The sequence below is a fragment of the Siphateles boraxobius genome, unplaced genomic scaffold, assembly GCF_051911475.1.
Source record: "Siphateles boraxobius isolate OS27281-9 unplaced genomic scaffold, OSU_SipBor_1 13, whole genome shotgun sequence".
NCBI classification, from domain to species: Eukaryota; Metazoa; Chordata; class Actinopteri; order Cypriniformes; family Leuciscidae; genus Siphateles; species Siphateles boraxobius.
In genome coordinates this window covers 24,202,786-24,320,697 of record NW_027508733.1, presented here as the reverse complement: position 1 = coordinate 24,320,697, position 117,912 = coordinate 24,202,786, and the positions used below count along the sequence as shown (strand labels likewise).

Below are 117,912 nucleotides of genomic sequence, written 5' to 3'. Positions count from 1 at the left end.
TAATTTAACACAAAAAAAAAAAACACGCCGGGCAAAATTCATACCTCAGTTTTAATGCGGCACTATTTTCCTTCCGTTTCTATCAATCCGCGCTGCTGTCAATGTCAACAGTGCGCACGTGACGATCAGCTCTTCCATAGTGTTTACACAATCGATCGACAACAAGGTAAAAAATATTAAATTAACAATGGTGCGAACTTGTAAATTCCCAGGCTGTGACAACAAGGATGTGCCGGGATCAAAGTTCAAATTTCATCGTTTTCCTGTATCAAATATGAATATGAGACAGCTTTGGCTGGTTGCCATCGGCTACTCAGCGGGAGCTAAATTATCTCGAATAAAGGATTTTCGTGTGTGTAGTGCTCACTTCAGCGAAGACGATTACATCTCCAACCAAGGAGGAAAAGGAAAAAACATGATTTTAAAGAGTTTTGCTGTACCAGTACCACGGGTAAGCTCTATTTACTAACTTTATGATCCCATGTCTAAACTGTACGGTAAACAAGATGATGTTTAGACTCCATTATAAAACACGTGAAAAGATGTGTAAAAAAAAAATATATATATTGTTACAATTCGCTGTGAAAAATATTTGATTGAACACACCATTTGTCATTCATCCTGCCTCTTGCTACAGCTGTGGTGGGCCCAGCATCAGATTGGACAACTTCTCTGTCCTCTCGCTCTCTCTCTTCCCGTTCTTTGTCCATCTGCTCAAGTTCGGCATCGGTATACTCCGGTTCATAAAGATATCCCTTTGTCGTTGAGTTAAAATTACTGTCTTCATCTGATCCGTCTGACACTGTGCTAAAATTAGTTTCATCATCTGAAGTTTCGTAGTCGGACATGTTGTCGGCGAGTCGCGCTATCAACAGCTAATCGTCACGTGCGCACTGTTGACATTGACAGCAGTGCGGATTGATAGAAACGGAAGGAAAATAGTGCCGCATTAAAACTGAGGTATGAATTTTGCCCGGCGTGTTTTTTTTTTGTGTTAAATTAATCAAGCTTTGAAACGCAAATCTTTTTTTCACGTAAAAACGCACAGTTTTGTGGCCCCGGAAAGTAGCCGGGATTACTTCATTCAAAAACTTCCAGCGGTCAGAACTCGGACCAGGGGGGTGACAACAGAGTGGGTCAGTGTGTATACACTATAGTGCTGGTAAGGATTGCATACAACTTCATGTCTTAAATGGGCGAACTAACCCTTTAAATCAATATTTCTTGTCAATTTATTTTTTGGTAAGTAGCCATGTAATAGGCAGGATAATATATATATATATATTAGGGGTGACCCCGAACAGTCGAAGATTCGATGCATCGATAGGAGGAGCCTGATTCGACTACCAATCTCACAGTCGAATCTTCGCATAAGGGTGCTGAATGTCTGATTTCACATAGAACTACTGGTTTTCTGTCAATACGTTAATATAGGAGCCTATTATGATAATGCTGTAAATACAAATGTGCAAAGGAAGAAGCTTTAAATAAATATGTTTAACGTGCATGAATACATCCAAACACCCCGTGACAGATTTAAGTTTCACTTTCGATACGTGACCGATGAGGAGCGTTTTGGCGACAGGGATTTAAATCTTTAAAGATGTCTGGGATAAGAAAATCTAAAGAGTGGATGCACACCATCAAAAAGGATATTTTCCCAGACTGAATTTAGCATCAGGAAAACCATGATCGCACTTCTGCAGGCCAACGTTAACAAGTTGGTTTTCTTTATAATAACGGTTTTCAATGGGAGGAAAATTAGCGTTTAATTAAACGCGTTGCGTTCATATAGGCTACTGGGCTCATCTGCTTTTCTGTAGGCTATACAGTATGCTTTATTAATAAGGTGTGTATAGAATTTGATCTTTTAATATAACTGTCTTAGGACATTAAGCCGTTAAACGTTTTTCATGTTAAGCGTTTTAGAATGAATTTTATCCGCGCACACAATTTGAAAAGACTCAAATGGACACAGAGACACAGACAGAGTGAAAGACTAAATTTTTTTCTCTCTCGATCAGGTAGGGTACAAGTGATTTCAAAACATTTCAGCCGGTTCTAATTAGATTTTTGGATGCTGTGAACATGTTTAGATAAACTGTCACTCGAGTTCAGCGTTTATTGTTGTTTATGCAGTTAAAAAGACAAAGTTGACCATTCTGGCTATACTTTCGATATTTTAATAATATCTTTATTTTTTATTTTATTTATTGACCACTCAGGGTAATCAAATTTAACTATCTGTGGCTTGTGTTTTGAATATATGTTCCCCTGCAATTTAGGCACTTTGCACACAATTGTTCTGCATCTTGTGACTTGATTCAGACTTGTTTCGTTTTTTTTTTTAGAAAGGTATATTTTGTTCTAATTTAATCCTGTAAATTAATTGTTGATTATTTTTCGGTGCATATATATTGCGCCCTGTAGGCAATTTAGCCGATTTAATTTAATTTGCATGTGAAATGCAAATCCTGTCTGCAGTGTGGCCTTTCTGCAGTTATTTATGTTATTTCTTAGTTGTATTGACCCGAAATGTTTTTCTACACTTTTTCTATATCTTTGTGTGATGTTCTGTACATCCAGGCTTTAAAATGTTAAAGCCCGGCCCCTCCCTAACCCCACACACACGATTCGACTATTAGTCGACTATAGGGAAGACTTGACGATTCTGATTCGACTATGAAAATCCTTAGTCGGGGACACCCCTAATATATATATATATGTCATGAAACGGAAGGACACAAACAGGTAAAGTAGCAGTGGTCTTTATTGAAAGCACTCAGGGACAGTTGCGGCAGTAGTGGATGATGGTGGAGAGTAGAAACTGTGAACGTGGATGGTTTGGTAATTGAAGTGTCTCTTATCTGATGTAGAATGAAGATGACGGGAAGGCCGAAGAGAGCAGACAGGTTGGAGACTGGAAGACTGGGATCGCTGAACGGGATAGCAGCAAGCAGGTTGGATTCGTCAGGTAAGTAGCAGGTTCAGGTGGAGAGAGTCAGGAAGTCGATGGAGTGTCGACGAGACCAGACAACTGAGTGAGTGAAGATGACAGGTGCTGGTGATTAGTATTCTGGTGAGGCTGAACGAGTGGGCGGAGTGTAGAGGTCTAGCGCTGATGCTGGTGTTTCCGTGACAGTACCCTCCCCTCCACGGCCAGCTCCTGATGGCGGAAGAGACCGACGACGGGGACGACCACGACCTCTTGGCGCTGGGCGATTGGGATGAGCAGAGTGGAACTCCTGTAGAAGAGTGGGATCTAGGATGTCATCTCGGTGAACCCAACACCTTTCTTCCGGGCTGAATCCCTCCCAATCCCAGAGGTATTCCAGGTGTCCGCCCCGTCGTCGGGAGTCGAGAATGTCGTGGACCTGGTAGATATTCTCGTCCGTAGGATCCACGGGAGGAGGAGGAGGTACGTCTGCAGCACCAGACCCTGGGGAAGGAGTGAGAGGGTTAGTGTAGGGTTTGAGTAGAGAGACATGAAAGGAAGGTGAGATGCGGTAGTGAGCGGGTCATGACAACCGGTAGGTGACCTCGTTGATCTGCCTCTGTATGGCGAACGGACCGATGTACCTGGGACTCAGCTTGTGACAGGGCTGTCTGAGACGGATGTCCCTGGTGGAGAGCCAGACCATTTGCCCAGGTTGGTATAGTGGGGTAGGGGATCTTCTTGCGTCGGCCTGACTCTTGTGTCTCCGGACAGCCCTTTGCAGATGGACGTGTGCTGAGTCCCAGACCCTCTCGCTCTCCTGGAACCAGTGATGGACTGCTGGAACGTCAGAAGGTTCACCTGACCAGGGAAACAGGGGCGGCTGGAAGCCGAGTATGCACTGGAAGGGCGTGAGGCCTCTGGTGGCTTGACGAAGGGAGATCTGTGGATACTCGGCCCAGGGAAGGTAACGGTTCCAGCAATCCTGATGGTTGTGGCAGTATGACCGCAGGTATCTCCCGATCTCCTGTATCTTTCGCTCAGTCTGGCCATTGTACTGTGGGTGGTATCCGGAGGTTAAACTGACTGTAACTCCCAAGAGGTTGAAGAAAGCTTTCCAGACCCGGGATATTAATTGTGGTCCTCGATCGGAGACGATGTCTTCAGGTATGCCGAAATGACGGAAGATGTGGGTGAACAAGGTTTCAGCGGTGTCGAAGGCAGTGGGTAAACCAGGCAGAGGGATGAGCTTACAGGCTTTTGAGAAACGATTTACAACAACCAGGATGCATGTATGAGAGTCAGAGGATGGTAAATCTGTAATGAAGTCTATACCGAGATGAGACCAGGGTCTGGTGGGAACTGGGAGCGGCACTAGTTTTCCCTCCAGAAGGCGACGAGGAACTTTGACCATGGCACAGACTGAGCAGCCCTTCACGTATCGGGAGACATCCTGGGTCATATCTGGCCACCAGTAGCGTTGTTGTATGAGCAAGAGGGTTTGTTGGCTGCCTGGGTGTCCAGAGCCCGGAGATGTATGGGCTGAGTCCATGAGGGAAAGACGCAAACGGGTTGGAACATAGGTCCGTCCCTCAGGAACCCCCGGCGGAGCAGGTTCTGACCGGGTGGCGTCGGCGATGAGATCATCTATACTCCACTGGATGGGACTGACAATCACGGCTGGAGGGAGTATGGATTCCGGGTTGGATGTGATGGTGTCAGGTTGGTATAGATGGGAAAGTGAGTCAGCTTTGATGTTCTTGTTTCCAGGGCGGTAAGTGACCTTGAAGTTGAATCGGGTGAAGAATAGAGACCAGCGGGCTTGACGGGTGTTGAGTCTTTTAGCATCTCTGAGGTATTCTAGGTTACGGTGATGACATCGAATGGGTATTTAGCTCCCTCCAGCCAGTGTCTCCACTCTTCCAGGGCGAGTTTGATTGCCAACAGTTCCCGGTTGCCGATGTCGTAGTTCTGCTCCGCCGGGGACAGCTTTCTGAAGAAGAAGGCACATGGATGGAGTCGGAGTGGTGTCCCCTGCCGCTGCGAGAGGACCACTCCTACCCCGGTGGTTGAAGCGTCCACCTCGACGAGAAACGGAAGATCTGGGTTGGGATGAACAAGGGTAGGAGCGGAAATAAAGGAGGCTTTGAGGTTCTCGAAGGCATTGGTGGCTTCGGTGGTCCAGGACAGAGACTTGGCCCCTTTCTTTAAGAGTGAGGTGATGGGTGCGCTGATTTGACTGAAACCTTTGATGAAACGACGGTAGAAGTTTGCAAAGCCCAGGAAGCGTTGAAGCTCTTTGACATTGGTGGGTTGTGGCCAGTTGGAGACCGCTTCCACCTTCCTCTGGTCCATGGTGATTCCGTGCGGTGTGATGACATAACCCAGAAAGTGAATTGTTTCCTGATGAAACTCACATTTTTCCAACTTGAGGTAAAGGTGGTGTTCGCGTAGGCGTTGAAGGACGGATTTAACATGGTGGTGATGTTCAGACAGGTTGGATGAGTATATGAGGATATCGTCGATGTAGATGATGACAAACTGATGAAGGAAATCTCTGAATATCTCATTCATAAATCCTTGGAAGACAGCGGGAGCGTTGGACAGTCTGAAGGGCATGACCCTATATTCATAGTGGCCAGCAGGTGTGATGAACGCTGTCTTCCACTCATCTCCTTTTCTGATCCGAACCAGATTGTAAGCACTGCGTAGGTCGAGTTTAGTGAAGATGCGTGCATCGCGGAGTTGTTCCAAGGCGGCTGGGACCAGAGGAAGGGGATACCGGAATTTGATAGTGGAGTTGTTGAGTGTCCGGTAATCGATACAGGGGCGCAAGCCTCCGTCCTTCTTGCCAACGAAAAAGAAGCTGGATGTGGCAGGGGACGTAGAAGGGCGGATGTAACCTTGACGAAGGTCCTCCTCGATGTACTCCTCCATGGCCTTCTGCTCCGGGATGGACAAAGGGTAGATTTTGCCACGCGGCAACACAGCCCCAGGCAGCAGGTCGATCGCACAGTCCCATGGCCGGTGAGGTGGGAGTTTGATCGCCAGTTTTTTTGTCGAAAACATCCTGGAACGCCCGATAAGGAACTGGTATCTCAGGAAGTTGGTCGGTAGGAGGGCTTTCGATGGAAGTGGAAGCAATGGATACCTCAGAAACCGGAGTGGGTGATGAGTGAGGAATCTTCTTGATGGAATACAGGCAATGGCTGAAGCAGACATCTCCCCATTGAAGTATCTCACCTGAGGACCAGTCGATGTTGGGAGAATGGAGTTCCAGCCACGGGCATCCCAGGATGATGTCTGCGGTGGAACCCTCCAGCACCAGGGACATACAGAGGCAGATGGAGAAGGACTGGTGGCGAGTGGTGGAATGGCGCATTGGATGTCCCGCAAAACATCGGAAACTGTGACCGGGGGTGAAGGATCCTCTTCGCCGTGAGCTGTCGGTTAGTGCATGGTGGTCTGGTCTTCTGTCATGAAACGGAAGGACACAAACAGGTAAAGTAGCAGTGGTCTTTATTGAAAGCACTCAGGGACAGTTGCGGCAGTAGTGGATGATGGTGGAGAGTAAAACAGTGAACGTGGATGGTTTGGTAATTGAAGTGTCTCTTATCTGATGTAGAATGAAGATGACGGGAAGGCCGAAGAGAGCAGACAGGTTCGAGACTGGAAGACTGGGATCGCTGAACGGGATAGCAGCAAGCAGGTAGGATTCGTCAGGTAAGTAGCAGGTTCAGGTGGAGAGAGTCAGGAAGTCGATGGAGTGTCGACGAGACCAGACAACTGAGTGAGTGAACTGGTGTGGTTTTTAAGGTGTGAGTGAAGTGAGTGCTGATTGCTGACAGGTGATGATGACAGGTGCTGGTGATTAGTATTCTGGTGAGGCTGAAAGAGTGGGCGGAGTGTAGAGGTCTGGCGCTGATGCTGGTGTATCCGTGACAATATATATATATATATATATATATATATATATATATATATGTTATGACCCACAAGGGGGAAATGATCAGGCGTGAGGTGGTAGTGCAGCTTCAATCAATAGGCACATTTTTTTATTCAAATAATTCAACATAGTTAAAGAAAAATGTAACAGACCTTAAATGCAAATACCCACAAAAAATAATAAATGAAAAAAAATAATAATTATATATAAAAAAAAAAAAACCCACAGATAGCCACGGGTTACCTATATTGTGAAGACAGTGACATTCAAAGTGCTCTCACCACAGCAAAGCTCACAGCAATCACACTGCAAACCTAAAGATAAAACAGAGGAAACACAAATAAAGTGACCAAACCACCACACGATCCCAACCACCTCACCACCGCCATCCACACAGTGAGGGTAACCCAGCAGGCATCGTTGGGTTAAAAAGAAGTCTACAAAAAGAAAGAAAAAACAAATTAATTAAGAGTGGGTAATGCCAGTAGGGCAAACAAGTCAGCACCATGAAACCATTACTAGTCTTTTATGGCCTATGTTTTTCCTATGTGGTCCAATATCCAACAAAATAATAAATGAACCAAAGAAAATTAAATCTAAAGTAAACGGTAACCGTTCATCCCTGTAGGGGAAAACACAATCAATTACAACAAAGAATTATTAACAATACATATAAAAAACACATAAAAATAAAAGAATATAAATTCTGCACATATAGAAAACCATTATTAAAAGTTCCCTTTAATAAAACAATACCTCCAATATCCGTTATTTTGACTGACACTGAGGCACAATCAGTCAGGCGAGAATCCGGGCCAATACACTAAAACCCAAAGAAAAGAAAATCATTAAAACATAATCCTAGAAACAATTTCTTAAAATTATAAAACTACTACCTCCTTAAAGGGGACATATCATGCTAAATCCATTTTTTTTGCCCGTAAATGCATTTTGTTGTATATTTGGAGTGTTTATAAGTACAGAAAAGTTTAAATTATTCTCTTCAGGTGCTTTGTTGATATCTTTATATTCTTTTTTGGATATATTTTGCAACCTGTTCCGATTTTTCCATTCTCTATGACGTATTTTTGAACAATTACGTCACAGTATTTGCAGCGGAACTGCCAAATAAGGACATCGACTGTGCCCAAGCATTGCAGTTCCGCTTTATATAGACCACAAATGTATGATTTATATGTAAAAAGGAACGATTTAAAAGCATGATATGTTCCCTTTAAAGTAACACCAGGTAACTTTTGCTCTCGGGGTCCCCCTACAGTTGGGAAACAGTATTGTCCTCTACTACTGTCGTAAACTCTGTCATCGTGCATTTGTTGACAACCATGATAGCCCTGAACACTGTAGGAGGAGGTCACATGCAGGTGTTCTGCTTGCGTCGCGTGTGAAATGTCTTCATCCCAGGTACAGTGGCATATATTTCAGCATGTCATATGAATATAATTTCATGGGTTTTATTTTTTTCTAACGACAAATTATCGCGATGATCACGTTTACAAGCTAGTGTCATTATAGTAGCCTAGTCTAACGTTATTGGTTACCGTTTTACTGAATCTATATGATACTTCAATGCAATGTTTGAGTGGTAGATAATAACCATATATCGTCAATATCAAGCTACCGTAAATAAATCTGCAAATTTTACAAATTTGCATTGTAGCTTGAGGCAAGACAAATAATCATTACCTGATTCATGAAGATAAACGGAGGATAAGATAGCTTCCGTAAAATAGTCAGGCAGACAAAAAAACACCCCAGACTACGGGGTGTCATTGGTTGTTGCGTTAAATGTTACCCAGATACAATAGTGCTATTTTCTGATTGGCTAACAACACCAGACGAACAACACGAGAGGAGACGCTGCGGCATATTAAATATATTACAAATAGTTTTTCAGCGTGAGAAATACAATGTGTGGCGGGAGAGCGTGACAACAGACCGAAATGAGTGACTGTCACGCTCAATGCGTGACACTTGACAGCCCTGCGATTTTAAGGAAGTGTAACGGCCGCTAGTTGCCCCAACCATGTCCCATTACATATATATATATATAAATATATATATATATATATATATATATATATATTAGTATTATAGGATTAAAGCACTAAAGTCCAGGTTACACTGGATTGCCAAGTTAGACCAATGAGCTGGCAGGAGTAGAAACACAACTGGTTAATCATACAATTTGAGATCAGTATTTGGCCAGCAAAAGCTTTACTTTAAAACGGACATGGTGCTTTTGCAAAACCACTGATCATGAGAACTGTTGTAATGGCCTTGACCATAGCCCTTGTGGGTAAGTAACCTGCAACTTTTGAATGACATAATTTGCATGCATTTCATAGCATACAGTATCATAATTTGACAAAATTGCTACCGTAGGATGTATTTAAAAGAATATTACTCTTTCTTTCTGATATTTCAGCAAGCCAACATGTGAATCTTCGTAGTTTAATCTCATTTTACTAGTGATAAAAATATATTTTTTTCTACAGTAGCCTACCGTATGTGTCTTCTGCAAAATGCTTTTTTGTACTTTTAGTCCCTGATTTGGCTGGCACCCAGACCTATGCGTACAAATATGAGGCTTTGCTCTTCAGTGGTCTTCACCTGGAAGGTCTGGCCAGAGCTGGCATTAAGATCAACAGCAAGGTTTTAATCAGTGCTGCAGCTAAGAATGTATGAATGTACAGAACGTTTATCCCAATCATGGAGCTTCGTTCTCTTACTGTCCACAAATAATTGAAAAGAAGCTCAATGTTTTCCCATTCGTTTCAGCTCACGAAACCTCAGCTTCTTTCTGATAAGGATGGAGTTCAAGGTATTTGCGAAACCCAGTACCTGATTAATAAAGATGAATAAAACAACAAAACCATCATCACTAAGTCCAGGGATCTGACCCGTTGCCAAGAGAGAATCATAAAGGATGTTGGCTTGACTTACATTGAAAAGTGCACTGGATGTCAGCAGGTCAGGTCAAAAACTTATTTTCCTATCAATGCTTTGGTTTCTTTAAATATCAATATAATCTATATATTCTTGGACAGAGGGGAAATAGTCTCTCTGGGGCGGCAACCTACAGCTACTACATGAAGCCAACTCCAACAGTTTTTGTGTTTACTGAAGCAACAGTCCAAGAGATTCATCAGTTTACACCTCATTACGAGATTGGTGATGCTACCCAGATGGAAAGTAGGCAAGACATTTGTTCATGCAATCTCATTCCGATTTAATTATATTTGTGTAAACATTTTTGTGTTTCCTTTTCAATACTTCCGGCAAACCTTTACCTTTCTGGGGATTATGGCATCTCCCATAATTCCAATCAGTGCTGAATATTTAGCCCGTGGATCTTTACATTATGAATTTAGCAGTGAGACTCTCTGGAGTCCGAGTCAGCTCATGAGAATCAGTAATCTACAGGCTCAAGTGAGAAAATATTTCATATTATTAATGTTATTTTTCATTTAATATCTATAACCTCATTGTGGCGAATAGGACGGCCGAGGGACGTGAGAGAACGGCGCGAGGCCAGTGGTGCGATTGCTAATGAGCAACACCTGTGAAGCACACTGGTCTCGCATCTCTCACGGAGGAGCGGAAGCATAAAGGAGAAGCGACGACGTTGATGATCGAGATAGGAACAGGCCTGTGTTTTAGTTTTTGAATTTGTGTTTTATTTTAGCCAGCAGTCGTCCGCGAGGGGCTGCTGGCAGTTCTTTATGTTTATTTTCGGTAGCCAGCAGTCGTCCGCGAGGGGTTGCTGGCGGTATTTTGGTTTGTTTGTTTTATTTTAAATAAAGTTTATTTGATTGTTCACCAGTTCCCGCCTCCTTCTTCCCTGAAAATTGCTACACTGGTGCCGAAACCCGGGAAGAACGTGAAAGTGAAAGTGACACATGATGGCCAAGTATGGTAACCCATACTTGGAATTTGACCTCTGCATTTAACCCATCCAAGTAAGTGCACACACATTAGGAGCAGAGTAGTGAGTAGTGAACACACACACACTGCAAACGTGGATACACACACCCGGAGCAGCGGGCAGCCTTGAGTGGGAAGAGGGAGGAACGCGCTGTCAGAGAGTCCTCGCCGCTGTGGGGAATCCGCGGTGCCATCGAGCATGGTGCGCGAGTCACCGCCGCTCGCCGTGGGCCGGAGCCTGCTGCCATCCGCCGGGCAGGGGAGGAGCAGGGAGCGGGGGAGGAGCGGCCATGGACGCTCGAGGCGGTGCGCTGGAGTGAGTTGCCGGTGGGACGGTCGAGCTCGCTGCCGGCCGCCTGGGTATTGGAGGGGTAGATGCCATCCGGGAGGGAGAGGAGAAGTCGCCGCCGCTCGCCGTGGGTCGGAGCCTGCTGCCGTCCACCAGCGAAGGGGAGGAGCAGGGAGCGGGGGACTCCTGCCATCTGCCCAAGGCACCCGAGGAGCCGTCGCCGTCCACCGGGGGGCGGAGGAGCGTCGAGCCGTCCACCGAGGGCTACCCAGCGTCACCGCCACCAGGCACCGCGGAGGAGATCGCCCAGCTGGTGGGGGACCAGATGGCAGCGCGTAGTGGGAACCGGACCAATTTTTTTTTTCCTCTCTCCCCTCTCTCGATCTGTCGCTCCTCATGCTTCCGTTTCCGTTTCCCTCGGCTTGTCGGTCCATACCCCCCAGGGATCGCCACCGCCGGGGGGGGGGAGTAGGCACAGGCTTGTGGGTACCCCCCGGCCTTTGAGGGGCGATGGGGGTATGTGGCGAACAGGACGGCAGAGGGACGTGAGAGAACGGCGCGAGGCCGTGGTGCGATTGCTAATGAGCAACACCTGTGAAGCACACCGGTCTCGCATCTCTCACGGAGGAGCGGAAGCATAAAGGAGGAGCGACGACGTTGATGATCGAGAGAGGAACAGGCCTGTGTTTTAGTTTTTGAATTTGTGTTTTATTTTAGCAAGCAGTCGTCCGCGAGGGGCTGCTGGCAGTTCTTTATGTTTATTTTCGATAGCCAGCAGTCGTCCGCGAGGGGCTGCTGACGGTATTTTGGTTTGTTTGTTTTATTTTAAATAAAGTTTATTTGATTGTTCACCGGTTCCCGCCTCCTTCTTCCCTGAAAAAAACCCAAACACAGACGATATGCGGACACACAGGATTTATTGAGGCACAAAACAGTAAACAAAAACCCACGAGGGGGCAAAACAGGACAGAAGGGCAGTACACCTAGACTAAGACAGGAAATAAACTAGGATTAGAAACTGATAATGACAAGATGAAGAAAAACAGCTACACAAACTCACAATTCTTAATACGGGATTCAGACAAAGTACTCACAGGACTCTCACAAAGAGTAACACACATTGGTTGACAATGTACCGACACTGGACAGCAAACACAAGGGTAATTACATAGGGAGAAACTAATGAGGGGAACAGGTGACACAGACTAGGTAATGACAAGACGAGGATAACAAGGGGGCGGGGTATCTAACGAGACAACACAAGCACATGGCCCAAACAACAGGGCAAGCCTTGTACACAGAACATGGTTCTGCTATGATCCTGCCACAAGACTAGAAAAATCAAGAACAAGTATAATAGTAAAAATAATAGTAGCATTTTTAATCTCTCCTTTTTATTTCACTGGTATCCGTTAAGATACATTAAGATGCTCTGAATCATCTGGCAATCAAAAAAACTGGAAGAAGTCCATGAAGATATTCCTCTGAAATATACTCAGCTCATTCAGCTTATGCGTTTTGCGAGTGTGGATGCTGTTGAGGGAATCTGGTCTCAGTTCAAAACCAGACCAAATTTCAGGTACATCCAAGTCAATTTAACAGTTTGATTAAATTTTTATTTATTTTATTTATTGCCTCTCATCTTTACTCCTCTAAGGAAATGGATCTTATTTGCTGTTCCTATAGTTGGCACCCTATACAGGTCCTTCTCAAAAAATTAGCATATTGTGATAAAGTTAATTATTTTCCATAATGTAATGATAAAAATTAAACGTTCATATATTTTAGATTCATTGCACACCAACTGAGCTAATTTTTTGAGATAGGAATTTTGGGTGTTCATGAGCTGTATACCAAAATCATCAGTATTAAAAAAATAAAAGACCTGAAATATTTCAGTTGGTGTGCAATGAATCTAAAATATATGAAAGCTTAATTTTTATCATTACATTATGGAAAATAATGAACTTTATTAAGATATACTCTGTGCGTACACTCATATTTGAAGATTGACTCAAAGCTTAAACTTCTTATTTAGCATGAGAAATAATGTATGAACTTGTTCCTTAAATGTTGTAACCAACAAAGGGTCTGGCTTTGAGTAACAAAGTTCAAGAAACATCAGTTCTACGTGATATTGCTATGCTTGGCTATGGGACAATGATTGCCAGGTACTGCAGTGATGCTCTTAAACCCCAGTGAAGCTTTTGAAGGTAAAGACGATTCTAAATCAGGGATGGTTAACTTCGGTTCTGGTGGTTCACTGTCCTGCAGAGTTTAGCTGCAACCCTAATCAAACACACCTTAACAAGCTTATTAATGTCTTCAAGATGACTCGAAAACTACAGGCTGGTGAGTTTTCATCAGTGTTGGAGATAAACTCTGCAGGACAGCTGCAGGTCTAGGTCTGAAGTTACCTATCCCAGTTTTAAATGATTTGATTGACCGTATGTGTGGATATATGGACAACTTGCTGTTTTTCTTCTAGCCCATCCATGAGAGTGTTTCTGAGGCAACTGCAAAGGTTGACATTGCAGAGATCACCTTGATTCTGAAAGTACTGGGCAATGCCGGTCACCCTGCTAGCATTAAATACTTCACAATGTTTTTAGCAGTATTTGGGACCCAAATACCTCAATTTCCCATGAGAGTTCAAGTATGTGCAATGTTGGCTCTGAAGGCCATTGCCAAAAAGGAACCAAAACTGGTTAGTCAGAGATATTTGAGTCATGCTTCGTCATACTAATCAAATGGGTTACTATAGTGCAGGGGTCATCAACTATATTTGTCCAAGGGACAGAATTTTTCCCTGCAGACACTGTAAGGGCCAGATGCTCGTAATATAAAATAAAATTAGGATTGTATCCTAAGTAATATGTTATTATTGGATTATTGATATTTGATTACTAATTCTCATTCCAAATTTCTTAAGCAGATACCTCTGTCTACTGAAACTGCTGTTCGCCGTGTCCATGTTTTGGCAGAGGATGTCCAGCAACTTGTAATGATTGTAATTGATGAGATCAAAGAAGCCAGATACCTATCACTGACTATTGATGAGTCCACCGACAATACTGACATTTCCCGAATGTGCGTTTTCGTCAGATATTTTGACAGCAAAGATTTCAAAGAAGAGCTGCTGGCCTTGATTCCACTGGAGGGCCTGACCACTGGCGCTATTATCTTGGGTAAGCTGGAGGAACTATTTCAAAAGCATGGACTGTCATTTGAAAAAGTCAACTTGGTTGTCACAGATGGTGCTCCTGCCAGGATTGGCAGAAACAGGGGACTAGTGAGCAGAAGTAAGGCTGTCGCTCCCAGCATTAACGCACTTCACTGTCTCATTCACCAAAGCGTGCTGTGTGCAAAATTAAGTGGTGATCTTAAAGAGGTTATGGACAAAACAATGATTTGTCAACATTTACTGTCTATGTGTAACATGCAGATAAAGAAGTTTTGAAGACAATAAACATGATTACAATGATATTTGATTTACCTGTGTTCTTCAAACCATGTCAGGTATTTTCAGAATAATAGATTATATTTATAATGTAATGCAAAAACATTTTTAATTTTTTGCGGTTTTAATCTCATAAATTGTCATGTATTGATGGTGTGCTAAGCTAACATGCTAGCTAGCCCTAAGTGCACCTTCCACCTAGCTGTTATTTTTATGAATTTTTCTAAATAGGAATGCTTACTGAAATGTTTCTTTTTTCAAGAAGGTCATTTGATAGAGTTTCAAATGTGAAGTGAGAACTTTGATAAAAGAAATTGGGAATTGAAACAGCGTTAATAGCCAATCGTTAGTAATTATAGGGCATAAAAAAAAAAAGTTTGGATCCGGTTGGTTGTCAGTTGAGGTCATGTGTCGGTAGGGACTTTTTTTTTTTTTTCAGTGGCAGCAAGGGATAGGAAGGAAATTATTATTATTATTATTTTTATTTTTATTTACAGTAGCGATGGATAAGCTACTCTATTTTTTCATAACATAGGCTACCTGTACATGTACTTTACCACCTTGTGTGTCCCACCATGTTACACACACACGCTGATTTTAAATGTGTGCGCGGGGGAAAACGGGGTTGCCTCATTGTAAAGTGTTACCGATTAGTTATACACCGATTCAGACATCTCGTGATTTCAGTGTTGGAAAGATCAGTTGTTTTAACCATTCATTAAAACGAATCGGTTTAAATGAGTCATTAGTTCGCGAATTGGACGTGTCATTATCAGACGTGTGCGCGTTGTGTGATTATCCGAGAGAGAGCAAGCGCAAAATGCGACACTGGCATCTCGAAGCAGCACTTCCGGTGGCATCTCCAGCGGCCATCAGCATAGATATCATATAGAGACTAGATGCCCTATTGGCCGCTGTGGCGAAAGAAATGCGACTGCCATCTTAAACCGATCATACTCATATTTGCGTTGCATAGCAGCAGTAGATGCCAAAGCACTGTGCAGAATATTCCTGCTCAAATTGGCGGACCATAACTCGGGGATTACTTTTCACAAGTAAGATTTAACATTTACCATACTGTAGGGTATGGACCAATCAGACACATACTAATTATTCATTATATACAAAGGTTTATGAAACTCCTCACACAGCCCAAATGAACAAACACAAGGGCAGAAACAGTGTCATGTTACAGGGCATGACAAGGAGATTTTACGACCTCCGAGGAATGTGGCCACATACTCAAGAGAGAGACTATGAAACAGAAACCTCTTTAAAACAGACTTTGCTGCATTAATCATAGACTAACTGATCTATAAATGAACATGCATAAAACTGTGAAAGAAACAGTGTAAATGGTTTACTTTCTCGTGTACTATTAGGTATATATTATGGTATGTATCCTGGTATACAACCAACTAACGATCAATGTAACCTCACCTGTATCATGCCTCCTACCTAAGTAATGCTCATTTAATGACTCACACTTTGATGTACATCACCTTCTTCTAGAGTGCAGTGTGGATGTGTTATAGCTATCTGAACATTAATGAAGGTATAATCATGCTAGGGACAAAGATCCGTAAATCAACTAATAGCCACTTTCCCTCTCAGACATGTCACCTTTCTGATTGGTCGAGTTCAACCCTTAGGGGAGGATCTTTTCCAGGCCTTATTAGAGACAGTCCACATGTGACCTCCCTCTCTTAGTTCTTTCATCCAGCCGCAACACTGTTCTGGTGATTCTGGGGAACCCCCTCCCCCTCGACGGGGGCCCCAGGGCCCAGCAGGCCTCAATCCAACCAGATATGGGCACAGGCAGGAGAGAGATGACTCTCTCACAAAGAACCAAGGACAATCTCAAGAGTTTTGGAACAAAGACTCCAACCAACAACGACTCCAATCACCCATCCTTCCGACTTCCTCACTTCTCCTGGGTGCTCGGCGTGGCCTCAACAGAGTACCAGGCCTTCACCAAACCAGCGATGCGTTCCTGGAGAAAGAGAACGCTCAACCAACTTCCACTTGACACTGCCGGAACCATCAACGACTTCAATTTTCAACAACTTCAAGAATTGTTCCCATTACAAATGCAAGTATTCAATTCAATGAAATGTGAAAATGAAATTCTGATGGTTCTTCTCATAGACCCTCTTCCGGTTTCCAATTTCATCCTATCACTAACCTATTTATGTATTCATGTGTGTATGTTGTTTAGTTTATTTATATTCATATAAATATCTATATTTAGTTAATAAAACTTGTACATAATATGTATTTGGTTCTGTTTTGTTTGCAATACAAGTCCCTTTACGACCACGGTTTTTGCTACTGGCTCAAAGTACTGTACAGGCGAAGAAATAATTATTCTTCTGTGTCCAGGGAAGATACCCTTTTCTTAGAATAAATTAATAATCAAAAGAGTTCGTTGGAAGAACTGATTAATTGATTGTAATATTAATTCAGCCACATCAAGTTAATCCAATTAACTGACCAAAATATTTATAATTAATAATAACAAGATATTATTGATTATTAATATTTCCAGAAAGCTGAGTTCCTTACAATACTATTGGTTGTATTTTGTGAACAAAATATTCAATGTGTCCTGTATCGTAGCTACGTGTATGACCTTTGCAGCAAAAAAACGCGCATGAAAATCAGTTCGGTATTCGGTGAGATATGATTAATTAAATGCGCTGGCAGCTCATTGCACCTGCCAAACAGATTACACTAAGTGGAGCGGGTGACCGGTTAAAGATGGCGGCCCCATGGCTCGTCCGCGCCAATAGGCAGTAGCGGTCGATAGGGCGTCTATCTATATGATGTCTACGGCCATCAGTGAGCGGCATCTCCAGCGGTCATCAGTGAGCGGCATCTCCAGCGGCCATCAGTGAGTGGCATCTCCAGCGGCCATCAGTGAGGTGCCGCTGGATTGTTTTCATTTTCATCAGATCATTTTCCTGTTTCTCACCTTCCACCGTGCACCTGAGACCCGCAGTGACAGCTGCTGTCAAACTAGCTAAAATGGAGGGACGCAAGTAGCTTTGCAACAGAGCGGTCATATGAAGTCGAGAACTTTTCTCCCCCACCTACACCTTAAAGGGTAACTAAACACTAAAACAACTTTTTTTAGTTAATTATCTGTAAGAATGGAGCTTCATAAATGCTGTTCATTGATTCGAGTAAATTTTTTGACATTTGGGTATAAAGTGTTTTAATTTTCAAATATATGGTGTAAAAACGTCTGAGTGCTGCCCTCTTCAGGTTAAACGGAAAGCTCCTGCAGTAGGGGTACTCTCTGACGTAGAATACTCTCTGACGTCACTCTGTCACGCCCTTGGTGCCTGAACTGCAGCTCGTCTCATAAATGAACCGGAACTCAGCATAGTACACTTGCCTTACAGTCCTGAGAAATATATATGGGTCATTCCTGGGATTCGGTAATATTTCAACTTGGACTTTTTTATTTTTTGAACTAAATATGATTACATTTCTAAATACCCCACATTATTAGGTACATATCAAACCTTCAAAAAATCGGGAAAAATGGGAAAATTTTCCCATCTCAGGCATTAAAGACTTTTTATTATTTTCAGTTTTTTTCAGATTTGTACACCTTTTATTCTCAACCCCGTAACGGACAAAATTGAATTAGTTTAAACAGGATTTTACACAAAACTTGTTATAAAACAAACATCCAACTACTGCTGTCCCTCATACCAATTCAATGACTTCAAATGTAACATTTATGATAATTTTCACATTTGTATGTGATGGAAGTTACAAATATCCAAATTGTTTGTCCGTGGTCTCTTTATTTTAGTAAGAAAAAAAATAATTTAGATGTTTCACTAAAACCACAATTTTACTTTGTTAGCCCTTAACATGTTGGGAGGTAATCAGCAAGAAATGCTTTAATTTTTAATTGTCTTCCTTATTTTATTTTCCAAAAATATTAATGTGACAGGGTTGAGAATACTGTGATGGGGTTGAATACTGTAACAGGGTTGAAAGGACACATTGGCCTACTTTTAATTTGTATTTGTTTAATACGAAAATCCCTCGTTAAGACTCAAACAAAACACTATTTTATTTTAGGCAACCATGTAATAAAGACATAGTCATATTTAATTTTTTCGTTTTTACTTTATTGTATGAACTGCAGTGAGAATTTAAACAAAGAAAACTACTGCAGACAGTACGGTCGTTAGTAACTATTCAATATTTTTGGTAAGAAAAAACTAAAATAGATTACCAAACAGAACCTTTTATCAAATGGGCACAATAGGTAAATTCACTATAGTGTCTAAAACATTCCTCAGTGCTGGAACATAAAACAAAACTGCAGCAGATAAAAGTTAAGAATGCTCACGACCAGGAAAATCCTCACACAGATTTGCCAAGGGGACTGGTTTATGTCAATAGATCTGAAAGACGTGTATTTCCAAATACAAATAGCGTCGGGTCACAGGCGATTTTTGAGATTCGCCTTCGAGGGCCAGGCATATCAATACACCGTCCTACCGTTCGGTCTGTCCCTAGCACCCGATAGATTTACAATGTGCATGGACACGGCTCTCACACCCCTGAAACTTCGGGGCATGCGAGTTTTGAACAAGGGGGTAATCCATCAGCCGGAAGTTGAAGCCTCGCGGGAGCCGCCATTGTAGCAGAACTTCACCTGCTGTTAGCATTCCATTGACTCCCATTCATTTTGGCATCACTTTGACAGCGAATAACTTTACATCTGAGACGTCCAAAGACTTCATTTGTCCATTATTTCTTTCTAAATAAACACGACAATATATAAAAGGCTCCATTACTTTTTATCTTACGTTATGGCCCCGTAGAAGCCGTTTTTGTTGAAAACAGGCTAACGATTGCGTCATAACCACGCGACTTTATGTCGCACAATAGAGACATTACCGTATAGACAGGAGGAGAAGCTCGCAGGCAATCTTGTACTGTCTATGAGGCAATCGGGGGGACATAGGGGCATAAAGTCAAGGGAGAAGCCCATAGATAGAGAGTCCATAACGGAACAAAAAATATTCAACAACGTTTTTGAGGAATTAGGTGATTCAGATTTGTTTTGCCACGGCTAGTACAAGATTTACAACTGTCAGACTGTCGTCACGCTCAGTTTGAGCCTGCGCAGTCGCTCAGCCATCAGACAGGAAGTGCAATAATAGGGCTTCAGTCTTCTCCGTTGAAATCAATGGGGTCGCTGTGTCCCTTTCTTTTACTGTCTATGGTTTTGAACTACTTGGACAATTGGCTGATTCTAGCTCGATCACAATGAGAGCGCATAGAACACAGGACCATATTACTCGAACACCTCGAGAATCTAGGTCTCAAAGTCAATTGGGCGAAAAGTTTGCTGTCTCCCAGTCAGAGAATATATTTTCTGGGCACAGAACTGGACTCGCTGTCTATGACAGCGCGACTGTCGCCAGAGCGCAGACTGAACGTTCAGCGCATCACGAAATCCTTCGGCTGCGGCACTATAGTCCTGCTCAGACGGTTTCAGAAAATGCTGGGTCTCATGGCCTCAGCATCATCAGTACTCCAGTTGGGTCTGCTTCGCATGCGCCCTCTGCAGTTATGGCTAAAAGCGCAAGTACCACCTCAGGCATGGGCCTCTGTTCTACTTCTACCTCAAGGTCGATCAGAAATGCGTTACAGCTCTGAAACCTTGGAGAGCGAGCGACTTGTACCAGTCAGGTGTAAACCTGGGGCCTTCCTCGAGTGTGAAAGTGGTGTCCACGGATGCCTCCACCTCGGGATGGGGAGTGCTGCTCGAGGGCAAACCGTTCTGTGGCCAGTGGTCAGAACAAGAGAAGCTCCTACACATAAACTGTCTAGAAATTCTGTTAGTCGACAACGTGCTGAGGCGTTTTTGTCCCCAAATAAAAGGTCACCACGTCTTGGTCCGCTCGGACAACATGTCAGTGGTGGCCTACATAAATTACCAGGGTGGCGTCAGGTCCCGAAACCTCTACAAGCTGACGGAACGCCTCCTGGTCTGGGCTCAGCACAATCTGCTGTAGGGTCTGGACCAATCAGACACACACTAATTATTCATATTCACTATATTTAATGAATATAAAGGTCTATGAAACTCTCCCCCAAAACTAACCTCACAAATGAAGTTACTTTGTCAGCCGGGTGTCCGGTTACAGAACACTTTAAGACTGATAACAGACTTTACGACCTCAAAGGAATGTGGCCACATGCGCCACATGCTTAAGAGAGAGAGACCATCTTTAATTAAATAAACTTTGCGGTGTTACTCTGATCTATGAAGGAACATGCCTCACAGAAACTGTGATGATTTACTGTCTCGTGTACTATTAGGTATAACAACATGGTATGTTTGATTGGGGTGTATGTGGTTGAACGACCACCCAACGGTCAATATAACCTCACCTGTATCATGCTTCCTAGCAAATTAATCCTCATTTAATGACACACACTTTGATCTACATCACCTTCTCTTAGAATGCAATGTGAATTTGTTATGTCTATTTGAGCTTGAATGAACAGTCTAAGCATGCTGGGGACAAAGACCATAAATCAACTAAGAGCCGCTTCCCCTCTCGGACATGTCACCTTACTCATAGGTCCATTCAAACCTTAGGGGTTGGTTCTTTTCTCAGGGTATATCAGAGGCAGGCAACAGTGACCGACCTCTCTTAGTTTTTCATCCAGCCGCAACACTGTTCTGGTGAGACTGGGGAGCCCCCTCCCCCTCCACGGGGGCCCCAGGGCCCAGCAGGCCTCGATTCCAACCAGATCCGGCCTCATGGAAAAGAGAGAAGACTCTCTCACAAAGAACCAAGGACAATCTCAGGAGTTTTGGAACAAAGACTCCAACCAACAAAGACTCCAACCAACAACGACTCCAATCACCCATCCTTCCGACTTCCTCACTTCTCCAGGGTGCTCGGCGTGGCCTCAACAGAGTCCCAGGCCTTCACCAAACCAGTCATGCGTTCCTGGAGAAAGAGAACGCTCAACCAACTTCCACTTGACACTGCCGGAACCATCAACGACTCCAATTTTCAACAACTTCAAGAATTGTTCCCATTACAAATGCAAGTATTCAATTCAATGAAATGTGAAAATGAAATTCTGATGGTTCTTCTCATAGACCCTCTTCCGGTTTCCAATTTCATCCTATCACTAACCTATTTATGTATTCATGTGTGTATGTTGTTTAGTTTATTTATATTCATATAAATATCTATATTTAGTTAATAAAACTTGTACATAATATGTATTTGGTTCTGTTTTGTTTGCAATACAAGTCACTTTACGATCACGGTTTATGCTACTGGCTCAAAGTACTGTACAGGCGAAGAAATAATTATTCTTCGGTGGCCATGGAAGATACCCTTTATTAGAATAAATTAATAATCAAAATAGTTCGTTGGAAGAACTGATTAATTGATTGTAATATTATTTCAGCCACATCAAGTTAATCCAATTAACTGACCCAAATATTTATAATTAATAATAACAAGATATTATTGATTATTAATATTTCCAAAAAGCTGAGTTCCTTACATAATGGTGGAGAATTTTAAGGCATCGTATTAAACATTGTATGCAAGCAGACAGTAATCAATCATATGTTGTCCCATAAGTTTTATTAACATCTCAAACATGCACGTACAAGTTTCTGAGTAAATCAGCAAAACTATAGCTTGAATATGCCTTCCTACGAATGGCAGAAAGTTCAGAAATGCTATAATGCATATTTAAATCGTACGATAAGAAACTCCTGATATTAGCGAAGAAAGCCTAATTTCAGATATAAATCGAGCATAAGCCTTCTCTGACGAAGAAATCTCAGATTAGCCGCGCGCATAAATGGTACCAGAACTAATTAACCTGATATGGACGAAGAAATCTCCATTTTCAGCATTTTTGAATGTGATCTGAGCGATGTTCCTCAATCACCGATTAAGGCCTTATTATGCGTTACGTCATTGTATTCATATTAAACCGCTGAAGCGCTCATATGAAACAATCGCGTCGAATTAGTGGTATAAATTCTAGCTTAGCTAACTAGTAATTTGCCATTGTCTGTGAAAGAACGGTGCTGTTTTGATTTGTTAAAAAGAGTCACTCACACGCAACGTCGTGTCTAAGCGAGAGACTCAGTGCAAACTGTCAGCACAGCTCGATCGCTGCTCCGAACGATCTGTGTTGTTGGTTGGCATTGCGTCCGGAACGCGAGCAGGCGTTCCTATCTAGTTTTTCTGACAACAGCACCAATCTCACAGACCCTCGTGTAAACAAGCGACGGTTGTAGCCAATAGCTCCCTCAATCCTAACTTACACGCATGACTTACAAGTAAAACCCTCTACCTCGAGTGATAGTTTTAGCACCGCCTAAAAACTTAGACACGTTAGAGCGTAAAGTGTAACCTTAAACCAAAGACTATAGATTTTGCGTGATTTGAACTGAGTGATTTGAACACGAGTAATGAGAGTCAAAGCTCTTCGAGGCTTTGAATCAAAGGAGTCAACTGAGTCACAAATGACTCTTTGTTTGAAGCGCCCTCGCTGGCGACCCCTGCTGGTCAAAACAGTGGAAGTGTAGCGGAAATTCAAATCAACGGAACACCTTTTACAAACCAATCGCAAAGGTTTTATCAAAAGGTGTAATCAGGTAATGGCAATCCGCGAGCTACCTAATATCGTTTAATATGAGGTGTCTTTCAAGGTATAATATCTTAGTAAACCGTAGGGCTCGTTTTATGAAAGCTTGACTTGAAAGTCAATCAGACCCTTTATCAAATGCGTCATTAAATGTGTACGAATCTATAAAGTGATACGAGATCACATAGAGACCAGATACACAATGGTTCACGAACCGTTGAAATTTAAAACAATTTCGAAACCGCTATGACGCGTAACGAAGCCCATTTTAATAAAATCACGTGACCTTAGCAGTGATACACTCCGAATGATTTGAGACGAATGATTCACCCTGGTGTCAGAGCTTCACGAAGCACGTCTCATAAGAGGGTTAAACCACCCTCTTCTCTCTCTCTTTCTCGACCCCTTCCTCTTGGTTTCACTTTCAGATTGAAACCCAGATACTTTGGGTTTTTATTTGTGTTTCTTTTATTTTTACTTAAATCTACCCCTATTTTATTTTGTGTATTTACACCTGTTGAGCCTGAATAGTCCTATTCAGTTAAATTGAATTTAATTAAATTGGGAATTTAATTAAATCAATTTGCTTAGTCAAGTTCCCCTCTAGTTACCAGAGCTATGAGAACACACAATGTTTACATACATTTTTTTATTTTATTTTATTTTATTTCAATTTAGTTATTTACGTTTGTTTCAGCCTGAATTCTTATATTCAGCTAAAGAAAAAAAGAAGGGCTTAACTAAATTTGAAATTTAATTAAATTACTTGATACGCTTCCCTTTCCTTTTAGTTTTCTTAGAGCTATAAGGACGTTCTAACTTTACCTTTACCTTATTTTAGATCACTAGTCACTATCCTCATCTTCTCTCTCTCTATCGGATTACAATATCTAGCGACTGTTGTTTCCATAGCGAGTTACACAGGTCATTAATATCCTACTTCCTGTCTGTGTTTTACCCATCCTCACTCCTTAGCACCAAGCTAAGTACATGAAGTACGGCTAAACACAAACGCACAGTAGGCCCCAGACAGAACTGGAAACACTTCCCATTGTTTCTTCTTCTTCTTTTGGACCTTGAGATGTCTGATGTGTCCCTGGTAGCTTAGTCTAACAGCAGCATAACCCATAAGTGACTCCTGTTTACCTATGTCTCCTAGCTAAACCTAAATAGGTAAAACACTCCTTTCTTCCTCTTCTTTTCTGGTTTCATCCCATTGTTTTATTTTGGTTTTGCTCTATCTGTTACTCTCGTAGCACAACATGTGAGAAGAACCATCAGCATTTTTGAGTAATAGGTTATGACATGTAAGAGCCCAGTCATCAGTCGATGCTGCTTAAAGCACGTCAACTAAGATACTCAAAACTTTTTTTTTTTTTTTTGTGTGTGCTCACCAACACTAAATTTTAGCTGCTCCACATAGCCATTCTCCCACACAGATAGCTCACCACCTCTGTAGAAACTTGCATTTGCCTTTGCCATTTCTCTCTCGTGTTCCCACAAGTGTTCCAGTAGGCCTCAGACACCCAGCCCTGCCACCAGGACCACCTGAAGACCCGGCAGAGCAGTGTCATGGACATCCTTCAGCCTGAAGCAGGCAACGACCTGCCACGGCAGAGGAAGGAACAGTTAGGCAACAATGAAAGCAGACGTCTGACACCCAGCCTGAGCCACCAAGAGCTGACCAGCATTATCTTCTCCTTGGCCATGCTCCCGCAGGCCTCAAACAGGAGGTAAATGAACTAACGCTGCCAGCCACAGGGCTCCACAGAGAACGAACCCTGCTCAACGGGAGAAGGCACAGGACAGATGCAAGGACCCTGACAGAGCAGAGCAACTGAAAGAGATCGTCAGTTTTCAGGCGGACGACAGCTCTGAGCACCTGCAAACCGACGGGTAAAGAACTGTTTCACTCAAAGAACTTAAAGAAATGGTTGAACTCAGAGAGAGCTAAAGCCATCAATGTGCAGCGGAAGTCCGAACACTGACTTAGCGATGCTGTAACATTATTGACGCACTCCATGTGGTCCAAAGAGAGCTGCAACAGTCCAAACCACTGCAAATGGACCACACAAGAAAGATGGACCCTGCTGACCTTCACATTAGCAGCGTAAGCTTCCCCAGCCTTGCACAAAGGGGGGGAGGAGCCAAAGCCCTCGGCTTAACACTTCACCAGACAGTGCCCTGAGAGCCCCTGCAGCTGCAGGAGGAAAAGGTAAATCAGACAAACCCTGAAATGGCACATGAAGTGACACTCAACAATCTCAAGTGAAAGGTCAGAAACATCCCTGCCAATCTACGAGACATTGATTTTCACCTGCAGTCTCCAACCGGTATGGCACACCGAGACAGACTCCATCTGATCTGGACACATCCAGCCCAGCTGGGCCCTGCCCAAACACCAAGCAGGACAGACCTAGAAGGCCCTGTGCTACCACCACCAACTCCGAACGAGTTGTCTGTGGAACTTACAACGAACCTGTGACGGAGGAGGACACCAGCTTCAAGAAACTTTTCCTCCAAAACCAGTTAGTCACCATATTTTCACCTGCCCCCACGCAATGCCCATTCAACGATGTGTGACCTGATGCGGAAGGCCTCTAACACAGAAGGCCTCCCCAGAAAGGGTTCCTAAGACCCCATTGATCCTGAACTGCAAAACCAGAAGCCACACAGCATGAACACAATTCAAGACTCTGCTAAAAAGTCCCTGGTCAGCATAGGACATAAAACTTTTAAAGTAGATGAAAATGGGTGCTCAAAGAGCAGCAAGACTCTGCATTAGTAAAAATAGAATTTTACTGATATAAAGAAAATCTTGAATGGACGTGTAAGCCTCACCTGCCAACAGACTATGCACAACTCTTTTGAAACAAACATTTGCTACATGCTGGTTGAATTGGCACTGCTACATTAGTTTCCATGACAATGAAGGGTTACAGGAAACACTAGCTCCAAATAGGGCATACCTTGACGCCATAGTGTAGGAAAACCACCTGAGTTTTAAACTACTGTTAACCTACAGGCGTGCATTTGACCATTGCGGTCCAACTGGAACACAACATGCGATACGCATTTTGATCACTGGTTGCTGGCTTGTCTAAATGCAGATAAAACGATAGCGGGAATTGACATCTCTACTGTAAGTGAAAGAGTCTTAGATTTCCAACTGGTATCAGTAAGTTCAGCATTAAAGCGTAAGTCTGTTTGACAAAGGAATCTCATCTCAGCAGCTTGTAAACTGTACCGATATCTATCCTGCTTTGGTTAAAGAAATCCAAATTGCAGTATTGCTAAACCTGTTTCTGAAAAAGAAAGCTCAGGACAGTGTTATACAAATGTAGACCTGGGTGAGGCTCCCCTTTCTACAATGTAAAGGCCTTACAAATTATTGTTAGATTGATGTAATTCACCTAAATTTTTAGCTGCATCCACAAGCAGAGAGCTACCTAGCGATCAAAACTGTTCACTCGCTGAAAAGTCAGCATTTATGCATGAGAGGGACGTAACTATATAGGCTTAGACAAGCTTTGACTTACAGCAAATCTATTTCCTTTCTTTGTAAACGAATAGAATAAGTTGTGTAAAGTAAAGAGAAGAGTTCCATGAGTAAAATTAGCAAATGCCAAAACACATTAGCATTTTACTGAATGTAACATCAAGTTCTTGAAAGACTTAAAGTATAGGCGCCCCCTTTTAACCCGTTTAAACATGCATAACTCAGTAAAATGTGTAGACATTCTTCAGGTACTGTTGAATTGTTCTGACATGCACTGGTTCCCATGACAACGACTTGTCACAGGAAGTGCTAACTCGTGACGTCATTTTGTAATCAAACCAGCCTAGGTGGCTAAGCTAACTTAACCTAGCGTCCATCCAGCTTAGGCTAAGCTAAGCTAACCTAGCATCCATCCAGCTTAGGCTAAGCTACATAATAACTTCTACAGTTAGCGGTTAGCATCATTTACTTGAAGCCTTAATTACAGCTTTTATGTATACAGCGCAAAGTATTCTAAAATACTTTCTTTAACCCCATTTAGGGTTTCTAATTTTTCTCTTTCCTTACTTTCAATTCTTCTCAGCTGAATTTCACCTTCACTAGTTTAGGCATAGTCCTTGCTGAGCGCTGTAGGCTAAATTTGCAGATGCCCTGGCAATTAAACCCAAGTTTAATTACATGTAAGCTGTGTAGCTAGAGAAGAATTATTATAGTTATGAGAATTTTCATCAGCATATTGACTAAACCTTTGGAGGGACACACACGGTGTGGTCTTAAACACGCAACAGCTGTGACCCACTAGGGAGTGTTGGTCCAGGCAAATCTAAAGGTTAGTCACTAGTGCTATTGATTATTCTCAATTTCAGATCATTACCGCTGTTTTGATTACTTTATTTTTTTATTTTATTCTTTTATTTCCACTTTGATAATAATAGCAGTCAGCTATTCCCTTGTCTATTCGGTCATCTATATGATTTAATTCCATTTCCTCTCTTCGAATGTGGTTCTATTTCCCATTGGGCCCAGAAAGGAAACAGAGACACCTTTATTTGTGATTGTGTTTATTTTCAACAAGTGCACTCATTTTTGTGACCCTGCGACACAAGTAATTTCAACAATTACTAGGGCATAACTATAGTCCTGAGGATTGATAATAAGCATAATTTGAATAGGAAAGCTGTCCCTTTCCCTCCTATCCTTCACTTCGTCAAGCCGCAGTGAACCACCATTTAAGTCCAGAGAAATAATTTAGTCATAAGAACCATCTTAAGTCATTTATTTCATCTCGGCTATGCCCTTTCCAGGAAATACTCTAGGAACCACACAAGTCTTAGCCTCCTAACATCCACAGCTAAGATGATAAAGATACAAGAGAGACATAATTAGCTAGATACACATGAAACACCTAACTTTATCCTACATATCTAGCGAACCCATTAAACAGTGGTTCTGAAGTTTTAGGGTCATGAATTAGTCTCTCACCACAAGTGTGCCAAAATGTCACAGAGCCTCTGCTTAACCTGACCCCAACCTTCCAGCTTACCAAAGACTATGACAAACCAATGGACACTATGAGAAACCACCTCTAACCCCTCCAACCACCCACGAACGCCATCTGCACCCACCGACAACCGGTGCCCCAGACAACTGAAATCAACAAGCACACGCTGCGTGCACAGGACAACACTCTGTGTTATGCACCTGATGACATCGCTGCGCCAAAGCTTGTGGTGCCACAGTGCAAAAGGGGGGTTCATGCCAGTGTATGCCCATGACGCAGCATGTGCTGCACACCGCAGCACCAGAACACCGAAGCAATTGGCATACCGGCGTCCTCGAAGCGGAAAGACTGTCCTAGCCAACAAAGGACGACAGTCGCTGAGATCTTTCCTCCCTTTCTCTCTCCCTCTCCCCTTTGTCTGTTCCAGGATGCTGCTGTGGTTAGTCTTCCTGTGCCTCCAGCCAACCAGAGGACAGCCGCAGTCGGTCATCTCACCAGGTCCGGTATCAGGCAGCGTCCCGAAGGAACAACCGGGACTCCTTATCACCAACTGCAGGACCCACACCCAGAGAGTGTATGTTCGACTCCACTCCCTCGCCCACGCTGAGGCCAATGTCGAACACATGCTCAACCAACTTGAAAAAAAAAATGTCACACAAGCAGAGCCAGATGGACACAACCGCCACTGCCGTCGGAACTCTGTTAACATTGGCATGTCCAGTGTCAACGCACTGAACCTAGCCACCGTGAGACAACGTGTGGCTGAAATTCAAACTGAAATCCCACAGCTAAAAGGGCAACTCACAACACAGAGTGCCTCCCTGCCGTCCATCGGCAAGACATCGAAGGGAACTGTGGTAATTCTCAACACCCACAGCGTTCGGCTGAACCAGACAGTGAACTCCATGAAACAGCTGTTTACTGTCTTCCAGAATGGCTTTACTCAAACTCAGCTGGTCTGCAGTCTCTGATCCAAGACACACGCTGCCCTGCTGAGGCCAAACCTGAATCAAAGCTGGAAACCTCATCCTTCTTCAAGAACCACAATTTCACCCTAACTCCAGAATGACAGGTGATACCCAGTCAAGGCACCTTCTGCCCCAACACCTGCTGCAGAGACCTGTACTGGGCTACTGTCCACATCAACCGCCGTGGAACGACCACCACTCCAGAAGACGCGAGCAACCAGAGGCCACCATGGCCTTCCAGCCTTCTATGACAAAGGTGTGTCTGATCTGTCGGCACTTTCAACTTCGATCATGGTTGTCCTTGAGGGGGACAACAACGGTCGAAAGGGGGGGATGTAGGGTCTGGACCAATCAGACACACACTAATTATTCATATTCACTATATTTAATGAATATAAAGGTCTATGAAACTCTCCCCCAAAACTAACCTCACAAATGAAGTTACTTTGTCAGCCGGGTGTCCGGTTACAGAACACTTTAAGACTGATAACAGACTTTACGACCTCAAAGGAATGTGGCCACATGCGCCACATGCTTAAGAGAGAGAGACCATCTTTAATTAAATAAACTTTGCGGTGTTACTCTGATCTATGAAGGAACATGCCTCACAGAAACTGTGATGATTTACTGTCTCGTGTACTATTAGGTATAACAACATGGTATGTTTGATTGGGGTGTATGTGGTTGAACGACCACCCAACGGTCAATATAACCTCACCTTTATCATGCTTCCTAGCAAATTAATCCTCATTTAATGACACACACTTTGATCTACATCACCTTCTCTTACAATGCAATGTGAATTTGTTATGTCTATTTGAGCTTGAATGAACAGTCTAAGCATGCTGGGGACAAAGACCATAAATCAACTAAGAGCCGCTTCCCCTCTCGGACATGTCACCTTACTCATAGGTCCATTCAAACCTTAGGGGTTGGTTCTTTTCTCAGGGTATATCAGAGGCAGGCAACAGTGACCGACCTCTCTTAGTTTTTCATCCAGCCGCAACACTGTTCTGGTGAGACTGGGGAGCCCCCTCCCCCTCCACGGGGGCCCCAGGGCCCAGCAGGCCTCGATTCCAACCAGATCCGGCCTCATGGAAAAGAGAGAAGACTCTCTCACAAAGAACCAAGGACAATCTCAGGAGTTTTGGAACAAAGACTCCAACCAACAAAGACTCCAACCAACAACGACTCCAATCACCCATCCTTCCGACTTCCTCACTTCTCCTGGGTGCTCGGCGTGGCCTCAACAGAGTCCCAGGCCTTCACCAAACCAGTCATGCGTTCCTGGAGAAAGAGAACGCTCAACCAACTTCCACTTGACACTGCCGGAACCATCAACGACTCCAATTTTCAACAACTTCAAGAATTGTTCCCATTACAAATGCAAGTATTCAATTCAATGAAATGTGAAAATGAAATTCTGATGGTTCTTCTCATAGACCCTCTTCCGGTTTCCAATTTCATCCTATCACTAACCTATTTATGTATTCATGTGTGTATGTTGTTTAGTTTATTTATATTCATATAAATATCTATATTTAGTTAATAAAACTTGTACATAATATGTATTTGGTTCTGTTTTGTTTGCAATACAAGTCACTTTACGATCACGGTTTATGCTACTGGCTCAAAGTACTGTACAGGCGAAGAAATAATTATTCTTCGGTGGCCATGGAAGATACCCTTTATTAGAATAAATTAATAATCAAAATAGTTCGTTGGAAGAACTGATTAATTGATTGTAATATTATTTCAGCCACATCAAGTTAATCCAATTAACTGACCCAAATATTTATAATTAATAATAACAAGATATTATTGATTATTAATATTTCCAAAAAGCTGAGTTCCTTACACTGCACTCACTGAGAGCAGCACATGTGACTGGTCATCTGAATTTGGGACCAGACAGACTGTACAGAAACAATATTCCAGCAGGAGAATGGTCTCTGCACCCGCAGACAGTCCTACTGCTGTCGGACATATTCGGCAGAGTGCAGGTAGACCTGTTTGCGTCTCAAGAAAACGCTCACTGTACGGAGTTTTTCTCCAAGAGCAGGGATGCGCTGGCCCATGTGAGGCCCTGCTGACCACTCTATGCTTTTCCCCCCGTCTCGCTCCTGCCTCAGGTATTGGAACAAATCAGGGAAAAAGGTTGCTTGGTGCTACTTGTGACTCCGCTCTGGAAAAACCTGGCCTGGTTTCCAGTTCTGATGCAGCTGACCAGCACTGCCCCATGGCCAATACCGATGAGGAAAGACCTCCTCTCTCAGGCCAAGGGCTCGATTTGGCATCCTCGCCCGGAACTGTGGTCCCTGCACGCATGGGCCATCAACGGGTACCCGCAAACCTCCCACAGGGGGTGTTAAACACGATCACGCAGGCTAGAGCGCCATCTACTAGACGGCTCTATTCCTCGAAATGGTCTGTGTTTTCTGGCTGGTGCAAAGCCCGAGTCTGTTCCCCCCTAGACTGCGGGATTACGGAAGTGCTGTCCTTGCTTCAAGAGCTACAGGATAAGGGTAGAATCCTCCCAGACCCCCTCAGTCCCCATGTAGGACCTTTCCACGGTTTTGGAAGCCATGAAAGGTGCCCTGTTCGAGCCAATCCAGTCGTCAGACATGAAACATCTGTCATTCAAGACAGTGTTTCTTATGGCTCTTGCTTCAGTGAAGCACATTGGGGATTTACAAGCGCTCTCAGTGAGCGGGACGTGTATGGAAATTGGGCCAAATGACTCGAAAGTCATACTCAAACAAAGACACGGATACGTGCCTAAATCCCTCAACACACCGTTCAGGGCTCAGGTTATTTCCTTGTCTGCACTGCCGGTTTACAACGAGGAAAAGGACGCAAGCTTCCTTTGCCCAGTCAGGACGTTAAGAGCTTATGTGTCTCGCTTGTCTGTTTTCAGACAGACTGAGGAGTTTAGCAGTTTCGTTTAGTTCAGTGGACTTGCTAAGGGACTAGCCACATCAAAACAGACCCTATCCAGATGGATAGTTGATGCCATAGCGCTGGCATAAACATCTAAAGGCGTAGAGTGTCCTTTAGGTGTTAGAGCGCACTCCACAAGAGGCATGGCCTCGTCGTGGGCTTGGTCTAGCGGGATTACCTTACAGGAACAGGATATCTGCATGGCGGCAGGCTGGGCCTCCCCGTCTACATTTATAAGGTTTTATAACTTAGAGGTTCCCGCCTTACAGGCTAAACTACTTTCGGTCTAAAATTAGTATTGTCTGCCCGGTTGCTCGGCTCAGAATACTACAACCGCTTGAGCACCGCTCGCTGATCGATAAAGTTACTCTATGGGCAGAATAAGACCCATACCGTTACACAGTTCAGGCCGAATTTTTCACCCTGACTGTATGGATCACTGTTGATGTGATTAGTTCCCTTAGGATGCTAACTTATTAGGAATGATGCTTCTAGCCTCTCTTCTCAGACTCTCTGTGAGTCCCTGGTGATTATGCACTATATGAGCCCTGGGCACCTGCCCTTGGGACTTTGGTATTGGATCCAAGCACGCACGGCGTTTTACACTGTGTTCCCCTAGCGTAAGATATTGCCCAGTACGAGAGAACCTCTCGTAAGAGAACGTACTGGGTTACTAACGTAACCTCGGTCCTCTCTAGAAGAGGGAACGAGTACTGCGTATCTTGGCCATGCCTGCAACACGCTCTGGTTCGCTTCGCGATGAAAAAACAGATTATGTCAGCCCATCAAGCCGTATTTATAGGTCCAGATTATGCCTGCTCAGGCGGGAAGTTACGTAGTGGGCGCGAAGCGCCCCCATTGGATAGGGCGTCACGCAGGGCCTCTCTCGATAGGCTGCTGCAGTTGCCGCAGGACAGCCAATAGGCACTCGAGCCGTCTTGCCTATGTCTGCATGCTGCCGCAACGCGTTTTACATTAATTCAAAATTAAGGATAATTTTTGGCTTCAATATCTCGTGGAAAAGAGGTTTTCCCCGGTTTTCCCAGTTTTCCCCGCCTCTGGCGCTGTGCTCTCTAACATAGGTCACTAATTGTTTTTTTCTTTCCTGCCTCAACATTCCTTCTTCATCTCTGTTTCTCTCTCTCAAGGTACTGTGCCCTTTTTTCTGGGTCAGCATCTCTGCGTGCACAAAACTGCCTTTGCCTCTCTGCAGTTGATGTGGGTGCCATTTCTGACTAGGATGCCTGTTGAAGTTTAAGTGGAAACATTGCATCAAATATTTTATCTTTAACAAAAATATGAGTTAAAATATGAGTTGGTAATAATATATATATATATACTGAAATTAAACTTTTAAATTGAAATCATTGATTAAATTAAGTGAATAACTCAACCCTGTCACAAAGTTTACAACCCCGAAACAATGACATATGTGACGGGTTTGAGTGTGATGGGGTTGAGTTTTTTTGCTCAAAATGGCCACTAGCTCTTAATGTGGTGTAGAAGAGTGGGCCACATGGCAGCCAATGAAATAAGTATATTTTAGATTTTTATGGATTAAAATAAAATTTTGAAAAGTCATCATTTTCCATCTTAATTGTATGTGATGGGGTTGAGTTGTTAAGCCTGACAGTACCCTCCCTGACTATAATACACCTCAAATAATGAATAAAAAGTGTGATATCACTCACCTTCTTCTGCACCATGCTGCTGAAGAGAGCTGAATGATGCAACTTCCTGTGAATGATGTCACTTATGGGTGGAGTCTAAATTATTATGGGCGGAGAATGGTTGGCGTAACGGGGTTGAGTTCAGACTGTGGGACGTAACTTTAGAGGTTGTTTTTTATCATATTTTTTTCTTTTTTTTCTTTTTCTTTTCAAAAGCAAAGAAAACAAATAAATACTTGCATTATTGCCGAAAATTATAGACACTGCACATATTATTAATTATTTTCAAAGTACAAATTCAGCGAAGAACCTCAGGTACATGACAAAATGCTTGCTGTAAGACAGAAATAAGATTTTTTTTAATGATAAAAATTATTTAAATGCAATAATTATTTGTATTCATTATAAATGACATACCAAAGTATTGTGAAAAGCTTTTAACATTTCATTTTGGTGAACCACCATGCACTTTCAAAAATCTAGGGGACTGAAATATTACCGAATCCCAGGAATGACCCATATATTATCTACAGAACGCTTGAAATGTCTTAAACGGAACAATTCAAAACGAAAGAAAACTATGTAATCCGTATGTGCATTTTCTTCGGCGCGTTCACTACTGTGAAGATCGCAAGTCAGCATTGACACAGAAAACACTTGTTTATTAATAAATAGCCTAATTAAAATGTATCATTGCTATATTTTACATATTCATAATCATTACTTTTGCCAGTTCTTTGTGACAGCTTTTACGTGTTTTATTGGCAGCGCCACCCTTACATGTTACATGAACACGTCTGCATCAGCACCGAAAACATGGAGATGTTTATATAATGGGATAATTGTAGGCTATAATAAAATTGGCCACTGAATAAGCACATGTTTTCCATGAGCTCCGTAAGGACATCTTTCATAAAGGTTTACGACTTAGGTTAAATAGTAAAAAAATGATCCGGAAAAAATAGAAAACACCTAGCATCTTCGCTAAATAGCACACAAAATACCACTGGTATGCTACTTCCACCGCCTGACCGGAAGTTGCATGCACCCACTATATTTTTTACAGTAGCGCCCCCCGGAAACAGGTGGATATCTCTCGACTCTCACATACCCCTTTTCCACCAAGGCAGAGCTGGTGCTGGTTCGGAGCCAGAGCCTAGTTTCAATTCGGTTCTTTGGTTTTCCACACGCAAAGCACCAGCTCCGAACCAGGAAAAGTGGTTCTTAAGTAGCACCAAATCATTGCTGGTCTAGAACAGAGCCAAGTAAGAACCACTTGCGTCAGGGGCTGGGGGCGGGGTTACCGTGACCAACAAGACGAATAGAGATCGCTAAGACATGTGACCAACTGGGCGGCAACGTCATCAGAACGCAAAGAATTATGGGTATGTTTGGCCCGTTTACAAGGGCTGGCATAGCAGGCTAGTGTTCTGGCATGAAAAAAAATATCAAGAAAACATTGTAGGACCATACCAGAAAACTCGTCCGTTCAAAAGTATGCTAATGTTTTAAGCACCACACTCCTCCCTCTCTCATCTATCTGCATGCAGTCACAATTCATGTCAAGATTACAATGCTGGAGTGTGTGTGTGTGTGTGTGTGCGTCCGCGAGAGAGAGAGGCGCGGGCGTGATCGAACTGTGTGTGTGTGTGTGTTTGTGAATGAGAGAGAGAGACGCGATCGAACAGTGGAAACATAAAAACATACTCCGTCATTTGGTTCATAAAGGTTATCATTCAAACTGCAAAGTTTTTACTTATATTCGTGTAATTTACACTCGCAATAAAACACAACATTGTGCTTTTGTCACAGTCTAAACTCTTGTCAAACTGTAACCTACAACTGTCACCCAACCAAACACACAGTTTTTAAAGCAACATATTTATCCAACCCCATTTCAAAACAGTCTGTGGGTTACATCTTTTGGACTTTAATCATATCGCATTGGTTTTCATTTCTTGTCTTCAGAGCAGTTACATATTCTACATTGATTAAAAAAGAAAATCAAATGTGCTTTTAATGGTAGTATTATTTTATACGAAAATCTATTATTTACCATTCAGATGAGAATAAAGTCAGGGTTAATTAAAATTAAGGAAAACAAATATATTGATCCGTTCTTAAAGGATAATTCAGGTATTTAGCACTTTGAGTCTATTTTCTAGTTAGTTTTGGATGAACTAAGTTAGAGTGGTGTGTAGAATTGGGTACGATAATCCTGTCTCGACTTTTTGAATCTTTCAGAATCGCCTCTGACCGCTTCAGAGTGAGTGTCTACGAGCATACACAAACATGTCCCTTAAAACAACCCTTAATGTTCGTTTTCAAAACTGTGCAAGAAGGACTATTGCAGTTTGTAACACAGCAGGTAGACGGCATCTTGAACACTGCGTTCTTCCCTCCATGCAATCAAGTCCGGCGCCTACTTATGTTTGTGCCGCGGATTCCCAAAATGCTTTGCGTTCACCACTGGTAATACGTCACGATGACGTCACATTAGCAATCTCTATTGAAACTTGTGACCGCCATTTTTAAATAGCAGCTAGTCGAGCTAATAGCAGCTCGATTATAAATATCCGTCTATGTAAGTTACGGCGAGCTGCACAAACGCGTTGGACTCCGATGTATTTTGTAAACCCATGAGCATCCATAGTATTGCAACGTCCGTTATTGTTGATGGCTTGTTCGAGATGCATCGGAGCGGCGCGGACCGATCGGAGCTGCGGGAGTGTTTGGAGAACATACGACTCCTTGTGCTTTTAGATCGCTATCGCAGTGCTTTGATGTCATGCGGAGATCGATCTGCGAGAAGCCGATGCATCTCGAACAAGCCTGGCGTACTGTTTGGCGCTACCGCACTAGCGTTGCTTTTTTTTAATTTTTTTATTTTTTTTATTTTTTTTATTCAATGCCACAAGAACAGAGGTATCACATATTCACAATATTACATTAACTGCCAAAAAAAGAAGAAAAAAATAAATAATAATAATAATAAATAATAAAAAATAATATTATTATTTTTTTACATAAAATCCAGTGTTTTCAAAGCATTGCATGTTTTCATTGCTTTTTTGTTTTTAGTTTGTTCCAAAAGATGTACATATAATTTAAAGTCATTTATAAAATGTGGAAAATTTGGTTTACCTTGAGCCCACTTCTTTTTATGTATATGGTATTTTCCTAATAAAATAAATAACTGTATAATATGCTGTTCTTTACATTCCAAATTGTCTTTCTGAGTATAAAAAAACACATCAAAAACACAAATTTCCATCATACACTTCAGTTTTCTATTAATAAAGGTTTCTAAATCTTTCCAAAATAATCTTGAATAAATACAGTGAAAAAACAGATGCAAAATTGTTTCTTTCTCTAGTGCACAAAATTCACAAGTATACGAAATATTAAGATTAAATCTTTCCAAAACATGTTTAGCAGGATAAATTCTGTGAAGTATTTTGTAAGACACTTCCTTAATTTTGTTATTGACACAAAACTTATTTGGTAATTTCCATGCTTTAACCCAAGAGATATCACCAAATAAAGAAGACCAAAAGAATCTTGCTGCAGGAAAAGACACAGAACCAAGAGCCTTCCTTATAATCATATTGCTACATTTTTGTTGTAAAACATCAACATTATCAATGAAAATTTTACCACAAATATTGTCCATGTTGATTTCCACTGAAGCACTAGCGTTGCTGGGCAACATGAGACGTATACAGTGACGTAAGATCTGGCTCTGTTGTGGCTCTCTAGCCGGTGGAAAGGCAAATCGGTTCTTATTAAGCTCGTCAGTCGAACCCACTCTGAACCAGCTTTGGCTCTGGCTCTGAACCAGCACCCGGTTCTTGTTTGTGGAAAAGGGGTAACATACAGTGTCCGTCGAACCGCCCACTCAGGCTAGTGCTTCTGACTGACATGTAAACTGGCCAACCATCCATGAGAAGTTCAGCGTCTGTACGATCATCCAGCCAATGAAATAAGATATTTTGGAGCCAGGCAGTTTGTTAATGTGGGTAAATCAAAATTCTTCAACAAAAGGAAGTAAAGCACCCCCAGCCAGCACTAAAACAAGATACAACAGCTTCAGCTGGTATCTGTAACTTTTACTCATAGTATTATATTTCTTATTCGGTTTTAAATTGTGTCTGATTTACATTTTGATCGTCTAACAGTTCATGGTTGCGCAGTACAGTCTATAGGACACACACACACAATTAGAGCGTTATATGTTTGGTTAGCATGGCCTGCCTGTGTCAGGGCAACAATTAAATAAAAAAGATAATAAAAGTAAAGAAAATATTTCGCTAACGAAAATGGTTTCAATCAAAGCATCACGGTGTTTACTGAATGAATTTGCTTGTAAACGATTCACTGACCCCGCTATTCAAAAAACATTTCTTACTTTTTTTCTAAATGAATCATCTGTTTTGAACGAATCGATTGAATAAACCGACTCACTAATTAAGGCAGTGGCTTGCCGCCATCTAGTGGCAAAGTAGGGGGCTGCGTTCCAAACCGCATACTCAATGAGTAGGTACTTAATTTCAATGAGTACTTACTTAACGAGCGCTAAAAGAGTAGGTACTTTATAGCCAAATCTCGTTGAGTATGAATGCGATCCGGACATCATCCGCCATGTTGACGTTATCGCGTGACCTACGACGCGTTATCACAAGCGCAACAACTTAAAAGATGAACGACACGTTTAATTCATCTATCTGTAAATATCTTGATATTGATGAAACTTGCTCATTTTGTGGTATTGTTGAAGAAACAGCTGCCAATTTATTTTGTGAATACATTTAGGGTTGATTTAAGTTGTTATATTTTAAATGTGACCCACAGTTCCTTATAACGATTGTTTTTAAGAAACCCTCAAAATCTCTTGAATATGTTGTTAATTTCTTTATTTTATACCCAAAAAGTTTCTCCTTTAAGTTTTCCTCTTTTCATGATGAATTTACCTCTCGTTCCATCCCTCAGACTTATAACAACAAAACAATTTTTTAATGTAGAGCCTATTATGAAGAACTATTTAAAGATATTTAGCCTTGTTATTGTTCTTTTTTCCTGTGTATATATCATATTATGATGTACACAAACCAATAATCCTTATGTTTTCTGTTTTGTCATTATGATTGTTCATTGTTAGAAACAACTATGGTATCTTTCTATGATCTTTATGTAATAAGTTTAAATTATATGAGCGACAGGTGCACTAACACTTCATAACATCAGTAACTCGACAGCACAACCTAGAACAGTTTTCCTCGGCGTTTGTAATGTCTGCATAAGGAGACGGGCCGCTGCTCGAAGATCTCCTGTGGAGAAAACTGTTGATTTTATACTCGAAAAATGTAAGTATCGCTCCTTAAAAATTAATATATTACCTCAGAATGAATTGCATTGTTAGCCCACCCCAAAACTTAAACAAAATAATATTAAATGATAACCAATACTTAATTATATTACTTTTTTATATACTAGAAATGATATAATTTAATAAAACAAGCAAAATGTAATTTGTTTTGTCATATGAGTTATGCATGAATACACGCGAACATCTCAATTGTCAGTCAAGCAATGAATTAATGAATACATTAAATAATTATATTTTATATACTGACAAATATAAGAAACATGAATAAATGAGTAAAAGAACAAATAAAAGTAACCATCACACAATAAACAAATGCATATACAATTCAACAACACATGAAACAAATCTTTATTCAAACTACAAGCATGTATTTACAGGCGCTGAACCCCACATACTGCCATCTCAACACAGCGGTTCCCATTCTGCGGCTTTACTCTGATGAATTCACCAGAGGTGACCGTGCCTTCGTGCCGGTTCTGCGCTGCGCTTCACAATCTGAGGCGATAAGGGCAGATGGAGAGATGGAGCGTCTCATCCATGGCACCGTTTCCAGGATTCAGCTCTGGGCTCCTCATCCTCAGTGCTCACACCAGTCTGAATAAAAACACGATTAGTTACTTTATAGATTTGTTTATTTACCTTATTTACAGCACATGTGTCTAATGTCAACACTGTTGACAACAGTGAATTAACGTTATCCTATAATAATGCCACACATACATCACTCAGATGTCTTTTTCATGTTGTGATGTGCTCATCTGCAATATGTCAGTACTTACAATATTTTCCTTTCAGATGTAAATAGACATTTTAAATAAGCGTGTTTAAGATGTTATGTAAATCCACTTTAGAGACGTTACGTGTGCTTAGAGCTCCCCTGTTAGCTAGCTATACAAAACATGTTTTTACAGCAAAATCACAACTATACTATACTGTCTAACTACTTTACACCATCAACAGTTAAAACATCTACTCTATAGTAGTTTAACACATAAGGAACCGTGTTTACTCACATTTGAAAACCCCCGGCGTCGCAATCTCCGTGATGTTTGATAATGACGTCGCTCTCGCGTGGCCTCCTGGGATAGAAGAGTACGCATCGGACAGCACTCAAAAATCGGGCCGGAAGCAGTAAGCCATCCGGGAACTTCTCGCCTACTCTTTTATGAATACTGATGTTTCGAACGTACTGCTTCCTTCACGTACTGTTTTCGCCTACTATATAGTAGGTAAGTAGGCATATTCGAACGCACTTAAGTCCGAATCTCGCGATAATTAGTACGTCACCCAGGTAATTCTCGCCTACTCTTTTGGATTCATACATACTTTTTTGCTCGCCTACTCTTTTTCCCATACTATATAGTAGGGAAGTATGCGGTTTGGAACGCAGCCCAGGGGAGACCGGGGACAGTTGCAACAGGGGATGATTGCAACATGTCATTTTTCTCCAACCAGAAACAAGCTAGAGTAATGACACTCACACTGCACATGCTCAATTGGATGCCCCCCCCCCCCCCCCCTTGCAGAGAAAAATCAAGGAGATTCCTGAGCTTCATCAGGATTTATTGAAGAAAAACTGTTTTTAAAGTATGAAAATTAATTTTCTTGAGCTTTGTTTTTGTTAAACTGTTGTCACTGTTTTTGTGATTCAGCTCAAACTTGTATGGTTTATTAAATGAGTGATATGTTAACTTTAAGCTAGTATGGTTAGCATGTAATAAGGTCAATTGTTTAGCTAGCACGGGAGGTTTTACCATGGCTTACAGGAACGGGGACAGTTGCAACAACTGTTGCAACTGTCCCCGTACAATGCATAAATATAAAAACAGACCACATAGCAGTACTATTTTTAACATTTTTTTCATAAGTTTTTACTTAAATATAATATAGTTCATCAAGTTGAAGGACAGGAGGTTTATGTGTGTGTGCATGTGCGCGCATGTGTGCAGATGTCTGTGACCATGCATAACATTGTTAAAATGAAAAATGATAATATAAAATAGAGGCCTAGTTTAAAAAATGTTTTACATGACAATAGGCTAAATAAAAGCCAATTGCCTCACAAATTGTTCCATTCTTCCTATGTCACTAAAAGCCGACTGTATTTTATATCAATTTGAATATTTGACATCTGCACATAAGGCCTAGTCATCTAGACAAATAATTGTCATCTAATCAAAGCTGATGAATAAAGAACACTAATATTATTATAACTTACATTTCTGGTAATAATCATTTTGCTAACACTGACATAAATTGTAATATATTGCATTTGTAACATGTTGCAACCATCCCCAAACAATGTTGCAACTGTCCCCGGGGCCGGGGTCAGTTGCAACATCTGACTCCTTCAAATGCAAATTGTGAAAAATGTAAATTCTGTAATTATCTTTAAATGGTTTAGACTATTAACATACAGATGTAAGTTTATTGTATAAACAATTGGTTTGTCTAATCCAAATCGTCTCTGAGTAACAGAGCCAAATGCAAAAAGTGTTGCAACTGTCCCCGGTCTCCCCTACCATTCTAATTTTTCAATATTTCATATTTCTGTATTCCAAATTTGATATTTGATACATTAGCCTCAAACGATTATTTACGCAAATTGTAAGTGCTGTGTAATCGCTATCAATTGCTATTGAATTGCACTTGACCTGATGTTGAACTTGACCTGTTCTGTTCCCTTTGTTTGTAAATAGCATCTTGGAATGTTTGGTATTCTTACTTTGGAATGCATTATTGCATTTTTGTTGATGAGGGTGGATTGATGTTTCAGTTTAACTCTGTGTGACATTGTGACATTTAATTTTAATAAGCCAGAAAGATTAACTTAAAAAAAAAAAAAAAAAAAAAATTAAAGAAAAACAAAAAAACAAAAACAAATATTAAACATTTTATTTAAAGTTGATTCCTTGTATCCTGACACATACATGGATTTCTCTGGGCTAAGCCCCGGATATCCACTCACCCTAGAACCGCCCCAATAATAATAAAAACAATAGTATATTGATTAGTTGAATCTAGCTCATATAGCCTATGTTTGTAAAGACGATTTAATTTGAAGAATAACAAATGTTAAATAAAATTACAATTAGGCTATATTTTGGTGTGTTTCTAATTCATTAGCTACAGTTCTCTATGTAAAAACCTTTAAAATGAGTAATTATAATTTTTCACATATAGCCGGATGTTCAGTTAGCCTAAGTTTTTATGAAAAAATTGGATTTAATAATTTCCTCTGCGCAGAAACATAACTAATTAATCAGAAAGTGGTATCATCACACTTACTTTGGCAGCAGCCACAGCTGGACAAAGTAGCGTTATTGGCTGTTGGAGATACCGCTACGAGATGCCGCTGGAGCGACAGCTGGCTGTTGGAGATGCCGCCGCAATTTCAGCTTTGTAGGCCTACAGCTAATTTGATTTAATATCAGAATTGTGCAGCACATCAGAAACTCATTGAACGCATTTCTGTATTAACGGAATAACGGTTTATATTCATATTTAATAAACAGCATTTTCTGAAACATTAAAGTGATATTGACACTTCTTGCTGGAAACCTATAACGTTAAATAGCATGCATCAAGGCTACTCAGAACAATTGCAGCTTTCTCTGATGTAATGGAGAATCAGAAACTCAAAGCTTTATTTACAAAGGATATGCTTACACAGGATATGCAACTCTGTGGTAGGTACATAATATTATTTAGTTAAAATGCAGTTAATAAAATATATATATATTGATTGCTGGAGATGCCGCTGCACCGGAAAGTCCTGGCCGCTGGAGATGCCACCGGAAGTGTCGCTTCGAGATGCCGATGCCGCATTTTGCGCTAGCCCTTAGCCTACTGGATTATCCCCGTAGAACCGGGCCTGGTCCGTAGACAGATGTGTAGGAAACGCCAAACCGAAGACCACTCACGTTTGCTGAGATTGGATAAAGCAGAGGCGGGGAAACAATGTCATCAGAATAATTCCGGCAGGAGACGAGACAAGACAGGCATAGGTGTCATTTACACTGGGGACGCTGGGGACATGTGCCCGCATCACTTTTTGAAAGCATTTGGTTAATGTTCTGAAAAATCAAGCGAACCAAGAAATGTTAAAGGTTTATTTGCACAAATTAAAACATGCAATGCAGTTTAGATACAGAAAGAAACAATGTAGGCTACACTGTCCAAAAAAAGTAACTTAAACAAAATAAACTATTACTGATTCTAAAATGACCCAAAAACATGCATGTGCCGATCAGTAACTTGAACAAACTCTTGACACAATTTCTTCTTGTCCAAGTTATCCATTCTGTCTCATGACAAACATACAAGGCATTCTATCTGGGTTGCAAATCCCACATTGTTTTAATTTTATCTGGTGTTATTTGATGCAGATATGTTGCGTTATTATGCTTATGGTGTGTTTTCTTTTACATAATTATGTAATGAATTTCATTGTAATCATTGACTTAACACGCTGCTGTTTTCTACATTAGACATTAAGCCTTTTCATGTGCTAGTCCTTCGGACAAGTAAATCTGTCATTCACTTGTCCGAGTAAATAAGTTGCTTGTCCGGATTATTTATTTTTTTGTGAGTGTTTTTTATGTTGAGAATTTATTCTGAAGCAATATTCTCATCAGTGTTCAATCAGCTTTGATATTTAAATCGGCATATTATAATATCTGCACCTTTAAAGGTCATTTCCTCCCTCAATCTTATTAAATGTATGCTTCATCTTTCATTTTAAATTCCTTAATTTGATCAATAAATTCAATTTTATAGAATAATAAAACACTATAGGGCTGTTACCCTAGGTAGGGCTGAACAACTTAAATCATTTACACTGAAAAAATTACAATTGCATAAAATAATGTTATGAAATTGATTTAAATATATAAAATAAGAAACGTTTGAAAGAATACTACTTTTAAACACAACGCTAAACCGCCAGTAGATGGTGGCAGGCGACAGTCAATGAGTGAGTCATTGATTCATTCAAACGGCTGATTCATTCAAGAATGAGACAGATATTTATGAATGGGTCATTGAATCTTTGACTCAACCGATTCGATCAAAATGCTGAATCATTCAGTAATGAAAACAGGTTGAGTGTTCCTGTGAGATGCGCCGTGGTTCTGCTGTGATTTTTGTTTGGAACTATTTCGCTGCTGAAACAGAACAAAAACAGGCAATATTGCATCTAAAATGTAATGACTTAATTTTAACTGTTTATTGAACTGTTGTAGGAAATCAGTGTCACATTTTCAATCGTGATGGTATTCAGAAAAATAATTAAGGGTTGCTTAACATATGTTAAAAATATAAAAACTCCACATTTAGATTTTTTATAGGCAGTAGCCTATGTTGTTACTGAGTGTGTGTGTGGTGCGCTCATTTGTGTAGATTTCTCCTCGAGAGGCTGCGGGTCAACAGCACAACCTTACCGTCATTAATAGTCTACATTATCCACAATCGATCGCAACTTACAATAAATGTAATAAAATCAGAATCATTATCTCGGATTATTCTCTCGAGGCTGGCCTCTGGAATATTTTGAGCAGCAGACACAGCGCCCTGTAACGGCGCACCGGCAGGGGACAACTGGTCTGACTGCTCTAAACCCCTCCTCAGAGGGGGCTAGCGTCCCTCGGGAAAGCGCTCGCTGGGCCCGTCTGCGCCCCGACACGAAGGCGGGGTTGGCAGAAGGGACCCCTGAGGGCACCGTGAGAGAACGGGCACCGTCTGAAGCGGTGAACACCTCCCTCTCACGGTGGGGACCACCCTCAGCATCCTGACACCAGTGGCGTCAGGACTTCTTAGACGAAGCCTTCCTAGCCATAATGACTGTCCTCAGATCAGTCTTACCACTAGAAGGCTTCGCCTGAGACTGTCGCGTCTGTTCCCACTGTTTAGAAGGGGGGCCACGAGACGCGACACTCTGCCTTTGTTGTGCCCTATGTGAGGAGCTAGTCGACGGCTTGGTCTGCCCTCGCCCAGCAGACCCTGGGACATGAACATGAAAGCTGCAGCTTGTTTCTTTTCTTCCTGAAATTTATCTATGACCGTGTTTACCGCGTCACCGAATAAACCAGATGGAGAAAGTGGAGCATCCAAAAGAAAAGCTTTCTCTTTATCCTTCATATCGGACAGATTAAGCTACAAGTGTCTCTCTGCGGCCACCAGGGCTGCCATAGAGCGGCCCATTAGTTTAGCCGATTCCCTGGTGGCACGCAGAGATAAATCTGCAGCCTGACGCAGTTCTCGAACCACGTCAGTGCTGAGCTCCTCACTCTCACTCATATCTTTTAAAAGATCGGATTGGTATGCCTGCAATATTGACATCGTGTGCAGACACGCCGAAGCCTGACCAGCCGCCGAATAAGCCTTACCCACCAGAGCCGAAGTATTTCTGAGAGGCTTGGTGGGTAAAGCTGGTGCCTTAAGAGACGAGGAAGACTCAGCAGAAAGTTGGCTAGCTAGAGTCTCCTCCGCCTTGGGCATCGCCCCATAACCATATAACTTAGCCCCCGATATATTAGAATATGAGGAAGTCTGGGGGCTAAACACACGATAAGAGGCGTGTCTCTTCCACGACCTCGACACCTCGGTGTGGAGATTGGGAAGAAACGGAAGGCACCGCCGTGGAGGCTGAACGCGGGAACCTCCATAAGCTCCTCGTGTTCAGGGGAATGAGGTGACGAGTCCTCAACATCCCCTGTCTCAATACTGACAACATCCAGCTCCTCCGAACTGGATAGCTGCAGTATTGGTACCTCAGCCTGGGGGGAAGAAACCGCAATGCGTGCTTCCACACCCGGAACTGAGGCACTGGAACTGGCAGGTAAAGGCTGAGATAAGGCAGAGCCCGTCTCAAACCCCGCTGACAGATCCATTTGCGATCCCCACGACAGGCGCCGCCGCTCTGCCTCGACAGAAGCGGGACCCGAGCCGTGGGGAGTGCGAACCGAACCACTCTCCTCGAAGAGTGAACGTCGGGAGCGGAGCGTTCTTAATGGAAAACGCTCGCAATGCTCACAATCAGCCCCCTCGAGAGCTGACTGGGCATGCTGCACTCCCAAACAAACAACACACAGATCGTGTGTATCCCCACCCGTGAGAAAACGAGAACAGGGGGGAACACACTTTCTGTATTGAGACAACAGAAGCTGTCGCCATTGTGTTCAGGGGTGTGCTTTATAGTTTCCTGGTCGTTGACGTCACTCGTGACGTTCCGTCTCGCCATTGGGCTGATTCCATACGTGCTTCATGACGCACAACGCAAGAGGCGTTCCCGCAGCATTTCACGCAGCTCGACGTTCCTGAAAGGGAACAATAATTTACTGAAGTCAATGTTTAAGTGTTTTACTTTTAAAACTTCTTTATTTTTTATTCTGGATCACTAGGAACTCTCCAGTAGACAAAGCAGTGAAAGTTTCAATGCTGTTCAAGAGGTGGTATGACATAGTTCCCATCTGCATATATTTGATAAACCCTTTAATTCTATTTTTAAAGGGGTGGAAAAACACGAGTTCACTTTTCTAACTTTAGCTAGTGTGAAATGTTGCTGTTTGGGCATAAAAAACATCTGCAAAGTTACAATGCTCAAAGTTCAAAGCAAAGGGAGATATTTGCTTTTAAAGAAAAGGACCAGAACAAACGGCTGGTAGGGACTACACGACATTCCTCCCGGGTAAGTGACATCAGCAATCCTAAAATGTACATAAACCCCGCCCCGGGAACACACTGTCCATGTTGAGAAGAGGAAAAGTTGTTGTATAAGAGTACATTTGTGAGTCAGCTCAAACTTTAGCATCCTTCTTTTCACATGCAATAAAAAGTCACTCTGTGTGCATCTCACAACAGTTCCTATACGAGCAATTTATAGATTATCATGACAGAATATCCTAATTGATGAGTTAACTCCACATCAGCAACATAAATTCATCAACTAACCATTCAGAGACTTCCTGTTGCATTCTACATGTTGTTACTTCTTCACGAGTCTCTCCATCTTTGTCTGACTCCGTTTTAACATTAAAGGCAGGACAGTTTCTGTCATTTTAGTGTCTGCATGAGGTAATCGCAGCTGCCAACACAAGAGCTCTTGAAACCCCGCCCTCTGAGGCAGCTCATTTGCATCTAAAGGACCAAGCACAAAACGTCTACGGTTACGTATGTAACCCTCGTTCCCTGAGTAGGGAACGGAGACGTTACGTCGGATGACGACGAATGGGGTTTCGCTTAGAAAGCCTATCAACTTCGAGTATTACAAAACGAGCCAATGGCAAGGAAATGCCATGGGTCTGCGGAATTTGCATGGCGTAACTCCGCCCCACCTCGTGGGTATAAAAGGAGGAAGCCGGCAGCAAGCAGATATGTTTCTTCGCTGAGGAGCCAAGACTGAGCTCAGGCGATCCCCGCGGTACAGCGGAAAGTGGCAGGCAGACGTAACGTCTCCGTTCCCTACTCAGGGAACGAGGGTTACATACGTAACCGTAGACGTTCCCTTTCGTTGTCACTCCGAGTTACGTCGGATGACGACGAATGGGGTTACCAGTCTAATCATGCCACCTTCTCAGCTGTCTTCCAGTGCCCTGCGTAAATCGAGATCCCTGTCAGCTTGGACAAAGGACTCCATATAACACAGGAATACCAAGGTACACTGGGAAGCATATCCCAAGCTTAGGGGAAGTATGCAATTAATGCCAGCCCGGAGGGGGGGGGGGACTTAGAGAATACACATATGACCCGAAGGAAGCATATGGAAAACACTGGGGTGTCCAGCCGCAGGTGGAATATTTCAACCCCAGGGGTGGCAAGGTGGCTTGCCAAGGGAAAGACACACGCTCAGAGAGGCTTACAGTGTAAATACACATGTGGGGGTCGCTCAGAGGAGGGACCATGCACACGGGAGGCACCTAGCCGACGCACAGGCAATAGACACTGGCGCCGACGTCAGGAGTGCTGGAGGAGCTCAGGGCTTTCGGAGAAGCTCACCTGAGGAAAATATCGCACGTATCCAGTCCGTGGAGTGGAATGGCGAGCAAGCGAAGACACCTGAGCGGGTCCGGTACTAGCTGGTTGAAGCGAGTGCACGAGAGGACACAGGCTCCACTAGGAGATTATAGAATCTGACGAATGTGTTAGGTGTCGCCCAGCCTGCAGCTCTGCAGATGTCTGTTAGCGAGGCGCCATGCGCTAGAGCCCAAGAGGACGCCACACTCCGGGTGGAGTGGGCAGTCACACCAAGGGGGCACGGTCGACCTTGCTGCTGGTAAGCCAAAGCAATGGTGTCCACTATCCAATTTAGACAACCTTTGCTTGGAGAGAGCCTTTCCCTTCAGCTTCCCACCATAACAGACAAAGAGCTGGTCTGAGGTCCTGAAACACTGCGTTCTGTCTACATAGGCGCAGAGCGCGTACTGGACAGAGCAGTGCCAAGGCTGGGTCTGCCTCCTCCAAGGGCAGCGCTTGCAGGTTCACCACCTGGTCCCGAAAGGGAGTGGTAGGAACCTTGGGCACATATCCAGGCCGGGGTCTCAGGATCACGTGAGAGGAAGCCGGCCCAAATTCCAGGCACGCTTCGTCAACGGAGAATGCGTGCAGGTCCCCAACCCTCTTGATGGAGGCCAGTGCAACCAGGAGCGCTGTCTTCATAGACAGGAACTTAAGCTCGACTGATTGCAGGGGCTCAAAGGGAGCACTCTTCAGGGCAGTTAGAACCACTGAGAGGTCCCAAGAGGGAACGAGAGGAGGACGAGGAGGATTTAGTCTCCTCGCTCCTCTCAGGAACCTGATGACCAGGTCGTGCTTCCCCACCGACTTACCTTCGATGAGGTCATGATGTGCGGCAATGGCGGCAACATAGACCTTCAGGGTGGAGGGAGACAGCCTTCGCTCCAGCCCCTGTTGAAGGAAGGAAAGCAAAACACTGATCGAGCATCTCCGGGGGTCTTCTCGGTGAGAAGAGCACCAGTTGACGAAGAGGTTCCACTTCAACGCATAGACGTGTCTCATGGACGACGCTCTAGCGGAAGTGATGGTAGCCACCACCGCTGGTGGTAGGGTACTCAAACCTGCCTCGTCCCATCCAGGAGCCACACGTGGAGGTTCCAAAGATCGGGACGAGGGTGCCATAGGGTGCCCTGTCCCTGAGAAAGAAGGTTCTTCCTCAGAGGGATCGGCCAGGGAGGTGCTGTCGCGAGGAGTACTAGTTCGGGGAACCAGGTCCGGTTGGGCCAGTAAGGGGCAACCAGAATGACCTGCTCCTCGTCCTCCCTGACCTTGCGCAAAGTGTGCGCAAGAAGGCTCACTGGGGGAAACGCATACTTGCGGCCCTGCGGCCAGCTGTGCGCCAGAGCATCCGTGCCGAGCGTGCCCTCGGTCAGGGAATAGAACTGGGCGCAATGGGTCGAGTCGTGAGAGGCAAACAGATCTATCTGCGCGTCCCCGAACTGGTCCCAAATCAGCTGAACCGACTGGGGATGGAGTCGCCATTCTCCAGGGAGGGGCTGAAGCCGTGAGAGCTCGTCGGCTGCACAGTTCAGCGCTCCGGGAATGAAGATGGCTCGAAGCGACCTTAGATGCTTCTGACTCCATAGGAGGAGGTGGCGAGCGAGTTGTGACATACGGCGGGAACGTAGACCACCTTGATGGTTGATGTACGCTACAGTGGCGGTATTGTCTGAACGGACTAGTACGTGTTGACCCCTGAGCAACGCCCGGAAGCGGTGCAGGGCAAGGCGTACTGCCAACAACTCGAGGCAATTGACATGCCACAGCCGCTGGGGTCCTGTCCAGGAGCCCGCAGCAGCATGTCCATTGCACATGGCGCCCCAGCTCGTGGTGGAGGCATCTGTTGAGACACCAACATGCCGGGAAGCTCGTGCCAGGGGGACACCGGCCCTGAGAAAACCGAGGTTCGCCCACGGGGTGAAGAACTGACGGCAGGTCGGAGTAACTGGTACTCGGAACGTGCCGTGTTGCCATGCCCACCTCGGGACTCGGTCGCGAAGCCAAAGCTGAAGCGGTCTCATATGAAGCAATCCGAGCGGCGTGACCGCGGCTGCAGATGCCATATGCCCCAGGAGCCTCTGAAAAAGTTTCAGTGGAACCGCACTCTTGCCCTCGAATTGTCTTAGGCAAGTCAGCAGTGACTGCGCGCGCTCGCTCGTAAGCTGCGCGGACATGGCGACCGAGTCGATGTCCATACCGAGAAAAGAGATCCTCTGCACGGGGCAAAGTTTGCTCTTCTCCCAGTTGACCCGAAGGCCCAGACGGGCTAGGTGCCGAAGCACTAGGTCCCTGTGTTCGCAAACCTGATCTCGAGAGTGAGCTAGGATCAGCCAGTCGTCGATATAACTCAGGATGCGAACCCCTTGTTCTCGAAGGGGAACAAGGGCCGCCTCGACGACCTTTGTGAAGATGCGAGGAGACAGGGCTAGCCCGAAAGGGAGAACCGTGTACTGGTATGCCTGCCCCTCGAAAGCAAACCGGAGGAACGGTCTGTGTCGAGGAAGAATGGAGACATGAAAGTAGGCGTCCTTCAGGTCGATCGCTGCAAACCAATCCTGGGGCCATATGCATTCGAAAACGCGTTTGGCGGTGAGCATCTTGAACGGCATCCGGTGAAGGGAGCGGTTCAGCACGCGCAAGTCCAGGATTGGCCATAACCCACCGGTTTTCTTGGGGACAATGAAGTAGGGGCTGTAGAAGCCGGACCTCATCTCGGCTGGAGGGACAGTCTCGATTGCACCCTTCGCCAGCAGGGTGGCAATCTCTGCTCTCATGATAGGGGCATTGCCACCGACCAAAGTGGAGCGGACTCCCCTGAAGCGGGGAGGAGCCCGTGCGAACTGAATCGCATAGCCGAGCCTGACGGTACGCGCGATCCAGTGGGACAGACGGGGAAGCTCTAGCCAGGCTCCCAGGAACTGAACCAACGGGATCATGCGAGCCACAGGCGTCCCCCCGGAGGGGCAGCGAAGCGGAGTAACTGGCCCAGATGTGGACGGCATAGCGGCCCGGAGAGGGGGCACAGTTAGCAACCGCGCCCTGGCAGAGGGGGCCAGGGGAGGACCAGGCTGGTCGTCCCGCGGGGGCCTGCTCTGCCAGGGGTCTGACGACAGAGGGGGACAGGGGCGAAGCGGTCCGTGGACGGCACGCCGTGTCAACCGCCTCTGGGACAGAGGGGGGCGAGGAGAGCACGGCTTGTGGGCGGCGCTCTGTGTCGCCCGAGAACTCTGTGAGCTCAGGGAAGAGGGGATTGTTTCTGACTTTAACCACATTAGGGTGCTGCCCACCCGTGGGTGAGCAGCGGGGAGTGGAGAACAAAAGATTCTCCCCCGGCCCTCCACCGGGGGAAGGAGTGGTCCTGCTACCACCTCCTGCGAAACAACCATCATCCCTGAGCAGCCCGTCTCAGGAGCGCCGCTTGGCCCGGCGTTTAGCGGGGGGCGGGGCAGGAGAGGGCTGTGGCGCCTTCTTACGGCTTCCTCCGCGACCGGCCCTGGGTGGAGGCTGCTGCGTGGTCCGGGCGGGAGGGGCGGGAGCCGCAGGAGGGCGCCCTCGGCGGGAAACAGGTCGAGGCGTCTGCCCGGCCGGCAAGGTGGAGGCAGCAGCGGGCCGGCGGGGCAGAATGTGTCTGATGGCCTCGGTCTGTTTCTGGGCAGTTGAAAACTGTTGGGCAAAGTCTTCAACTGCACCGCCGAAGAGGCCGGCCTGGGACAAGGGGGCGTTAAGCAGACGGGTCCGCTCAGCGTCCCGCATGTCAGCCAGGTTCAGCCACAGATGTCGCTCCTGGACCACAGCTGTGGACATCACCAAACCCAGGGAGCGCGCGGTAACCTTCGTCGCCCGGAGAGCAAGGTCGGTCGCGGCGCGCAGCTCATCAAAGAGCCCTGGGTTTGTCCTACCCTCGTGCATGTCTCTGAGCATCTGGGCCTGGTAGACCTGCAGAGTGGCCATAGCATGCAGTGAAGCAGCCGCCTGTCCCGCCGCTCTGTAAGACTTCGCCACCAGGGTCGACGAAAATCTACAGGCTTTGGATGGGTGCTTAGGCTCGCCCCGAGAAGAAGCACTCTGAGGACATAGTTGCATGGCAACAGAGCGTTCAACCGGGGGAAGCCCAGTGTACCCACGGGCAGCTGCCTCATCGAGGGGAGGAAAGGCGGATGAGACCAGCGAGCGGTCCCGAGAAGACAGGGGGGTCTTCCAGGACTTCGAGATCTCATCATGCACATCCGGGAAGAAAGGTATTGGGGTTTGCCGAGGACGAGGGTCGGCGGCCTTACCCAAAAACCAATCGTCCAGCCGCGAGCGCTCAGGACAGGGTGGAGGCCTCCACTCAAGTCCGATGCTCGCGGCTGCCCGGGAAAGCATGGCCGTCATCTCCGGATCAGACTCGAGCACAGCCGTATGCACACCGGAAGGTGGCAGCTGTGACGAGCCCTCACTTCCAGAAGAGTCAAACCCGCCTAGTGATGCTGCAACAGACATGGCATCTTCCTCTGTAGCTTCAACTGAAGCACGCGGGCCACCAGAGGGTAGACCCGCGGGAATCAGCGGGCACCGTCATTGAAGAGGGGGGCTGGGGTCGCGGACAAATAGTCGGCGCCTTGTTCCAGACCGTAACCCTCAGGTCACCCTGGCCACCAGCCGCAGGACGGGGGGTGGATGAGGGGACTCTCACTCTTGCGAGTTCACGGAGTCTCGACCGTAATGACGCGATGGTCATGTTCCCACAGAGAGAACATGAGTCATCCACGAGCGCTGCTCTAGCATGATCAATGCCCAAACATACTATGCAACGCTCGTGCCCATCAGAGTCCGATACCAATCTGCCGCAACCAGAAGTACACGGGCGAGACATCTTTAAAAAGACGTGCCACGTGTAAGCTCTTTTAGTGAGAGAAAACTCAAGTGTTGAAGCACCCGGGGAGAAACGCACCGACTGGCAGACCACTGCAACAGATCAGCAGGAAGCACGCTCTCGCCGTAGATCGCCGTCACACCAACACTCGAGGTACTCGTTTGTAAAGCTGACAATTCAGAGATGGCTTGTGGAGAGAAGAATACACTTGGCTCCGAAGCGAAAACATATCTGCTTGCTGCCGGCTTCCTCCTTTTATACCCACGAGGTGGGGCGGAGTTACGCCATGCAATTCCGCAGACCCATGGCATTTCCTTGCCATTGGCTCGTTTTGTAATACTCGAAGTTGATAGGCTTTCTAAGCGAAACCCCATTCGTCGTCATCCGACGTAACTCGGAGTGACAACGAAAGGGAACGGTGTGTTTTTGCTAACCCTCAAAAAGTGACAACTTTAACATGCTATATAAAAATATCTGTGGGGTATTTTGTGCTAAAACTTGTGCTAAAAACACACACACACACACACACACACACACACACACACACACACACACACACACACACACACACACACACACACACACACACACACACACACACACACACACACACACTCTGGGGACATCAGAGATTTATTTTACATCTTGTGAAAAGGGCATTTTACCACTCCTTTAAAACTTTGTTTTACATCAATTAATTGGTAAATGTATTTAAATGGCAGCAGGCTAGATTCATTGGGGACTCCAGTGGTCGCAATCATTGCACGAGTTGTGAGAGTTAATCGCAAGTTGTTGGGGTACCAGTTTATTGCTTACCTGGACAGGCCCACCTCAAGAGTGCAGATCATTGTGGTCTCCAGTTAAGGACAACTGGAAGATGTGTGCAGATGGCATTCTGCCGAGCAAACACAAAGCTGCTGTAAGAAATTTGATGAAATGGGTTTAGGTTTCAGTTACCACTTTCTGTTATGTCAAGGGTATACAATCTTGCTCCTGGGTGGCCAGTGTTGTGTAGGGTTTAGCTTCAACCTGCCTAAACACAATTGTGTTTAGTAATCCTGTTTAAGTGGGATGCTCAAGTATTGCCTGGGGTGCAGAGTGCCAACAATATCCAATTTCCATCAACGCAGGGATTTGCCACCATGGTTCAAGTCCTATGGCATATCTCAAAGTGAAGTGTGAGAACGTGCCCAGAATTATTACCACCTATGCCAATAAGTTTGGTTACTCTTCATTTAGCAAATGTTCCACTTTATAAATGTAAAAAAATAAACACATTTTTATTTTTATTTCCTATTCAAGTTTGGCTGAATAGCCTACATTCCTAGTGCAGCTCAAATGACTGGATTGGCCATTAGCTATGAAAAAAACACAGAGAGACAGATTTAACTGTTCATACTTTTCCCAACTGAAAGGACCCTGGACATCATTATTAAGACCCCAAAGGTAAACAACAATCTAATGATTGGTTTACTATGCCTTTTTTAAAAGCAATTTAAGAAATTTATGAATTTGCAGATGACCATGTCAATGTCAAACTTGGTTCTTCCAATCGCTTTGCCTTTTGAGGCTGTCCAGGCCCAATTGAACAGAAAGGTCAAGGTATCGCTCTCTATGCACCAGGGCATGGTCTTCAAGAGGTCTATTATTCCACTGACCAGTGGAAGGTAAGACATAACTTGACAGACCAGAAAATGGGGTCATTCTATGAAATTATTGAATTTTATCATTTTAAAGGGGTGGTTGATTGCGATTTCACTTTTTTCATTTTAAATAGTGTGTAATGTTGCTGTTGGTGCATGAACAGTATCTGCTAAGTGGCTGAGCTGAAAGTTCAACGTAAGCAGAGATATCGTCTTTTAAAAATCAGGAAGTTTAATGCCTACAAAAACGACTCGAATGGGACTACAACGAGATACTCCTGGGTTTTATACGTAACTAACCCATACATTTACATCAACCCTACCTCCGGAATATGCAATAGGGGCATGGCAATATTTCTGCTGCTTTGTCGAAGAGGAAGAGATATAGTAGAGAGCAGTAGCCATGCCGTCGAAAGTGTGTTATTTTCATCTAGCTGTCAGGTCTTCTGTGTTCGGGCTTCCTACGGACGCTGTAGTTCGTCAACAATGGCTACAATTTATGTTTGATTATGTTCCTGAAAATTACAATCGTAATTTAGCTCTCTGTGCTGCGCATTTTACGGAAGACAGCTTCCAGAATCTCCACTAAATTCAATGCCGGATTCAACAAGAAACTGTTACTAAAGAATGAAGCAGTTCCAAGTTTAAAACCAGAGGCAGCAGTTGTTGGGCCACAACCTACAAGTAAGACTTAATCATTTTAAATGTATTTGCATGTATAATTTTAGACGTAATGCTTTAGTTTTTATCAAGGACGTAAACAAATGCCAGCGCTGGCTTTAATAGCCACTTAGTTATGCTATTTCGTGTGTCTATGACAAACGCGTACAAACATTTTGGACCTGAATTTGTAATTATGTACTAATTTTGTAAATGTATTTTCCATGTATACTTTATTACGTTATTTTTCGATTTGATCAAGAACGTAAACCAATGGCAATGCTGTTTGTAGCTAGTTAGTTCTTTGCTATTTTGTGTGTATAAGACAAACATGTATAAAGTTCAAAAATTATATGTAATCGCAACAGCAAACTTCAGGTGCTGTTATCAGATGTTTTCACGTTCTGTTGGCATTTTAACACAGTTGCCACATGTACACCTAAAGAAAACAATACACCGAGTAAACTAAGTTTTGTGAACAGATAAACGGTTGTTCATTATATCGACAAAACAATTAATTTAAATACTGTAATAATCAGTCATTTATTCAGTTATATTAAACATTTAATCAAGAGAAAACCGTATCTCAAAAGCTAACAAGCAGCAGTAGCGTTTTCAAGTAACAGCATATCGAAATTCTTATATAATAATAGTAGAATAGAATAATAATAATGATTCAAAAATGTACCATTCAGAAACGTTTTGTAAGAGCCGTGTTTGGGGAGGTTCTGCTTGACTCTCTTCATTGCCGCTTTCTGGGTCTGATTCTGGCTCAAGCTGATACGCAGTATTGACACCATTATTTACATTTAACCGGAGCACATCCAGCTTTCGCCTGTAAAGGTAATGGGCGTGAACTTTCCAAAGCAGTTTAGCTAATTGCAACACAGCGGCCCAACTAACCAATCTTAGCCCATTGCTTGTTTCTGAGGGAGTGGTTTCATAGAATCAGGAAGTCAACCGGTCGTTCAAATCATAGCTATCATATGATGTCTATGGTTCAAATGACAGAGGAGAAAGCGGCTTACAACAAAGGTGAAATTTATGAAAAATAAGGCTTAAAAAAACAAAAAAACACGAAGACATGTTATATTGCACCTCATAAACACAGTCATGCAAAGAAAGAAAAAAAGCAGTAAACCACCCCTTTAAAAATTCAATCAGACGTTTAAGAACTTGTCTTGTTTTTTCTGTTCCTATTGTTTCTGTGTTAACTGCTTAGTTCCTGTGTTAGGTTTTGTCGTCCTTTGTAGTCCTTTTTTTGACTAGTTCCCCTGTTCATTAATTTTGATTGTTCCCAGGTGAGTCTTGTTATTTTGTTAACCTATGTGTATTTATATCCCTGTTTTTCCCATGTTCTTTGTCAGGTCTTGTCCATTGTTGGCTGTTTCATTGATGTGCTCAATTTTGTTCCCTACATTTTTTTTGTTTGGGTTTTGTAAATGTGTGCATTTTGATTCTTTTGCTGCAGAAATTCAATACAAAATGGTGAACATGGTGAATACAAAAAATGAATGAACCTTCTCAGAGTAGCTTTATAGAATGTATGGTTTATGATAAAAAAGAAGAAAGAGAAAGAATTGCTGCTGTAAAGGCTTTATTTACAACAGGATATTTCTGCAAAATAACTAAAATATGCAATATAGCTGGCATTTGCAGTATTACTGTATGTTGAAATACAAAAATATACAAACAGAAAAAGCCATCTTCTAATCTGCCCGGTCTCCTGCATTTGGCCACATGTTCTCATCCACATCACACCTGATATTTTCTCTGGCAAGGCATCTTGGGAAGAATCTTTTGGCATGACTTATCCACCCCTGGCAGTGTTCAGCTGTGATGTCGTGGCATGCAGCATCCACTGCATCCAGGAAGGACATTTGGTCCTGTGGACGATGGTCAAAAACCTTCCATCTCCAGGATAAGAAAAACTCCTTAATGGAGTTGAGGAAAGGGGAGTAAAAGAGGAAAGAGACATCATCCTCTGATGGGCGTCAAACCAGACTGTGACTGCGCGAGAATTGTGGAAAGGCCACATTGTCCCATATTTGCATAACTTCAATCAGTTGTTTCTCTGTAGCAATGGGATAAAATACAGGAGATATATTTGTGTTTTAGTTCACAATATGAAAAGCCATTCAGTCTGACTTTAGCCTATAAGTTAGGTTTAAAACATGATGTTATCTGTTCTGACATGCAGTGTGAAAGCATTTGTAAATTTGGCAGAAAAAATCCATTGTTTTGGTATTGGTTGAGCTTATGTAAAAGAAGTTTAAGCAATTTAAATTTGTGTTAACTGTATGCATTTTGTGTCAAAGCAACAAGAAATGTATCAATTGTATAGCCTACAGACGGATGAAAATTGTTAAAAGTATTAAAAAATTTTTTATAGCGATCATAAAAAACTGTAATACACAATGTCAACTGAAAAATAAATATGATGCTAATTATTTATTGTACCAGACAGATGGTTATTACCATCCATTGTAAGATAAATAGAGGTTTCCCCGATTTTGCAGATTTACGTTCCGGACTGGATGAAGGGACAGACATGTGGCCTCTGTGGAAAGGCTGATGGAGAGATCAGACAGGAGTATCGCACACCCAGTGGATACCTGACCAAGAGCTCAGTCAGCTTTTCCCAATCATGGGTGCTTCCTGCTGAGAGCTGCCTTGATGTCAGCCATAAGTGTTTTACTGCTCATCCTGTGACAACAATTTACTCAAATGAAATGCTTTTATTGTATACCATCTTCCCCAGAGTTTCACATGACGCTTGAAACTGTGGAACTGAAGAAGCAGCAAGAAGCAAATAGGCAAGAATCCAAATGCTACTCTGTTGAGCCTGTGTTGCTGCCTGGCTGGCTGTCTGCCAATTAGGACTTGTCATATCACTGTTGGATACCACTGCCTGCCTTCTAGTAAGACATCCAATGAATTTTCATACATTCTCACTGATTTTTTTTCAGTAGCTAGTTTCATGTGATGCTTTTGTTTCAGACCCTGAAATCCAACCTTTCTGCAAATTTGAGCAGTATTGAGAAGACTGAATATCTGAGAGAAACTGCAGAAGCCCACATGGCCCGGTACTGTACAGATGAGTGTGTTTAACTGCTGAAGCAAAATTGCAAAGTAAAAAAAAAAACACAATTAAACAAATAAAATATATACACAAACTAAACATGGGTTAAAGCTCTAAAAACATGTAACTCAATTGCTAGTTTATCAGGTAAATATGTTACTCCCCCCCCCCCCCCTTAATATTAATAAACATGGTCTTAAGTACCAATTGTGATATTTCTTTTGATGTAACAATATCAGACATACATCTATGCATTGTCATCCACATAATTGCATGCGTTGACATTATTTGATACATTATGAACTAACAATGAAGAATATTTTACATTGACCAAGATTAATAAATTAATAAATGTTGTGAAGAATATTGTTCATTGTTAAATCCAATACCTAATGCATTAACTAATTTTAACATAATTAGCTCAATTGTAAAGTGTTGTAAATATTGCTCTGCAATGCATAAAAAAACTGCCAAAAACACCACACGTTTTTGACATTACATTTTATTTTATTTTCGCTGAAGCATAGCTATAAACTTATCTATGAAACTGTAGATACTGTATCATCTTGGTTGTATCATGTATACTAAACACTGCACCATCCACACAACTGTTCTTTTAATACCTTTGTCCAGGTACAAAGAACATATAATAATTATATAATGTCCACAGAAGTTCACTTTTGATGTTTTGTGAATTCTTATTAAATATTGCCATATGCATAAATATTAGATGATAACCATATGTGATTTGGATGTTTATCAATATTAGAACCAATGACCATGAATTCTTGATTTGTTTGCTCTGTTCCAAGTCAAACTTGCATGATGCAAATGACATGACATTGCCCTTTCACCTATTCTGAAAGTATCTAGTCATGGCTTCCTTTGACTGATGTACTACTAAGCGCAATTTTAAGTGTGTTATATTGCATTGTTATATTTAAGTAAAAGTGAAAGTATTCTGAACAAATTTGAAAAATTGGAAGTATTCTAAACAATCTTTCATTAAAAGAAATAATTAAATATGTAATAATAATAAGCATTTCACTGTGGACTTTGGCCTATGGATGAGAGGCCAGGGTAACCTAAACTCTAATATCTATATCTACTTATCAATCATCTTACCAGCAAAAGCATTTGTTAACATTTGTTAATCATTATTTTAGAATTAACATTTGGTCAGCAAAAATAAAAACTATAAAGTCTGTTATTTTCTTGAAATCTTCACAAACCACCAGCCATGAGAGCTGTTGTGCTTGCCTTGACTCTGGCCTTTGTGGGTAAGACATTTCTTTGTTAGAAAAAAGATTTTAGATGCAAAAATTTATTTTTAGAGTTTTGTCTCATTGTCTATATTGTTTCTTTTAGCGAGTCAACAGATTAACCTTGGTAAGTGTTCATTTAAAAGTTTAATTTTCTTTTAAGCAACAAATTAATTCTAAAATAGACTAAAATATATATAATTATGTTTCAGTTCCTGAATTTGCCCCTGATAAGACCTATGTGTACAAGTATGAGGCTCTGCTCTTGGGTGGTCTTCCTCAAGAAGGTCTGGCCAGAGCAGGAATAAAAGTCAGCAGCAAGGTTCACCTTAGTGCCGTCACAGAGAACACCTTCCTGATGAAGGTAATGACTATTAAAAAATTATATAAAATTTCACGGTAAAACACAACAACAACAAAAAAGTCCCAGCTAGCACCCACTGTTACAAGCAATGGCATAACAATTTTAAGTGATATGTTCCTTTACAGCTCGCGGATCCTAAACTCCACGAGTATGCTGGCATTTGGCCCAAGGATCCATTTGTTCCTGCCACTAAGCTCACCTCAGCTCTGACTGCTCAGCTTCAGATTCCCATCAAGTTTGAATATGTTAATGGTGTGGTTGGAAAGGTATTCGCCCCTGCAGGAGTCTCCCCTACAGTACTGAACCTGCACAGAGGAATCCTCAACATCCTTCAGCTCAACCTCAAGAAGACCCAGAACATCTATGAGCTGCAAGAGGTAAGAAAGTGATCCCAGTATGTTTTTGATCTTTTTTGAGTTCTGCAATCTAATTTTTTTTACTTGTCCTTCAAGGATGGAGTTCAGGGAGTTTGCAGGACCCACTATGTCATCAATGAGGATACAAAGGCCAACCACGTTATTATCACCAAGTCTAAGGATCTGAACCACTGCCAGGAGAGAATTATAAGGCGCACTGGCTTGGTGTACACTGAGAGGTGTGCTGAATGCACAGAGGTAATGAAGAAGACAACACAGAATTGAGAAATGCACCTATTAAGTTGTTAGCTATTGATAATGCTAAATTGTTTATCTTTTAGTCCATATCCGTTGGCTTTGAGGCAATCTATATGCTAATGTACTCCTAAATATTTACAAAATTAACTTTAAGCAGCTATGTGCTTAAAGATGTAAAGTCTTTCTCTTCTGAGAAAATGGACCAAAACTTTACCTTGCACTCACAAAACATTCTCTAGAGCAAAAAAATGACATTTACCTGTCTCTCAACAGAGGGTCAAGAGTCTGATTGAAACTGCATCTTACAACTACATCATGAAACCATCTGCCGCCGGTGTACTGATTGCTGAAGCAACAGTTGAGGAAGTGCATCAGTTTTCACCCTTCAATGAGATCCATGGTGCTGCCCAGATGGAAGCAAAGTATGATTGATACTCAGCAAGATTTTTCTTAAAAATATAAAGTAATACTTCACATATTTCATTATTTTTCAAAAAGTGAAGGTAGAGAAATAAATCTATATTTGTTGTTACAGACAAACCTTGGCATTTGAAGAGATTCAGAAAAACCCTGTTGTTCCAATCAAAGCTGATTACTTGGCTCGTGGATCCCTGCAGTATGAGTTTGCAACTGAGATTCTTCAGACCCCCATTCAACTCATGAAGATCAGTGATGCACAAGTGCAGGTAAAGATGTAGATGAATTCACCTTTATTGCATCAAAGCACTAAATTATAACAAAATCCATCCACATTGAACTGTCAAGACTTGATGCATGAACATTGCCTATATTCTCACTAGATTGTCGAGGTCCTGAAGCACATGGTTGAAAATAATGTGGCCATGGTCCATGATGATGCTCCACAAAGGTTTCTTGAGCTCATCCAGCTCTTGCGTGTTGCCACCTTGGAGAATATTGAGGCTATCTGGGCTCAGTTCAAGGACAAACCAGTTTACAGGTAGAATTTTGTAAAAATGTTAGCAGCAATATAGTTAAATATTAAAAATGTTAAAACAATGAATCTGTTAGGCGCTGGCTTCTGGATGCTCTTCCTGCTGTTGGCACACCAGTTATTGTAAAATTCATCAAGGAGAAGTTTCTGGCTGGTGAACTTACCATTCCTGAGTTCATTCAGGCTCTTGTGGTTGCTCTGCAAATGGTCACTGCTGATTTGGAGACCATCCAGTTGACAGCTGTGGGTACATCTTACTATACTCAAAGTGCTGTTCTTCAAATCTTACCAAAATCAAATTAATCATTTCTGTATGTTGTTGAACAGAGTTTGGCTATGCACGAGAAAATTGCCACAATCCCTGCTCTGCGTGAAGTCGTCATGCTTGGATATGGTTCCATGATTGCCAAACACTGCGTTGCAGTTCCCACTTGCCCTGCCGAGCTCCTCAGGGTAAACACCTCAAGACATCCATTTATTTCGGCATTGGACATATAATATTTTAATATTTGTCTAATTGTACGTGCCTCAAACTTCTCAGCCCATCCATGATAATGCTGCAGAGGCCATATCGAAGAATGACATTCCTGAAATCACTTTGGCTTTGAAAGTTCTGGGCAATGCTGGTCACCCTGCTAGTCTTAAACCCATCATGAAGCTCCTTCCTGTACTAAAAACTACAGCTACTTCTCTACCCATTAGAGTCCAGGTTGATGCCATCTTGGCCCTGAGGAACATTGCCAAGAAAGATCACAAACTTGTAAGTGTCAGACATTGTAGGAATGAACTGCTGTAAAAGATGATTGTGCATATTTTCTTTCAATAATATACTAACCTTGTTTTCAGGTTCAGCCAGTGGCCCTGCAGCTTGTTTTGGACAGGGCTCTCCACCCTGAAGTGCGTATGGTTGCTTGTGTTGTGTTGTTTGAGTCCAAGCCCTCAGTGGCTCTCGTCTCCAATTTTGCTGGTGCTTTGAAGACTGAGACTAACATGCAGGTTGCAAGCTTTGCCTATTCCCACATAAAGTCCTTGACCAGAATTACTGCACCTGATATGGCATCTGTGTAAGAATAATAAAATCCTTTTTCAAATATTTTAATTTATCACACCATTTGAGCATAAGCTAGAGGTAATCATGGTTGTACATTTCAGTGCGGGTGCAGCTAATGTTGCCATCAAGCTCCTGAGTCGCAAACTGGACAGGCTTAGCTTCCGTTTCAGCAGAGCCATTCAGCTGGACTTCTATCATAGTGAGTGTAGACAATTTTTTAAGAGAGCTAAAATCAGCGTCTTGGGTATTTCTTAAAATGTTTAAAAATTCATCTGACATAAAAAATATCATATTAATTGGATTCTTATCTCTGTCCTGGTGCAGCTCCTCTTATGATTGGAGCTGCTGGTAGTGCCTACATGATCAATGATGCCGCCACTATCCTGCCGAGAGCTGTTGTAGCTAAAGCACGTGCTTACCTGGCTGGAGCTGCTGCTGATGTTCTTGAGGTGGACAACCAAGACTACTTCTTCTTTATTAAAAATCTGATTCATGGTTGTAAAATGTTTTCAGTCTTCACTTAGTTGATTCTCTCAAACAGGTCGGAGTGAGAACTGAAGGAATCCAGGAGGCTCTTCTGAAATCTCCTGCTGCAGATGAAAGTGTTGACCGTATCACAAAGATTAAGCGCACCCTGAGAGCCGTAAGTTATTTGTATTTTATTGAATGCTGTTAAATTAAAGACGTGACATATAAAAACACATGATTTCTTTTGTTTACATTTTCAGCTCATAAACTGGAAGGCTCTGCCAACCAATCAGCCATTGGCATCAGCATATGTAAAAGTGTTTGGACAGGAATTGGCTTTCGCCAGTATTGACAGATCCATCATTGAACAAGCAATACCGGTATTGGGTTCAAGTTCATGTATCCTGTTTTGACTTATTTAATAATTTGTTATATTTCCGTAATTCTTGTTTTTTATTTATTTTAAATTTATTTTGTCATTTCATAAAATCCCCAGCTTGTCACTGGACCCAAACCACGTGAACTATTGAAGGGTGCCCTTAAAGCTTTGGAGGAAGGAATTGTCTGGCAGCGTGCCAAACCCCTGCTTATAGCTGAAGTGCGTCGTATCTTTCCAACAACAGTTGGTTTGCCCATGGAGCTCAGTTTGTACTCAGCTGTTGTTGCAGCTGCAAGTCTCAATGGTACGTTTTTTTTTCTCTCAGAGGGCCCTATTTTAACGATCTAAAACGCAAGTGTCAAGTGCAAAGCGCAAGTAACTTTGTGGGCGGATCTCGGCGCTGTTGCTATTTAACCGGCGGGATAAATGACTCTTGCGCTCGACGCAAATCTAAAAGGGGTTTGTCTGAAGTAGCTTCATTATTCATAGGTGTGGTTTGGGCATAAAGGGAAACAAACCAATTAGGTTTATATCACATTCCCTTTAAGAGCATGATGAACGAGGTGCGCTTGTTCCATGGCGCAATACTATTATAACGGCGCATTTACCAGGCGCGCTTCAGAATCAGTTCCCAGCCGAGGAGATCAATGTTCGTCAGGGCCGTAAAAGAAAGAGAAGTGACATTGGAGATGGGACAAACCCACCCAAATTAGCTTCGGTGAAACATGCATATAATAATTTGGGTAAATGTGTAAGCTTTATGCCTATTTTTCCCATCGTCATGGACACAACAATGATTTCCCTTGTGTTTTAATATTTTTCCTTATAATAATGTATCATTTGCAAAAAGGAAAATGCATCTGTGTAGATGAGAGAATCATCTACAGTGTATGCGCGTTGTTCACAGTCTGTATTACGGCCAAGCATGCGTGCTTAAAATAGCATCTGATTGTACGCGCAACGCACCACTGACTTTAGACTAGGTTTTTTCTGGTCAGTGGCGCAATTGTTTTCTGGAACTGCAAAATAGCACCAGGGATTGTTTGCGCCGGAACACGCCTCCTTTTTTGCGCTGAACCACCCAGGGAGCGCAAGTTCATTCCCTAGTTTGCCGGCGTGCGTCTGTGGAGGGAAAAGTCAGCATTGCGCGGGTGCAAAATAGGAATTATTCATGCGTGTGTACAAAGTCAATTGCGCTGGGTGCAAGATAGGTCCCTTTGAATTTTAAGTGTTCTTTCCTTTGAAATGAGATCACTTCTTGGTTTTATATTCATTTTTTCATCCTTCTAGTTAAAGCCACCATAACACCTCCTCTCCCTGAGGAGATTGAGACTATGACTCTTGAGCAGCTCAAGAAGACTGATGTTCAACTCCAAGTTGAAGCTAGACCAAGGTACACTTTTAAAAACACATGAAGCTAAGAAGTTACATATACAACAATGCCTTTAAAAACATAAGCTCTCTTATTCTTGTTTCAGTATTGCTTTGCAGAAATTTGCTGTGATGGGAGTGAACACTGCCTTGATCCAAGCTGCTGTTATGGCAAAAGGAGAAATCCGTATAATTGCCCCTGGAAAAGTGGTTGCAAGAGCAGACATTCTCAAGGGCAACTACAAGGTGGAGGTTCTGCCTGTTGATCTTCCTGAACACATTGCTGATGTGAGGTATTGAAATCTTAGTCTTGTCAGTGTAACAATTTTTTTTTAATGAATTTCCCCAAAGAAGGAACAACAGTTTCTTCCAACGTTTTCTTTTTCTGACAGATTTGAGACTCTTGCTGTGGCAAGAAACATTGAAGATCCTACTGCTGAGAGAGTTGTTCCATTGGTACCTGAGTCGTCCCTGCAAAACTACCAGACATTGGTAAGCAACACATGAATATGTGGAAGTATGCTTCAAAATAAAAGAGGCAAGATTTGTTGCAGTACTTGTTAATTTTCTGTTTCAGTCTTCTGAGATACTTGATCCTGACATGCCAGATGAGACCCTTGTGAGAGCTGCTGCTCCATTTCACAAGACTCTCTGTCTTGCTGTCCCATACATTGAAATCAAGGGGTGTGTTGAGGTGCACTCTCATAATGCTGCTTTTATCAGAAATTCTCCTCTCTTCTACATAATTGGACAGCACTCAGCCCGTGCTGCACTGACAAGAGGTATTTCAAAACAAAATTACTTTAATAAGCATCATGTATATTCACATAAAATTGTAATTAGTTTTGTCATTTTGACTTTAGCTGAAGGTCCTGCAGTTGAAAGACTGGAGCTTGAAGTCCAAGTTGGTCCTAGAGCTGCTGAGAGGCTCCTTAAGCAAATCAGCCTCATTGATGAAGAGACTCCAGAAGGAAAGGCCTTCCTGTTGAAACTGAGGGAAATCCTGGAGACTGAAAACAGAAATGTGTCTGTCTCTTCTGAAAGCAGCAGTAGCAGCCGCAGGAGCAGCAGCAGCAGCAGCAGCAGTTCAAGCTCCTCCATGTCCAGCTCTCGTGTGACTGAGGTGAGGATGTGGGATCTTGTTTGATGGCTCGGTTGCTAACATTTATATCATCAATCTCTCATATTTTTTATTCATTCTCCTTTTTTTCTTATGGGTTTTCAGACTACCAATCACATGGAGCCCTTCAAGAAATTCCACAAAGATCAGGTAATTACTAAGGAATACTTTTTGCTCCTTGCTTTCTAAAGGTTTTCTATTAACATATATCTATATTTGGAGAGATTGAGTTCCTTCCAGTACAGTTAGTACTATACAAAAACTTTGCCTGCAGTTCATGGCACACCATGGTGCCTCAAAGGCAGTAAGCAGTGGAAGCACCGCATCTAGCTTTGAGCATATCAAAAAACAGGTGAACCAATTTCTGTGATTTCATTTGTCTATAGCAAAACCTACAAAGGAATTTCACACATCTTGAATGAATTTCTTAAATGCTTGTTTGTTCTTTCAGGCTAAATATCTTGGGGATGCAGTTCCACCTGTTTTTGCTGCAATCGCCCGTGTTGTTAGAGTGGACCACAAGTTGTTGGGTTACCAACTTGCTGCTTTCTTTGACAAGCCAACTGCTAGAGTGCAGCTCATTGTTTCTTCCATTGCTGAGAATGACAACTGGAAGTTGTGTGCTGATGGTGTCCTGCTGAGCAAGCACAAAGTCAATGTAAGCTGAGGCTGAAGTTCGAAATGTCACAGTTGTCTAAATCTGTCCTTGATTTTCTACTGGTCTGAATTGTACATACATGTTCTTCTTCAGAGCAAGGTTGCTTGGGGTGCAGAGTGTCAACAATATGCTGTCATTACCAAAGCTGATGCTGGAATCCTTGGAGAATTGCCTGCTGTCCGTCTAGAGTGGGAATTTGAAAGGCTTCCAGTTATTGCCATCACCTATGCCAAAAAGTAAACACAATGATCATGAACTGTTTTGCGATAACTGTAGAATTGTTATGTTTTGAATACTTTTTCCTTATGCATCACTTTTCAAACAGGTTGTCTAAACACATCCCTATGGCAGCTTTGCAAGCAGGATTCAGGTTTGAAAGAGCCACGAACAGTGAGAAAGAGATTGAACTGACTGTGGCCTTGCCAACTAAGAGTACCTTGAATGTCATTGCTAGGATTCCAGAGGTGAGTGACCCATAATATTTAAACTATGACTCACTCATAGATAAAAGAAAGAAAAGGCAACTACTGTAACTATTTTCTGCTCTAGATGACTCTGTCAAGGATGGCTATTCCTCTCCCTATAACTGTTCCCATCAATCCAGATGGAACTCTTTCTATTCATATTGATCAGGACATTCAGTTCAGAGCCCAGAACTATTTCTATGAACACACCACAGGTATAAATAAGTGATATGACATGCAGGAATTAAATAAAATATAATCAGAAATCACACAGTTGCTTGATTTGTATTTTCTTTTTCTTTTTTTTAGCTCAGTGCAGCATGATGCAGGACACAATCACCACCTTCAACAACAGGAGGTTCAAGATGGAAATGCCCATTTCCTGCAACCAAGTCTTAGCCCAGGATTGCACACCTGAGTTGAAATTTGTTGTTCTGTTGAAGAAGGATGAACAGTCTGAAAAAAAACGGATGAACGTTAAACTTGCTGATATGTAAGTTCACTCTGTTGTGAACCATACATTTAATCTGCAGGTTTATTTACTGTGATTATAATTTTAATACCACTCTACTGAGTTGATCACCTGTCTTTAACAGTGACGTAGAGTTGTATTCTTTGGGCACCGATACAAAAGTTAAAGTTAATGAAATGGAAGTTCCCATCAGCAGTCTTCCCTATCAGCATCCCTCAGGTAGGTTCTTAGGTCCATGTGGTCTCTTCGACTTAATTCACATAACATGTTTTGTTAATATAAATTAAAATGCACTTCTGGTTTAGGCTCCATCCAGATCAGGAAGAATGCTGATGGTTTGTCACTTTATGCTCCTAGTCACGGGCTTCAGGAAGTCTACTTTGCCAGTGGTCAATGGAAGGTGACTGCAAGTTAAAGAGTATTTATCAGCTACTGAAGTTCTTCAGTAAAAACGCATCATCCAGAGTTAATTCCTGACATAAATTTTCATTTATAGATTCAAGTTGTGGACTGGATGAAGGGACAGACATGTGGCCTCTGTGGAAAGGCTGATGGAGAGATTAGGCAGGGGTATCGCACACCCAGTGGATACCTGACCAAGAGCTCAGTCAGCTTTTCCCACTCATGGGTGCTTCCTGCTGAGAGCTGCCGTGATGCCAGCCGTAAGATTTGTCTGATGCTGTGTATTACAACAATATCATATGTTTGAAATACATTTTAAAAACAAAATATATTTTCCCTATTATTTGTTATATATCACATACACATGATATATTAATATATTTATCAGAATGCCGCATGAAACTTGAATCTGTGAAGCTGGAGAAGCAAGCGATTTTGAATGGACAGGAATCTAAATGCTACTCTGTTGAGCCTGTGCTGCGCTGTCTGTCAGGCTGTGAACCAATCAGAACCATCCCTGTCACTGTTGGATACCACTGCCTCTCCACTGGTAAGTGATTTCATTACTTGTTTGAAGATTGATATGACTCAATCCAGGAATTCTCATATGGTTTTTCCTTGAGAAAGCAGATTTTACATCTTAAAATCAAACACTGACATTTATTAGTATTACCATAGGCCGAACAAAATGCAAGTGATTAAGGTAACTTTGTCTGAATGGGAAAATATAACATTTTGGTTTCTAAATATCACTTACATTTTTATATCCTGTGTTACAGACTCCAACCTCAACATGTTTGATGGAATCTATGAGAAGAGTATAGACTTGAGAGAGACTACAGATGCTCATATGGCCTGTCGCTGCACTGAGCAGTGTGCTTAAACCCAATTCTTGGCTCAGCAGAACTTAATGCATCTTTTTTGAAGCTACTGTAAATTAACGCCTTAATTTCAATAAATCTGAATGAGCATTCTCAAAATTTGCTGACTATTTTTTTCTTTATTTAACAACCAGAGCACTATTTCCTATTGTTGTCTACTTCTGCTGTAACAGCCATATATACCGGGTTAGTAACATCCACTTGCACAGAATATAAATGAGCAATCACTACAGTAAATGAGCAGTTTCTCTTAATTACTGACCATTGGGTAATTCATCTCCTACATGTCTCAAACCCAAGCAGGGTACAGTAATTGCCACCATCTTGAGTATCAAAGTGCATGTCAAGTAAAAATGTCGTCAGGACTTTATATTCCTTTAATAAATCTTTTAATGGAAAGTTAGAAGCCCAGAAGTCTCCAGTTACAGCAAGAAGGGCAAAACATTGCTTAGAAGAAAAACAAAACAGTTAGTCAAAGCAAAATAAAATAAAGCAATGCCACATATGACACAATTATGTTCTGTATAGTCTGCACCTGTTCTCGTTAGTCCCTGATTATTTTACCTTTCTCCGCCTGTGTCTAGTTAGTTTCCTCATGTGTATTTATACTCCCTGTTCTGTTCAGTCCCTTGTCAGTTCTCGTTAATGTTAGATGTGGTTGTGTATGTTCTGCCTGAACTCATCAAGTAAAGTTTATGTTTAACTAGTGGTGGGTAGATCGAGGCTTTGTGAAACACAGAAACAGTTGAATCAAATGTGCTATATTGTGCCGAGGCTTGTGTGACGGTGCCTCGGTGCCTCCGCGGTGACCCCTAGTGCTCAGAACTGTGTAAATGCAACAAAAACCCAGGTCAAACATGCATAAAAACACCTTTTACAATCTATTGCAAATTTTTTTCTGAAAGTAAAATCTTTCAAATGCAATTATCTAATCATCTAATAAGATTATCATGTGTAAATGTGTTATTTTATCAATTGTCAAGGTTTGTTTTGTTTGTCCTATGAATGGCTCAGCTAAACAAGCCAATAAGACTATTAACTACTTCATTTTAATTATACTAATGTCTAATTAAAATTTCTACAAATGTATAAAATGGATCAGAGATCAGGTAAAACCCACAGACACGTTTTCATTGGTTCTCAGTGATTCCTCATGATTCATGGGTTGACAGAGATCATTGCTCCCAGCGGTGAACCATTGACATTTCTAAGTGTTTCGAAACAGTTATGACGTAATGAAGCCTCGTTCACTGAAATCACGTGACTCTGGCAGTTTGATACACGCTCTGAACCACTGATTCGGAACAAAAGATTCGTAAAGGCTTTGAAGCTTACAAAGCAGTATTTTGAAATTGCCATCACTAACCCGGATCTTCGTCTTGTGCCTTCAACTACCACCACACCGTTACAGCCACCTTAACATAATTAACCCTTGCATAGAGATCCACACAAGCTTTTTATCTAGAATAAAGGGAATGATTTCTAATGCACAGCATTTCTACTGGATCACCAAAATTACACAGTTTACAGTTCTACATTTGCCACAACTGTGAGAGTGATTAACATGCACACTGTTTTCAAGTTAAGTGTTTTCCATATTTTTTGTGATTTAGATGTACAGTATGCCAGTATAACAGAATACTTGTATGAATGCAAATCAAATAAACTTAATCAATACCACAGTGGTACACTTATACATCAATTTCATACCTATTTCTAACTGGCATTAATTAAAAATCCGTTACATAAATATTTAACACTGTACATGTCACCTAAAACATTTAAGTCAATATTAAATGTAAGTAGTGTTAGATATTTTATTTTCATTTTGTGATGTGCACTGTTAAATTTTGTGTGAAATTACAGCATATTACAGGTTAATAATTGCATTTCTTTCACAGTAATGTCACAGTAAGACTCTTGCATCTAACTGGTATATAAAGTAATTGTTTAAAAGTATATGAATATATGAATAAAAAGGAAGTAAACACCGTAATAGGGCACTTAGTAATCAGCAGGGTTCCTACACATTTTCCATTTCAAAATTCCATACTTTTCCAGACTCAAATTTCCAAACCTCTCTGTAGATTTTCAGACCATATTCAAAGTGCCTCTATTATGCTTTCGAATATTCCCTTTCATGCAATGTGTAATGCGACTATCTGCAAAGTTATGAAGATGAAAAAGCACACGATAAATAAAGTTATTATTTCTCAAAAGAAAGAATCGACTCTGAACAGCCTAAACGAGTCATCAGGAATTCGAAACCACTTCCGTTACGGCTACACGTAACTGGGTAACACATTTGCCTAATGCCCACCTTAAAGGTCATGCATTTTTTAGGCCAAAACATTTTTTGTCACATACAGCAAACATCTCCTCACTATCTACTAGCTGCCTGTCCCCTGAACACACTGTAAAAAACGTGGTCTCTGCAGACACCCCAGGCTCCACAAACGGCAACAAAAACAAACTGGGCTAACCCGCACCACGAAACATAACAAACTGTTCCAGCCAATATCCGACAAGAAGGGTTTGGTGGGTTAGTGTGCGGATGAGGAGGAGGGAGGGTCTATATAGCCTCCGTCTTGTTTGACAATACTTTAAACTTCAACAAGAAGTGACATCACCCAACATCGCTTAGAGCACCTTTAATGGGAGTTTAGCTTCCGACGAGCACTGTAAGTGGTAGACCAATCACAGCAGACTGGTCCGTCTGGCCAATCAGAGCAGAGTAGGCTCGCGAAACTAATGAAGACGGAGAATGTGAGTGAGCACTGTGTGATCAGGCGTTGCCTTTCTCTTCTCAGGCGCTGGTGTTCTCAACGGCGCCCATCAAAATAAAAGTCCTGCTTCCTGCACATCGGACAATCAGAATAACTTATCTGGCGATGCCGATATTTTAAAATGCCAAATATCGGCCGATATATCGGCCTTGGCGATATATCGGTCGACCATGAGTTTCAACTGAGGCAGAAGCACTGGTAAAGTTTTAAATATGAATATTTTTCTTACAAAAAGTAAAATAACTAGCTTCCGGCCAAACAAACAGATTTTACTCTAAAGCGCAACTTATGTGACGTCTGCTGATATTTACGCTACGCCATGACTTCTGACGTCATAAGTTGCGTAAGTTGCACTACGAATGCAAGTAGACTGCGTATGGCTACTAGGCCGGAAGCTAGAATTTTACATTGTAACGTGTTAAATATGGATATTTTTCTTACACATACTCTTTGCTTCAGGAGGCGTTTATCAACCCCTGTTAATCAACCCCTCAGAGCCGTGTGGAGTTCTTTTATGATGGACGGATGCATTTTTTTGAGCTTCAAAATGATGGTTGCAATTCACTGCCATAATAAAGCTTGGAAGTGTCAGTTTTTTTTTGTATAAGATTGTATTCGTCTGAAACAAGAAAGTCATATACATCTAGGAAGACTTGAAGGTGTGTAAATCATGGGGTTATTTTCATTTAAAAGTGAAATACCCTTTTATCAAAATAAGGGAAGAATATACCTTGCACAATTAAGCAAGGTGTGCTGGGTAGGGTCTCTCTCTCTGGATATCAGCAGCTGTGGCAGAGGGCTTGGAAATAAGAATGTAAACATTACAAAATGTATTACACAACAAATAACAATTACAAATCTATTATTATTTTAATATTCCATACAGTCTGCCAGGCAACCACACATAATTTGAGACGAACAAAAAGCTCAGCTCGACCCGTTTCTACTCACCATGTTTGTTTTTCCATTGTGAATATTTAGTGCCTTGTACCTGCATGTGGTACCTTTTTCCTTATGGATTGAGTAAGAAGACGCCATTTCACCGGGGTTAGTTCAGGTTGTTTATACCGGGAGTGAGCGAGTCGAGTCAGGGCGAGTTGAGCTAACGTTAGAGGGATCTAATGTTACTCTAGCTAATGTCACTGAAATATACCAAACGAAAAATTGTGAATATCTCATACCTTGTACCTGCATGTGGTAACTTTTTCCGTATGGATTGAGAAAGAAGACGCCACTTCACCGCGGTCAGTTCAGGTTGTTTTTTTACCGGGAGTGAGCGAGTCGAGTAGGGGCGAATGCCACTAAAGCTAATGTCACTAAAATATTCCAAACGAAACAATCAGCACTCACTCATATCAACGGTACGAATATATCCATAGACTTATAAAATAGATTTCATGTTAACGTTTCATAGCTGAGATGTGTTCCTTCTTCCAAAAATGTTTGATTCTGGTACCGTTGGCCCGGTGATGGCCACGCAATTTCAAAATTCAAACAGAAGCGATCCCACAATGCTATGCGGTGTCTGTAAAATAATGCCTCTACAGTGTAGTTTCAATAAAATTACAGGACTGTCTAGATTTCCCATCATGCATTTGCATTTACAATAAAAACATGAATATAATATGTTGTTGTAAAATTTATTGTAAAAATTACATCAATTGGTAACAGTGTTGGCACAGGATTTGAATTTGAGTTAAAAATCTGCCATTTTGCTCAAAGTAGTTAATTGCGTATGGTGTGATTGTTATTTAACTAACAGCTCTAGAGCCACAAAAAGTGCCATAAGTCAATCTTATCATGACAATGCTGATTGGCTGATGGAGCTTCAAAAACATGCACAGTCCTAAACTTTTCACTAGCAATCAGCCAGAGCTACTGAAACTTACTTGTATTAAGAGTAAAACGTTTTAAAATGAACAATTATAAAAAATTTGAAGTGAAACTGTGACATGGTCCTCAAACTAATATTGACTTTAACAAGTTTTGATGACATTAGCCAGGGTGACATAACCTTAAACTGATAGTCTTATGCCAAATCTGTCTATATTGTGTACTTTGAGAGCAAAAAGCTACAAGAAAGCAGAGCAAAGTGTATCAATGATACTGGGCTATCCAATAAAACTGAACTAACCCACAGGACAGTGGATCCCTTTACATTGAGTGACCCTACGAAAACAAAGCAATTTCTGATTTTTCCAATAAATGAATCCACTCTGCTATGAGTGATCACTGTAGATAGCTTTATTAGGTTGAAGGACTCAAATGTATAAAAGTTTGACATTTATAGGCGTTAGGCCAATATCAAAAACAATGGTGTTCACAGGGAATATACAGCTGCATTCAAAAATGAGTAATGATGTATTAGGTAATTAAAATCATACCAGCGATAAATTGCAACATTTATAAAATCAAATATGTTTTTATCCTTTCCATATTTTACTTTCATTACTTAAAAGCGAAACAGGGGCTGAGCTGCCTGCACCGCCATGCCACGGTTTGTGTGTGTTTTGATTCATGTTTGTATTTCAGTTCTAGAGTTTTTCTGTCAGTTTGTTAATTAGTTCAGTTCCCCTCACTTCTCTCCCTGTTGGTCTCTATGGTAACTGGTTGAGTTAGTTCTGGTCAGGTGTGTCTCGTTAATTATACTCAGTAGTTCCTGTGTTTGCTGTGTATTTAAACCCTGTGTGTCTTTCAGGTTATTGTCGGTTCTACATTAAGGCCCTGTTTACACGAGAACGATTCTGGGTGAAAACATAAAAATATTTTATCGGATATGCCTTTCGCTTACACGTCGACGGCGTTTTGGGGGCTTAAAAACGCAAAAAAGTGAAACCACCCTCCAGAGTGGAAGCCTTAAAAATGATCCACCCATCATGTGAATGACGTGAATCGCCCATCACGTTAAAAATGTTCCCGTCTAAAGGGTAAAAACGCAAATCTGCTCACGGTGGCTGTCGTCGCGTATGCGTTTACGTCACAGGCATGCGCCAGTACAGAAAAATAACAACCAACATGTCGGATTATTTCCATACGTCGGACCTTCAAGTTGCCTTAGCAGCTCTGATAAACGCATAGATATAAACACTAGATGTCGCCTTGGCTACGGCAGTTCATTGGAACGAATGCGTCAATAGAGCCGCCATCTTGAAACAGGGGAACCCCTCATCAGCGTCAATGTAGGAAAAGGTCTAACGGAAATAAAATCACCATAAATCGTCATGAATGCGATTTTCTAGTGGTTTTGGTTCGTTCCAATGGTCAGACATGTATTTATTATAGAGTCCAGAGAAATGTAAAAAAAATTACAAAATTTCACAAACTTGTGAAATGTAATCCCTTGCTGTCTGGTTTTTAGATTTCGTTCGTGTGAACATCCATACGCAGCACAAAAGTCCGGGATCGTCCATGAATTAGCTACTAGCTACTTACCTAGCTACTTCCTATGACAAGACCCCTGTTCCAAGATGGCAGTGGTTTTGACGCATGTTTAGAACCCCAAGGCAACATCTAGTGTTTATATCTATGTGAAAAACGTACAAGAGTCTTTTCAGCAGTTGTAAAAATTTTCTCAGATATTGGTGTTGTTGTGTGGCAGTGCATCACATTGCCACCTAGCCGCCTGGAGTGCATACTAAATCGAATTTCACACACTTTTGCATCACCATAAGTACGCGTATTTCCCCCCATAACGCTTGTCTAAACGCAGAATAAAAAGTGATAACGCAACGCCACTTTTGCGTTTTCTTTTCAGATCGTTTCCGTGTAAACATAGCCTGAGTCACATGTTTGTTTTGTTTGTGAACCTTGTTCCAGAGATTGTTTTTTTTTTTTGCAAAGATTTGAGTGTGTGCCTGTAATTCAAGTTAAAACTGCTGCTCTTAGATCTTGCTTCATCTCTGCTTAAACCAGCCTGCTGCGACTAATATATTGATATGTAATATTATTTTAATATATTTTCTGTTCAATTTTGGTGTGTTACTTTAAATAAAAGTGTGGTTATTTTATTGTATTGGCTTGTATTTTTAAGATTCAGATTCAGTAAAATTATTAAATTTAATCTAAAGAAAACCTAATAATACAATTATACAAAATAAAAAATTAATCATTATTTTATGAAAAAAAGTTATTTTTGGTTTCAGTTTGTTTGAAAGTTAATATAAACTTGTTTTGGTTTTTTTTGCATTATTTGAGGTGTGAAAACAGAACATATATTTTCGTTATTTTGACCAGTTATCATTTTCTGCAAATAAATGCTATATTGATAACTATATTTTCATTTGAACTTTGCAAGACATGTTGTCAGTAGTTCCCTTTCAAGGGAACTCGAGCTGCGTTTGAGACGCGATGGGAACGCTCTGCGTGATTATGTCGTGAAGCACGTGTAAAATCAGTCCAATGGAAGCCCACTACGACATAGGTGACGTCATAGACCAGGAAACTATAAAGCAGCCCTGAAATCAGACCGCGACAGCTTCTGTACCTTCAGCAAGCGCTCTCTGTATATCTGTCCTTGTCTTTTTATTGTTGTCTGTCAAGCCCAATATATCTATCATTATTATGGCGAGCAAGCAAGATTATAGACGGTGTGTTGTTCCCTGCCCTCGTTATATACGGGTGGGGACACACACATCAGCTTTGTGTTGCTTGTTTGGGAGTGGAGCATGCTCAGTCAGTCCTCGAGAAGGGGGGCTGATTGTGAGCATTGTATGAGTCTATCTATGAAGACGCTCCGCTCTCGCCGATCGTTCTTTGAGGAGGACGGTACGGTTTGCGCTCCCCGCGCGGGTCCCGCTGTTGCCTAGACACGGCGGCGACTCGCATTTTGGGGTTCGAAAACGGATCTGACAGCGTGGGTTGGGACGGGCCCCGCCCTATCTCAGCTTTCACCTGCAGATCCAGTGTGCTGCGATTTCCAGTTCTGAGGAATTGGTATCGTTAGTGTTTTGTTAAGAAAAAGTGAACAAAACAAATACAAATATTAAGAAAAAGGCAGATGTTTGATTTTTCAATAAATAGGCAGCTCATAACTCTGTTGAATAAAGAGGAGCTTTTAAAAGGAGGTTTTTCTAATGCTGTTGCTAGTTAAATATTTACCGGACAGCTGAACATTATGAGAGTGAAAATAAAAAGAGTTTATTAGATGAAATATATCTAAAAAAACAGGAAAACTGTATCTCAGCCTCCTCGTCGGGGACTACTGGTTTTTCCCTATCTCCACACTGAGATGTCGAGATCGTGGAATAAACCCGTTTCTATTTTATGTGTTTAATACCCAAACGTCTAACTAGAGTAATGTTATAGGTATTAAGTATCATGGTATGACAGTGCCTTGGATTATAGAGACGCTTGCGAGCTTTCTCTCTCCCGAGTCGGCGTCATCAATTTTAACATTTTTAATATATATATATATATGTTTATATGTATACGTTTTTCTGATATAAAAATAAAGAAAAAGAAAGATAAAAATGTCTGTTCTTCTGGACGCTCCGCTTTCAAGAAAACTAAACCTTTCAGCGGCGTTCCAGAGGTTTCTTCCTCACCAATCTATGTTCCTGAAACTGGCATAGAGTACAAAGAAGAAGACCTGATGCCGAGGCTATCAGGCTTCTAAGGGTGGTCCCTTGAAGGGTAGGGACGGTTTTGAGAAATCGTTTCTCCTCGGCGCCCTCTGGGGTGCGACTCTCTGAGGAGGGTCGCAGCGCTGCCAGTTCGGTTGTTCCCTGCCGGTTCGCCGTTCAGGGCACCGTGGTGTCAGCGTCCCCATACGATCCTCCGAGGAGGGTGGTAGAGCAGCAGTTCGGTCTCCCTGCCGGTTCGCCGTTTCAGGGTGCCGAGGTGCCTGCTTTTTCCTAGGATCCTCCGAGGAGGGTCGTAGGAACTAAGCTAGTTAGAGGTAGGCAAGATCTGAGGACTGTCGTCATCTCTAATAAAGCTTAGACAAGAAGTCCTGTCGAATGAAAAAAAAAAAAAAGAGGGACGGTTTTGAGAATTCGTTTCTCCTAACGGCGCCCTCTGGGGTGCGACTCTCTGAGGAGGGTCGCAGCGCTGCCAGTTCGGTTGTTCCCTGCCGTTTCGCCGCTTCCGGGCGCCGAGGTGTCAGCGTCCCCGTGCAATCCTCTGAGGAGGGTTGTAGAATGGTCAGTTCGGTTGTTCCCTGCCGGTTCGCCGCTTCAGGGCACCGAAATGGTTGTTCAATCAAATCCAGAGGCCAGTCTCGAGAGACTGGTTCCCTTATCGGAATATCTGGCAGCGTGGAAACTTCTGACAAATATTTCTCTATGGGTCCTGCACATAATAGAAAAGGGTTACAGAATTCAGCTCGGTTCTCGTCCGCCCAGATTTCAGGGGGTCCTCCCTACGGTAGTGGACTCACAGCAGGCTCTGGTTATGGAGCATGAAGTACTGACACTTCTTCAAAAAGGAGCTATAGAAAGGGGTTCTCCTCCCAGCAGAGAGTCGGGGTTTACAGCCGTTACTTCATTGTTCCAAAGAAGGATGGAGGGTTGCGTCCTATTCTAGATCTGCACCATTTGAACAGCAGAGTTCAGAAATTCAAGTTCAGAATGCTTACACTCAAACAGATTGTATCACAGATTCAGTCCAAGGACTGGTTTGTCACAATAGACTTACGCGTACTTCCAAGTATCTATCCATCCTCATCACAGGAAGTTCCTGAGGTTCGCTTTAAAAACGGGGGCGAAGCATACCAGTATCGGGTTCTTCCATTTGGCCTAGGTTTATCACCCCGCACCTTTACAAAATGCGTGGATGCAGCTCTGGCTCCTTTGAGACTCCAGGGCAATCGCGTATTATATTATATCGACGATTGGTTGATCCTAGCTCAATTTCAGCATATGGCAGTTCGGCATCGAGATGTCGTTCTGTCTCATTTAAAGATGTTGGGGTTGCCACTCAACGCCAAGTAGAGTGTGATCCTCCCAGCTCAGAGGACCACTTTTCTAGGTGTATTATGGGTTTATCTAGGCCAGTCACTCACTGTGAAACAGTTTCAGACTGTGGGTCTCATGGCAGCTGTGTCCAACGTAATTTCTTTTGGCCTTCTGTACATGAGACCCCTGCAGTGGTGGCTCAGGACCAAGGGGTTTTCTCCGAGGGGAAATCCGTTTTTGCATGATCAAGGTCACGCGGCTATGCCTACGTGCCTCGGTCATGTGGAAGAACCTTGGTTCCTTGCCCAGGCCCAGTGTTGGGGGTTTCTTGTCGACGCATAATGCTATCGACGGATGCTTCCCTCACAAGTCGGGAGTGATCATGAGTGGTCGCTCGGCGGAGGGTCCGGACAACACACTGACGATCTCGTATATCAGAGCAGATATCCTGTTGAGGCAGGGGCTGAGGCCCGGGGAATGGAGACTTCACCCCGAGGTGGTGGAGCTCCTATGGGAGATCTTTGGTCAAACTCAGGTCGATCTTTTCACATCATACGATACAACCCATTGTCCGCTATGGTTTTCCCTCACATATCCAGCTCCTCTCGGACTGGACGCTATGGTGCAGGTGTGGCCGAGGCTGCACCTGTACACATTCCCCCCGATATCAATGCTCCCGGGAGTTCTGCTGGGGTGCGACTCTCTGAGGAGGGTTGCAGCGCTGCCAGTTCGGTTGTTCCCTGCCGGTTCGCCGCTTCAGGGCGCCGAGGTGTCAGCGTCCCCGTGCAATCCTCTGAGGAGGGTTGTAGAACGGTCAGTTCGGTTGTTCCCTGCCGGTTCGCCGCTTCAGGGCACCGAAATGATTGTTCAATCAAATCCAGATGCCAATCTCGAGAGACTGGTTCCCTTATTGGAATTTCTGGCAGCGTGGAAACTTCTGCCAAATATTTCTCTATGGGTCCTGCACATAATAGAAAAGGGTTAAACGGAGTTGTGGAAACGGTGGGCTTGGCCTCTGAGGGGGCCCAGCTCATAGAATCCGGTCTCTCGACTGAGGTCGTTGAGACCGTCCATCAATCCAGAGCTCCTTCCACGAGAAAACTATGTACATTGAAATGGAAACTGTTCTCTACATGGCGTGGAGAACGTTTTTTAATCTTGTTAACTGCCCGGTTGGTACAGTTCTCGATTTCCTACAAGACCGTTTCTCTGCTGGATTATCTCCCTCCACCTTAAAGGTGTACGTAGCGGCTATATCTGCTTATCACCCCTCTAGGGGCTTCTTCTCTTGGGATAGATCCTCTTATTATTTGTTTTCTCCGTGGTACATTGAGGCTCAGGCCTGCACTGCAATCTAGAGCACCGGCTTGGGATTTGGCCATTGTACTTGAGGGTCTGGCCTTGGCTCTCTTCGAGCCCATCTAGGAGGTTTCAGAAAAATTCCTCACTCTAAAGACTATATTTCTCCTTGCTATTTCATCTATCAAGAGAATTGGTGATTTACATGCTCTGTCGGTTGCTCCTTCATGTCTGGAATTTGCACCTGGTATGGTGAAAGCATTCCTCTACCCTAGACCGGGTTATATTCCTAAGATCCCACTAAATGTTGGGGGCCCAATAGTGCGGCAGGCCTTTTATCCTCCACCCTTTAATACCCCAGATCAGGAACAGCTTTACCTGTTATGTCCAGTCCGGGCTTTAGATGCCTACGTTCACAGAGCTGCTCTGTGGTGTAAATCTGAGCAATTATTTGTTTGTTTTGGGTCACTCAAGAGAGGATGCCCTGCATCTAAACAGGTGATGAGTAAATGGATAGTCGAGGCTATTTCATTGGCTTATGAAGCGGCCGGACAGCCTTCACCTATGGCTGTGCGGGCCCATTCTACTCGGAGTATGGCGGCCTCTATGGCCTTAATTTCGGGAGTTTCCCTTCTTGAAGTGTGTAATGCGGCAGGATGGTCCTCTCCGCATACATTTTTCAGGTTTTATGACCTTGACCTTTCCACTCCTGGGGGGAGGTTGCTTGCTTCTTAGTGTGCGCAGGACTTCACACAGAACGGGCATTTGTCACTATGGCGCAGTGGGTACGGGGTTCCCATCGCGTCTCAAATGCAGCTTGAGTTCCCTTGAAAGGGAACGTCTCAGGTTACGTATGTAACCCTGGTTCCCTGATAGGGAACGAGACGCTGCGTTTGCCTGCCATACTTCCTGCATGCCCTGATCGACTTGCTTCAGGTTTTTTCAGAAGCTGTCGCGGTCTGATTTCAGGGCTGCTTTATAGTTTCCTGGTCTATGACGTCACCTATGTTGTAGTGGGCTTCCATTGGACTGATTTTACACATGCTTCACGACGTAATCACGCAGAGCGTTCCCATCGCGTCTCAAACGCAGCGTCTCGTTCCCTATCAGGGAACCAGGGTTACATACGTAACCTGAGACGATAGTAGAATAAATAAAAAATATAAATTTTACTCAAACAGATACATATAAATGATAAATTCAGAGAAACTGCTAATATTATAATAGCTCTGGAAAAAAATAATGAACTACTTTATTTTTTCTATTAACTATATATAATATACAGGTGCTGGTCATATAATTAGAATATCATAAAAAAGTTGATTTATTTCAGTTATTCCATTCAAAAAGTGAAATTTGGATATTATATTCATTCATTACACACAGAGTGATATATTTCAAATGTTTATTTCATTTAATTGTGATGATTAAAACTGACAACTATAAAAATCCCAAATTCAGTATCTCCGAAAACTAGAATATTACTTAAGACCAATACAAAAAAAAGGATTTTTAGAAACGTTGGCCAACTGAGAAGTATGAACATGGAAAGTATGAGCATGTACAGCACTCAATACTTAGTTGGGGCTCCTTTTGCCTGAATTACTGCAGCAATGCGGCGTGGCGTCGATCAGTCTGTGGCACTGCTCAGGTGTTATCAGAGCCCAGGTTGCTGTGATAGTGGCCTTCAGCTCTTCTGCATTGTTGGGTCTGGCGTATCGCATCTTCCTCTTCACAATACCCCATAGGTTTTCTATAGGGTTAAGGTCCGGCAAATTTGCTGGCCAATTAAGAACAGTACTGGTAGCTTTGGCACTGTGTGCAGGTGCCAAGTCTTGTTGGAAAATTAAATCTGCATCTCCATAAAGTTGGTCAGCAGCAGGAAGCATGAAGTGCTCTAAAACTTCCTGGTAGACGGCTGTGTTGACCTTGGACCTCAGAAAACACAGTGGACCAACACCAGCAAATGACATGGCACCCCAAACCATCACTGACTGTGGAAACTTTACACTGGACTTCAAGCAACGCGGATTATGTGCCTCTCTTACTCCAGACTCTGGGACCTTGATTTCCAAAGGAAATGCAAAATTTACTTTCATCAGAGAACATAACTTTGGAGCACAGCAGCAGTCCAGTCCTTTTTGTCTTTAGACGCTTTGACACTGTGTTTTGTTCAAGAGTGGCTTGACACAAGGAATGCGACAGCTGAAACCCATGTCTTGCATACGCCTGTGCGAGGTGGTTCTTGAAGCACTGACTCCAGCTACGGTCCACTCTTTGTGAATCTCCCCCACATTTTTGAATGGAATTGTTTCACAATCCTCTCCAGGGTGCGGTTATCCCTATTGCTTGTACACTTTTTTCTACCACATCTTTTCCTTCCCTTCGCCTCTCCATTAATGTGCTTAGACACAGAGGTCTGTGAACAGCCAGCCTTTTTAGCAATGACCTTTTGTCAGTTTTGACAGTGCCACAGACTGATCGACTCCATGCCACACCGCATTGCGGCAGTAATTCAGGCAAAAAGAGCCCCAATTAAGTATTGAGTGCTGTACATGCTCATACTTTTCAGTTGGCCAACATTTCTAAAAATCCTTTTTTTGTATCGGTCTTAAGTAATATTCTAATTTTCGGAGATACTGAATTTGGGATTTTCATAGTTGTCAGTTTTAATCATCACAATTAAATTAAATAAACATTTGAAATATATAAGTCTGTGTGTAATTAATGAATATAATATCCAAATTTCACTTTTTGAATGGAATTACTGAAGTAAATCAACTTTTTGATAATATTCTAATTATATGACCAGCACCTGTGTATGAAAGAATTAGCCAAAGATATATTTTCCTGATCAACTTTCTGGCAAATGAAGACAAATACAAAATTGACATTGGTCATTGCTCTTGAGGTTGACATGACAGTTGAGGGTAACATAACCTCTAATTGATATTGATGTTCAGACAGATTGACCCAACAGTCTTTTTATGTTTAAAGACATCTGTTAATAATTAATTGAAAATCTATACATGGTCAGCAATAAGCTAATATAAAAGATCTGATTCTCTGAGTAGCTCTTCACAAACCATCAGCAATGAGAGCTGTTGTGCTTGCCCTGACTGTAGCCCTTGTGGGTAAGTTTTATGTTTTAAACTTAATAAGTTCCTGTATCTCTTTTCTTAAAATATTTATATTTAAGAAAGTAAATTAGAACCTCGTAAAAAAAAAAGAAGTTAAATTAAGTCATTTTCTCATTTATTTCTTTTAGCATGTCAACAGATCAACCTTGGTAAGTAACAAAATTGTAATTTGGTCATTTGTAAATTGCATACTTGCTTAAACTCAACCAAAGAAATACTCTACCATTTTCAGTTCCTGAGTTTGCCCCTGGTAAGACCTATGTGTACAAGTATGAGGCTCTTCTCTTGGGTGGTCTTCCTCAAGAAGGTCTGGCCAGAGCAGGAATAAAAGTCAGCAGCAAGGTTCATCTCAGTGCCGTGACAGAGAACACCTTCATGATGAAGGTATTGACCATTATGTTCAACGCTAAGGAAAAACTAAAACTGTGGTAGCAAGTATTGACTGTTAATAGCAACAATTCCCTTGTTTAAAGTGAAAATATACCTTTTCAGCTCATGGATCCTCTACTCCACGAGTATGCTGGTATTTGGCCCAAGGATCCATTTGTTCCTTCCACTAAGCTCACCTCAGCTCTGGCTGCTCAGCTTCAGATTCCCATAAAGTTTGAGTATGCTAATGGTGTGGTTGGAAAGGTATTCGCGCCTGTAGGAGTCTCCCCTACAATACTGAACCTGCACAGAGGAATCCTCAACATCCTTCAGCTCAACCTCAAGAAGACCCAGAACATCTATGAGCTGCAAGAGGTAAGAAAGTGATCCCAGTATGTTTTTGATCTTTTTTGAGTTCTGCAATCTAATTTTTTTGACTTTTCCTTCAAGGATGGAGTTCAGGGAGTGTGCAGGACCCACTATGTCATCAATGATGATACAAAGGCCAACAACATTATTGTCACCAAGTCTAAGGATCTGAGCCACTGTCAGGAGAGAATCATGAAGGACGTCGGTTTGGCGTACACTGAGAGGTGTGCTGAATGCACAAAGGTAATGAAAAAGGCGAGAAAGACTTGAAATATTTACTCAATATAATGAAAATGCCAAGAGTCAAGTGGTCACATACCTTTCTCCCAACAGAGGGTCAAGAGTCTGATTGAAACTGCATCTTACAACTACATCATGAAACCATCTGCCGCCGGTGTACTGATCGCTGAAGCAACAGTTGAGGAAGTGCATCAGTTTTCACCCTTCAATGAGATCCATGGTGCTGCCCAGATGGAAGCAAAGTAAGATTGATCCTCTGTAATATTTCTCTTAAAAAAATGAATTAACAATATTACTAAATAAATAAAATATTTTTTTTCAGACAAAACTTGACTTTTGTTGAGATTGAGAAGACGCCTGTTGTTCCAATCAAAGCTGATTACTTGGCTCGTGGATCCCTGCAGTATGAGTTTTCAACTGAAATTCTTCAGACCCCCATGCAACTCATGAAGATCAGTGATGCGCCAGCCCAGGTATAATTCAATACTTAAAATCTTTAACAGTCTCCAAGTCTTTGATCCATGATCAGCTGAGTGTTGCCCTTACTCTCTCTAGATTATCAAGGTCTTAAAGCACCTTGTTGAAAACAATGTGGCCATGGTCCATGATGATGCTCCACTTAAGTTTCTTGAGCTCATCCAGCTCCTGCGTGCTGCCACCTTGGAGAATATTGAGGCCATCTGGGCTCAGTTCAAAGACAAACCAGTTTACAGGTACAATGTTTGAGCAATAAGTTCATAACAATATAGTTCAAGGGAAATTTTTCATTATGAATATATTTTGAAAACAATTAATCTGTTAGGCGCTGGCTTCTGGATGCTCTTCCTGCTGTTGGCACACCAGTCATTGTAAAATTCATCAAGGAGAAGTTTCTGGCTGGTGAACTTACCATTCCTGAGTTCATTCAGGCTCTTGTGGTTGCTCTGCAAATGGTCACTGCTGATTTGGAGACCATCCAGTTGACAGCTGTGGGTACATCTTACTATACTCAAAGTGCTGTTCTTTAAATCTTAACAAAATCAAATTAATCATTTCTGTATGTTACTGAACAGAGTTTGGCTATGCACGAGAAAATCGCCACAATCCCAGCTCTGCGTGAAGTCGTCATGCTTGGATATGGTTCCATGATTGCCAAACACTGTATTGCAGTTCCCACTTGCCCTGCTGAGCTCCTCAGGGTAAACACCTCAAGACCTCCATACATTTCTGCCATGAACTTACTATAATATTTTTCTATTATAGTAAATATTATCTTACTAATAATATTTCTATTATTTGTCTAACTGTATGTGCTTCAAACTCCTCAGCCCATCCATGATATTGCTGCAGAGGCCATTTCTAAAAATGACATTCCTGAAATCACTTTGGCTCTGAAAGTTCTGGGCAATGCTGGTCACCCTGCTAGTCTTAAACCCATCATGAAGCTCCTACCTGGACTGAAAACTGCAGCTACTTCTCTGCCTCTTAGAGTCCAGGTTGATGCCATCTTGGCCCTGAGGAACATTGCCAAGAAAGAGCACAAACTGGTAAGTTTCAGACACTGTAGGAATCAATTACTATAAAGTTTACTCACACACTTTCTTCCAATAATATACTAACCTTTTTTACTGCCTCAGGTTCAGCCAGTGGCCCTGCAGCTTGTTTTGGACAGGGCTCTCCACCCTGAAGTGCGTATGGTTGCTTGTATTGTGTTGTTTGAGTCCAAGCCCTCTGTGGCTCTCATCTCCAATCTTGCTGGTGCCTTGAAGACTGAGACTAACATGCATGTTGCAAGCTTTGCCTATTCCCACATCAAGTCCTTGACCAGAATCACTGCTCCGGATATGGCATCTGTGTAAGAACAAATAATTTCTTACATATTTTACTAAAATGAGCACAAGCCAGAGGTAATCATGGTTGTCCATTTCAGTGCGGGTGCAGCTAATGTTGCCATCAAGCTCATGAGTCGCAAACTGGACAGGCTTAGCTTCCGTTTCAGCAGAGCCACTCAGCTGGACTTCTATCATAGTGAGTCTAGCCATTTTTATAAAACAGCTTCAAAATTAACAGTGTCTTGGGTCTTTCTTAAAATGTGTCAAACATTTTTCTGACACATTAAATTGATTCTTACTTCTGTCCCGGTGCAGCTCCTCTTATGATTGGAGCTGCTGGTAGTGCCTACATGATCAATGATGCCGCCACCATCCTGCCGAGAGCTGTTGTAGCTAAAGCACGTGCTTACCTGGCTGGAGCAGCTGCAGATGTTCTTGAGGTTGGACAATCAAGGCGTTTAAAACGAACAAAAACTGATTCATGGTTTTAAAATATTTTCAGCTTTCACTCAGTTGCTCCTTTCAAACAGATCGGTGTGAGAACTGAAGGAATCCAGGAGGCTCTTCTGAAATCTCCTGCTGCAGATGAAAGTGTTGACCGTATCACAAAGATCAAGCGCACCCTGAGTGCTGTAAGTTTTTTTGTCCAACGTATTAAAAAATGTTGTTTTTTTAAATTAATGTTATAAGCATGACATAGGTATATGTATATGACTTCTCTGTTTTAATTCCTCAAGCTCGCAAACTGGAAGACCTTGCCAACCAATCAGCCATTGGCTTCCGCCTATATCAAATTACTTGGACAAGAAGTGGCTTATTTCAACATTGACAAGACCATCATTGAAGAAGCAATACCAGTAATGTTTTGTACTTTGTCTTCCCTCTCATTACCATTTGGTGTGTGATCTGTCTCAAAAAAAGGTTTCTAATAAACACTATCCCCAGATGGTCACTGGACCCAAACCACGTGAACAGTTGAAGCGTGCCCTTAAAGCTTTGCAAGAAGGAGTTGCCTTCCAGTATGCCAAACCCCTGCTTGCATCTGAAGTGCGTCGTATCTTGCCAACAGCAGTTGGTTTGCCCATGGAGCTCAGTTTGTACACTTCTGCTGTCGCTGCTGCAAGTCTCAATGGTTTGATTTTTTCTTAGAATTGTTGATCTTTCCATGGATATGAGGGTGTCACTTCGAAGTTTTATGTTTTTCTGTTCATCCTTCTAGTTAAGGCCACCATTACACCTCCTCTCCCTGAGGAGATTGAGAATATGACCTTTGAGCAGCTCAAGAAGACTGATGTTCAACTCCAGGCTGAAGCTAGACCAAGGTAGACTTTTGCAGCTACATTCATGAAGATGAGATACAATGTACATGACAACAGTTTTACAAACAATCTCCCTTATTCTCATTTCAGTATTGCTCTCCAGACCTTTGCTGTGATGGGAGTGAACACTGCCTTGATCCAAGCTGCTGTTATGGCAAGAGGAAAGGTCCGTACAATTGTCCCTGGAAAATTGGTGGCAAGAGCAGACATTCTCAAGGGCAACTACAAGGTGGAGGCTCTGCCTGTTGAGCTTCCTGAACACATTGCTGATGTGAGGTAATGAAATCTTAGTCAGGCCAGTGTTGCAAACATTCTGAATCAATTCATAAACAATTTAAAATGTTTCTGAAAGTGAGATGTGACCCATTTTTTTTCTTACTCCAACAGCTTTGAGACTCTTGCTGTGGTCAGAAACATCGAAGAGCCCAACGCTGAGAGAATTGTTCCCTTAGTACCAGAGGTTGCCATGGAAAAGGCCCAGACTCATGCTGAGTATTTGGTAAATTTTGAACACACATATGATGGATATGTGTTAGTATGCAGAGCATTAATTTGCTTCAAGTTTTAAAATGGCAAGGCTTGTTATAATATTGAATTATTATTTTCAGTCCTCTGAAATACCAGATGAGACTCCTGTGAGAGCTGCTGCTCCATTTCACAAGACTCTCTGTCTTGCTGTCCCATACATTGAAATCAAGGGATGTGTTGAGGTGCACTCTCACAATGCTGCTTTTATCAGAAATTCTCCTCTCTTCTACATAATTGGACAGCACTCAGCCCGTGCTGCACTGACAAGAGGTATTCATTCAGAGATGATTGCATTGATTAAATTCAAAAATTTGCAGACAAAATAATAATGGTCATTCTTGCTTCAGCTGAAGGTCCTGCAGTTGAAAGACTGGAGCTTGAAGTCCAAGTTGGTCCTAGAGCTGCTGAGAGGCTCCTTAAGCAAATCAGCCTCATTGATGAGGAGACTCCCGAAGGAAAGGCCTTCCTGTTGAAACTGAGGGAAATCTTGGAGACTGAAGACAAAAATGTCCGCGTCTCTTCTGAAAGCAGCAGTAGCAGCCGCAGGAGCCGCAGGAGCCGCAGCAGCCGAGGCAGCAGCAGCAGCAGCAGCAGCAGCAGTTCAAGCTCCTCCATGTCCAGCTCTCGTATGAGTAAGGTGAGGACGTGGAATGTAGCGTGTTGGTTAGGTAACCAATATTTCTGTCATAAACATATTTTTTCATTGAATAATTTTATATGGATTTTTAGACTGTCACCGTCATGGAGCCCTTCAAGAAATTCCACAAAGATCGGGTAACTAATAAAAAGATTATTTTTAATATTATTACTTTAGATTATATCGATTACTAATTACAAAACTTATTTTTTGCTTGCAGTTCTTGGCACCCCATGGTGCTTCAAAGGCAGTAAGCAGTGGAAGCACTGCATCTAGCTTTGAGGCTCTCCAGAAACAGGTGAATCAATTAGTGTCATTAATAACATAAAGGTGATAGTTTGTACTAAAATCCACTTAAATTTATTATGGTTTATGCTTTCAGGCTAATTTCCTTGGAAATTCTCTTCCACCTGTTTTTGCTGTCATTGCCCGTGCTGTGAGAGTTGACCATAAGCTGCTGGGCTACCAACTTGCTGCTTACTTTGACAAGCCAACAGCAAGAGTGCAGCTCGTTGTTACCTCCATCGCTGAAAATGACAACCTGAAGATCTGTGCTGATGGCGCCCTGCTGAGCAAGCACAAAGTCACTGTAAGACTGGAACTATTATCGAAATTAATTTCTCAAGTGAAATAATTTACATCCATACCATCCTTTGAACACAAATGTCCTTCAGGCCAAGGTTGCTTGGGGTCAAGAATGCCAAGAGTATGCAGTCACTGCTAAAGCTGAAGCCGGTGTCCTGGGCGAATTCCCTGCTGCACGTCTAGAGCTGGAATGGGAGAGGCTGCCAATAATTGTCACCACATACGCCAAAAAGTAATGTTCAGCAACACTGAATGACAAATGTATGGAGTAATGTAAAAAAAAATTGTCGAAAATTTAATGGTTATTATCTGTGTATCACGTCCCAATTAGGCTGTCTAAGCACATCCCTATGGCGGCTTTCCAGACGGGCTTTAGACTTGAAAGTGCAACGAACAGTGAGAAAGAGATTGAACTGACTGCAGCCTTGCCAACTCAGAGATCCCTGAATGTCATTGCTAGGATTCCAGAGGTGATTTTTTTTTTTTGTTAAATGATGACTCTCACAGAGATATAATAATTCAACAAATTATTTTTGTTCCTGCTGCTCTAGATGACACTGTCAAGAATGGATATTCGTCTCCCTGTCGCTGTTCCCATCAATCCAGACGGTACTCTTTCCATTCATATTGATGAGGACATTCTCTCCTGGATCCAGAAACATTTCAAGGAAGAATAAGAAATGAACTACATTTTACAGTTTCACATTCAGTTTAACTGAATACATTGCCACTCTTGTGATATATGTAATGTACTGCAATCTGATGTTAATAAATACCCTGCAAGTGTCAGAATTGTGCAAACTGTTTTAATTTTACAATATTACTCAGTACTCATAAAAGGTTTTTTTTTTACACTGACCGAGAGGGGACATGTTTGGTTTGCATAGTTTTGTCGTGTTCATGACATATTAATTTGTGGGAACGAGATAATATGTTGTGGCCAAAATATCATTTTGTCGAGGTAACAACAACATTTTTATGTTGTGGCCACTGGAGATCGGGCGGATGACGTGACGAAAAAAATATTTTAATTAAATTCGGGCGGGTGGCGGGCGATTTCTAGTCTCCGGCTGTCATCAGTAGCGCCTTGTATCAGCGGAAGGCGGGCGGGAAAATTGGTCAAAAACGTTGGTGCGGATGGATGGCGGACGGATGATGAGTTTTGTGATGTGGTTGCGGATGAAATAATAGCCCATCCGTGCATCTCTAGTGGCCACGTAAAGTGAAGTCGTGGCTTTAAGATCCTATGTTGAGGGAATGACATATTTTTCTTGTGGCCATGAATTTTTATGTTGAGGGAACAACATTGAAGGTGGTGGATTTTGGAATCCAAAATCTTTCCTAAACATCACATGAGTTGAACGACTTCTCTAGGCTTATTAGATTTTACTTTGTTATAAAAGTTAGCAGAGTGATTACTGAAATGTTCTTTTCGTGTATTCTCTAATGTGTGTATTAAATATCTGAGAGGTGACTGAAGCTGATGTCAGGAATGCAGTAACAGTGCTTGCTTATTTAGCCAGGCTTCAAGAAATGAAATATGGAAAGATGTTTTGTTTGAGAAAGGTCTTCAACATATGTCAATACATACATCTGTTTTTCTGGGGTACCCTGACAGCTATGGTCACATAGGTCATTGGAACCAATAGCTTGAGTGACCATTTCGTAGTTAATGCTTTATATACTGTGTTATATTGAAGTGTCCTCTCTGTGAGAGAAATAATGTATTATCTTGATGTTTTGAGAATACTCTCCTGTTAGAGCCTGACCAAATACCACCTTGAAAAAACGGTGTGTGTGTTAGACTTCTTGCTTACAGGTGTAGGGTATGGACCAATCAGACACACACTAATTATTCATTATATACAAAGGTTTATGAAATTCCAAAACTAACAGCCCAAATGAACGAACACAAGGGCAGAAACAGTGTCATGTTACAGGGCTGATAATGAGATTTTACGACCTCTGAGGAATGTGGCCACATGCACAAGAGAGAGACAATGGGAAGACAGAAACCCTCTTTAAAACAGACTTTGCTGCATTAATCATAGACTAACTGATCAATAAATGAACATGCATAAAACTTTGAAAGAAACAGTGTAAATGGTTTACTGTCTCGTGTACTATTATGTATATATTATGGTATGCACCCTGGTATACAACCAACTAACGATCAAAGTAACCTCACCTGTATCATGCCTCCTACCTAATTTATCCTCATTTAATGACTCATACTTTGATGTACATCACCTTCTTCTAGAATGCAGTGTGGATGTGTTATAGCTATCTGAGCATTAATGAGCGTATAGCCACGCTTGGGACAAATACTCGTAAATCAACTAAGAGCCACTTTCCCTCTCAGACATGTCACCTTTCTTATAGGTCGAGTTCAACCCTTAGGGGTGGATCTTTTCCACGCTTTATTAGAGACAGTCCACATGTGACCTCCCTCTCTTAGTTCTTTCATCCAGCCGCAACACTGTTTCTGGTGATACTGGGGAACCCCTTCCCCCTCCACGGGGGCCACAGGGCCCAACAGGCCTCGATCCAACCAGATATGGGCTCATGCAGGAGAGAGAAGACTCACTCACAAAGAACCAAGGACAATCTCAGGAGTTTTGGAACAAAGACTCCAACCAACAACGACTCCAATCACCCACTCTTCCGACTTCCTCACTTCTCCTGGGTGCTCGGCGTGGCCTCAACAGGGCCCAAGGCCTTGACAAAACCAGCCATGTGTTCCTGGAGAAAGAGAACTCTCAACCAACTTCCACTTGACACTGCCGGAACAATCAATGACTTCAATTTTCAACAACTTCAAGAATTGTTCCCACTACAAATGCAAGTATTCAATTGAATGAATTGTGAAAATTAAATTCTGATGGTTCTTCTCATCTCTTAATTGATTGTAATATTAATTTAGCCCTGTCAAGTTAATCCAATTAACTGACCCAAATATTCATATTTAATCATAACAAGTTATTATTGATTATTAATATTTCATAGAGCTAAGTTCCTTACACAGGATAAGTAACAACTGCATTATTGGTGATTGACTGAGTTGTTGTTCTGGACAGGCAGGCGCCAAGCAACCCATATGTGACCCTGGATCACAAAACCAACTATATCATATTATATTGTGCTCTAGACAACATTCAAATTAAGTTTATTAGCATTACATGTTAAAAGATTATGTAAGAACATAAAATACAGGCCTACAAGAAAACATTTACCCTGAGCTGCCTGCGCCCACACGCCTTGTGTGCGGGAGAGGGCTCTCACTGTTGTGTGTGTTTTGATTCATGTTTGTATTTCAGTTCTAGTGTTTTTTATGTCAGTTTGTTAATTAGTTCAGTTCCCCTCACTTCTCACCCTGTTTGTCTCTATGGTAACTGATTGAGTTAGTTCTGGTCAGGTGTGTCTCGTAAATTAGTCTCAGTAGTTCCTGTTTTTGCTGTGTATTTAAACCCTGTGTGTCTTTCATTTCATTGTCAGTTCTACGTTACGTTGGTTGTTCCGTTTGTGAGCCTTGTTCCAGAGATTCTGTTTTGTAAAGATTTAAGTTTGTTCTTGTAATTAAAGTTAAAACTGCTGCATTTAGAACCTGCTTCATGTCTGTGTGGCAGCTTTAAAGGAGCCGTATGTAAGAATGTGGCCAAAACTGGTACTGCAATCACTTTCAAATTACTGTAGAGCGGTGTATCCCCTCTCCCTCCTCCCTGACTCACAGCAGGAACGTAGGCTGCTACAAGAAGCTTTTTCTGTTAATTATGTTTATGCTTCAAACTAGAGATGTTTTGCAAAGTAATTATATATTGCAAAAACTACTAATGGCGATTAGCCAAATATAATCGTAAAGATGTACGCTCGTATGTGACAGTACATTGTTAGAACAGTAGCTGTTAGTCTAACTTGTAACGGTAGGTATCTGTCATTAACGTAAGTACAACGTAAGTACATTAGCCTCCGTCACTGTGTGTAACCGATATCAAAGATACAGCTTTTCATTTAGATGACGCTATAAGTGAAAGCGACCAGCTGTATTGTTTAACTTACCCTGGAGCACACGTCCATAACGCTAAAATATGTGATGTGAAAGATTACATGTCATTCTATTATTTTTGGCTGTAGAACTTGCATGATAAACAATAATGGGCGTGCTAATGTTGTTTTCCTCAGCGTCTCAGCACAATGACAGAGAAACAGGCTCTGATAATGCATTGCTAATGTTAGCAATGACGACTCGCCGTTTTTGATCCACCTCCTCCATTTAACGTAACATTACTTTGCACGAACATGCATAACTTTGTTCGACTGTCATGAATATTTGAAATTTTTACATCAAGTACAAGTTAGCCAAACATAGATGAATCTTACCTGTCCAGGAGAAAATTAGCAACGTTGGCGTCTGTCTTCAAATTCTTCTCCGTTTTCAGCCGTCTCTATCTTTCAAAGGCATCTCCTATACAGATCCTTGTTTTATTTCGGACTTTGTCACAAAGTATTTCGGATTCATAACGGGGTTTCTTTGGTTTCGCAACGTTAGACATTTTTTTAGCTGATTCCGACACGTTTGTAGCTGCAGCTGTGGTAAGTAGAGTAGACGGAGGTGCATGGAAAGGTTAGTAAATTATTTTGAACCCAAAAAGCATGGATGAACAGACCACAGAATAAGGTGGGCTGCTACAAAGTTACCGACTACGCCACTCCGGGACCTATTTCTGGGGAAATGCCCTTCACATTAGAGCAAGGCTCACAGGTTCATTACAGCTGAGTCAGGTATCAGACATGGGTTGAGTATAAAAATAGAAAACTTAATTTTCAATCAATAAAAATATCCAATTTTATTTAACACAAAAACACCAACAAGTCTAAAAAATCAAATTCACACAAATTATATGGATGTTACTGCTTCAGAATTGGGTACTGGCACTCCTAGACAGGAAGGACACAGCAATCATACGTGCACACTCAAACCACGGCACGCCACACCTCACTGTGAGCACAGCATTCAGGCGAAGAACCCACCACCACAACACTGGGAGAAGCATACTCTGCAGCTGGCCGCCCTCCCAATTCTGAAGGAAAAATAATGGCACACACGCTAAACCACTTATTTAAAAAAAAAAAAAAAAAAAAACATTAATCAGGGCGACATTAGTTTCACAACGTCAATATTGCCCATCTCATCGAGGATTCGAGGTGCCGGCCACCACGACAACTAGTTTGCTGATGGACGGAAACAGCAAGATTACAAAAAGACACATTCAAGAACAACCTTAAGTCGATCACAATAAGAAAATTTAAAAAACAACTTAATCACAAATTATTTATATATAAAATGGATAGAATACACAACACAAACTCAAAAATAAGAAACCACATTAACTACAATCAACTTACTTGAAAAATAAAATAATATTAAATAAAGAAAACAAACTGCAGAAATTGCTGGTGACAGCTAGGTGGCTGATCTAGTATTGCACACGGCTTAAGGCAGAGGTCTTCAATCCTGCTCCTGGAGGGCCACTGTCCAGCAGATTTTAGTTCCAACCCTAATCAAACACACCTGAATCAGCTCATCAAGCTCATCAGGATTACACAATTACACAAGTCTGATTTACACCTACCTAAAATATAATTTAAACACTCCGTGTTGTTTTGTGTCCTTAAAATGCGGAAATCTTCTCAGCAAGCTACTTACCTTACGGCGATGACATCACTAATGCAACTCTGCTACAAGCCATCACATCATTGACCGCTCATTTTGACTCACAAGACAAAAATTTGAAGAAATGGCGACTCAAATGCGGAGGAACAGTGTCATGATCACAGAGATTTCCAAGGCTGTAGAGTTCAATGCCGATAAAATTAAAGAATGCAAAGAAAAATACCTAGAGACGAGCAAATCGCTCCTGAATTTAACAGCATCGCACAAAGACCTGGCAACCACAACATCTGAAGTCGAGCGGTATAAAAGAAGATGGAACCTCCGGAAGGAGAGGCCTGAAGAGGATCCCCGCAGGGAAGTGATCGGTCTCATTGCGGAAATCGCACCGCATCTGGTTCAGAAATTAGAAGATGTTGTTGACAGTGCACAGAATCAGCAAGAAGGAACCGGGGAAACCAAGGCAGATGATTGTGCAGTTTAGTTTTAGACATTGAAATATATATTTTTTTCATTTAAATTAATGTATATGGCCACAATAAATCTAAACTGAATCAAAATCTACTCCATGAGGTATCTTCTGTAATCTCTGATTTAAAGAGTTAATACTCAAGGGATACTATTGTCGTAGGTGGTTACTTCAATGTGGTACCAGATGTACCAAAAGCAATACTTCTCGGCCAAACCCTTTAATCTCCCACTTTTGCACTAATCTTAAATTGATAGATATGTGGAGATATCTTAATCCTAATCTTAGACAGTTCTCTTGGTTAAGACCTAATGCAGGGGTGTCCAAACTCAGTCCTGGAGGGTCATTGTCCTGCAGAGTTTAGCTCTAGCCAGACTGTGGCGAACAGGACGGCCGAGGGACGTGAGAGAACGGCGCGAGGCCGGTGGTGCGATTGCTAATGAGCAGCACCTGTGAAGCACACCGGTCTCGCATCTCTCACGGAGGAGCGGAAGCATAAAGGAGGTGCGATGACGTTGATGATCATTGATGGACTGGACCAGGAGTTTGAACATCCCTGACCTAATGCTTCCAGCATGTCAAGAATTGATTATTGACTTATTTCAGATAACTTCCATTTATTTGTTAAAGACTGCGCTATTTCGCCAGCGCCTTTGACAGACCACTGTGCCATTTCTCTATTAGTTAAACCGAACCACAACACTTCAAAAAATAAGGGATATTGGAAATTTTTAAGATTTACTTAATAAGATATTCTGTGAAAAAGTAAAAGATTTAATTTTAGAAATTAAAAATAGTAACTTCAATTCTCATAAAGCCAGATGGGAGTTTCTCAAATTTAAAATACGTGAAATTTCTATTAATTACAGTAAAATACTTACCAAAGTAAGGAGACAGCAGGAAAATACGATTATACAAGAGATTAACACATACTGTAGTGAAAGTATGTTAAGTGATGCCGGAAAAAAGAAAAATAGTCTCTCTACAACTAGAACTGGACAATCTTTACATTGAGAAAGCCAAAAGGTGCATACCGGTATATACTTTCCAAAGCTAAATGGATAGAAGAGGGTGAGAAAAGTATTGCTTACTTTTGTAGATAAGAAAAAAGATGACAAACAAGCAATTCAATCCTATCATTAATGATAAATGGTATTGAAAGCACGGATCCTACTCTAATAAGTAAGAATATCCATCAATTTTACAGTGACCTGTATTCTTCCAATTTCTCCCCAATAGAGTGTAATAATTTATTTGATAAAATAACAAATTTCATTCCCAATATTGACAATGATTGGAAAGATCGTTATGATGCTAACTTGCGTTTTGAAGAACTTGATTCAAAAAAATTGGTTCAAAATCTTAAGATAAACAAATCTCCTTGACCTGATGGCCTCACAGCTAACTTTTACAAAAAAATTTGGAATGATATTAAACTATTATTATTTAATGTTTTTTTTTAATCTATAGAAGACGAGTCTTTAGCCCCAGGGTTTGATTAATCCCTAAACCAGATAAAGACCTGGGATATGTGGACAACTTGCGTCAAATTACATTGCTCAACAATGACTATAAAATTCTCTCACATATGTTAACAGATTAAAAGAGGGCATAAATACACCCCAATCAAGTTACTTCTTTGTTTAATATTCCGGTGAAAGAAACCGTGAAATATTTAGGTATTTTAAATACCAGAGACTTGATTTTTTCAAAATTTTCCTTCATACTAACCAAGTTACAAAAAGCCAATAGAATCCTGAATTGCTGGTTGCAGAGAGAACTCTCAATCACTGGGAGAATTTTACAATACAGATCTGTAGTGTTTATAATATTGAGCTGTGTGTGTGTGTGTATGATCTGAAAGCATTGTTTGATTTTGAGCAGGGATAAAAATGGTTTTGAGACAATTTTTTTGATTTTGACAGAAGAGTCAGATGTTCTCTGAATGTAGTTTAAAGATTTGGTTTTGTGTAAAAGGTTTTGAGAAAGTTGGTGATGGTTCCAAGAAATGCTTTAGCAATTCAGGAAAACTGTAATATAGATTAAAAACATGCATAAAAAATGTATAGCCTACATAATATCAAACACATATCAAACTAATAAAAAGTGAATCTAATCAAGCATGATCTTTTATTTCAAGAACTTAGAGATCTCAACACTGACTCAATCTTAATTAAGTTAAATTACTAAATAATCATAATCTTTCACAAATAAACATCATAAATGTTAAAGTGGAAAGGTTTATTAAAAACATATGTATAAGAGTTCTATGTAGCTAGAATTGTGTCTTTATTACATGCGAGAAAATAAATGATCTAAGAGAAAAAAAAACAGTTTGAGAGAAAAAGTTATCACACTGATAGCAAAAAAGCATTTCATGAGAGAAAAAAGAATATTTGAGAGAAAAAGTTTTCATACCAATAGCAAAAAATAATGTTTGGGACTAAAACATTTTTTGAGAGAAAGTATTTTCTCATAGAACATAAAAAATATACATTTTAAAATTTTACAATTATTTCTGAGAAAAAAAAACTCTCAAAATCTCAAATATATATTTTTTGCTACCAGTGTGAAAAGATTTTCTCTAAAAAAAAAAGTGTTTCTCTCAAAACGGTTTTCTTTGCTCTTGATGCAATTTTTTGCTCTCGTGTCAGGGTTTTGCTTTCGCTGTGGAAATTGTGTCATGGGCGCGGCCACGTTCTGTTTTTCCTATTGGATTGGCCAGTCGGGTGAGCATCGTCTTGTCTTGGCAGTCGAACTGAATCATTACACCATTGTTTGCGTTCGGTTCACCTAGATAGATGCCTCCTCTGCCATTGAGCTTAGATTCTCTGCCCGAGCCCAAGCGCGAGCCCGAGGTCGGGCCGATCTTTCCCGTCACTATCCTCGGGCTGGGCCTTTGATCTAGAGACGTGCACTCCCAACGCAAAAGAGTGCGGCGCGGGACTAGATATGATGGCCGAGTGCGAGCGCGGGCGCGGGCCGTAATGCACTCACTCTGTGTTTGTGGGTTCAGGGAGAATAAAACGATTCGTGGGACTCCCGCAAACTAGAAATATCTATGAATAAAACATAAAAACGAATACATTTTTATTCATCTGTTGCAGAAAAGCAACAAGAACAACTAAAACAAAATACAAATGATTTACAGGCCAGAGTTTCGTTTTATAACATGTTTGCAGCGTTGAGCGATGTAGCCAATCACAGACATATGTGTAGATTTCTTGAACGCAATAGCCAACAGAAGCATTTAAGATAGACTCCCCTCCGCTCCAAATGGACTTTTTGTTCAGAGCTGAATTCTGTATGCTGGCAAATCCTCTAATTATAACAAACAAGGTGTATATATTATGAAAGATTAATTGTGCAGTCAGCTTCATTGATAATAACAGAGATGTGTGAGATCGCGATGAACTGATGTCAGCTTTAGGAATTTTTAAGGGAGCGCACTTTGTGCGCATTCAGCCATGCCAAACCATGCATGCAGTAGCCTGCTTGATTTTATGTTATAACAGTGGTTTGTGTGTTAATACTTTAATAACAAATAATTTATCAGGAGCATTTATGCTGATGTGTATGATGGCGACACGTAGGCTAACTTGAAAGTATTTGGAGGTGCAGAACAGAGGAGGAGAAAGTAACATAGAAAGTAGTTGAGAACGTCAATTATAACGACCCACGTATTAAAATGGTAGGGTTTAAATCGGGCTCGGGCTCATAATTATAGTTAATGTGTCGGGGCGGGCCGGGCTCGGACACAACGTGCACAGGCTCGGGTAGGGTCGGGCTTGATTTTTTGGGCCCTATCTAAGCTCTAAGTTGAGCACGGACACTCCAATGTATGGGTAAGATGCTGACACACACAACTGGATGTTAGCTGGCTGAGCAAGTTCAGCATCACTGAAGATTAAACATAAAAAATAGCAATTGCCTCAGCACTAACTTCCTCACAACTGTCCATGTCCCTCAACAGGTCAGCCTGGTATGCTTGGAGAATCGACATAGTATGTAAGCATGCCGCTGCCTGACCCGCTGCCAAATACGCTTTACCCACTAACAAAGATGTATTTTTTAAAGGTTTAGTGGGTAATGTCGGGGCTTTCAGAGAAGACGATGACTCGGGGGAGAGATAGCTTGCTAGCGTGTCTTCAGCACGAGGCATAGTCAAATAACCAAAGTGATCAATCCCTTGAACTTTACTATAGTTACTAGTCTGCTGATTATGCACTCTGAAAGAAGCCGGTTTAATCCACGATCTCGAGACCTCGGTGTGGAGATCGGGAAAAAACGGGAGTTCCCGACGAGGAGGTCGTGATCTAGATGGCAGATATCGTTCATCTAAAATACTTTTTCTAGATTCAACATCAACATCATCGGCAGGCCACTCAATATTTAATTTAGTAACAGCACGAGATAAAACCTCCCAAAGCTCCTCATCAGCAGGGGAATGAGCTGGCGAACACTCAATATCCCCCATATCAGCGACATCCAGATCCTCAGAACTGGATAGCCGCAATATTGGTGCCTCAGCCTGGGAAGGAGAAGCCGCAGAGCGGGCTCCTTCCTGGGCAAAGACACCGGATCCAGCAGGTAAGGGCTGACCTTCTTCAAACCCCGCTTCTAGATCCATCTACGAACCCCAAGATGAAAGCCGACGCTGTGCCTCGGCAGCAGCGGGACCCTCACCTCGGGGAGCGCGAACCGAACCGCCCTCCTCAAAGAACGCCCGGCGAGAGCGGAGAGTTTTCATAGACAAACTCATGCAATGCTCACAATCAGCCCCCTCGAGGACTGACTGGGCATGCTCCACTCCCAAACAAGCAATACACATACGGTGTGTGTCCCCACCCGTGATATAACGAGGGCAGGGAACAACACAACGCTTATAACTCTGCTTGCTCGCCATGGTGATATATATATATATATATATATATATATATATATAAGGGGCTTGACAGACAACAATAAATAGACAAGGACAGATATACAGAGAGCGCTAGCTGAAGGTGCAGAAGCTGTCGCGGTCTGATTTCAAGGGTGCTTTATAGTTTCCTGGTCAATGACGTCACCTATGTCGTAGCGGGCTTCCATTGGACTGATTTTACACGTGCTTCACGACGTAATCACGCAGAGCGTTCCCACCGCGTCTCAAACGCAGCTCGAGTTCCCTTGAAAGGGAACTTAGATTCTAGCGGTGGAGAACATAGGCCTATTGAAAGTCCTTCTCTTAAATGTAAGGTCCACTGTGAAGACTGAATTGTAATGTTAAATCCAAATTTTTTAATCAGATTAGCTTCATCAGTTGAGAGAAAATAAAATAAAACAAATCATGGTGTTACCACTAGATGCCTATATAGGTCTCTGGAGAGGCTTGTGAATTCTCTAGTAGTTTTTGGACAAAATTACTTACTTTTAAGCTATGAATTTGATTTTTTTTTATTTTTTTTATTTTGAAATGATCAAATAATCCTTTTTGTCAAGGTTTATAAAAAAATACATTTTGATTTGAAGTGTACACGTTTTTACATTATTATTATTATTACTACAGTCAAACCTGAATACAGAGAAAGCATTTTGTTACACATAACATTAAAATTAAATTAAACATTTACAAAAATAAACAGCAAAATCTTTTATCACAGCTTAATCCATCTGGATCTGATCTCATTTCAACTTCTTATTTCAGTCTTCTGACTCAATTATGCTGTATGGCAATGGCCCTACCAGTTAATTTGTGTATTATTGTGAATTTTCAAATTCAAAACAGAAAATTGTTTGGACAAAAGTGACCGAAGAGCACCATGACAGTATGGACTTTTTTGGACTTGTAACATTGAAAAAGTAAATTTATTATGCTATATAAAACTTTCAGTAACAATATTTCATATCACAATAAGTTGTAGTAGCTTTTTTTAAGTTCTGCAAATATTTTAAACTGTAGATTCACATGTCACAACAGTAAAAAAAAAAAAAAAAAAAAAAAAAAAATATATATATATATATATATATATATATATATATATATATATAAATATATATATATATATATATATAACCTAAAGATATAAATCTAATATTTATGAAAACATTCTGGATCTGTTTTTTTTTTTTATTATTGCAAAAAGTAAAAAATAATATAATAAGCTACATTTATTAATTTGGAGTGTTTTTTATGGAATGTGAGAACTGTACATTGGGCAATAAAATTAACACTACAAACTAGTTAAAATGATTATATTGGTCAAATTAAGACTATTGAATGTCTGTAGGCTAGCCTACTGCATTTCTGCTCTTTGAAAGTAAAACACATAGCCTTACATGCACAGGATTCAGGAAAAATGTTTTAGTGTTTTTTTAGGGGTACACTATTTATATGTATTGCCTTTCATGTCCATTTATAGTCTTTACACATCAGCTTGGATACTTGCATGGTTAAAAAACTACTTTGGTTACTAACGTAACCTCAGTTCCCTGAGAGGAGGGAACGAAGTATTGCGTAAGCTAGCTTACGCTATGGGAAAAGCCCTTTTCTCGAGAATACTGAAGCCAAAACTTTAAAACGCAGTGTTGCTGCACAGCAGACACAGATAAGCGTGAGTGCGGTCATTGGCTGTGCTGCGGCATCTGCTCTCACATATGGCGAGGCAGCTCAGACGCTCGAACCAATCAGGGCATTTTCACGCCCTGACATGTCAGAGCCTGCCAAAATGGGCGTGGTCCGCATCCATAAAAGGACCAGGCCTCGTCTAGGGAGCCCAGGTTTAATCGACTGAAGCGATACCCAAACACAGCACAGTAGCACGGCGGGTTACGCAATACTTCGTTCCCTCCTCTCAGGGAACTGAGGTTACATTAGTAACCAAAGTAGTTCCCTTTCGAGAGGTCTCTCGTATTGCGTAAGCTAGCTTACGCTATGGGAACCCACTTCAAAACGCCGTGCATGCTTAACTTCGCTCCATACTGTAGCCCGAAGCAAGATGCCTGAGGCCCATAGATGAGTAAAGTTATGAATCCCAATAGAAACCGGTCATTTGACGAGCCTTGTATAGGAAAGCAAGGAAATGGGCCTAACAGGGCCAAATCCTTATAATGTATGTATAAATATATATAAGGACCGTAGTCCGAGTTTAGCCAGGACCAGATATGTATCGGGCCCTATGGCCTAGGAGGGTTTGTGCTTGCACTTACACTGAAAGATCTCTCGCTTGCAAAGCGGGAACTTCCAGATTATAAAATCTGATAAATTTGGAAGGCGAGGCCCACCTGGCCGCCGCACAAATATCTTCCATGGGTGTTCCACTTGACCAAGCCCATGCCTCTTGTAGAATGAAATCTGAGCCCTAAGGGGCAATGCAGGCACTTAGACTCATAAGCCAGCACGATAGCGTCTACTATCCAAGGCGATAATGTCTGCTTTGTCACACAGCGCCCCTTTGAGGCGGCCGCCAAAACATAAAGAGCTGAACTGACTATCTGAATGAGACTGAACGCTCCACGTAAACTCTGATAGCCCTGACGGGACAGAGTAAACTCGCGTCTCTTTCGTCTTCTGGTGAGAAAAGAGCAGCTAGTGAAATAACCTGCGCAGTCGAGAGCACTTTCGGAATCTAACCATGCCTTGGCTTAAGGACGACTCTGGAGTCGTTAGGCCCAAACTCAAGGGAGGAAGCGCTTATTGACAGCGTTTGTAAATCGCCCACTCTTGACTGAGGCGAGCGCCCGTTAGAGAGCGTTTTTTAGCGAGAGATGCTTCAGGTCCGCAGACTCGAATAGGGCCCCTTTCAGTTCTTCCAGGACCGTGGAGATGTCCCAGATAGGTACAGAAGGAGGTCGCGGAGGGATGGCAAATTAATTGGTTTGTCTGCGTGTGGAGGTCTCTCCTCAGCGGAACCGGCCATGGGGCTGTTTTCAGCAGCTGTGCCAGCCCGGAGAACCATAATTGGGTCTTCCAGAGAGGTGCTATTAGTAGCACTGCACACGTGTTCTACTTGATCCGTTCGATGGCCTGTGGTAGCATGGTGACCGGAGGGAATGCATACAGCGGGTGGCTCGGCCAATCGTGGGCAAGCGAGTCCCTGCTCTTTGAGAAAAATATTTGGCAATGAGCGTTGTCTTCTGAGGCGAAGAGGTCGACCTCTGCCTAGCCGACGATGCTCCATATTAGCTGAACCGTCTGTGGGTGAAGAGACCATTCCCTGGGGGAACATTGTCTCTGGATAACATATCCGCACCCTGGTTCAGAATGCCTGGCACATGCACCGCCCTTAGGGAGTGCAGGTTGTGCTGAGCCCATAAGATGAGGTTTTTGGCCATGGTGTGCAGGTTGCTTGACCTGAGACCACCCTGGTGATTTATATAGGACACCACTGCCATGTTGTCCGTCCGGACCAGGATGTGGTGGCCTTTTAAGTACGGGAGAACACTTACAGCGTTAGAGCGACTGCTCTCATGTCTAGAAAGTTTATATGTAGGCGCTTCTCCAGGCCTGTCCATAAGCCAGAGATGGGCCTGCCCTCGTAAAGGGCCCCTCAACCTAGATTGGAGGCATCTGTCAAGATCACCTTTCTCCTTGTAATCTCACCCATACTCACTAATGACTGATACCAGTCGTCTGCTTTTCAGGGAGCCAGGGCTCTGATACAGCCATGGTTCGCTCTGAGTTGTAAGTGGCCAGATCGCCATTCGTGAGTTGGTAAACAGGATTTTAGCCAGCGCTGGAGAGGATGCATGTGCAGTAGTCCAAGCTGGACTACTGATGATTCTGAGGCCATAAGACCCAACATCCTCTGAAACCTTTTGAAAGGCGCGCACGCGCCTGCTATGAAAGATGCCTGTAGGCGCTAAATAGTGAGCGCGCACTCTGATGTGAGGCGCGCTTTCATTTCTATAGAGTCTATCACTGTACCCAGGAAAGAGATACTTTGGCTGGGAGACAGCGTGCTCTTTGGAACGTTGATCCTGAGTCCCAGGCTTTCTATATGGCTGAGGAGCCAGGATCTGTGTTATCAATTGTTCCTCTGATTGGGCTATAATCAGCAAATCATTGAGGTAATTCAACAATCGCACTCCCCACTGTCTCAGGGGGATAAGTGCTGTGTCCATGCACTTCGAAAAAGCACGAGGTGCCAATGATAGGCCGAATGGTAGTACTGTGTACTGGTAAGCCTGCCCCTCAAGGCGAATCTGAGAAATGCGCGATATCTGGATGTGAAAATAAGCATCCATCAGATCCACTGAGATAAACCAATCCCCGGGCGAATCTGCGCCAGGATTTGTTTGGTTGTCAGCATTCTGAACGGTCGCATCATAAGCGCTTTGTTCAGGTGTATGAGGTCTAGGATGGGTCTGAGACCGCCATCTTTCTTTGGGACGAGCTTTGTGATAATGGGACAGTTTCCACAGCTCCCTTCTCTAACCCGGTCGCCCAGCTGTTTAATGTTCACGCCACTATGAGCATTACAGCAGACTTTATCACTGAATGAACAGTTTTCGCATGTGGGGGTGCATACTTCACAGTTGGCATATAACACACGTTTATTACATCTCCCGCAGGAGCTGGGGGGAGAATTGATATTACGGTGGTCTCGTTTATGTGTAGGGGTGCACACTTCATATTGGGCACGCGCATTACATTCATTACATTCTCTGCTGGAGAGCCTGATACTGTGTGAACAGTGCTTGTGTGTAGGAGTGCGTACTTCATAGTGAGCACATGATCTACTTTCAATGCGATCTCCGCGTGTGTGAGTAATTTACTTTGTAATCAATATCAACATAATTATTGTCTATAATTTGTCTATAATTAAATTGTACTTTGTGAAAAAGCAATTCTTGGGGGTTTGCACCCCAGGAGATTTAAAAAAAAAAGACCCCTCAAATGATGTCTTCTAGTGAGTTATGAGGAAATATGAACAGATTTAGTCATAGGACAAACACACACACACAGTTCGATCGCGACCGCGCCTCTCTCTCTCTCTCTCTCTCTCTCTCTCTCTCTCTCTCTCTCTCTCTCTCTCTCACACACACACACACAGTTCGATCGCGCCCGCGCCTCTCTCTCTCTCTCTCTCTCTCTCTCTCTCTCTCACACACAGTTCGATCGCGCCCGCGCCTCTCTCTCTCTCTCTCTCTCTCTCTCTCTGACACACACACACACAGTTCCATCGCGCCCATGCCTCTAATACACTAATAATGTTGTTTGTAGCTCCGCCCCTGATTTTACCTCACCACAATGTAAAGCTTGATTTAAATTGAGAATTATCTTGCTACCCAACCTTGCTAACTAACCTTGGTAACTAAGGTCCACTTAACTAGCCTCAATGGGTAAGTAGCAGGTAAGTAGCCGGTAATTCAATGTATGAAGACGTGACATGAGCAATGAAAGAACAAAACACGTTAATAAATGAAGGTTGTAAAATCAACAAGCTAGACGTCAGCTAGCAACTTACATTTATCCATGCACGTCAGCAGCAAACCGTTCTCTATCTCTTCTAGTCACGTGGTTAAAAATGGTACGGTCCACAATAGAGGTGTCTGAAATCGCTTTACATTAAAATGTTCCTACAGTGAAAATAGGAGTTGACTTGTAGCCTATTGTAACTCTAATTATATTTTTTCACAATATCAGAAAAATTATCTGACCCCCCCAAAACTGATATTTCTGTCCCTTTGGGAGGTACTGGGTCTTCATTGGGGGGTATAGTACCCCCCAGTACCCCCTGTAATTCGAACTATGGTGCACTGGGGTGTTGGGTGTGACTGTGTGGCAATGGCAAATGGTTTACATGGCTCATGGGTCAGGTACGAGGGCCTCTTAAAAGAATTTTGCTTATGGCCCCAGGGAGGTCAGGATTGGCTCTGGGACCATCCAAGGCAAGGCAAGGCAAGTTTATTTATATAACACATTTCATACACAATGGTAATTCAAAGTGCTTTACATAGAAGAAATTAAAATAATAAAAAGAAATCAGAATAATTAAAACAGTTTAGAATAAAATATAAAATACAGTACAAACAGTCACAACGGTAATTCAAAGTGCTGTACATAGAATAAATTAAAATAATCGAAAGAAATCAGAATAATTAAAACATAAAATAAAATACAGTACAAACAGTCGGGCGAACAGTGGCACAGTGCTGATTCAGTAAATGCACAGCTAAACAGATGCGTTTTGAGTTTGGATTTGAATGTGACTACTGTAGGAGCAGTAGATCTGATCTCTTCTGGAAGCTGGTTCCAGCTGTGACTGGAATAATAGCTAAAAGCGGACTCGCCATGCTTAGAGTGAACCCTTGGTATTTCTAGCTGATGTGATCCTAATTATCTGAGTGATCTGTTGGGTTTATATTCAGTGAGCATATCTGCAATGTATTGAGGTCCTACGCCATTGAATAATTTATATACCAGTAATAATACTTTAAAATCAATCCTATATGTAACTGGCAGTCAGTGTAAAGACCTGAGGACTGGTGTGATGTGTTCATATTTTCTGGTTCTGCTCAGAATCCTGGCAGCAGCGTTCTGTATGAGCTGCAACTGTCTTATGGTCTTTTTGGGAAGGCCAGTGAGGAGTCCATTACAATAATCCACCCTGCTGGTGATGAAAGCATGCACAAGTTTCTCTAAGTCTTGACTGGAAACAAAGCATCTAATTCTTGCAATATTGTATTATTGTTCAGCTGATAGTATGTTGATTTAGTTATTGCTTTGACATGACTACTGAAACTAAGGTCTGACTCCAGATACACACCAAGATTCCTGACTTGATTTTTAGTTGTTTGACCCCTAGACTGAAGGTATGCATTCACCTTGAGAATTTCATCTTTGTTTCCAAATGCAATGACTTCAGTTTTGTCTTTGTTTAACTTAAGAAAGTTTTGGCACATCCAGTTGTTTACTTCATCAATGCATTGGCAAAGGGAGTCAATGGTGCTGTAGTCGTTAGGCTAAGTAGAGCTGTGTGTCGTCTGCATAGCTGTGGTAAGCGATTTGGTTCTTTCTCATTATTTGGCTCACTGGAAGCATGTACAGATTGAATAGGAGTGGCGCAAGAATTGAGCCTTAAGGGACTCTGCGTGTCATGGGTGTCCATTCAGACTTATGGTCTCCTATACTCACTTAATAACCTCTCCCTACCAAGTATGACCTGAAACATTTTAGGGCTATCCCGGAAAGTCCAACCCAGTTTTCCAGCCTGTCAAGAAGTATGTTGTGATCGACAGTGTCAAATGCAGCACTGAGGTTGAGTAGTACCAGCACTGATAATTTGCTTGTATCAGTATTTAAGCGAATATCGTTTATTATCTTTATGAGTGCTGTCTCTGTGCTGTGATGCGGTCGGAAACCAGATTGAAAATTGTCAAAGTATCCATTTGAGCTTAAGAATTTGTTCAGCTAATTGAAGACAAATTTTTCAATGTTTTCAATGCCTATGAAAGAAGATTTGAGATTGGTCTATAGTTGTTTAATATGGTCTTATCCAGATTGCTCTTTTTCAGGAGGGGCTTGACAACTGCAGTTTTCAGGGAGTTCGGAAAACTCCCAGAGAGAAGTGAGGCATTTACCACTTTTAGGAGATCTGATTCTAAGCTGTGTAACACACTTTTGAAGAAAGATGTGGGAAGTGCGTCAAGAGCGCAGGTTGATGTTTTAAGGTGCTGTACGGTTTCTTCCAAAATTTTGCCATCAATTTCTTCGAAATCAGACATAGTAACTACTTTCTCAGGTTGCGGTTTTTATCTGTCTGACCCCAGCGCAACTCAAGGATGAGCTGATCACCTTTCTGATATTGTTGATTTTCTCAGAGAAGAAAGAAGCAAACTCACTGCACTTGCTGTCTGAGAGCATTTCACTGGGAATCTGGCTTGGGGGGTTTGTCAGTCTCTCTTCAGTAGCAAAAAGAGTGCGTGTGTTGTTTATGTTCCTGTTTATAATATTTGAGAAGAAAGTCTGTCTAGCTTTGCCTAGTTCCATATTGAAAACATGGATGCTGTCTTTGTAGATGTTATAATGGACTAAAAGTTTTGGTTTCCGCCACATGCGCTCTGCTGTTCTGCATTGTCTTTGGAGGCCTTTAAACAATGATAAGTAAAATGCGTGGAGCACCTTTTAACACAATACCCAGATATTCGAAAGACGGGTAATTCCCAAATGATATTTGCTTACATTGATATACATCTTTAAAAAGAGCAGCTAAACCTCCACCTCTCCTACCCGCTCTGCAGACACTCATAAAAGTAAAATTAGGAGGGCATGGTTCATTCAGGACTGTTGCACTGCAGCTGTCTTCTAGTCAAGTTTCATTTAGCAACATAAAATCCAGGTTGTAAGTGGTTAAGTCGTTGACTAGAAGTGATTTATTTTTAAGTGAGCGGATATTTAAAACTGCTAACTTAACAGTCTTACTTTTTGTCCCCACAGCAATCTTAGTTTGGCGTGTAATAGGCACCAGATTAGATGGGTTTGCTGAACGGCTTTTGAAGGCCTTAGACTTTTCTATCATGTATTTGAACAGCAATAGAGAAAGATACAGACACACTGGGTTCCCGCTTGTTCTGTAAACATTTGAGAAAGTTATTGTTATCATATCGGGGACCCGACACATATCACTGAGAGCTGGTCTCAGTTGTTTGTGGTTCACCTCGAGCCGCTGGAGGAGGGTGTGGGCCTTGGCGCTGTGGCAGAGGCCGAAGAGCTCTCACAGGGGAAGGGGGAGCTGGGCCCGCAGGCCGTTTTTTGGTTGGTATCTGGGGGCTTGCAGCAAAAGAGTGGGATAGTTTGGATCCAGCATACACCAGTTGTTCCATTTTCTCTGAGAAGCACAGAAGTGGAGATGCTGGAGAGAGGGATAACTTGTCTGGTGAGAGGGGCTGTTGCTGTGGTGTTATCGGAGGCTGTAATATGCTGTCCAGGTTTCCCTGACTGTTTTCCAGAAAGTCATCCTTGGGTGCTGAATCTTGGAGCAGTGCTAGAATGTCACAGTCTGTCTGTGGTGAGCTCTGTGGGCAGGGCTCAGTTGAGATTGTGTCCGTGAGCAGAGGTTGTTGTGGCTGAGTGGTGTTATCATTGTCCTTGTGTGATGTGTCAACCGTATGTCCATTCAGGCGCTGAAGTGAAGTCCTGTGGTAATTCATACTGTATCCAGGTGTGATGCCATTCAGGTTGAGTGGATTGGCACACACTGCAGAAGGATGATGGAGGGAGAAGTAGATATTGTCCCTTAGCACTCTTGAACCAAGTTTGTTTGGATGGTGGCCATCCTGTTGAAACAGTTGCCTCTGACTCCAGAAAAGATTTAAGTTGTCAATGAAGTTCAGTCCTTTTATATTGCAGGTTTTTTGCAGCCATGTATTAAGCCCAAGCAACCGTGAAAACCTGTTTGTTCCTCTTTCTGGGAGTGGTCCACTGATTAATGTTTGAACTTTCAGTCTTTTAAGTGTTTCAAAAAGTTCATTGAAATATTTCTTAAGGAGTTCCGACTGCTCTTTATGAATATCATTCTTCCCAACATGAATGATGAGTCGATATTCAGTCTTATGTTTCATCAGAATGTTCTGAAGTTCCCTGTTTACATCAGAAGTTGTTGCTTGTGGAAGGCAGCACGTAGTTGTATCCTTGCTACTAATGTTTCTGATTATGGAGTCCCCCAATATCAGAGTCCTGGAACCGGGTGCACTCTGAGCTGAGTGCCGCTGTCTACTCGACCCCAGATAGCAAAAAATATCGGCACGGCTTCTTTTTGCCGCCGGCCCCAAACTGTCGGCTATAGGTGCGCCCCGCTGGCGGAGATGAAACGTTTGCCGCCGAATACGTCACTCCCATTTCTTGCGAGATGCCGCCGGCGAACAGCCGCCGGGCCGCCGACTTCATTCTCTCTGGCGGTTGCCGCCGTCTAAATGAACCGCGGCCGGCTGGCGGCAAGCCGCTTTGAAATCGACCAGCTATGTCATTGGCATGAGTGGAACTGACAGCATTTTAACTTTCACATTTAAAGCGATTATAATTATTATGTGAATTACATCAAATTTTGTTGTTGTTGTTGCTCCAAAGTCATTAGGGTTTATAACAGATTTGACTCAGTCTGATTCCATGATAAGGTTTAGGAAAATACATTTAAATTACGTTGAAACTCTGAAGCGATTCAGTGATATGCCTATGTAAAATATATAGAATTATTTTAGTCACTTTAGGTGACAATTCTTTACATTTCTTTGATTTATGCACAATTGAGATGCACAAATAGTCCAAAAAGAATTCCTTTTGTAAAACTTACTTGGCAATAAATATCTTTCTGATTAGGTTTTAAAATAAATATTTCATTCATGGTATGAACAATTTAGCAGAATAAATGGATGAAGTTAGACTTTTCACCAATGCCTGAAATCAGTGAACAGTGAAAGACATCTGCAACTTGGCCAAAAGCTTGGGTATGCTTTAGATTTTTTTTATTAATTTGCAACCATGGTAATATTTATAATAAACATGAAAATCCCTGTTTTGACCTGAAAGATAAAGTGAAATATTTAGAAATATTTTGTCTCTCTGTCACCCCAGGAAATTTCGTTTATGTCTTTCATTTTTTTACAAGCTCGATTTTTTTATTTATTTGACCTTTTACAGGTATAAGGGATTAATTTGCAATTGCGAGTTTTGCCATCTGTACAAATGTTTAAGAAAGTATTAAAGCACAAACAGAGAAGTACCTCCACCGGCCGAGAGGGGCACTACCTAAAAAACGGAAGCAGATTTACCAACACAACAGTGGCCACTCGTCACACGATTTCAGTATTTGGAGAGGATATCCTATCTAGTCATTGACTACGATCTTTAAAGTAAGTACATTTTTCCTTTTTGTGTAACGCAATATTATGTTCATTTTTTACATTTTTAGTTCATCTTTTTCAAATATGTTCTTGCCTTACTAGTCAAGCTAGTAAGTTAGCCTTGTTTACAAAGTTTCCGTCATGTTTCTGACATAGCTAACGTTAGTTAGGCTAACGTTACTTAGTTTCTTCCTGGGGTTAGTTTTTTCTTTTCTTCTTTTAACTATATTTACGTATGTTTATGCCAGTGTGAGTACTACAGTATGTGGTTTAAGATAGTATTGGTCAGTCGAATAATTAACTAACTTACGTAACCAAATCCTGAAGGACAATTCTCCCGCCCACGTGGGAATGGTAACGTTAGCAAAATCTTTACGACAAGAAAGACTGATCAGTATAACTTGTGTTGTTTTCTAACTAAACATAATGATGTTTTGTTTGATTCGACAACCATGCTGCTAGTCTAGTTTGACTTACAGTGTTAGCTAACACATGCTACTTCGCCTTTTTTACTCACTGAATTCAAGCATGTTCGACATGTTGAAATGTATCTAGCTACAGTAAATCGCCAATGCTTTACATCTAGAAAGAAAGCTTTACATCTAGAAAGTTTAACTTTTGGTGTTTATATATATATATGTGTGTGTGTGTATATATATATATATATATATATGTGTGTGTATATGTATGTATATATATATATATATATAATGTGTATATATGTGTTTATATGTATATATGTGTGTGTATATGTATATGATTGTGTTTGTCTGAACATGGTTTTCTGTTGATCCACTTGTGAAAATGACTCGTTTTTTTGAAGGGGTGAGCATTTTAATGTTATTGATTTTGCTTGGAAATTAATCAAAAAGTGTACTTTATGCAAAATGTTCTTCTATTTTAGATGGTTCACATTGTTCAGTTTATCAACGAGGAGGATCTGCCATTTGCAGTGGTTCCGCAAGAGTGGCTCAGCGAGAGCATGTGCCATTGGCCCCCATTTAACCTCAGCAAAAAGACGAAGGCAACAATTTAGCCATCCTCTGCACACCTCCACACAGCACCTGGGAGAAACATCATTTTAAGTTCATGAAGGGAGCAGGTAAATGGGTGTGACTTGTGTATTTGATTTTCCTGTATTTCATCTGTGTAATTTATTTTCTGTTTATTGTGGATAACGGACTCTTTCATTCATTATTCCCTTCTCTAGAATCTTGGAAGTCTCAAGAAAAGAAAAAACTCTAGAAAGATGCATCGATTCCAGAAAACCAGAAAAATGCTGAACTGGTATGTAAAATCTATTGCTGTGATGCTGGATTTGTGATCCTGCCACTAAACTATACCATTTGTTAGATTTTCAAATTTCTGTTTCCTCTTTCTCGCAACCAGGTTTCTCCCCAGTAATCCAGACTCCACTTCACAGAGCCAAGAGTTTGAGTACAAGTAAGTGATGTTATTTGTGAAGTTTTTTTGTCTTGGAAACTATTGCTTCTATTTGATGTCGGCATGAACCAGAAGTTACAAACGACTTTTCTCCAGTGTTGTGACGTATTTAAAAGTGAAACGGTATATTGAACGGAGGGCAGGGTTTTACTCTAGCGCTCCTCTTCTCCATCTCTGCTCATAGCACGGTTTGAGGGGAGTTGCCACGCCCTCGCACCATAGCACATGACCGGAAGAGAAGAGAAGTCGTTTCGAGGGGGGAGGGAAGGGTAACGTATTTGATTAAAGATTATAAGGCTACATGAATTTTAAAAGAATAATGAAGTGCACAGATAAATCATTTATAATAAACACTACAATATTACATATAAAAATACGAATTGTAAAATCTTACTTCAAGAGCAGGTGAAACAAGTTCAACAAACAATGTTGAAGACGTTTGCTTGCACTGAGCAATTAGGCACAACTTGCAAACAGCACCTGTGGTTGTCGGTTTAATTCCCACTGGGGCTACCTGTACATGTAGTAGACCTAGATATAAAGTAAAATTTAAGATTGTATACTGCATATATTACAGTCTGAATCCTTAGCCTTTCACATTTTTTATTTATTTATGAGAAGCTTCAGAGAAATGTAATTTGTAACACTTTTTTGGATTTTCAGCTTGGTGTAGGGGATAAAGCATGTTTTAGAGACATGTTCCTGAAGACCATTGTTCAAAGTAAGTTGGATATTTTTTTTAGATTTAAGTAGATGTGTATGTCCTATTGTCCTCATGCAATTCAAATTAAATGACAGATCTGTATTTTCTATATTAGCCATCCGGAAGGACCCGGCAACCCAGGATGCACTGATGAGGCGGTCCAGGTTAACGTTACGCGTTACCTGAAAGGAGCATCTGACCGTGAAGGCAGAAAAAGGCGCCGCACAGCTGAGAGGGACCCACAGCCGACCACTTAAAACTAGACTGACTACTGACACCCCAGAATCACTGACAACTGGAATCCTTTCTTTATCTTGCAGTCAGTAGAATCAAAACCCCTAAAGAAGTCAGAAGTGTCAGACTACACTCACTCACTGTGGAAATTACTTTCTTTTTTTCTTTTTCAAATAAAGCTTGTAAATCCTTGTGCCACAGGTCAGCATTGCCGTTATAATGGCCTATTCTACTCCAGAGCTTTACTATAAATTACTCCCACTTATCATATTGTTAGAAATGGCTTGTAAATGTAGTTATACTTTTATTTATTTGGTATCTTGCACATTATTTGGTATCAAATATCCTCTTTACTTGTCATAATGTTTACTGGTAATTTTTTACCCTAGAGCTGTCCTTTTTATATGAACACTTATTGTAAGTGTTGTAATTTGCTTGTAAGGCTGTTTAACCAAAATTGAATTGGAAACCTGCATGTTAGTATATTGATTTATTTATTTTTCTGTTATGTTTCAGTGATCTGAAATATCTTGTTTAAATTACAGTTACTGTACTTTGAAATGTGGAATAAAAATGCCAATTGTAAATTTGTCTGGTTTGAGCAATCATTATTCTTGCTAAACTGCATGCTATAAATAAAAAAAAATATATATAGCCAGAATAAGCGGCGGCAGAGCGCTCGAAAATAGCGTTTGCCTCCGGCGGGCCGCGGAAGGACGGCCTTCAATATAAAGGCGGCGGAACGGCGGTTGGCCCGCGGGCCGGCCGCTTAACGAAGGCGGTGTGAAGGCGGCTGCCGCTTTTAAAAAGCGGCTGCTGCCGGCGGTGCGCCGTCCAACGTGTTTGCGATGTCGCCATTCTGACGCTTCTACTGCCGCCGGAGAACCGACGGTGGTCCGCCGACTCATTGCTATCTGGGACCTTGAGCCCCAGTTAGCATCAGTGTTTGCTACAGGCTGATTCAGTCTGTGTTCGATCACATTCATCAAATTCCGGGATTCCTCATTCATTAATACCTCACATCTGTTCTCAAGATGTATAGGCGGTGGTAGGAGACCAGTGTTTGCAATCCTTGTCAGAGCCATATCTGGGGTAGAGGATGCTACTGCGGCAATATGTGATTCTCGTGACAATCTGATGTCTCGAGTGCCTTTGGGTCTCGCTCCCTGTTTGTGCCATCGATTTGTAAGTCGATCGGCTTGTTTCTCTACACTCAGTATAGCCTGTCGAGGAACACTAGATTCATGAGACTCAACGGCTGTATGCTGAGGGCGTCCATGACAAAGCTCGGTTGTGTGTTCCGTCTGGTTTGGTGGTCTCGCAATAAACTTTGTTTCAAGAACTGCAATCCTTTGTAAAACTCTGTGGCAGTTAGAGCAGCAAGTAGATTCCAGAAGAGGCATTTTCTTATCCTTATGAATGTAGGCAGTTGTGTTTTCTCTTCCCCTGAATGTAAGCTTTCAGTGGCAGGCTGGACGAATAAAATATTTCTGCTTTTTTGTTGTAATCCAAGCATTAGAGCACTGTGCTGATTTGTTGAAGTTAAAATTAGGTGATAAAAGGAGATAAAATATAAAAATATAAAACCGATAGAGCAAAGCGCGGAGCAGTAAGCGAGAGCGTCCAAACAGTAGCTGAGCAGGAAGTCTAAAAAATCCAGCGGTATGTTATTCCCAGATAACAACCTCTGAAAACAGATAACGCAGGCTCATCCGATATACTGCGAAATAACCTAATTAAATCGACTCTTACACATTAATAACCCGTCCATAAATTTTGTTTTTGTTTTTATTCATTTAAATATAAACGTTACAGTGTAGATCTGCACGGATTAAAAAGTCTGTAGCTATTCAGTTGGGCTTCACTCTCTTCACTCAGCCTACAGAAGACTATGTGCTTTTGTGAATTGAAAATTTAAAAATACACAGTTGGATCAACTATGTTATGACAAGTATATGACCTACTGCAGTTATAGGCCTATTCACCGTAGGTTTTTATATGGATAACTGAGTGAAATATGTTGTTGTAAATTTATAGTTACATCTAGATATCAACCAAATTTAGCCCATTTGACATTCAGTACCGTGTAATCATATGGATCCTTGATTAGCTGTAGTACTATTATCTATTGGTCCTCATACAGCTACAAAACAGTGTCCTACACAGCATTTTATTAAGACAAACACAATTTATCCCTTTTCTAAAATTCCATGACTCCCCTATGGTTTGCCCCTCTTCTTTAACTATTTTAAAAAGGACATCCATGGTGATTTTATCGTGTGTGTGTGTGTGTGTGTGTGTGTGTGTGTGTGTGTGTGTGTGTGTGTGTGTGTGTGTGTGTGTGTGTGTGTGTGTGTGTGTGTGTGTGTGTGTGTGTGTGTGCAGAATTGATGTCAGGTGTGTGTGGATTGCATCAATTTGATCTTTTGATCCTCAATTTGATCCTCCTGATCTTCAAAGTACAACGGCACAAGTGAAAAAAGTGTCAAACCACTTTGATTTCTTTTGGACACCAATGATGGACTGTGCAGAGAAAATTGAAAATGACATTAAAACCAGGTCCATGTATGTCTATTTTGTCTAGTTTATTTTGTAAGTCGTAAAAAAAAGATGGGTGTTTATAAGTTTAGAGAGAGATTTTCATTTTCTTATAGCTAAAGCAAACACACACCTTTATGAGATGCAAGTTAAAAAGAATTTGGTAAAGACAGAGTATGATAAAACCCACAATAAGTGCACATACCCTACATTTTAGTCCAGACCAGTGAGCTATTTTAAGAAATGATGTTGGAAATAATCCAAATATTTGAGTGAGTGTGCAGTTCAACTCTTTACTTGAGATTTACATACATGTATACATACATATACCTATTATAAATGTGTCTTTTGTGTGTTCACACCATCGACTAAAAAAACAAGTTCATACATTTCCAATATCTACTGTAATGTTGCCCCAGATTATTTAACACAAATGACAGAATCTAAACATTTTTGTCAGATTTTCATTCTAACGATAAAAATCTTGATTATACGGTATTATTACTTTGTCTTCTGGGCAAGATCCATCCTTATAAAGACAGAACCATTCAATGATCCGAATTTAAGAATATTCTCCTCTGATATAAAGTCCCTTTTTACTTCTTTTAAGAAAATGTCAAAACCTTTAAACTCAAAGGTTTCTAAAATAAATAATATCATTGAGTCTGTTGTAAAGAACCTTTAATCTTTTATATTGACAAAATGTAAAATTGTATTGATTTGTGTAGCCTCAATCTCTTTTGATGTCCCTCTTGTTATTTTTTTCTCTTTCTCACTGTTAATGTCTTGTATTCTTTCATTTGCAAAACAAAATAAATTAATTTACAAAAAAAAAAGAAAGAAAGATTAACATAACTCAATTCGTGTCGCTGTACAGCCTCCCCCTACTGGACGCATCAGGAACAACAGGGGCGTAAAACTGTTAGGGGCGTAAAACTGCCAGGGGCGTATATCTGCCGGCTCCAGGTCTGCAGCCTCCCCATGTAGGTTTATTTTGAGAGAACAACTGGCTGAATGTACATTATTCCTATGGTGATTAGATAGGGCCCATCATTTTGAGGTAAATGTGTTCAAAAGTCTAAAAATCTGTGGGTAACTTTAAGGATCATAACTACCAAACACTTTTTTGGGTGTTATTCCATAAAATTTAGTTTCTGTGTGATCTTTAAACCAATTTTGTAGAATGGCCCTTATATATACTTGAAGAATTGTTTTTTTTTTTTTTGCAGGACAATGCTCCAATCCACACAGCTAGGCCAATCAAGGTGTGGATGGAGGACCACCAGATCAAGACCCCTTCATTGCCATCACAATCTCCAGACCTGAAACCCACTAATAACCTCCTGAATGTAAGCAAGAGGGTCACCAGTCATCAAATAAAGTCAAGCTGCTTTAAATTTTTCACCAGGAGTAAAATAGTCACCCAACAGCAATGTGACTGACTGATAGGGAGCATGCCAAGAAGCATGAAAGCAGTGAATGGAAATCAGGCTTAGTCCACCAAATATTGATTTCTGAACTCACCTAAGTTAAAACAGAATTGTGTTGTTTAAAAGTGAATATAAACTTGTTTTCTTCGAGGTCTGAAAACAGAACATCTTTTTTCGTTATTTTGACCAGTTGTCATTTTCTTCAAATAAATCAAAAATATAAAGTTTACTCAAACAGATACATATAAATCATAAATCCAGAGAAACTGTTCATTTTACAGTGCACTCGTGATTTTTTTTCCAGAGCTATGTATATTTATACACATAAGAGTTAGGCAAATAAACATTTTCCTGATCAACTTTCTGGTAAATGAAGACAAATACAAAATTGACATTGTTCATTGCTCTTGAGGGTGACATGACAGGACAGGGTAACATAACCTCTAATTGATATTGATGTTCAGATAGGTTGACCCAACAGTCTTTTATGTTTAAAGACATCTGTTAATAATTAATTTAAAAAATAGTACTTGGTCAGCAATAAACTAATATAAAAGATCTGATTCTCTGAGTAGCTCTTCACAAACCATCAGCCATGAGAGCTGTTGTGCTTGTCCTGACTGTAGCCCTTGTGGGTAAGTTTAATGTTTTAAACTTAAGAAGTTCCTGTATCTCTTTTCTTAAAATATTTATCTTTAAGAAAGTCA

General features: G+C 41.9%; 3 protein-coding genes, 1 long non-coding RNA gene and 1 pseudogene across 4 annotated transcripts in view; all 5 read left to right on the top strand.

Moving 5' to 3' along the window:
* The first annotated feature begins 6,203 nt into the window (after positions 1 to 6,203).
* Positions 6,204 to 14,120, top strand: LOC143735530 (vitellogenin-like; annotated as a pseudogene).
* A 23,618-nt stretch (positions 14,121 to 37,738) lies between these two features.
* LOC143736119 (uncharacterized) lies at positions 37,739 to 38,129 on the top strand. Its single transcript, XR_013203358.1, has 2 exons — positions 37,739 to 37,782; positions 38,032 to 38,129. It is a non-coding gene; the product is annotated as an uncharacterized LOC143736119 (long non-coding RNA).
* Positions 38,130 to 59,704: 21,575 nt separating this feature from the next.
* LOC143736112 (vitellogenin-like) lies at positions 59,705 to 69,021 on the top strand. Its single transcript, XM_077226709.1, has 34 exons — positions 59,705 to 59,744; positions 59,833 to 59,853; positions 59,939 to 60,090; positions 60,216 to 60,467; positions 60,543 to 60,704; positions 60,978 to 61,126; positions 61,240 to 61,390; positions 61,505 to 61,662; positions 61,734 to 61,899; positions 61,984 to 62,109; positions 62,198 to 62,416; positions 62,503 to 62,720; positions 62,809 to 62,906; positions 63,032 to 63,156; positions 63,249 to 63,350; positions 63,436 to 63,555; positions 63,672 to 63,858; positions 64,845 to 64,947; positions 65,033 to 65,218; positions 65,318 to 65,417; positions 65,503 to 65,707; positions 65,789 to 66,048; positions 66,151 to 66,195; positions 66,320 to 66,397; positions 66,497 to 66,703; positions 66,797 to 66,939; positions 67,029 to 67,167; positions 67,253 to 67,382; positions 67,477 to 67,660; positions 67,764 to 67,858; positions 67,945 to 68,039; positions 68,136 to 68,301; positions 68,430 to 68,591; positions 68,821 to 69,021. The coding sequence occupies exons 1-34, from the start codon at positions 59,705 to 59,707 to the stop codon at positions 68,922 to 68,924; spliced, it is 4,848 nt and encodes a 1,615-aa protein (XP_077082824.1). The 3' UTR covers positions 68,925 to 69,021.
* A 13,973-nt stretch (positions 69,022 to 82,994) lies between these two features.
* Positions 82,995 to 89,575, top strand: LOC143736117 (vitellogenin-like). Its single transcript, XM_077226715.1, has 27 exons — positions 82,995 to 83,038; positions 83,253 to 83,424; positions 83,533 to 83,784; positions 83,860 to 84,021; positions 84,112 to 84,260; positions 84,341 to 84,491; positions 84,574 to 84,731; positions 84,821 to 84,986; positions 85,071 to 85,196; positions 85,326 to 85,544; positions 85,635 to 85,852; positions 85,928 to 86,025; positions 86,145 to 86,269; positions 86,360 to 86,461; positions 86,567 to 86,686; positions 86,775 to 86,961; positions 87,049 to 87,151; positions 87,239 to 87,424; positions 87,536 to 87,647; positions 87,757 to 87,946; positions 88,024 to 88,313; positions 88,406 to 88,450; positions 88,534 to 88,611; positions 88,696 to 88,902; positions 88,988 to 89,130; positions 89,230 to 89,368; positions 89,450 to 89,575. Exons 1-27 carry the CDS (start codon positions 82,995 to 82,997, stop codon positions 89,573 to 89,575), a joined length of 4,068 nt encoding a protein of 1,355 aa, XP_077082830.1.
* Positions 89,576 to 111,761: 22,186 nt separating this feature from the next.
* LOC143736343 (vitellogenin-like) overlaps positions 111,762 to 117,912 on the top strand; it is a 12,643-nt gene continuing 6,492 nt past the window's right edge. The window contains exons 1-5 of the mRNA XM_077227080.1: positions 111,762 to 111,881; positions 112,068 to 112,144; positions 112,247 to 112,300; positions 113,119 to 113,167; positions 117,005 to 117,124. Of these exons, the coding sequence (XP_077083195.1) occupies positions 111,762 to 111,881; positions 112,068 to 112,144; positions 112,247 to 112,300; positions 113,119 to 113,167; positions 117,005 to 117,124 (420 nt within the window). The remainder of the gene's footprint in view (positions 111,882 to 112,067; positions 112,145 to 112,246; positions 112,301 to 113,118; positions 113,168 to 117,004; positions 117,125 to 117,912) is intronic.

What these genes read in the sequence shown, in the direction of transcription:
- LOC143736117 (XM_077226715.1), top strand. Translation starts at nt 82,995, where the DNA reads ATGAGAGCTGTTGTGCTTGCCCTGACTGTAGCCCTTGTGGGTAA. An exon ending in ACTGTAGCCCTTGTGGGTAA is followed by an intron (nt 83,039 to 83,252) that starts GTTTTATGTTTT and finishes ACTCAACCAAAG; the next exon opens with AAATACTCTACCATTTTCAG. An exon ending in CAGCTGCAGATGTTCTTGAG is followed by an intron (nt 86,270 to 86,359) that starts GTTGGACAATCA and finishes CCTTTCAAACAG; the next exon opens with ATCGGTGTGAGAACTGAAGG.
- LOC143736112 (XM_077226709.1), top strand. Translation starts at nt 59,705, where the DNA reads ATGAGAGCTGTTGTGCTTGCCTTGACTCTGGCCTTTGTGG. An exon ending in GCCCTGCCGAGCTCCTCAGG is followed by an intron (nt 62,110 to 62,197) that starts GTAAACACCTCA and finishes CAAACTTCTCAG; the next exon opens with CCCATCCATGATAATGCTGC. An exon ending in GAGCTGCCGTGATGCCAGCC is followed by an intron (nt 68,302 to 68,429) that starts GTAAGATTTGTC and finishes TATATTTATCAG; the next exon opens with AATGCCGCATGAAACTTGAA.